At 42.1% G+C, this 144,179-nt stretch overlaps 1 protein-coding gene across 1 annotated transcript; it reads right to left on the reverse strand.

Annotated features, from left to right (window-relative positions):
- Positions 1 to 20,697: 20,697 nt before the first annotated feature.
- Positions 20,698 to 98,682, reverse strand: LOC148039847 (altered inheritance of mitochondria protein). The gene is made up of 5 exons (XM_087694556.1): positions 98,363 to 98,682; positions 53,217 to 53,416; positions 50,486 to 50,573; positions 21,607 to 21,688; positions 20,698 to 21,486 (listed from the first exon to the last, which is right to left on the reverse strand). The coding sequence occupies exons 1-5, from the start codon at positions 98,673 to 98,675 to the stop codon at positions 21,366 to 21,368; spliced, it is 804 nt and encodes a 267-aa protein (XP_087550682.1). The 5' UTR covers positions 98,676 to 98,682; the 3' UTR covers positions 20,698 to 21,365.
- Positions 98,683 to 144,179: the final 45,497 nt, after the last annotated feature.

Consider the following 144,179-nt stretch of genomic DNA (forward strand, 5'->3'; position numbering starts at 1 on the left):
GCACATTGTGCTCGCTTGTCATATCTTCTTTAGACATGCCCTTCATGGTGTTCATTGGTGAGAGCCATTAATATGCTTGCACCCTTCCACAGAATAGCTTGAAGTCGTGCCGCCTCAACTAGTTTGTGATCGATTCTATGATAGAGCTAGTGTTTTATATATATTACATAAGGATTTGTTAAATTCTTTTATGAATAAAATAAACTTACAATAAGGGATTTATAAATTATGGTAAAAAGTCGTAAAAGGATCAAGAAAATATCGCAAAATAGGTTACATAGGATATATAAAACATGCCATGAATGCATGTGATATATAGGATTTAAAGACAGACCCAAGGATTTACCTTCCTTTAGTTGTACTATTTTCTTTACAATAACACAACCATTGGTTGAATTATCTTTCATTCAATGTTTTTTCTACATTATTATAACTTTACCATCTTGAGTGCAAAGATAACACTTTAAACATTTTATTACTTTATTATTTTCATAAAAAATATTGGCCAACCGATTATAGGATATCTTTGGTTTAAAGAACAAATCACCACACTTTCGAAAGGCTAAAATATAAGTTTCGCCACATATTCTATAACATGAAAGTATACATTGGCTCTTAAAATCATCTATGGTGCTAGATGAGATCTATGTGACCAAATGGTAAAAGGGTGAGATTTGTGGGTCTAGCATTTGGGTTAGATAGAGTAGTTAAGCTTATAGCAACTCGACACATGTTGCATCGAGTTGCAGGGTGTGGAAGTTATCATGAATCCCTATTTTGGGGTATGAGGGCTGTGAAAGTGGCCTATGATTAGGGGGTCTCAAGGGGCATGAGGCCCGCTTGATGGGGGTTTGAGGATATGATTCATGTCACTCTTGACATAAGAAAGGACCAAAGTGCTAGTTTTCAGTGATTCAAACACACCAGTGAACTACCAAGGTAAACCCTTCTAAGTCTTGATAGATTGCGAAAGTACTCATTCTTTTATTTCTCCAAAGTGCACACAAAATTTAAGTATACAAGTACACAAGCATCTAAACTCATGGTGGAACTAGCTAATGGGAAAGAAGTTGTGTCATCATACCAAACTAGGAATGTAGAGTTTGATCTAGGCAATGAGCCTATAAACATAAGATTCTATATCATGAATCTTGGTGCCTACAAGTGCCTTATTGAAATGGACTAGCTAATTCCCAATGATATCCATATCCACTGCAAGAAAGGCCAAGTCACATTCCAAAATGTGAAAGGAATTCACATAAGTATGCAAGGCAAAGCTATAAGACCTAAGATCCAATTAGCAAAAGCCTCGGGCATTGTCCAAGTTTTAATAAAAGGTTTACTAACCTATTTGATCAAGCTTAACAAGATTGATCCTTAGGATAAAGAAATGAAGCAAGAACCTTCCTGGATGAAGGAATATGTGGATGGCTTCTCAACTGAATTGATAGAACTTCCTCCTAAAAGGGAAGCCAACCATGAGATTGAGCTTATCCCATGAGCTGGAACTCTAGCAAAGTGACCTTATTATCAAATGTCAATCCTCGAAGCCATCAAATTACAAGAATATCTCAAGCATTTGTCAGACCAGGGATAAATTAGACCAAGTACTTCATTATGGGGAGTCCAATTCTATTTCAAAAGAAGAAGGATGGTACCTTTTATCTTTGCATAGACTATTGTAGCCTAAACCAAGTGACCATAAAAAACAAATACATGATCCCCAAGATCGATGAGCTTCTTGACAAGATTCAAGAAGTGAAGGTCTTCTTGAAAATCAACCTAAGGTTAGGCTACTATCAAATTAGCATCAAGGAGGAAGACATCCCAAAGTCTACCTTCAACACAAGGTATGGACATTATGCATTCATTGTAATGTCTTTTAGGTTGACTAATGAGCCATTGTTAATAGGTAAATGCAAGATATTTTTGTACCCTACCTTGATGAATTTGTTTTATTCTTCTTTGATTATATCTTAACTTACTCCTAAAGAAATAGAAGATCATGAGGCATAGCTTATGCTTGTGTTAGAAACCTTAAGAATGCATAAGCTCTATGCCAAAAAGAGCAAGTGCACATTCTTTAAAAGGCAAATAGAATATCTTGGATTTATTGGGTTTGAGAAGGAGATTGCAATGGATCTGACTGCAAGCGTAGCTACCTCCGAAATTTGTTAAGGAAGTACAAAGCTTCCTAGGCTTAACTAGATGGTATGGGGTGTTTATCAAGAACTATGCCTTGATAGCCACACCTCTTACCGATCTACTCAAGAAGAAATATTCTATTGTGTGGACTCTAATTGAGTAGTCTAGTTTTGAGAAACAAGCAGATCCTAGTAATAACTTCTGTATTGAAGGTTCCAAACCTACATCAAGATTTTGAGATTGTGACTAATGTAAGCTCTCTCACACTAGGTTCTGTACTCATGCAAGAGGGGCATCCTATCACATATTCCTCAAGAAAGATAAAGAGTCATGAAAGGAACTATGCTACTAATGACTTAGAGTTTTTAGCCATCATCCACACTCTCAAGCTATAGAGCATTATCTGCTTGGCAATAAGTTGACCTTAGTAATAGATCAAAATAGTCTCAAATGGATCTTTGTCCAATAGAGATCTAAAAATGAGGCAACAAAGATGGATTCAAGTCTTATAGAAATACAACTTTGAAATAAAATATAGGCCATGCAAGGAGGATGTAGTTGCAGATGCTTAGGAAATCCTTAATATTCTCATTACAAAACCCTCAAGAGTAGAATCATTAGTTGTTATAATATCAATGCCGAGTAACCCATCATTCAAATGGAAAAGGAAGAATATCTGAAATGGATGCTAGTTATTAACAACTAAGGAAGAAAGTGTAACTAAAGGATCAAGATCCTAAATCACAACTTTAAGTATGGGATTTCTCTATTGAGGAGAGCTTATGTACTTTAAAAAAAGATTATGTGTTCCTTCTAATCATGTTCTGAAGAAGTAAATGCATTGGCAGGTGCATGATTGTCCATTTTTAGGATATCCTAGCTACACTAAGACCCTCAATGCAGTAAGAAAGAGCTATCGCTAGGAGAATTTAAGAGGTGATATACTAAATTATATTACTAAATTCTTGAGCTACCAAAGAATGAAAGAAAAGCATGCTAAAATGCCAGGCAAACTTCAACCTCTTGGTATCCCTTGGGCGAAGTGGGAATTCATTAGCATGGAATTTGTAGTAGGGGTTCTTTGAGTTCAAGGAGAATACAACTCTATCATGGTGATTGTAGACATGCTACCGAAGGTTGCTCATCTTATTTTAGTCAAGATAAACTATAAGGCTTTTGACATTGTGAGGTTGTTTGTTAAGGAAATCTTCAAATTTCATGGTCTACAAAAAAGAATCATTAGTGATCGAGATTCTCTTTTTACTTCTTTGTTCTGGAAGAGCTTATTTGAAGACATTGGCATGCAACTATGTTCAAGAGCAGCATATCACTTACAAACTAATAGCCAAATAAAGTGAGTCAATTTGGTCATAGAGGATATTCTAGGGGCATATTGCCGTAGAGAACCTAAGTGGTAGATGTAATATCTACCCTTAGTGAAATTTGCCTATAATACCCCTTATCACCAAAGCATTAAGATGAATCCATTCCAAGACTTGTATGGACAACACTTTCTTACTCCACTGGGCTTCTTTGATTTGACACTAATTAGGATAGAAGCCTCCAAGAAGATGCTAGAGAAAATGGATGAGCAGGTTAAAGCCATAAGATAGGATATCCAAGCTCCCATGGATTGTCAAAAATCCTACGCTGACCTTGGAAAACAAGAGGTAATCTTAAAATAGAGAGACATGGTGTTTCTTTGTGTCCTCATCCAAAGAAGAGTTCACTATCATTGGGTGAACTAAAGAAGCTAAGCCTAAGATACTATGAATCCTACAAGATCCTCAAGTGCCTAGGGACCAATGCATACAAGTTACAACTTGCTAAGCACCTAAATATCCATAATAGTTTCTACCAAAAGCTTATGTGCCCAATCTCGATCATGTATTAGATAATCATGAAATTGTAGTGCCAAGCCAAGGAGTCCTTGAGCTTCAACCTGAGAGATTCCTTAAAAGTAGAACCTTAAGAGAGTAAGACATCTCGTGGAAGGATTATCCTAAAGAGGATGCTGCTTGGATTGACCAAGAATCTTTGAGTAATTAATTTTCTCAATTTCTCTTGATAAGAGGACATCTTAATTCCCCTAAGACAGAGAGAGAGAATGTAATGAACTTAGGAAAGATAAATTAAAACTAATTCCTTGATTGGTCACCATGGTGCGTCCTTTGTTAGCTGCTTCGTAATCACAACTTTGATAAGCACTACATCGTGATCATCTTCATCAACGAAGCTCACAACATCTTCATCTTCATCTCGTCGATCTCAAAAGGAGAAAAGCTCACAACAAGATAACAAAAAGTTTGTACTTGGAGAGTAAAGCATACTAGATAATCATGCAAGCCAAAGGCTATATAAGCCTTAGTGGCTTAAGCTATTGGGCCTTATTATTTTCTTTGCCTATTGCACTACCACAGAGAGAGAGAGAGAGAGAGAGAGAGAGAGAGAGAGAGAGAGAGAGAGTGTGTGTGTGTGTGTGTGTGTGTGTGTGTGTGAGAGAGAGAGAGAGAGAGAGAGTGTGTGTGTGTGTGTGTGTGGGATATAGAGGGAGGGATATGAAAGAGAGAGAGTAAACATTAGGGGATTTTTGAGGTCTCGAAAATGCATTTTAGGAGATAGAAAGAGAGTGCTCTAGACCAATAGGAGCAAAGCCTCCGTAACAAAACTTCTATTTTAAAAAGGTAAAAATTTATTTTACAAATAGATACATATATAATAATATTACGATTTTGTATTATCAATATCTATTTTTAGCCTCTTATATTCATGATTATGACATTCTTTGCATTAATGATATATAGTCTTGGCCACTTTTATTTAATGATATGTCTGAATTAATGATAATGACATATTTACTCTGAATTCAAATTAGTAAAAAGCATGGCACATATTTTTTTCCCTCCTTTCTTTTGTCTCTCTCGTGTTTTTCCCTCCTTTGTGGTAGCCTAGTCCTCTCTCTCTCTCTCTCTCTCTCTCTCTCTCTCTCTCTCTCTCTCTCTCTCTCTCTCTCTCTCTCTCTCTCTCTCTCTCTCTACTATGGATATAGAAATTCAACCTTCAACAAGGCGTCCAAGCTCCCAAATCACATCCATATCAGTGTTTAACTCATTCCAAAAAGATGGAAGATGGATTCATACAATCATTATCAAAGGCAAATGGATTAGCATGCAATAGGCAAAACGTGGGAAAAGGTGAAGATATGAGAGCTCGTTCATCTCTGCTTGGAAGGGTAGAATTTGAGATTTCAAGCTTGGAGTAAATAAGAATAGCATAAAAAAGGTTCTGGTGCAACATGTGTTTATGCATAGAGAGCTATATTTGGAACTTGAAAGTTCAAATCTTCCAATACATAAACCAAATTGTAAGGATTCGATTATTAAAGTCTTTATTTTCTTGAACTTTGTTTAAGGTTTTCTAGTATAACATTTGTTCATTTGTCTTGCAGATGTCTATCCCTCTAATCTTGAGGAATGGCAACCGCTCGAGTCTATTGTTGATGTGATTGATGTGATGCATGGCTTGATCGGAGAAGATATATACAAAGGTAGAAAGAAGACTGAAATTGCACAGAATGGAATATTCTTCTATGACCATTCTTATATTGTCCCTATGCATCGTAGCCAATGGGAATCAATATCCCCCCTTCCTTTGCCAGATTTTTCAGGCTTGGAGTGGCCTTTGCCAAGTCTAGCTACTAGTGAGGGCTATAGATGTAAAATATTTTCTGAGATACAGAGAGCATTAAAACCTAGTATCTCAAGTAGGCTAAGAAAAGTTACTTTGTTCATGCTTATTAATATATTTGTTAACTTCTTTTCTAATGTTGAGATAAGAAAATCAAAGGCTATGCTTTCAGTGAAGAGAATAACATATGATCAATTTATACAATTTGTTAATGAGGAATGGGACACTAGGACATAATGAAAAATTACATGTAAGATAGATCAAGACTCTATAGCTTGTAAATATATGATTGCTACTCAAAATTTCATCCTTAGCTTTTATTATAGTAGATGGCATTATGTTGGCAGTAGCCTGGTCGCTTTAGACCAAAATCTTGATAATTTTGGCAAAGATCCTATAGTGGATCTTGATGTTTGGTACAATGAGGACATTATTGCAATCCTAAAGGTTAGATCATCATGTATGCTACATCAAGTGAGGATGGATTTACTGAATGAAGATATTGAACCATACTCACTTGTGTTCCAACTTAATAACAAAAGAGTAAGTTTTTATTTCATATTATATCCACTTAGGTGTATATCTGATTTCACTTCTTGATTAATAAACATTTGTAACATATTTTATTTTACAAATATCAACAAGGAGAGAAAAGAATATACAATGCAAGGATATTGAAGAAAATATCTCTTTAATCAATATAAAACACATGTACAAATTTTTGTTAGCCATCTCCATGACTTATACACAAGGGCTTACAATTTGAGACAAAGCTACTTCTTTTGAGAACTTTTCTTAGGAGAAGGGGCATCCTTTCTAGGAGTTCTTTTGCCTATCTTTGATGCTTTGGTTGCCTTGGGTGTTGAAGGTATAGTTTCACCTATTGTAGTTACATGCACCTCCTCTCCTTCAATATCCAAGCCCCCATTATTGTCCATTCTTGTCGGTTGTATACAATTGGCCATTATATACTTCATGAGCTTTGCTTTTATATACCAAACATGCTCACTTGTATATCAATCCCTTATAAACTATCATACATTTGTAAGAAAATAATTTTAGTTCATTGTTATTTTTTACAATGGACTATTTTGCAATAAAACTCTATCTTAAAGTTTATAATGTTTCACATTACCTTTATAAGTTTATCATCATTGAGATAAATAAATTGAACCAATCTTTTGGCATTTACAATTACTCTCCAGCCACAAGAGTAACTATCAACCTGATGAGGATATTGAAATCAACAATATAAAGTAAAACTAAGAAACTTGTTTATGGTAGTTTTTAGAATAAAATTTCTTTGTATGTTCCAACCATATTAATCAAGACCTTACCGCAACTTGTCTATATTGCATTGTTGCAAGTAAGTCAGAAGGCATGGGAGACATTTTCTCTAGCTTTCAATCAATCTTTTTACAACTCTGTACCAAAAAGGCCATAAAATTTAGAGTTATTACAAAAGAAAAATATCGCTTCCTTTTATAGAATTGATGAGGAAATATCGCCTCTCCACATAGTCTATTCCAATTAGGCTCCAATGAGAACTGAAAACAAAAATATTTCAATAATATAGCAAAACAAGATCTCATAAAATCTAACAAAATATAAAATTACTTACTTTTCATTGTATGGAATTAGAATAAGCTCCAAAGATTCAGAGTCAATTGAATTAAACCAATGCTCAAAAGCACTTGCATCAAGCTCACTCCTCATATAGTATAAGATAGATGGATCAAGAACCTCAATCTTTTGTTGTATATCAAAGGGGAGCTCATGCATTACACACCTAACAAAGAAATGGAGATAGTAAGCATCAACATGAAAGTCTATTGCTAGAAAAATACGGTGAGTAAAAATAATTTTTGGTAAACCATACCTCATCTCAGCAAGAAGAATCAAGTCATTTACTTCTCTCACTTTATTCTTGAAAATTTGAACATAATTAGAGTCCAAAAATACCATATCAGATCTTTTGTTAATATCACTCAGTAAAAAGCAAGAAACATTGAAGCCCTTAGAGTCAACCCTTTCAAGAAGGGTAGATAACTCCTCTTCAAAAGATGGGAATTGTTCTGCTTCCTTTTCTTCTTCCTTCTTTCTTTTATACTCCCTCCATTTACCTCCTTGCTCTACTATGGCCTTTTCCTCTTTCTCATGTTGTCTTGTGTCCTTTACATGCGTAACATCTTCAACCTTCAAACCATGATAATTTTTCTTCTTTTTATATGGAGGCACATTTAAAATATTGAAAGCCACTACAAGGATTTGAGCTAGTAGCGATGCCAATTAGCGACGGTGGATAGCGGTGTCCCTATTGGCATCGCTATTTGCGTCGCTAATAGCGTTGCTATTTGCGTCGCATTTGCGACGCAAATAGCGATGCAAATAGCAACAAAAGCCCTTCATAATTTAAAACAATCTTTGAAAACTTTGTATGTCTTCATTATTTTTGAAAAGAAACTATTATATAATCAATTGGATATTTTATAGAGAGTCGCTCCTTCCTATACAAATTGGATACAAACTATGGCACCATACGACTAGGATATGTACAATCTAATTTTTACATTTAAAGTAAGGTCTAGGTGCATGCAAAAGGACAGAAGACTAGTCATATGGCCACAAAGAGGATTGTACGCCCAAAGGAAAGAAGAAAAACACTAATTCTAACAATCCTATATAAAAATGATAAAAAAGAATAGAAGATGCTATTTATATGTGTGCTAACTTAGCTTTCTATCTCTCCTACCACTCTATTGTCCAAGTTTGTGAGAGTGAGGAAGAGGGAGTGAGGGAAAGTGTGTGGAGTGAGGGACTTTTGTATGGTGAAGCTTCATGTGTTCTCTTCCTTCCACTTCATCTCCATCTCTTTGTTGTGAGTTGAGTTATTAAGCAAGAGTGTGTGGTGTTGAGTGTGTGAGGGAGTGAGGGGCATGAAATGCGAAGCTCTTCTCCATCTCTTTATCTCCTCTCATTTATAGCATCAACCCCTCTCAAGCACGTGGATGACAATGAAAGAAAGGATGCAAGTGAGCAATTGTGTACATGGATTGTGGAGCATAGCTTGCCGGTGTGAGAACAACAATGGCATGGTCAATATTTGTAAGTTTGCTCACTACATTGTATTGAGGCTTTAGATTCATGTGAGTGTCTAAGTAGGCTAGGTAAGAGATAATTGTGGCTTCATGTGTCGAACCCTTGAACGAATAAGGGTGTGTCCAATGGTCTTGATGTTGAGCTCCTAGAGTGCAATTGTAACCCATTTTGCCACTCTGTCCATAGCCAATCCATAGCCAATAAAGATACATTTTCTTGACTTTGGCTCTCTAACTTACTACACTTCTCTTTTGGCACATGTACATAGATTGCACAACCAAAAACTCTTAAATGATCATATAAAGGATTCTTCATTGTCCAAGTGCCTTGAGAATGCCACCATTTAATGTAGTGTTTGCTTACCTTTTTATCATATATACAAATGTTGCCATAGCTACACATCAAAAACCTTGACTAAGACCAATATTTTTGAAAGCATACTTCACACGCTTTCATTAAGGGTTCTATCCATGCATTTTACACAACATTTTGTGCTTCATTACTAGGTGTAGTGAGCTCCCTCTTGATGCCACACAATTCACAAAAACTTTTGAATTCACGAGGGACGTAATCTCCACCATTATCACTCCTAAGACACTTTACTGATTTAGACTAATCTTCTACAAGTGTCAAAAAATCCTTGAACAACCAAGACAATGCATCGACTTTCCTAGCCATAGGAAAAGCCCATACTTTCCTAGTTCCATCATCAATAAACATAATAAAATAGAGTATTCCCTTAAAGACCTTATAGGCATAGCCCCATGTATATCATTATGTACTAAGTGAAGTGCCTCACTCTTTTTCTATTGAAGTTTCTTTTATGGGCTAAATGAGCATGTTTACCATATATACAATGCTCACGTATAGAAAATTTAGAAAAATAACATAGACAAAAGTAACTCAAACAAGAAAGAATTTCTAGTCCTTTCTTAGATATATGGTATAAACTGACAATGCATAAAGATACACTTAACTACTTTACATTGTAACTTGATTACTGTAATAACATTATCTTTTCCACTTGATACATCAAGAGGATACAAGGTTTCACATTCGACTCCCATAGCTACAACAAGCGAGCCCTTGTGGGCTTTTCATGATTGACTAATAGAGGTAGTGAAATACCCCAAGTCATCAAGTTGAGCAATGGAGATCAAGTGCTTTGTGAGCTTGGGCACATGCCATACATTCTTAAGGGTGAAGGTAGATCCTTTCTAAAATGAACACTACACATCTCTTGCATCGACTATGTCAGACATGTAGTTATTCCCAAGTGGACAATTCCACGCATGCTGCTATCATAAAAATAGAGCCACTCCCTGTGAGGAGTTACATGAAAAGAAGTACCAAAAATCAAGTATCTAATGTTGGTTCAACTGTTGATCTAATGCAATCAACACATTTATAGAAATACTAGAAGTAAATAATGCTTCACCATCATCTTCATGTGTAATTATTGTGTTCAGATGTGTAATTATTATGCTTGTGTTTGGCTGAATATTATATTGAACTCATTGATATGGGAGGCAAAGTTGGTAACGCTCCTTCATCTGAAACTAAAACATTCACTTCATTAGGTACACTTTCTTTGGCGAAATCTTCTTGTAGTGGACTTGGCCAATGCATCCAACTTCTTTTAGTCCTCTTCAAACATATTTATAGGGTTTTCATTTGTATCTCTTATGAACTTCAATTTTTTAAAAAATATTAGGACGTTTTGGATTTTCTCTTTCCACAAACTAAAGCTTGTACCATTGAATTTCCTTATGTTATAGAGTTCCTTGTCCACATCAGATCATGAATCTATGTTCACCAACAACAACTAGCTATCAAGTAGAAGCAAGCAACAAGTTGAAAAAGAACAAAAAATTGGTAGATTTTTGTAATGACTACTATTTGGTACAAGTAGAACTGAGAATAAGCCAACTAAACCATTGATGAGCAATGAGGCATATAATATTATCCAAAAGCTATGGAAATTACTGCATAGAATCAGCACAATATATTATTACATCAATGTCTTCATGGATATAACAACAGCATCAAGCATATCCAAAAGTACAAATTTCGCTAATAACATTGCAATAAACCCAAAATAGTGTGCACAAAAAATGCTTATTCACAAGTACATATCATAAACACTATCTCACAATTGATCGTATATGCAGGTCGTACGCTGCAATAGTACATATGAAATTATCTTTGCTCCAATAAACAATTACAATAACATCTCATAGCAAACTCTAGGACTAAAAAATTTGCAATTTGTAATATATGTAAAAACAATGTGTGATTTCATAGAGAATATTGTAGCATGACATGATTTACATGTTTTGTATAGTTTATGTAGAATCGTACAAAAATCATATGCAGCACTTACAGGTGAAAAGTAGAGCCCAAAATAGACTCAAATAAAAAATTGAGAAAATAAAATTCTTATGATCATACCTCAAGTATCTTTCAACCTCTTTGCACACACAAAATCTAGTCCAAAATGGAGACTACGAAGTTTTTTTGTTAGTGATTCTCGCTGAAGGCTCCCACTAGCACCAATACTAGTTGATGGAGTTGCATGGAGCATGGAGAATGCATATATATATATATATATATATATATATATATATATATATATATATATATATATATATATATATAGAGAGAGAGAGAGAGAGAGGGAGAGAGAGGATATTATGTATGTGGTGCCTCCATAGTTCTCTTGTGAGAAACATCTTAAATGTGTTGGAATAGATTGCACAACACAAGAGAGAAGAGAAAAAGGAAACATTGTGAAGAAAAGAGGAACACTACACAACGAATATAGAAGAAAAGAGATGCTTGAGAAATTGAATCCATATACTAAGACACGAGACAATACAAAAGTAACATAAGTCACTAACTATGTGGGCATTGGCACTGGCTCCCTCTCTCAAAAGGAGCAATTGTATGTGTATGCTGAATGAATAATTGGAAGAGGAGAAGCACTAGTCTATAAATATGCCAAAACTCTGATCAGGTTGGTCAACATTAATGAGGTCTCATTAATGCAATTGACTAGCATAAATGATGTCGTGTGACCATAAATTAGGCACCCCAAAAAAATAGGTAGAGCATATCACAATTAAACTAAAATACCTATCCCACTAGATATGCACAAATGCAAACATGAACTAACTAATCTGCTAACACCCTCTCTTAAATCATAGGTGATATGGTACAATGCAACAAACAATGATAACGACTTATCATAGGACATACAACAATAACCATCTAATAGGAACATGGATACCGAAGCAATGGGTGTATTAACCACTACCAAGGGGCCTCGGACCTACCTAATCTCAATGTCAATCATAGTAACTCCTCAAAATAGAGAAGAATCATAGCAGCTTTGTACGTTTGTCAAAAATGCCTCTAAAGTAGCACATGTGACCATCCTATCACCATGCTGCAATGCATAAATGACCATGGATTCCCATGATTTGGCCGAACTGCCAAACTGTCTCCCCATGTGAACTCAAACTAGGAGCCAATCCTTCTCTCTACCAAACAACTCATCATGAACCTAGATGTCAAACCCCTCTCTAGTATAGATGAGGCCTAACTACCACCCTCTCACACTCCCTCTTTAGCATTGAAGAGTTGTGAGGGATGACATGCATCACATGTACTAGTAAGCTAGAAGGGAGGCCCCTACAGCCATTAGCAAGGCTACATGATTGCAGTCTAAACATGGACCTGTAGAGATTGTGAGAACTCACTGATAGAGTTGTCACCCTTTGTCTTTGGATGCTCCTCCTGCAAAGCTTGTAATGTCTTGTAGTCCTTTCAGATATGTCCCTTCTTTCCATAATAATAGAACTTACAAGACTTATTCTTTGTATATCACCCCCCTCAAAAGCTAGAACATTTGAAGTAACTAGAGATAACATCCTCAATAAACATAGAAAGTTTCCAATAGAACACTCACAAATGAGTAAACAATGTTTGCATGATGAGCATCAAAACTAGAAGCTGTAGGAGCCACAAGGAGGTAGATTCATAAGATGAATTGAAGAAATGGATTTTGAGGAATAGATGTGTGCCAAGAATACAAACTCACAACAACTTCAAGAGTTTAAGCAGTAATGAAAGTAGAGAATGGATCAACATTACACAATATGGTTTTTGAAAACATGTCAAATAGAAACACAAGACCCCTCTATAAAGCAAAGATATGAATCATAAAAGCTAATTAGAAGACAAAAAGATTGTCATCAAAGGACAAAAGTTGACTAAGCATAGCTAGAAATGATGATTATGGCCAAGAAATAAGAAGGCATACTTGCAAACACAATCACCCAACTTGCAACCATATTAAATGCTAAAAACATAGGGCTAGCTGATGAAAATGCATGTTGGTTAAGTATAAATGCAAAAAAACTAGAGAAATCGGGTCATGATCTACTATGTAGCTGTTAGAAAGTCAAAACACAGGTAGCTGTGCAAAAAACATAAGGATAAGAGGCTAGAAACATGTCGAAAAAATGTAGCAAATGGTTAGCTAGGCTATAGAATAGTGTATCAAGTTAAGATCATTCCAATCAATAGAGCAAATAGTGCCAAATGTAGATCTATAGAAGAATTTAGCACCACAGAAGACCTAACACAAATTCTTAATACCCAAGTCAAACCTTGATCTTGAAATTTGATACCATGTTAGAAGTGTGTGCAATGATGGAAGCATGTAAATTTGCTATAATGGATTGCACAACAAAGGAAAGAGCAACCACACTATACAAAGAACTTAGAAGAAAGAGGTGATCAATAGATGGAATCCATATACCAAGACATGAGACAATACAAAAAAAATGCAAGTCACTATTTGTGTGGACATTAGCATTAGCTCCCTCTCTCAAACAGAGCAATTGTAGATGTATGTTGAATGAATGAAGGGAATAAGAGAGCCATTATCCTATAAATTGGCTAAAACTTGGATAGTTCCAATTCGCATTAATGAGGCCTCATTAATGCAGTTGGCCACATAAGTGATGCCAAGCGGCTATAGATCATGCGCTCACACCCAAAAAACTAGGTAGACAATATCACACATAAAATAAAAACATAACAAGCCCACTGGAACATGCATAGACTCATACATGAACTGACTAATCTACTAACACAGGTTGGTGAGCCCATGCAAAGCAAAACCAAAGAGAGGGACAATACATGTGCATTGCATGAAGGATCTTCCACATATATGGAGGCTTGGCATCCTAGAGAGAACATTGCAGAGCATAAATCAAAGATTGTGCTCAAAAGTGTGTGATTACATAGGCTTGTGTGCAGAGACTGGGTTTGGCAAAGATAGGCCCTTCATGATTTCAAATCAATCTTGCTAACCATTTAAACATTAGATGCGTTGGAGTCAACAAACTTGGAGGTAAAAGTATTTGGTCTTTCCACAAAAATAAATTGTCATTTGATGCCTAGTGGTTTAGGAATTTTTCCATTGATTTTGGGAAGACCTCTGATGAGAGCAATTAGGGCTATCCAAGATTGGGGATGAGCCCTTATTAATCTCTATGGCAAGAAGGGCTTGAAGAATAAGTTCACTATGGTGGCCCGTAAAGTAGTTGAAGATGAAAGTGAAGAAGAGGAGGAACCAGAAAGTAAATCACCTTTGTTAAAGGATATAATAGGAGAAGAAGAGACATCAAGGTGAGAGGTTGATTTTGAATATGAAGTACCAACTATTATTTTTGGATGAAGGAGGAACTATTCTCACTCATATAATGGAAGAAGTGGACAAAGATGGCACGGGAGAAGATATTGAGGAGTTATTGTAATGCTTAGTTCAAACTTGGCCAAGGAGGAGAGGCAAACCAAAGCTATTCTTGGTAAATGTATAGACTTTTTCATTACTTCTCTTGATGATATTCGAGGATATTAGGGTGAGGCATTACATCCAAAGCTAGAAATGAGCTAAACTTGTGTGCCAAAGATTGGGACCCTTATCGAATGATCAAGTAATGGTTTTGAAAAAAGAGGTGGAGAAACTCCTAAAGGTGAGGTCTATATATCCAAGATAAGAAGACTAGTGGCTAGAGGATTAATGTGGATAATGCTACCACTCAAAGGGATCATTATTCTATAGGTTTTGTTGATCCAATTTTGGATCAAATTGCTAGGATGAGCAATACAGCCTATGCGATAAACATTTGGGGTATTCTCAGCTAAATATTCATCTTGAGGATGAGAAGAAGATGAATTTTATCACTCCATGGGGTACTTACCTTTTGGTCTATCAAACGAACTAGCTTGGTTTCAAAAGAGGGTGAATGTGGTGCTAGAACCATATGTGAGGAAATGTATAAGAGTGTTTATTTACAAGTTTTGTATCTAAAGTTCTAGAGTTTATCATTGTGAGAAGCAATATCTAGCTTTTGAAAGATTGCGTAGTTCAAGGATTTAGTCAAACCCTAAGAAGTGCAAGCTAGCTCAAGTTAAAGTGAAGTTATTGGGACATCTAGTTTTTGAAAATGGAATAGAAGCAAACCCTTGACAAAGTGAAGGCTCTAATATTGCTCCCTTCCTTAGAAAACACAAAAAAAAACTAGTGACTTTTGTTTAAAAGGTATACTTATTTAAGTAAATTCCACTGGCATCTTAATTATTATTTCCTCTTGAACAAACAGAAATGTTGAATCCTTTAGTATGAATAGAGGAGTGCCAGGAGGTGTTTGTGAAGGTGAAAGAGGTGTTTGGAAGTTTTGATAGCTTGCAACCACTAGATTAGGAAAGAGATTTATATACGAAGCCTTTAGTGGAGATGAATGCAATTGGAGTTGTATTATTGCAGACAAGAAGGGCTTATGAATATACGAGGCTACTCTACTATAGAAAAGTGATGCTAACTAAGAAAGAAACTTTTCAAAATTTGAATGGGTTATGTTTTGCCCAAAGATTTTGTTGTCATGATAAATTACCCCAATAATTGAACAACACCATACTATCAAGAGACTAATTAAGTGGGTGGTAGAATTGGAGGAGTTCTATTTACATTTCCTATGGAGGAAAATTCAATGGTGACTTTGGTAGATTTTCTCATTTATTGGGAGGATCGTACGATGATTAAGAAAAGTATGAAATCCCCCATTTGAATCACCGAATTTGAGAATGCTTTTATTTTGTTCTTCAATGGTTATTATAGAAGAGCCCATAAGAAAGCTTCTAGGGGTCTTGCACTACATGATCCAAGAGAAAGGCTAAATAAGAAGTAGGGATTTTAAGTTAGATGTGCAAAGCAACAATGAATTTGATTACACAATATTGGAGAAAGCTCTAAAGGTCATTCACAACCTAGAGATAAAGAGGTTAATGATCAAAGGGGATGCCTTGATAGTGGTGAAACAAATCCTTAGGGTACAATAGGTGAAGGATACAAAACTAAAGTAGAGATGTAATAGGATCAAAAGAGGAAGCATGGATTCTTAGGCATATTGGCAAATAAGAAGAATAGGGTTGCTCAAGAAGCTACATAGGAGGCTATTGTGGTGAATTTTATTGTTGCTTTGCAAAAGTTCAAGGAGGTGGAAAAGAGAAAAAGGTAGTTGTCTATTATAAGAAGGTACAAAATGGTGAATGGCAACTGATTTGTGAAGGGATTAGACTTGATTTTGAGGTGGGTACCATGGGAAGAGGAGATTAGAACAAAATTATGAAGCATCTTGTGGAGGATATGTTGCTTTCCAAATCACTCTTTAGAAGATATTGCATGAAGGATATATGCAGCCTAGCCTACAAAGAGACATTAACCATTGTTGTAAAACATGCTTGCAATTAGAATATGAGAAAAGGAGTTTTGAAAAATGAGGTTAGGAGTTCTATCTTGGCTTATGATCTTTTTCAGAAATGGGGAATAGATGTTATCTGATCCTTGTCAATCACGTCCACAAAGAAGGTATATATACTTACAATAGTGAATTGTCTTTCAAGATGGGTTGAAGCTAGAGTGACTGTTGTGGTATCTTGAAGAATGATGTGGAGAACATCTATGAGAATCTTGCAAGTTTGGAGTACCTCTAGAGATCCTATCAAACAAATGACCTAGGTTTGAAGGAAACTTTTTGGATTTTCTATCTAAAGAGATGAAGATAAGTCATAGGTACAACACTCCTTACAATCCTCAATGCAATGGTGTGAATGAAAGATTCAATGGAGAGCTTATGCCTACCCTGATGAAGATGAACATAAGTCATAGGTACAACACTCCTTACTATCCTCAATGCAATGGTATGAAGGAAAGATTTAATTGAGAGCTTATGACTACCTTGACAAAGATGACTATGGAGAACGCCAAGTCTTGGGATCTAGAGTTACAAAGTGCTTTAAGGGCTTATAGGATAGTAGCAATGAAGTGCAATGTTCGATTCTCACCATTTCAATTGGTTTTTGGGAAAGAGGCTATTCTTCTAATCGAGATTCAAGTTCCTTTATTGAAGCTACTCATGAAGATGCACAATGTAACTGAGAATGCTTATCACGAGATATTGTGATAGTTACAAGAAATGCAACTTGACAGAAATTTGGCCTTCGAGCATTATTAACAAGTGCAAGAAGAACGCAATATGTGTATTATAGAATGTAGATATCACCATAAACAATCTACTATGAAAAATTTTTATGATGAGATAAAGGATAATATATATCATGATGTGAAATAGAGCATAGAGCTCCCCTTAAATCAAATGCAATATGAAAGTATCATTGGCAAAATAGGACTTAATGCAAGGGAGTAGTGTTGAACATACAATTTAAATCAAGTGTTGTTCTCCCATCCTCTAAAGGGCTTCTTTTAAATGGATCTTTGCACACACCGCATTATTCAATTGACATCCACTAAACTATCATTGGTCTTGTAGACACGTAGGCTCTCTCATTCAAACTTACATCCACTCACTTATAGATTGCAATTCCATCAATTCTTTGGTCTTACTTTTCAACATTGTCAAAGTAATTATTCTTGTAGGATCGTATATAGACAGCTTGAGTTTGGCACCATTTGCACATGTGAAATTTACTTAGCTTTGTGTTTAAAGGTTCAATAGTCTTGCTTTAGGAAAATTGTGCCATACTTTGATACATCTCCACACAAATCTATGCACCCACTGCCAAAAATACACAATAGATTTTTATTGTTGAAGGTATCGATAGGCTCTCTTGCACTTTCAGCCCTTTTTTCCTACTATTGTTGTGAGGCTCCCAAAGCCAGAATATCCATTCAATTTTCTAGAGACTAATGGCCAACCTCTATGCAAAAGATGGGGAGATCATCAAACTTCTTCAGTATTGTGGCATATGTATAAGCAAATAATGAGATAAAATATATATTAATGTACGTTTACATTTTAATGCTTTCCAATATTAGAACCTCACCATGATATCCAACTTGGCATAAAGAGTTTTGGACCTTGTCATAATATAAAACTTTGTCTATTTAAAGAATTTACATCTCATCATGAAGGCAAACCATCAAGTCTTTAAACATCCAATATTCATGTCGGAATTTGTTCAAAAACTTACACCTTGATATCACTTTTTAGATTAGTACATTTATCACTACACACAAAAGCTAAAAGTAGCACAAAAAAGATGTGAGAAAACTTTTAAAAAATATATGAAAGATGGGGAGCCTTCTTACAAATGTCGAAGCCTTATTTATGGCAAAAATTTTACTTACATCAGAATAGATATTACACATGATAATGTTGATCTCAATTACCAACATGGTTCTTTCTTTCTGCATTTAAAATTGTCTCAATCCATCTTAAGCACATATGGTGCATCAAGGAGTTGTGCAATTTTGTTGCCTTTCAACATTACAATACACTACAAGTTAAACTCCAATGTCTACACTATGAACATATAACATGATTCAATCACATTTAATGTTATTACATTATAGACTTTGTGATCTTGGTAAATCTTTGCTTCTTTGCATACGTCACATTGTTTACTTCTCGTCCCCCTTCTATATGAACTACAAAATTTACTAATAAGAAGAATGGCTCCTTTTGTGCATCTGTGCACTTCGTGATGTATTCCTTCTAGTTGTATACACACAAGTTCCATCCAACTTGATATCACCTCCAACCAATCATGACTCTCTCCAATATTATAGTTATGCATTGCCTTATTCCACCCTCTTTATGGTTTGTTCACTCCTATTAATATTTACTCTCATGAATTTCAACTTTCCCTACACATTAGCCATGCGGAGAGAGATCAAGGGCCAAATTTCCACTCTGACAACATATGTTCTTAATTGTCTACCGATTGGGTCTTCTAATGCTCCATGCATTAGGTGCAAATCATGCATATGGCATCTATGACACATGCATCATCTCAAATAATCTTTTCTTTACTTTTAACTTTTACATGAATTACGACTTTCCAATCTTGCATGCCCCACATGTAAAACCACGAAAAGGTCTTAACCAATGCTTTTTAGTCCACAAGTTCAACCAACCGTAAAATATTGTAGATACATGCAACTTCAACAAACCATTCAATCTTGCAATGCTCCTATTTGCAAGAGGGGTTGTTATGCACCGATATACTTATTTTCATCGATTTCATCTTTGGCCTTGCAAGCCCTAGATGACACTCAAATTCTCCATAAGCCATCTTTACATTTTAAGCTAAATATCTTTGAAATAAGCTCACATTATCGAAATCATTTTCTCATCATTGTTGGAGGGATCTACTTTGATCCATGCAAACCCATCAAGTTCCCTCCATTTCTCCCTTCTTTGAATTCAAGAGAGGACTTGCCATGTGGTACAAATACACTTCATCTTAACAATGCTACAAGCCATCAAGCATCAACCTTTTTCCTCTTTGACAACATTGCAAAAAGTAAACATGAGACTCTTGACAAGAACATGGATGGAACTTTCATTCATTCAGCAAGTATAGACACATTAAAACGTAAAAGTTTCCATCTTCTATTTGGAGAATCTCCCATTGGGAAGTGCAAGACTCTAAGTAGGTTCTTTCTAGACAGCAGAAAATGTTGAATTGAAGCACACAGTCCAATCACAAAGGCCATGGTAGTCCGCAACTGTTTCCAATCAAGTTGAATAGACAATCCACTTAATTTAGTTCAAATAAAACTGGGTACCATACCTCTTTAAATTAGTGTTTCCAATCATGTTGAATAGGCAATCCACTTTATTTAGTTCGAATAAAACTGGGTACCATACCTCTTTAAATTATATGCTCAAGTACATTTAAGTTCCAAAACCTTGCACAGCCTCAGTTTTCATAGACTAAAGTCGCCCAAGGAAGATAAGTAATGGCTCTTCCATTGCATACTACATACTTAACCCCCACCACACACAAGAATGCACCAATGTGCACCAAGCACGGGTGCATTGTCATCAGGTACATACAAAGCCTAACTGATGCTAGATGAGTATCCACCAGTACATACATTACAGCTCTTCCATCACATACAACACACTTTAGCCCCCACACAACACCTTAGGGTATACGTCAGGCACATACCACTACTTTGTCATTGTGACACTGTTTTCTCCCTGATGAGCAACAAAAACCTAACATACAAACATAAACTGTGGCCGACCACACAGCCTTGAAACCACATTGAACAACCAAGACAAACATAGAATATAAACTGTGGTCGATCATGCAGCCTTGGCACTTTTAAATCCACTTTTAAGTCCAAACTTCTCTTACTTCTCAATCACATACTTATAGAACTTTGATTACATTTGTGGAAAAGATTTATTTATCTGAGCATCCTCTAGGGAGTATGGGAATAAAAGGAAGTTGCTTTTGGTTTCGAGGTGGCATGTAGACCAATTTCATATTATACCTATGAAAGGGAACGAAACACTCCCCATCTCTCTCATCCATGCAAGCGCCCAGGCTCAGAAGAGAACTAGCATACAATTCAGCAATTTGAACCAATCTACCTGTTATCTGCTTCACAGCAAAAAGCTGTCTTGATAAGAGGTGAGGAGAAGGCACTGCTACTGATAATGCAGTAGCTATTAAGGCACTCCCAATTTGGAAGCCCTTAGAACTCAAGGCTACGAAAGTATAGCTAGACAGAACTTTGCCAAAGGCAACTACAAAAGACCGCATTTCAGAAATTTGCCTGCACTGGACCTTCAGCAAATAGAACAAAGTCTACCACAAAACATTATTACAGAGCTGAGAAGATATGCCTCATCACTGCATATAAACCGTCATGGATCCAAATTGCCGAATCACTTGTCCAAGATCCTCCCATGTATATAGGCTTGGCTGAATATAATTTGCTTCCAAGTTGCCAAATCACGAGACTTTAAAGCTGTACTCAATATAACAAGAAGCCTTTGGTTGAGAAAACCCCTGTTTGACCTGCAGGTTCTGCATCAACTATACTACTTTGGCCTGCCTCGATCAGGATGAAATATATCTATGGCCATTGACTTGATTGAGTTGCCTACACGGGACAAATTCTTTGCTATACCACCTGCAACAAGTCCTGAACTGCGAAGAAACCTGCACTAGAGAACAATTCCAGTTGATGAGCACATAAACTCCATTTCATACAAGGGTCATAAACCCAAATCAGCTAAGCACATGAAAAGAGGTCTCTTAAAGCAAGATCGAAAAACTGACCGATTACTGAATTCCTCCGGGTTAAAGCTTCCAATCGGACTTGGAGGCCGAATCGATGATGGTGGTCTTGGCATTATTGGCGCTGCAAATCATGTCCAAAGGAAAGATCCTCTGTTTAAATCCATCTTGAAGTTGTTCCATAACAGAAAACAAAAATTCAAAACAGTTGCTGAAAAGCTATCAAAACAGGCTGCCAAAAGATTGGTACTTCCATATTATTAATTTCATAACATTCAGTCAGACAGATCCATTTTAAGCAATGATACACTCCTTTAACGTCAATCGCCCCATATCTGAAGACAATATAAAGTAGCAATGTGAAAAGACTGAACCCTGGAGGCGCACACTAAAAAAGTGCTGAGCCTGTGAAAGCCTCCAAGTGAGAAGCCTAAGGCTGCAGCAGCAGCTTTCTATGCCAATGCTGGAGTACTATGAATCTAGAGGTGCAAACACAAAACAAAAAAGACACCCCCCCCCCCCCCCCCAAAAAAGAAAATTTACACACACATATATATAAACCCAAACAAAAACAAACAAAAAGAGAGAGAACAACTCCATGATTACTGGCATAGGACCAAAAAGTAACTTGAACCCATTTCAATAATGATGGTATCTATTGTTCCAACGAAAAAAGTATAGATTTAAACCATTCCAACAAGTGCTGGTTTCGATCTGCTACTTTTATCCAAACGTGTTTTCTAACCTTTGTGGAGTGGCAGCAATCAGCAATCACATCCAGATACTCTCCAACAATGAATGCTTCTTCTTGTAAGCATAAGCATAAGCAAAGCCTCTTAAGTGCCATGCATACAATGACTTTACTTGAAAATGTCAACAACAGATCTGCATGACAACCACTTGCCTTTGTTTTGTTCCTGTCCAAATGAACAAAGTTATTGACTAGCAATCAGCTCCCGTCTATTACAATGTTCCTCTATCCTCTCTATCTGCAAGAAGACTCATTGCTTAGGTGCTGTTCAGAAATATGAGAGAATGACTTTCTTGAAAATCCCGTAATCACATGATCGACCTGTCACGAGGATGTGAAATATTTGAATGCTTTGCTTTTGCTAGAGACATTTGATTAATTTAATAATCAAATGTGCAATGTTGTGATGCACATGTGATAAACATGGCAAATATTTCAAAGAAACAAGGCAAAGACCCCGAGGAAGCAGTGGGTGTCAAAGGCAAAAGCTACGAGCAATTACAACAGTTGGGTTTTGTATGACAATTAGTGTCAGTTTGGCCCTAGGACAATTAATTGGCTTAAAGTGTCAATGATCACACTAGGGACTAGACATTACTTTAATTAATTAATACTTGTGCATGGGTCGATTAAGGCTTGGGACCACCCGGAGTTGCAAATGGCCTAGCCAATTAAATTGTGGATAGGCACATCTAGTTTTGGGCAGGGTCAAACGGGCTGAAATTAATTTTCAGATTTAATGAATTTTGAGAATTAATTAAATGGCTGAAAATTGCTAGAAAATAGAAAGAGAAGACTACCACTTGGCGAAAATTCCCATGCAATGGAGGAGAAGGTGTTTGGGGATTGTAGAGACTCATTCAAAGCATTGAGGCTAAGGGAGACAGGAAGAACAGGCTGCTGATCAGATTTTGCTGTTGTGGAGACCATTTGCAGACTGCCGACAGTAGGAAATACCTTCCCAAGTGCAGATGACAGCATTTATGGTGTCTATAGGGGCTGGTGGCAGCATTTAATGCATGCGACAGCAGTTTGTGGCTCCTAAAGCAACGAGTGACAGCTTTTAGGCTGATCAGGCAGGGCAGCAGCCACTTCTCGGGTCTTTCCCGCGAGGAAATTTAGAAATTTCTCTCTCTACCGCATTCTCTTACCTTCTCCAGCCTGTTCTCTGATAATCTTAGCAAAATCTCAGCCATTTGAAGTACATCTCAGCCAGATTTGGTGGGCAGTAGAAGAATTTCTACTATAAACCCTAATTTGCAGCGGAAATTAGGCTTTATCAGCCACAATGGGATCCATGCCAACAATTAGAGGCATTGAAGACTGAAATCAGCAGCTGAAATTAAGGGATTTGCCAAGGATTTCATATGCCAACCCATCCCAACTGATTGGGGCAGCATTTGGCCAGCCAAGGGTCAATTTTGTACAAGTCATGGGTGAAGATCAAGAGGCGAATTGCTCAAAAGGCTTGCTGATCATTTATGTCATTGAGAGGCATTTGGATCAGTGGAGGATGTTGGGATGTATAGGTCCTTTATTCACCTCCGTGTATTGTACACGCGTATTATTATGTTGTACATGTGAATGCACCCTTACGGGCCCTAAGTATAAATACATTTTATTCTTTGTGTACCAACACATTATTGGTACACCCAAATTAGCTCGTACTCTCTCTATCACACTCACTCTCACTCACCTGCACACTTCCCCTGCTGTAAATCTTCTTGCTTCCGCTATCTGCACACTCAATAACTAATATCAGAGCTTGACGGTACAAGCTGGCAATCACTACAGACAATGCAGTCATCATTGAGACCGACGGATCAAACGGGCTGCTGAGGTGCAAGCAATAGCCACAAGCTACAGTCGTAGGAAGCAGTCGCAACAGAGCAGGCAACATGCAATACTGCACGACAAGTGTAGTCTATAGTCACAAGCCCAGGCAATAGGTCGACAAGAAAAACGGCACTCGTGACCAGGACCAACACGCGATAGTCAACAAACGACCAGGCAGGCATGACAGCAATCGACGAGGCCCAGCGGGACCGGCGAGGTCTCGCAGCACGCGACGGACTGACGAGACGTGCAGGTCCCCCCCCCCCCCCAAACCCCTTTTTGATAAATCAAAAATTTCTCAATCTTTCTTATTTCCTACTCTTCCAGGTGTTCGCAGGTTTAAGCACATAACACAAATCTGTGCAAATCTGCTCTTGGAAATTTAGGGCTTTTCCCAGATTTGATGTTGTTTATGCTTGACAATGACATTTGTGTCCGAAATTGCAGGCATTGTGCATGTTGACCTCAATTAAATTGGGGATTTTGCCAAATTTGTTGGAATTTCGCTCATCCGAGTAAAATTTCTTGACATTGGACCTGGAAAATTTGGGGCTTTTCATGTATTGATGAAATTTTGCTCAGCTGGGTCAGATTGGCTGACAATTACGCATTGTTGGACTTGGAAATTTGGGATTTTGTGCAGATTTTGATAAATTTCTGTAGTATTTGCCCATGTGGTGGTTGGTTTATGTAAAAACAGCAGAGGTTTATTGCTGGTTGGGCAAAAACAGCAATGTTTTTGCTGGTTTAGCTTGTGCTCCTCCAGTTCAATGCATTTACACTTGTGTTTGTGATAAAAATGGCTGCAACTTCTTCCAATTTTGACATTAAGAGTTTGATGGAAATCAAACGGTTTGATGGCCAAGGTTTTGACCTTTGGAAAGACTGTATGCAAGGCATATTGTTCTTAAAGGATTTGTTGGACTGTAAGGCCACAGCTTAGAGAGTTTGAGTTCGAACAGGAGCGTATGAGTGTGACGGCTGGAGAGAGTGTGAGCAGAGTGAAAGTACGAGAAGATAAGAGTGTACCAACAATGTGTTGGTATACAAAGAATAAAATGTATTTATACTTAGGGCACGTAAAGGGTGTGTTCACATGTACAATGTGGGTGTACTATATACACGGAGGTTACCGGGCCTTTATATCCCAACAACCTCCCACTTAAAGGTCCGATATGAACCTCTATCTAACCAACTCCCACTAGTCGAATGCAATGCTCGTGTTGAGCTCTGCTTAGACTTTTAGTGAGAACATCTACAGGGTTATCTTGTGTTTTAATCTTGGTCAATGTGATTCGACCATCTTCCAGAATCTGTCTAATGACGTGATATCGCACATCTATATGCTTTGTGCGTGAATGATACATGGCATTCTTAGCCAGATACACTACACTCTGGCTACACATCCCAAAACTACAGTACCCATAGACATGCCGAGATCATCTACAAGTCTGCTCAACCATATAGCTTCCTTAGAAGCTTTAGTAGCTGATATGTATTCAGCTTCAGTGGTACTCAGTGCAACAATGTTTTGCAACCTGGAACACCAAGAAACAGCCCCACCAGCAACTGTAAAGACATACCCGCTAGTGGACCTACGAGTGTCCAAGTCACCTGCCATGTCTGCATCATAATAACCCTGCAAACTAAGTGCACCCTGCCCATAGCAAATACTTTTTCTTTGTGTACCCTTAAGGTATCGAAGAATACACTTGACAGCCTCCCAATGTGCTTTGCCAAGATTTGACATAAACCTGCTAACAACTCCCACTGCATGAGCAATGTCTGAACGAGTAGCAACCATCGCATTTGCTTCCACGTCATCTTTCGGGCTGTTGGCTTTGCTAAGCTTGAGATAAGGAGGTAAGGGTACCCCAAAAGGCTTAGCTTCAGCCATGTTAAATCTGTCCAGTACCTTTCCAATGTACTTTTCTTGAGATAAAAACAGCAATTTATGCATTCTATCTCTACAAATCCTCATGCCCAAAATATGCTCTGCATTCCCCAAATCTTTCATGGAGAAAGCTGATTTCAGCTGATTTTTGAGAGCATCCAAGCTAGTCTTTCTTTTCCCAGCTAGTAACATATTATCCACATACAAAACAAGTATTATGGGGCTGCCATCTATATCCTTTTTCATGTACAAGCAATGATCTGCATGGCTGCGTGTAAACTCATGAGATAGCATAAAAGTATTAAACTTTTTGTACCATTGCCGTGGTGCTTGCTTCAGCCCATAAAGGCTGCGTTTTAGCTTACACACCATCTGTTTTTTTCCAGGAACTACAAAGCCCTCGGGTTGTTTCATGTAGATTTCCTCATCAATGTCACCATGCAAGAAAGTTGTTTTTACATCCATTTGATACAGCTCTAAATCCAAAACAGCAGTAAGAGTAAAAAGCACACATAAAGTGGTCATCTTCACAACAAGTGAGAAGACCTCTTGGAAATCAATTCTTTCCTTTTGTGCATAACCTTTGAAAACTAGCCTTGCCTTGTACTTGGGTTTCCTATCAACTGTCTTGACTTTGTACACCCATTTGTTTGGAAGTGGCTTCCTTCCCTTTGGTAATGACACAAGATCCCAAGTATCATTTGCATATAGAGATTTAATCTCTTCCTGCGTAGCTAGCTCCCACTTACTGCTGAACTCACATGACTTGGCCTCTTTGTATGCAAGAGGCTCACCCTCATCTGTAATCATCACATAATGCAAGGAGGGGTCAAACCTATGTGGTTGCCTTCTTACGCGTGTAGACCTGCGTACCCAATGATCAACATTGTCAGGAATTGGGTCTACATCAGGAGGTATATTATTTTCAGCATTCATTTGCTACTGTAAACCATTTTCAGCATGCTGTTCATGATGTACAGCACCTTCATTTTCATTTCCAGCACCTGCATTTTCATAATCAGCAAGCCTATCTTGCTGTTCATGACCTCCTTGTGCTTCTACTTGCTGTCCATCATCATCTGGCTCAAAAGTAACCGGCTGATCATCAGTTTCAGCCTGTGGTACAGCACCTTGAGGCTCATTTTCTGAAGTTATGGGTGGCTGTAAACTCTGAAATTTCACCTTTTTCAGATCTTCATTAGAGGCTAAAGAGCCTTTCAGCAATTTTGCCTCATTAAACACAACATTACGGCTGCGAATAATTTTCTTGGACTGAGGTAACCACACTCTGTAGCCAAATTCACCCTCATCACCATAGCCCATGAAAATGCCTTTGGTGGATTTTGGGTCATGTTTGTTCCTCAGCTCATCCCTAACATGTACAAAAGCATCACAGCCAAATATACGTAGATGGTCATATGAGGCCGATTTGCCAGACCAAACCTCCTCAGGGATGCCATTATTTAAGGACCTATTTGGAGAGTGGTTGCAAATGTGAACTGCGGTTTTGAGTGCCTCTTCCCAAAATGCATGAGGGAGATTGGCAGTGGACAGCATGCACCGCACTCTTTCACATAAAGTCCTGTTATATCTTTCAGTCACCCCATTTGAAGAAGGACTAGAAGGGGTTGTAAGATCCCTCTTAATACCATGTAAGTCACAAAATGACTTGAATTCAGTTGATGTGAACTCACCCCATTATCAGTTCTCAAGCATTTCAGCTTTCTATTTATCTGAGTGGTCACAAATGCATGAAAAGTTTTAAAAACAGCAAACACTTCACTTTTCTTTTTCAACAAGTACACCCAAATCTTCTTGGAACAATCATCAATAAAGGAGACAAAATATGCAGCACCACCCAATGATTTCACGGGCATACTATATACATCAGAATGCACTAAGTCCAAGACATTAGACTTATGAGAGACACCAGAGTAAAAGGAATTTTTTATTTGCTTTCCAAACTGACACTCATTACAAAATCAAGTTTAGAGCATTTTTCATCAACCCTCTTCAGAGAGGTAAGAACATCAAGTCCTTTTTGGCTCATATGGCCTAATCTCTTATGCCATAACTCCAAGTGGCTGCAAATTTCAGCAACTGCGAGAAACTTGCCATTCAAGGCTTTACAATGCAAACAATACAATGTGCCCTTCTTGGTTCCTTTTGCAATCAGCATGGAACCCTTTTTTACTTTCCACAAACCACCACCAAACAGTGTGGTGTAGCCATGCAAGTCAAGCTGACCAACAGATAGTAAACTCTTTTTAATGCCAGGCACATATCTGACATCTTTCAACACAAGTTCTTGACCATTGTCTAAAGACAAGTGTACGGTGCCAATCCCATCAATGCTGCAAGCATGGTTATTTCCAAGGTACACCTTTCCATAACTGCCTGCATTGAACATAGCAAAACACTCCAAGCGAGGAGTTACATGGAAAGAGACACCAGAGTCTATAATCCAAGTCTGAGTGACACCATCATCAATTGACAAGAGTGCATCAATCACATCAGCCTTGGTAATCTGCATATCCTGCATGTGACATACAAGGGCATCATAATCAACTGCACATAATACATCAGCCTCTGTATCTGAAAGCTCCTCTATGACCACACTGGAGGCCACATTGGCCTTTTCTTTGCCTTTGGATGTCTCCAATGTATCTGTCTTTTCTTCCTTCTTTTTATCTCCTGCATTCTTCTTTCTCTCTTGTTCCTTCTTGTAGTACCTGCAGTCAGGTTTCTTGTGGCCCTTCCGACCACAATGATAGCAAGTGATGTCACTCTTATCCTTTCCTTTGCTCTTGCTCCTGTTTCTCTGCCCTGCATATGCATTTTTCTTTTCAGCCCTGCCTCTTACATTATAAGCTGAGGAGTTGCCTTCTCCACTAGACATACGTCTAATTTCTTCATTCAAGATAGAACCCCTCAACCCATCATATGAGAGATTGGGATTATTGCTAAGTGAAACCACCAAGGTTTCCCAGGAGTCCGACAGTGTCATGATCAAAAAGATCACCCTAAACTTATCATCAAAGTCCAAGTTTGCATCTTTGAGCTGATTTAGAATCCCTGTAAATGCACTCAAGTGCTCAGCTGCAGGCTTTGACTCATCCAGTCGCATATTCACCAACTTGCACATTAAATGCACCTGATTAACAGATGCGGTGATCTCATAAGTAGTTTTCAGCTTCTCCCATATTTCATAACCTGTGTCTAAACCCTTAATGTCTATCAGAATGTCATCAGTGACACCCATCTTTATGTAAGCCACAGCCTTTTTATTCACTTTGGCCCAATCTGCATCAGACATTAGTGCGGGTTTATCTTCCTGCAAAGCATCCTCACAATCCTTCAGGAACAAAATGCCCTGCATACGGTCTTTCCAAAGGTCACATCCATGACCATCAAACCGTTTAATCTCCATCAAACTCTTGATGTCTAAACTGGAAGAAGTTGCAGTCATCACGAACACAAGAGTAAATGCACTAATCTGCGGAAGCACAAGCTGAACTAGCAAAATACCCTGCTGTTTTTCCTCAACCAGAAATAAATCTCTGCTGTTTATACATTAACCAGCCTGAACGGGCAAAAAATGCAGAAATTTACCGAATTCTGCGCAAATCCCCAAATTTTCAAGTCCAAAATTGCATGAATCTCAGTCAATCAGACCCAGCTGAGTAAAGCTTTGCCAATACATGAAAAGCCCCAAATTTCTGGGATCCAATGTCAGGAAATTTTGCCCAAGAAAGGAAAAATTTCGACAAAATTTGCAAAATCCCCAATTTAATTGAGGTCACCGCACACGATGTCTGCAATTTCTGACTCAAAAGTCACTGACAGGCATGAATGATGCCAAATCTGGGAAAAGCCCCAAATTTTGTGGCCCGATTTGCACAGAATTTGAAACGGTGCCTCTGGTGTGTGAACACCCGCCAAGGCAAGTGGTAATGAGGGGATTAGAGAAATTTGATTTGTTTTGAAAAAAAAACGAAGGAACTAATGGGGGGGTGTGTCCCTTGACCCCCGTCACGTCACGTCTGACTGACACCTGCGTGCCACGTCTGACTGACGCCTGCCGCCGGAACTGCCCGCCTGTCGCGTCACGTTTGACTGTTATGCGAACCGCCCGCAAAAGGTCGCCTGCACGTCGCGTCTTTCAGTCGTCGCCACAATCTTGAAAGCGTGCAGAGTCTTGGCTCTGATACCAGTTGTTGGACTGGAAGGCCACAACTTAGAGAGTTTGAGTTCGAACAGGAGCGTATGAGTGTGACGGCTGGAGAGAGTGTGAGCAGAGTGAAAGTATGAGAAGATAAGAGTGTACCAACAATGTGTTGGTACACAAAGAATAAAATGTATTTATACTTAGGACACGTAAAAGGTGCGTTTACATATACAATGTGCGTGTACTATATACACGGAGGTTACCGGGCCTTTATATCCCAACAACATTGTGAGGATGCTTTGCAAGAAGATAAACCCGCACAAATGTCTCATGCAGATTGGGCCAAAGTCAACAAAAAGGTTGTGGCTTATATAAAGATGGGTATCACTGGTGACATTTTGACAGACATTAAGGGCTTAGATACTAGTCATGCAATATGGGAGAAGTTGAAAACTACCTATGAGATCACCACACCTGTTAATCAAGTGCATTTAATGCGCAAGTTGGTGAATATGCGACTGGATGAGTCCAATCCTGTAGTTGAGCACTTGAATGCATTACTAGTATTTTAAATCAGCTCAAGGATGCTAATTTGGATTTTGATTATAAGTTGAGGGGGATCTTACTGATCATGGCATTGCCCGATTCCTGGGAGACCTTCGTAGTTTCTCTCAGTAATAACCCCAATCTCTCATATGATGGTGTGAGGGGTTCAATCTTGAATGAAAAAATTAGACGTAAGTCTAGTGGAGAAGGCAGCAACTCAACTTACAATGTTAGAGGCAAAGCTGAAAAGAAAAATGCAAATGTTGGACAGAGAAGCAGAAGCAAGAGCAAAGGAAAAGAAAAGAGTGATGTTACTTGCTATCAATGTGATCGGAAGGGCCACAAGAAGCCTGATTGCAGGTACTACAAGAAGGAACAAGAGAGCAAGAAGAATGTAAGAGTCAAAAAGAAGAAAGACGATAAGACAGATGCACCTGAGGTAGCCAAAGGTAAGAAAAAGACCAATGTGGCCTCCAATGTAGTCATAGAGGAGCTCTCGGATACAGAGGTTAATGTACTATGTGCAATAGATTATAATACTCTTGTATGTCACATGCAGGATATGTAAATTACCAAGGCTGATGTGATCGATGCACTTTTGTCAATTGATGATGGTGTCACTCAAACTTGGATTACAGATTCTGGTGCCTCTTTCCATGTAACTCCTTGCTTGGAGTGCCTTGCTATGTTCAATGTAGGCAGTTATGGAAATGTATATCTTGGAAATAACCATGCTTGCAGCATTGATGGGATAGACACTGTACACTTGTCTTTGGATAATGGACAAGAGCTTGTGTTGAAAGATATTAGATATGTGCTTGGCATCAAGAAGAGTTTACTATCTGTTGGTCAGCTTGACTTGGATGGTTACACTACACTGTTTGGTGGCGATTTGTGGAAATTAAAAAAGGGTTCCATGGTGATTGCAAAAGGAACCAAGAAGGGCACTTTGTATTGTCTGCACTCTAAAGCTTTGAATGGCAAGTTTCTTATAGTTGCTGAAATTGGCTGTCATTTGGAGTTGTAGCACAAGAGATTAGGCCATATGAGCTAGAAAGGACTTGATGTCCTTACCTCTTTAAAGAGGGTTGATGGAAAAGGCTCTAAACTTGATTTTTGTAATGACTGTCAGTTTGGAAAGCGAATGGAAAATTCCTTTTACTCTGGTGTCTCCCGCAAGTCCAATGTCTTGGACTTTGTCCATTCTGATGTATGTAGTATGTCCGTGAAATCATTGGGTGGTGCTACATATTTTGTCTCTTTTATTGATGATTGTTCCAAGAAGATTTGGGTTTATCTGTTGAAAAAGAAAAGTGAAGTGTTTGCTGTTTTTAAAACTTTTCATGCATTTGTGACCACTCAGACAGGTAGAAAGTTGAAATGCTTGAGAACTGATAATGAGGGTGAGTTCACATCTACTGAGTTTAAGTCCTTTTGTGACTTGCATGGAATCAAGAGGGAGCTTACAACTCCTTACAGCGCTTCTTCAAATGGTGTGGCTGAAAGATACAATAGGACTTTATGTGAGAGAGTGCGGTGCATGCTGTCCATTGCTAATCTCCCTCATGAATTTTGGGGAGAGGCACTTAAAACCATAGTTCACATTTGCAACTGCTCTCCAAATAGGGCCTTAAATAATGGCATCCCTTAGGAGGTTTGGTCTGGCAAATCGGCCTCATATGACCATCTACGAATATTCGGTTGTAATGCTTTTGTACATGTTAGAGATGAGCTGAGGAGTAAACTTGACCCGAAATCCACCAAAGGAATTTACATGGGCTATGGTGATGAGGGTGAATTTGGCTATAGAGTGTGGTTACCACAGTCCAAGAAAATTGTTTCTAGCCGTAATGTTGAGTTTAATGAGGCAATGTTGCTGAAAAGTACTTTAGCCTCTAATGTAGACATGAAAAATGTCAAATTTCAAAATTTGCAGCCATCTATTACTTCAAATGATGAGCCTCATGATGGTGTACCACAGGCTGAAACTGATGATCAGCCGGTTATTTTTGAGCCAAATGATTATGGACAACAAACAAAACCACAAGGAGGTCATGGACAGCAAGATAGACTTGCTGATTATGAAAATGCAGGTGCTGAAAATGAAAATGAAGGTGCTGTACAGCATGAACAGCATGCTGAAAATGGCTTACAGCATCCAATAAATGCTGAAAATAACGTGCCTCCACATGTAGACCCAATTCCTAAGAATGTAGATCATTGGGTACGTAGTTCTACACGCTTAAGAAGGCAGCCACATAGGTATGACCCCTCTTTGCACTATGTGATACTTACAGATGAGGGTGAACCTCTTACATATAAAGAGGCCAAGTTATGCAAATTCAGCAGTAAGTGGGAGCTAGCTATGCAAGAAGAGATTAAATCTCTGTATGCTAATGATACTTGGGATCTTGTGTCGTTGCCCAAAGGAAGAAAGCCTGTTCCAAACAAATGGGTTTACAAAGTAAAGACAGTTGATGGAAAACCCAAGTACAAGGCAAGACTAGTTGTCAAAGGGTATGCACAAAAGGAAGGGATTGACTTCCAAGAGGTCTTCTCACCTGTTGTGAAGATGACCACTCTACATGTGCTTTTTGCTCTCACTATTGTATTGGATTTAGAGCTGTACCAAATGGATGTGAAAACAGCTTTTCTACATGGTGACATTGATGAGGAGATCTACATTAAACAACCTGAGGGCTTCGTACCTAGAAAAGAGCAGTTGATGTGTAAACTAAAACGCAGCTTGTATGGGCTGACGCAAGCACCACAGTAGTGGTACAAAAAGTTTGACACTTTTATGCTCTCTCATGGGTTTACACGCAGCCATGCAGATCATTGTTTGTACATGAAAAAGAATACAGATGGCAACCCCATCTAGAACCGGCCTATGACTCACATAAAGCAGTAGTTCCTTCAATTAACACCTGGTCTTTACACATGCACACATAAGCAGAGACCTCACTCCCTCGCTCAACACCAGATTGGCCCCGAACACCGGTGCCCCTCTCGGTATTTCTTTATCATTAAAAGATGGAAAATTACAAAAATGATAATGTTCCAAAATACATAACCTGTGAACAGTTGGTTTTCATCTCTTCTAAGTAAACCCCAGCTCCATAAGAACAGTACAACATGTCCAGATCAACATCCCTTTTAGGAAAGCATTTTTTGTGACCAAAACTCAATGATTCCTGTGCAGAATTGCAATCTACAGATCTTTGAATTCACTGTTCTTACTGTCCAGCATATGCAGAATTTCAAAGAAAACACAGAATTGTACCTTCGATGGAATCAGTCCATCATTCGAAGCATTTCCTCTGAGAATAGAGAGAGAGTTGATCAAAGGGAGCAAGCTCTACCTCCGTACTTGAGTCAGAGATATAGAAGTACTCTCCATGGCTGATTTTCTTGCAGCAATCTGCCCTCAGCTCATCAATACTTCATTCTCCTATCTGCCCCTTATGCATGTTACGTTTGTTTTTAATGCTCTCTCTCTCTCTTTTGGGAATTTGTGCCACATGGCATACATATAACAATTTTCTCGTTTAAACCTTCTGGTCTAAAATTCTCCATGATCGGTGCAAAATTTGACCTCGGCACAGACCAGAGAATTAATCCTCATGCAAAAACGAAGATAATGACGCGAACAGATTCTGGGGTCCAAAAATAGTAACTCCCTAAATTTTAGGGATGGTGACCCCTGCATTCCTCAAGTTGTTCTGAGCAACTTTTATCATTGTGACCACATCAAAAAGTGTAATGTGGCTCGGTTACGGTGACTTTTATTCCGTGAGCATTCTCACATGTGCATCTTTTGTCTTGGCCAAGCTCATTGTCCTGCACCATCTCCAGTGGCTAAGCACACAGTCCCAAACCACTGGCATTCTATTCTTCAGTGCCCATTCAATATGGAACCGGTCCCTAAGGCTCAGGCAAACCATTAGTCCAATTTGTCCCAATGGCTGCCTCTTTTGGCCATGCAAAGATCCCGGCTTATTCCAAGAGAACTCTGAGGGTAAGAAGCAACAGTAACAAAAGAAAAGAAAAATAAAATATTTATATAAGTAAATAAGAAAAGCAACTGTAAAAAGTATCACCACCTAGTGACATACCCTCCTCTTGAAAGAAGCAAGCGACCTCGATCGCATGCCACACATGCTAACGGATGACACAGGGCGATAACAAGATTCTCCATGTTATTAGTGTCATCGCATGTTATTAGTTTCCCCACTACCATTTGTATCATTGCAAGTTCAAGTCTCACATAGGTGGAGAATTACATCCTGTATCCAACTATGATTACTAGGAGCCTTTCTAATATACATGTTTCCGGATGCAACACAAGGTGATAGCACGTATGCGCGAGCTATTAGTATCACAACATGCATATTCATTCAACTGAAGTGTAACAAATACAACTTCAAAGCACTGAGATTTCATTCAATGATACACGTGTTAATGCTAATGTAAACCATACATTGTGCATTATTCAACTATACAATAGAGAATGTACATTGCTTCAAAAAGCATTCTAAGTCACTGTAGATTCCAGTAAGAAAGCTTCTCAGTAAAGTTGCAATAACTAAGGCGAATCTGCCAATTCAGCCTCTTCCATCCATTTGGCATCCATTGGTGAATAGTTATTGAACTTCACCAAAAATCTTCTTATAACTCTATCTTTCACTTTCTTATCCTTATGTGCCAAGATCTGCTCAAGAACTAGAATCTCATCTAATTCCTCTACTTTAGGCTATTCCTCTTGAACCATATCTTCTAGCACTTCACCAATAAAAGGCCTCAATAGGCTCACATGGAATGCATTATGAATTTTCCAATTCTCTGGCAATTTCAGGCTATATGCTACGTCATTGATCTTCTCTGAGACTTGGGCCATAGTAACGCATAGTCGGCTTTGGAAACAAACGTTCCTTGCCCTTCTGTTTTCTCAAACGTGCCTTTTCAAAACACAATAAGACCCAATCATCTTTTTTGAACAAAAGCTACCGACGATGACTATCAGTAACTCTTTTCTGCTTAGCTTGTGACTTTTCTAGGGCATACTTGACCTTTTTATATGCTTCTTCCCAATCTTTTACATAATGATCTGCTTCAAAGATGTTATCTTTTGTTTGCAAAATGGGAGGCAATTTCTTTCCACCTTCCACAATCTCAAAAGGTGGTTTGCCAGTAGATGAGTGCACTGTGTTATTGTATGTATACTCAACCAATGGCAAGTAGTGTTCCCAAGAAGTCTTATGATCTGAAACATAACACTTTAGTAGATCTAAAACAGTCGAATTTGCTTCTTCAGACTATCCATCAGTTTGTGGATAAAAAGAAGAAGAAAATTTCAGCGTAGTGCCCATGATTTCAAACAATGCTTTCCAAAACAAGCTAATCATTCTTGGGTCTCTATCACTCACAATTAACCGTGGCATTCCATGGTACTTGAAGATATTTTGCATAAATATCTTTACCATGTGTTTTGACTTAATCTTTTTCATTACAAGAATGAAATGTGCCTGTTTGTTGAATCTGCAAATGATAGTTCAAATTCCATCATTCCCTGAAGAAGTTCTTGGAAGATCAAAAATGAAATTCATAGCAATACTTTTCCATGGCCTTTCTAGAATAGGCAGTGGTTGCAATAACTTTGGTGCCTTCTATCTATCAAATTTGACCTTTTGGTATAAAAGGCAAGATCTAACATATGCATCAACATTAGATCTCAAGGCTGGCCGATAGAAAAAAGTCTCTACCGCTTTGACTGTAGCATCAATACCACGATGTCCTGCATACGGTGGAGCATGACTTTTCAATAAAACTTTTGGCCTTAACTGTTTTGTAACGCAAAGTCTTCCATACATCATGAAAAAGCCTTCTTTGAATACATAATGATCATGATGTTGGCCATTGATCAACTGTTCATAGATTTCAAAGAAATCTTCGTCATCAATATACTGCTCTTTCATATCATCCAATTCATGGTGATAAGGAATTAAAACAGCTGACACCTATGGTTTGCGAGATAAAGCATCTGCAACTACATTCTTCTTGCCTTCCACATGCACTATCTGAAAATGAAACATAGATAGGAAATTTGCCCAATGCACGTGTTTCTCTGACAATTTAGCCTGTCTGAGAAAATATGTAAGTGTTTGATGATCCGTTTGTACTACAAAATCAGCACCAAGCAAATAGTGCTTCCAACTAGAGAGTGCATGGATCACAGCCAATAATTCTTTCTCATAAATTTGGTAAGTCCTTTCAATGACAGAAAGTACTCTACTCTCGTATGCCACAACTCGGCCATTCTGCATTAAATCAACACCAATGCTGTTTCCACATGCATCACACTGTACTACGAATGGCTTAGACGGATCTGGCAAAATAAGTATTGGATCTGTAGTCATTTTTCCCTTCAAACATCTAAATGCTTATTTCTCTTTGTCAGTCCATTGCCATTTGACATCCTTCTTTTCAAGCGCATGTAAAGGAGAAGCAATCTCTACAAAGTGTCTTGCAAATCTTCTGTAGTAAAAGCATAGGCCAAGAAAACTGCGGACATCATGAACGGTTTACAAGTCTGGCAAGAGACAATTGCTTCTATCTTTGCAAGATCCATCTTCACACCATCTTTAGAAACTATGTGCCCAAGGAAGTGAATCTCTTCCTCCAAAAAGAATTCACTCTTCTTACCATTAATGAGCAATCTGTTACGCTTAAGCTCATTAAAGACCGCAACTAGGTGTTTTCTATGCTCCTCTTCATTCTTTGAAAAGATAATCATATCATCAAAGAATATACCAACGAAACTTCGATAAGGGCGGAAAATTCTATCCGTCATCTTGTTAAACATAGCAGGAGTATTGGTCAATCCAAACAACATGACTAAAAATTCATAAAGACCAAATGTCCTTCTAAAAGCAGTCTTGTGGATATCCTCTAGCTTGATTCTGATTTGATGGTACCCACTTTTCAAATCTATCCTACTAAACATTCCTGCTCCCTATAATCAATCAAGAATGTCATCTATCCTCGGAATCGAAAACCTATTCTTGATCGTGTTCTTATTTAAGATACTGTAGTCAATACACATTCGCCAAGAGCCATCCTTTTTCTAAACTAACAACACAAGTGAACAAAACGGAGAACTACTGGGCTGAATTAGTCTCTTCTCTAAAAGCTCATTAACCTGTGTCATAATCTCTTTCTACTGAGCCGCATTGACCCTGTACGGTGGCCTATTGAACAGACTAGTCCCTAGAATAAGATCTATGGTATGATCTTCAAGCCTCTCAGGAGGTAACTCTCCTAGTAACGAATTTGAGAAACAATCACTGAATTTATCCAAGAAAGCCCTTCTACTTTCATCTAGTACAGACACATTGACTTGCTTTGCAAAAACCAAGTACGCAGAAATATGATTTTTCATTACAAAAGTAATTGCAGAAACAGAAACAACTTGGGAAAACTCTCCTTTAACCTTCACATCTAATACATGAGTCTTGCCCCTATATACAAGAGTAATCGTTCTATTGTAAGTATCCAAGATAGCATGCTTCATGTGGCGCCATGGGATACCCAACAGAACATCACAGCTCTCTAAATGCATAATATGAAACTTCTCTGTGTCCACATAGCTCTGAATATGCATACGAAGTTTGCCAAGAATGGGGATGACAGGTTCAATATGTCCTGGGCATGCCAAATCAGCTTGTCCAACTAGTCCCATTTCCTCGGGACATATATCCAGTTTAGCCGCCAATGCCGGTGAGATAAAGTTTGCACGAGCTCCAGGATCAAAGGAAATAAGCACTGTGGAATCTCTTATCTTTCCCCAAGCTCTGCACAATTCTGTAGCATCATCAGCTGATTGATCTCCCACCATATTGGGCACTAAGCCAATGTTGGGCTTCTTTTTACTTGGCGTATCTTTATCCTCCACATCTTTAGAAGATTGTTGTGGGCACTTGAAAGCAATATGGCCTTTCTGTTCACATATAAAGCATTTGCCATCCATCATTAAAGCCTTTCTTTCTTCAAATGATTTACCAAAAAAATGGCCTCTTCTGTCCTTTACCCTGTTTAAAAGAAGTCTGAGGTTGCTGCCGAAATCTTTTCTTCCAAAAAGACTTCTTTGTAAAGCTGGTCTTTTCTAGAAATTGCTTCTTCTTCTTGCCAGGATCCTGCTTAAACTGAGAATCCTTCTTTTCAGTGCTAAAGCTGTCAGCTTTTCCTTTCAATAATGCATTTGCCACACTAGCATTTTCAATTAACTGTACCATATTTGTAACCCTAGTCTTGGTACAATAATCCTTGATGGCTTCAGGCAAGCCGCAACAGTACTTTTCAATTTGTTCTGACAGGGGCACTGTCCTGTAAGAACTCACGGGCAAAAGTGCTTCCCAAAATTTCTTATTGTACTCTTCTAAATCCGTATAATTTGCCGCATCCAATTTATGCCATGCAGTCATGACATCTACTTCAAACGTGTTAGTTAACCATGAGGCTGCAAACAACTGTTTAAAATGGACCCAAGTGGTAGGTGCATATCCTTGCATCAACAATATGTTCCACCACTGCAAAGCATTACCTTTCAAAAAAGTTGCAGCCTTCCGCACCTTAGAAGTCTCAGTAAAATTCCCTCACGTATAAGCTACATCAAACTGCTCTATAAATGTCAAAGCTTTCAGCTTATCTTGCATACCACTGAAGGTTTCAAACTTTATTGCTTGACCACCCTCTTTATAGTCTTTAGGCTTTGCACTTTTTGGTGTCACGTTGTCATAGACAGGTGGCTGTAAAAAGGGCAGTCTCTTACGCACATTATCAGTATTCATTTCACCTATCTTAGCTGCCATATGTCCACTAGGCTGAAAAAAAACCAGCAGCTGCATTTTGTACTCCAAGCATCAAATAAGGACTCTGCAGAGTCTGATAACCAAGCTGTAGACCAATATTAGCATAAAGTGGGTTCACTGCCTCAGTAGGCATCATTCCTGGTGGCCCTCTAGGCAAGTATCCCTGGTAACCTGTGGGTAATCCAGTCATTGCTTGAAAAACTAACCCACCACCAAAGTAACCAAGATAGGTAGCAAACTCAGGAGGAATAGTCTGTTGTGCCACTGGTGCATTACTGCCTTGACCATTCACTCCCTGGTCCTGTGCTCGTGCTTCTTGTTGCACTAGACCTGTCTCCATGTTTGGTGTCTTTTCCACATGCTCACGCATATTAGAAGTTTGCCTTTTTAAGCGCTCCATGGTATGATGTGATGACTCAGCCTGAGAATCCTCATTATGTGACTTCAAAAATTTTTGCATCCGAGGATTCTTTACAAGCTGTTCCAAAGCGCCAACCATACTAAGGAGTTGTGCCATAAACAAGTCCTCCTGTTCTTGCTCCTCATCTTGTGGTTCAATATCGGTTCTAGAAGGTGCTGACACCTGTGCACCAATACTCTCTCTTCGATGTCTACGAGCTGTATGGCCTTTTCACCCAAAACTACCCAAGCTTAAATTCTTACAGAAAAGAATTCAAATCCCGGGGATGGAACCGTGGAACCAGTCCATGACTCACATAAAGCGGTAATTCCTTCAATTAACACCTGGTCTTTACACATACACACATAAGCAAAGACCTCACTCCCTCGCTCAACACCAGATTGAACCCGAAGACTCTCGCCCCTCTCAGTATTTCTTTATCAATTAAAAGATGGAAAATTACAAAAATGATCATGTTCCAAAATACATAACCTATGAACGGTTGGTTTTCATCTCTTCAGAGTAAATCCCAGCTACATAAGAACAGTACAGCATGTCCAGATGAACATCCCTTTAAGGAAAGCATTTTTTGTGACCAAAACTCAATGATTCCTGTGCAGAATTGCAGTCTGCAGATCTCTAAATTCACTGTTCTTACTGTCCAGCATGTCCAAAATTCATTGTTCTTACTGTCCAGCACGTGCAGAATTTCAGAGAAAACACAGAATTGTACCTTCGATAGAATCAACCCATTATGTGAAGCATTTCCTCTGAGAATAGAGAGAGAGTTGATCAAAGGAAACAAGCTCTACCTCCGTAATTGAGTTAGAGACATAGAAGTACTCTCCATGGCTGATTTTCTTGTAGCAATTCCTTAGCTTCTCAAAACCTCATTCTCCTATCTGCCCCTTATGCCTATTACGTTTTTTTTAAATGCTCTCTCTCTCTCTTTTGGGAATTTGTGCCACATGGCATACATGTAAGAATTTTCCCGTTTAAACCTTCTAGTCTAAAATTCTCCATGATCGGTGCAAAATTTGACCTCGGCACAGACCAAAAAATTAATCCTCATGCAAAAACGAAGATAATGACGCGAACAGATTCTGGGGTCCAAAAATAGTAACTCCCTAAATTTTAGGGATGGTGACCCCTGCATTCCTCAAGTTTTTCTAAGCAACTTTTATCATTGTGACCACATCAAAAAGTGTAATGTGGCTCAGTTACGGTGACTTTTATTCCGTGAGCATTCTCACATGTACATCTTCTGTCTTGGCCGAGCTCATTGTCCTGCACCATCTCCAATGCCTAAGCACACAATCCCAAACCACTGGCATTCTATTCTTCAGTGCCCATTCAATATGGAACCGGTTCTAAGGCTCAGACAAACCATTAGTCCAATTTGTCCCAATGGCTGCCTCTTCTGGCCATGCAAAGATCCTGGCTTATTCCAAGAGAACTCTGGGGGTAAGAAGCAACAGCAACGAAAGAAAAGAAAAATAAAATATTTATATAAGTAAATAAGAAAAGCAATTGTAAAAAATATCACCACCTGGTGACACCATCATACTTGTTTTGTATGTGGATGAGATGTTGCTAGCTAGGAAAAGAAAGACTAGCTTGGATGCTCTCAAAGATCAGCTGAAATCAGCTTTCTCCGTGAAAGATTTGGGGAATACAGAGCATATATTGGGCATAAGGATTCGCAAGGATAGAATGCAGAAATTGTTGTCCTTATCTCAAGAGAAGTACATTGAAAAGATACTGGGAAAATTTAACATGGCTGAAGCTAAGCCTCTTGGGGTGCCCTTACCTGCATATCTTAAGCTTAGTGAAGCCAACAGCCCACAAGATGACATGGAAGCCAATGCATTGAAAGGAGTCCCTTATGCATCAGCTTGTGGCTCTCTTATATATGCTATGGTCGCTACTCGTCCAGACATTGCTCATGCAATGGGAGTTGTCAGCAGGTTTATGTCAAATCCTGGTAAACCACATTGGAAGGTTGTCAAGTGTATTCTTAGATATCTAAAGGGTACACAAAGAAAGTGTATTTTCTATGGGCAGGATACACTTAGTCTGCAGGGTTATTGTAATGTAGACATGGCAGGTGACTTGGACACTCGCAGATCCGCTAGCGGGTATGTCTTTACAGTTGCTGACGGGGCTATCTCTTGGTGCTCCAGGTTGCAGAACATCGTAGCACTAAGTACTACTAAAGCTGAATACATATCAGCCTACTGAAGCTTCTAAGAAAGCTATATGGTTGAGCAGACTTGCAGAGGATCTCGCCATGTCTATGAGTACTCCAATGTTGGGATGTGATAGCCAGAGTGTTGTGTATCTGGCTAAGAATGCCATGTATCATTCACGCACAAACCATATAGATGTGCGATATCACTTTATCAGCCAGATTCTGGAAGATGGTCTAATCACATTAACCAAGATCAAAACACAAGACAACCCTGCAGATGTTCTCACTAAAAGTTTAAGCAAGGCTCAACATGAGCATTGCATGCGACTAGTGGGAGTTGGTTAAAGGTTCACTTTGGACCTTTAAGTGGAAGGTTGTTGGGATGTAAGGTCCGAATATAAAGGTCCTTTATTCACCTACGTGTATTATACATGAGTATTATTATGTTGTACATGTCAATGCACCCTTACAAGCCCTAAGTATAAATACATTTTATTCTTTGTGTGCCAACACATTGTTGGTACACCCAAATCAGCTCGTACTCTCTCTGTCACGCTCACTCTCACTCACCTGCACACTTCTGTTGCAAATCTTCTTGCTTCCGCTATCCGCGCACTCAACAGAGAAGATTGAAGAATCTCAATTGTACTCCTTCCAATTGCAATATAAGTTCAAAAAATACCACAAGGGGTGCTAGTTTTAGAGCCAATAGGGTGTGCAATGTCAAAAATTGTATGTTTGTTGCTGTAATTAAGTACTAAATCAGGTCATTACCACCCTATCTGAGAAGAAAAGCTGGTTTCATGGTTCAATCGCCAAGATACCATCAAATCCCTTGACTTGGTGGACCGACGCACCTAATTGCAAGCTAGAAGCTTTGTGCCCATGATAAATTTATGCTCAGCTGAGTAATTACAGCAAGATGTCATCATACGAATCAAGCGGTGATGATACCTCTCAGTATGAGCATTCACATGGGGAAGAAGGAAATGCAATGTCTGATCTTGGACAAGGCTCACAGCATGGACAACAAGCTGAAAATAATGTTGTTGGTCAAGATGCAAGGCCTTCAAGGTAAAATGATGTTGATGACCAACAAGGGGAAGAGGAATTTGATTATCAGTTTAAAAATCAAATGAGGACAGTAGCAAGTCTCTTTGTTGAATTGGCAAAGGATTCTCAATTCACTTGATTTTTAAATGCTCCAATGAAGGATAGCAAGGGCAAAAAAAAGAAATCATCTTCTACATCTTTGGAACAACAAGATGCACTAAAGAAAATGCCAAAGCCTTTCTCATGAAGCTTCCAACGATGCTAATGAAAAAAAACAGTTGGTACCAATGGGGCAAGGTATGCAAATCCAAGGCCATCATGGAAGTGCGAATCCAATGGATTTTGGACAACTAGGCATGCATGCAATGATGGGGCACCATGATACTTTGGTGGAAGTACTATTTTTCATACAATGGTTGGCTGGGGACTGCATAAGGGAATGTATGGCACAACTCCTTACGATATGTAGCAACCTATGCATGGTGTGCAAGGCCCAATGTATTCGGATATGACTGGTAACATGCATAACCCTATGTACGACAGTATTTGTTTGATGCCTGGGACACAAAGTAGCATGTTGGATAATGCATCTACATCCCCAAATGCTTATGGGGCTCAAGGAAGGAGTGATGAGGATTAGCAGCTAAGAAACACGTTTCTTTGAATTTGAAACTTATGAAATGTTCCTTAAAGTACAAAACGTTTCTTAGAGTAAAAAACGTAGACGTTTTTATTTTTTTATGTTTTTTTGGTGAGTTGGGACCCAAAACATGGTTTTTTTTACAAAAACTATCGGGCAATGTTAAACATCATGATGAGATGTGTAATAACTCGTGAGGGCTCAAGATTTTAGATAAGAGACTGATTTTTTTGTGAATTTGTTTAGTTATTGAACTTTGTCAATCTAGTATCTATTCTTATATTGAGATTTGAATATTATACGACCTTAGTCTCGTTTATAAGTTATTTATAATATATTACGATTCATTCTCGACTTTGACATTTTGTCAGTTTGTTTTGAAATGAGAATCATGATGTTGAAACTTGACTCAATCCATATTATAGATAGGCTATTTACATGTTAATTTCAATTTTCTGTGTATAATATGTATGAATCATAATGCTTGAGTTCTAAACCATAGTATAGCTTGTCCAAAAACTAACTTTGATATAAGTGACAAGTCAATAATGGATCATGGATATCATATATGTAACGTATAATGTATTATTCTCAATTGACTCTATTATCACTCAAGCTCAATTAGCCATTCTTTGTTTCAGAGAGAGTTCCATAGAGGTTTAGAACCTCTTTCCCCAATCAAAACTATTAAAAATCCCAATATAAAAAAACCCGCATTTCTTATTTTACCCCCTCTTGAAAGAAACTTACGAAACACGTTTCTGACGTTTCGTTTCTGAAGTTTTTGGCTGCTATGATAATCATGGAAATGCTTCTTTTGGTCTTGGTCATGATGAAAATACAGCAAATGCATCCTTTTTGTAGTAGCTAGTATATGACAACTTGACTCCCAAAAGGGCCAACAAAAGATTATGATAAGGGTGGAAAAGGGGTAAAGTTTGAGTCCTTCAATGCATAAAATAGGCTGAAAGCCTTCACTTTTATTTAGTAATTTGATGCAACCTATTTGGGGAGGAACTTCACTGAACCCTCTAATATTCGGAAGGCAACCACTTTCTTGAAGGGGAATGCATTGCAATGGTGGTCCACACTCTTAATGTAAGGTATAGCCCCCCAATATGGGTACGATACAAGCAAATGTTTGCATTGAATTGGTTGACTAGTATATTTAAGGTGGACATCATGACAGCTTGGAATAAGCTAGATGCAAAAGAATGCAAGAACTTGGAGTAATATAATAATACCCACGAGGCAAACACTGAATGAAGTACGAGCTACCAAGCAAGGAACAAGGATTGAAAACCTGCCCATAGTCTTCTAAAGCTCCAAGAAGACATGTGGATGTGCCTAAAGGTATCCATAGAATCTGATATGATGAGCATTAGCAATGTTAGAAATTATCCGTAAGGATTATCTTGGTTGCGATAGTCCTAAAGAATATTACTCGATACATTCCTAATGAATGTTGGAAATGGAGAGAGAGAGAGAGAGAGAGAGAGTGTGTGTGTGTGTGTATGTGTGTGTGTGTGTGTGAACACAAGACAATGAGCAAGAGTGGGCAACAGTCCCACACTCAAAAGATGCAAGTATTAAAATGATAGAATGAAAGTACAATAGGTCTTAAGTAAGTAAGACCTATCCGTAACTCAACTCAAGTTAATTTAACTCTAGAGTCTAGTATCACTACTTTTAAAGTTCTAGACACACTACTTTGAAACTTTAATAAGTATCCACACCACACAAATTACACTAGGCACAACCCAAATTGGCATCTAACATCCCCCCCCCCCCCCCCCCTACAGTGCCAATGTGATAAAAGTACAAGGATCATGAATCACCAAAGGGTAATAAGTTCAAGAACTTGCATAAAGCCTCAAACTTCTCACATAGTAAAGCCTTGGTGAAAATGTCTACAACATTTTCTTGTGTGGGAACATACGTCAAGCTAACCTATGGAGGACATGAGAGAGAAAGAGTATGTGTGTGTGTGTGTGTGTGTGTGTGTGTGTGTGTGTGTGTGTCACATTGACAACTTAAATACCCCAAGTGATCAATGGGTGACATTGGCAAAAGTTGCATGAGTTATGCTAGACAAGTACTTATGGGTGCCTAGTGTCAATTTAGGTCTACGCCATTTATTGGGCCATTAAAATGTCCACTGATGATACTCAAGAACTAGACATTACTTAATACATTAATGCTAGTCCAAGGCCAATTAATGTTAGGATAATTGAATGTCCCATGGGAGTTAGCACATTAATTGTGAATGAGCACTAGCTAGTTTTTGGGTAAGGTCAAAGAAATAATTAATAATTTTTTTACAAATAACTTTTGAAAATTAATTAATTAATTAACTTTAGATATTACAATTATAAGACTACCAAGTGACAAAAGAGACTACCACTTATCAAAATTACCCATGCAAGCTGAGAGAAGGTTTTTGGGGCCTCGTTGATCGACCCCACGAAAAGGATAAAGAGTATCAAGAAACAATCTATTTTCCAAATACTCTTGAAGTGACCTAAGTTTTAGCACATTTTTATACAATGAACTAGAGATTACTCATTGGGTGATTCCAACATTCAAAGGCTAAGGTAGGAAGGAGTTGCCACCGCATGAGCTCTAAGACAAGCAAGAGCTGATCACATAGCGTAAGATGAGGGCAGCAAGGTTCCTTCTCCACCTCAATGAGAGGTCGCAACACAAGAGGACGACTCGCAATCGCACTCTTGTTTTACCCCCCTTTTGAAGTTGTTGGCACCATCAGAATTACCATCAGAGCATTCGGTCAAAAGATACTCCTTTCACTTGATTTTCTCTCTCATCCTCTATCATTCCCTCAACAATTCTCAACCATTTCCAGCTTTGGATGAAGAGCAATTGAAGAAATTGCTGCTGAAACCCTAATTTATAGCATCAATTAAAGGTTTCCACAACCACCTCGAGATCCATACCCAATTACTAAAGACATCATACTTGGTGTAGTAGTTGAATGCAAGAAATTTGTAATTGATCCAAGAGGTAGCCCATTCTCGATTCATTGTGGCTACATGCAAGAGATTGAAGACCCAATTCTACCTAGATCATAGTACAATCAAGGGGAAAATTGATTATATGAAGTGATGGTCATTCTTGATGGCAACTGTATTGAATGTTGAAGAAGATAAGCCTATGTCTCAATGTACTTCAACTTTCTAGTAATACAAGATAAAGAAATACCGCAAGGGGCCAGTTGTTGTTGGGGCCAATCCATTGTCGACTCTCCAAGATTAAGTAATAAAGTTTGCATTTTCAGACTTGTGTATTTATTGCTTGCTGAAATTTGTGGTGAATCAAGTCATTCATCACCCTTGCCAAGAAGGAAGGCTCATTTCATGGTTCCATTGCTAGGATACATCAACTCCCTTGAGTATGTGTCCAAGAGAGAATTTGCATTCTTGTAGAAGTTGTGATCAGCTGAGTGCATTATAGCAAGCATGTCATCATACACTAGTTCAAGTCATTGTGATGTTCCACAATCTGAAGGTACACAAACCAATAGGGAAAATGCGATGTCTAATCTTGAAACAACCTCGCAACAACAAGGAGAGAATGTGGTTTTAGACCAAGAAGCAGGTCCATTAAGGTCACAAAATGTTGATAACCAGCAAGGAGATGAAGAATATGATGACTAGTTTTAAGGCTCAATTGAGGACAATAACTGTTATCTTTGCCCAATTAGCCAAGGATCCTCAATTCATGTGTTTCTTTAACTCCTCAAAGAAGGACAGCAAGGTCAAGAAGAAATTATCATCCTCTAGAGCTCCTAGGAAATGAAAATCTCACAAAGAAGAGCCGTCACAGCCTTAGAATGCACCAAATGTTGGTGATGAAAAAAAGTAACTCGTGCCAATGGAGCAAGATAGGCAACGTAAGGCCAGCTTCGTAGTGCCAATCTGTTGGTTTTTGAACAGCAAGCACGCATGTTAATATGGGTTATCTAGGATACTTTGGTGGTGGATCTATCTTTCATGTGATGGCTAGTCAAGGGCCGCATATTAGGATGTATGGTATAAATCCATAGGGTATACAACAACCAATGCATGGAATGCAAAACCCAACAACATATCGGCATATGGCAAGTAGAATACAAAAACCCATGCATAGCAATGTTGGCAAGAATGCCTTTGGCACAATCTGGCATATATGGTGATATATCTACGCCCCCTGGTGAAACCAACCTTCCTCCTCGAATACGGTGGCGATAACCTGATTTAACAGTAATTATAGCAAGTAATTAATTCACATAAATTGAAATGCACACTTTACCTCTTATTTCTTGGACAATGGACAACCTATTGGCCCAAAACTAGCACCCCTTTCAGTATTTCTATATCTTTTATTGTAAATGGATGGAGTATAACTGAGATTCACTGATCTTCTCCGCTAATCCAAGTGCTACTTGCTGTCATTAATGGCCTCTTGAATCTCCTTGAAATTCTTCTTTCAGTTGCTTGAATTCAAGTCCGAGGCCTTCAATCCTAAGTATGCATCCCGAGGTAGCTGTCAAAACCCTATTTAACGTTGCCTCCTTGATCAAGAGAGTCCCAACCTGCAATCACCTTCAATCTAGGAGCCCAAAATGGCCATCACCAGCCCCAAACTGCTGTCACGAGCCTATTTTGGCCCTTCTAGGACTGTCGCATACTGTTGTCCCATACTGCCATAGGTCTTCAAACAACTATTTCCGACATCTAAGCAAGTCTCCAATGCTGTAGAACATTTCAGCAACCTCTTCTCCCTCTTCAATAGTATCCTTCTCTCTCACAATGGCTAGAATAGAATTCTACCACCCCCCAAAAACGTTTTTCCCACTTGCATGGGTAAATTTTGCCAAATGGCACCCTTCTAATCCATCCCATTTTCCAGTATTATATGAGGCAAATCACAAGGGAAGATTTGGACATGATGAGGAGAATAGAGGATGATTTACAATTATTCCGCCATCGTTCTCTTCGTTTTGGTTGACCCAGGGCAACACAGGGCTAGGCTCCAAGAGACACAGCTTCAGCCCATCTCGTGGTGGGAGAAATACGGCAATTGTGCTCCTACTTTGGTATGTATAATGTGACTTTCGATAATCTATTAGATTGTGCAATCTATTGCCTAGTTAAATATTGACTTTGTCTAAGTTCAAATCACAAGTAATCAAACTTCAATCTCTTGAATTTGAACAAAAATGCATTGTCATTTGTGTCCTCCTGTAAGATTGTAGTTCAAGGTCTGCTGAGAGGAATTGGAGCACATAGACCCTCTTCCACACACAAAAAAGAAACAAGCTTACAACAGCCTAGTTGGAGCATTTAGTGTTTTGTCATTGCAACCTTCAACTACTTAAGGGACAGCTTTGTCCCCCGAAGCCTTCACAGGTGATAGTTTGTAACTTATTTAACCTTGAAGCTTGGATTGTGTGAACTTGTTACTTTGAAGTACATACAACAATAAAGGACTCATCATAGTACATACAACAATGGCAATCAAATAGGACCACAGATACCTAAGCATTGGGCGATCAATCCACCACCAAGGTGCCTCAAAAAGACATTGATGTTGATAGCAAGCATACCAATCCCTAACTACAAAAAGTGGAAATAGCAAGATCTCCATGCCGGTCACTAATGCCTTGCAAAGCATAAGTGATCATAGATTTCTTGCCTCCATCAAAAAACGGCCCATCATGATCTTGGAAGTCAAACCAGCTCCAAGATTTCAAACAACTAGACTTCATCAATGTATGTGGGAAGCTGCAAGCTAGGTCCAATGCACCTATATATAAATGAGGGTAGGATGCCCCACCACCACCAACCTCTCACACTCCCTCTCTGGCATTGGAGTGTTGTGAGGGACGTCAACACCATTAGGGCTAGAAAGCAACATAGGAGGCCCTAATGGCCTTTGCCTTCACCGCAAAAGAGGAGGCCTTTGCAGCCTTCACCTTCGTTGGAGAGTTTGAGTTGAAGTTTGAATCTGAAGATAATGATGTCTTATCAAAAGAGTCCTTATCACTCTTCTTCTTCGTCTTCTTCTCCTATGCTACTAGTTACTTACAATCCTTACAAAGATGCCCCTTTTTGCCACAATGGTAACACTGACCTTTCATCTTCCGCTTGTCACCCCTCTCTCAAGTTGCAAAAGCATCTTGCTTACCACCATACCAAGATGGCAACCTCCCTTGCAAATGCAAAAAAATTGCTCACAAATAAATTTAACTTTTACCACTAATTAACAATATACTGCCACAATACTATGCATTTTGTTAGAAAGAGTCATTATCTTTACCAAAAGGTCCAAAGAAGTTCCAAAGGCAAAATACAAGTTTATCATTTTCTCGAAATTATTGCCTAACTTAGCAGTCAGCAAGACCAATTGATATAGGAAACCACTTTTTTATCTAACAGCAAGTAAAAACTCATGTAGCATGTCCATCAGTATCTCCCATTCAAACAACTTTACTACCCAAAGATTCCACCTTAAAAGCATTGCACATCTATTTACTCACAACTGAGCAAAGCTAAATTTACCAAAAGTAAGCTAACCTTCATTCTCCTTGTGACCATGATTTGAGCTCATTTGTTCTTGCCTAGTTGCACTAGCTCCTTGCGAAGCTCGCCGTTCCGCTAACACCTTCCATAGAGAAATAAACCATAAATTAAAACAACAAATAAATCTCTAGCCTAACAAGAATCTGACCAACTTGCAGTATCTTTTAAACTTTCTCCTTTTGAGTAAATACTCTTTTCACATAACCCTTTTTTTTTTGCCATTGCATTGTAAGGTGCACTTCTTTAGATAATAAGCATACAGAACTCTTGAATGGCAACTCACAGCATATACACATTTGTTAGCAAAGTATATTTGGAATGAAGGCCCATGCATCTGGATGCTTCAAAAACATGGTAAGATATGATTTCAAGGAAGTGCCCCAAAAAAAAAAGCATAAAGGTAGAAACTTGCCTTTCTTAAATTTAGCAAATAGGAATATATTCCTGTGCTAAGGGTGATGATAGTTGATAGTAATACAATGGAAAAGATAAACAGATCCCACTACCTACATGGATGGGTAACGACTGTGAGACAACTCCATACAATTCCAACCAACTCTCATTCCCCATGACTACCCTAGGCATGTATCATCACTTTGAAAAGCTAAGAATTCTCATCATTTTCAAGGCCATGTCACCAAATGTATAAGCGTGGTCCCATGGCAAGGGGTGTGAGCACTGGCCAAGAGGTCTACTTTTGAAACCCCTAAATAAAACAATAGACAATATCATGTTGCGGCGATACAAAAGATACCTGAAAAACTTCTAAAGCTGTTATTAAACTGTGCAAGTCTCAGGAGGAAATGTTCCATCTGTTCCAAATTGTGGCACATAGCCTCCATGTAGTTTTGAGGTGTCAATACATGGAAGAGAGTGATCTGGCTAGGACACGAGGTTGGCCATGTAGACAATTACAGTTCATGAAGAAACAGATGCAGAGCAGATTGGGCGATAAATGGTATCTATCATTTATCCAACTGTGCACTGAGATACATGTAAGTGTCTGATCTGTCTAGGACACAATGTTGGTCATGTTGACAACTACAGCTCCAAAAGAAAAAGATGCAAACTAGATTGGCAATACATGGTACCTATCATTTATCCAAGTGCACCGAGACACCATCTAATCTCTTGAAACTGTAAGAAACTTCTGAAAGCCCTTGCACTCCTGTGTCCAAGGTCGCATTTGGGGAGACAACAACAACTGAAATTCAATCACACTGCCACTTGGTGGAAACTAAAATTTCGATGCTGACAGACTCCCACCTAGAGTGATAAAAATTTGCTGGAAGAATGGAGAAACCCCAAGTCAGACTTATACTAAGGTGGGATGTGAGAGAACATGGCCTGGTCCTCTGCACTCCCAACTGGAACCAGTTGACATGCTGATAAAAAGGACCATGGTTGCTTATCTCTAAAAACTGGTACAATTGGAGGGAGCTACCTCAACCAACAAGTTCTGCTGAGCCCAAAGCAGCACCTGCCCTTGCCGACAAAAGATGTAACCAATCTGAGACTCCTGAGTGAGAGATTGCTCCACCATGGCAGAACATGCATCAAGTTCTTGGTCCGTGAGAATGTTGAATTCCTTGCAAAACTACACATGTCCAGACTCCAGAAAAAAAACATGACCCAAACCTACTCTTCTGCCAAGCAAAAATCAAGCTCTCAGGCCGTAAACTAGTTTAAGAGATTCTGAAGGTGATGGAGACAAGAGTGGGGGAAGCCATCACATATCTACCCAGTAGAGAACCCACGAGTGTGAGCATGGCAGAAACACACATGATGACTAACAAGAGGGCTGGAACTGAAAAGAAAGGCTGAATCTGCTGCAAAAGAAGCAATCTGAAGGGCCAAGAATGAAACCAGAAACAGAGGGGCTGCCGGTCAGAGGAGAAAAACACAACAGTTCTACCCTGACCTGAAGGTACTGTGCAGGCAGAATCTGACACAAAAGACTCTGAAGCTGAGCAGCACAGGCTGTGAATGGCAAAATGACAGCTGTTCTGAGGCTGAAAAGCATGGACTGATGCTGGAAAGGTGGCTGCTTCATAAAATGTAATAGTTTCAGAAAGTGTGCCAGCTGGATTATTTAAGATCTTAGCCACACCCGCTGTTAGAAGAGCAGATTGACTGCTTGAAATGATTCAACAGACTGTCAAGACTCCAAACGAGGGTAAAAGTCAAGAAAACACATGGGACATATATTAGAAAATAGAGAAAAAAATCCAAGAGCCACCCCTGCCGTTGAAAGAGCAGGTGCTTATTAATACACAAGACAATCAGTATGAGACAATCAAGAAAAATCCAAGAAGAATGTCACACCAGAGAAGCTCTACACAGTCACTCTGCGTGGATTGAAAAATAAAGTTTGAAAATCGAGAATACAGGTTGAGACTTGCAAATCATGAGGGCATGTTGAGGAAGCTTGCAAATAACCCATCAAATGTAAAAGAGATGTCAGAAACTAACCCTTTATCATTCAACTTCCTTCAAACCTTTTTAAAAATGCTGCCATGAACTGTGTGGACAGGAAATTTTTATGTTTCTTTTGTTAAAAAAAGACTCATTTATTATATGTTAACTCCTAATGTGAATCGCCCTCAACACACATGCCAAATGTAAAACAGAACATCCCATACTTGCATAGCACGTTCATGACTTGCAAGACCAAAGCAATTTTGACCATAATAAATCCAGATTTATTTCATGTCAATGACCAAACCTCTATGCCCATACACAATGGTAATTCTGCTTGTTTCTCGGATTCCACGTCAGATAATGTAGCTTGTTGATCATGATGAGACATGGATGCTTGATGATCACGGTGGACCGAGTAGCCAACACATGCATACTTGAAATCAAGTAAAGCCTTTCCATCTCTGGTTGCATCTTGCTCAGACTTCCCGGCTATGTAACTTTGCACTGCAAGCATCGCACAAATGGCACAAGTGCTCTTCGTGTTACCACAAAATAACACCCAGCTATTGAATAAACATGCATATTTCAACAAAGCCAAATGGCAAAAACACAAATATCGGTAATAATCAAAACAAGCAAACAAAATCAAAACACACAAAGTACCTCACTAAAGAAGAATGCTGAAAACTTGCAAATTCAAAGTTGATATCCAGCATAAATCTTCAAGTATTTAAGGGACAATGAAGAAAGAACCTGTGTATTATTTTGCAAAGACAAAGACACAATTAAGGGTTTCACACTACTCTTGCATTAGTGACCCCTCCTACCTAAGATGTTGATCTATATTGTGGGGAACATGCATGGCAGCCCCTCCTTGCTGTAAACCTTGTGTTTTTGCCAACCTCCCTCGTCATGGGATGTCCTACTCAGTCCCTCAAGCCCTCTTTCTCCATCTCAGGCAATGTCCTACTCGGTCCCTCGAAGCCTTCATGGTGTCCTACTTCCTGGATCAGATTGGAGCTTGTTGGCCCTTCTTTTTGCGTTTTGTACTTGAGGCATCTAAAGGCTAACCAACCTGTGTTGCATGAGCATCTACTATTTTATACACTTATGGAAAATTTACATACCTAGAGTGGCATCCATCATCTTGTATAAGTATCACTCACTTATATCACATGACACAGCAAACACAATAAAACCCCATGAAGTACCTCACTAAAAGGAGAGTGATTAAAATGCATGCCCCACTATATTATCCACTTTGGTACATTCTCACACCAAGAGTGTCATCCTATCACCTATCAGACTGGCATAAGAAGAATGAATACCAGAAAAAGACAAGGACGTTCAAGAGCAAAGATGAAAGCAAATGAAGAAATCTAACTAATGATGCAGAAGGCTAATGCAAAAGGAAAGACCCTGCACAATCTACAGCATGTAGCTTGTGCACTGAGGGTGCTGGGAGTGAGAAGGGCTGAGACTAAACTGACCTTAATACTTAGTATAATTGGACAAAGATCCTAAAGTCCCTTACTGACTTGGTCTACAGCTCACAACCAAGAGATGACCAACTCTTTGAGAACACATCCCATCACAGCTCTCACATGAGAGCACTAATAGCACAAACACCTTTAAAGTAGTTCTTTGTAACACATGACCATTAACAGCCATCTTGGATCATGGATGTGCCAGAACTCTGAATGAGTGAAATTAGGAGGAAGAAGGCATGGAAAGAGCCTTTGTTAAGATGTCCACCAAATCATCCATTGTAGGACAATACTCCAATTCTAGCTTGTGATCCAAGTTCCATTTAGACATAATGGTACTCAACCTAGATGTGCTTCATGTGAGCATGAAACACACAATTATTGGCTATGGCCAAGGTTATCCGAACTGTCACAATGAAGACATGTCAACTATTCCTATGAGAAGCCGATTTGGGGTAAGACCTGCCTCATCTTGGCCTGCTAAACAAGCAGCTGTGTACTCAGCCTTTGTAGAGGAAGGAGGAAAAGTAGGCTGCCGCTTGCTACTCCCAAGCAAGAGCACCTAATCTCACGGTAAAATAAAAATCACAGCAGGTCTAGGTCACCTGCTCCATCCAACCTGTCAATGAAACCCCTCTCCATTCATGATCTCATGTGTTGGAATGCCTTGCAAGAACCACAAAAGCTGTAAAATGGCCTGCCAACAGGCTGAAGTGTTAGCATTCATTAGTAAGAGTATGACAGGGACATGTGGAGTTCTTACATAATCATGTCTACCTCCATTCTCACTTAGATGCATTCCCTGCCATCCTCTGATCATGGTAGCATTCATGATGCATTGCAATGCATTTTACACCAGAATTAGGGCTCCATTTGCTGGTAGGACCTAGCAGCAGCAAGTTGACCCATCCTTCAGGCAATCAGCTTTTTTTTTTTTTTTGGGAGTAGGGCAACCGGTTTGGAGGAGGATCTGCTATTTACAGCAGCCTTTTGCATGTTGTTGCAGTCATTCCAGCACACTCTGCCCTCGTCTTCGTCTTGCAACACTTGACAGGCCATTTCCAGCCAGTAAGAGACCCTCCAAGAGTTGGTGACATGCCTTGAAGAGACTACAGCAATAGGTGACAACAATTTGAGCATTGTTTCAGCCAAACAAACATCATATTCAGTGTGTTCGATCAATGAAAACAGCTTTCATGGCTGTCTAGACAAGAAAGTAACTAATTTCTTCCATTTTCTTGCAATGGAAGTCTAGATTTTCTCTCTATTCAGCACTCTCTCTCATTCTCCAGCCATTTTCTAGCCTTGCTCCAAAGATCTCATCACTCTAATCCCTAGCTAAGAAATTGTATTTTTCTCTACTATTGTAAACCCTAATTTATAGCAAAAAGTAGGGTTTGATAGCAACCTCGAGAAGCATGCCAGAAGATTGAAGCCTCAAGACTTGAATTTTCAGGGCTGAGAATTAATTTTCAGCAAGATTCAAGTGAGGGACTGGCCAACATTTGAATTTGGAGAAATTTTCATTTTCCAAGGAGTCGATGAAGGCTAATTGCTTGAGCAAATCAAGGGCCGTCATTATTGACAGCAAGGGGCTTTTGGATTGTGGAGAAGATTGAAGGAATCCCGTTGTACTCGAATTCAATTGCAACTAAAGATAAAGAAATACCGAAAGGGGCACTAGTTTATCCCTCAGCCATTCTCAACAATTTCTAGTTTAGGGTGAATAGCAATGGCAGAAATTGCTGCTGAAAACCCTCATTTCGAACAAAAATTAGGGTTTTCACTGCCACCTCAGATCCATGCCCAATTATTGAAGACCCAGCACTTGTGTTGCAACTCAAGGCAAAGAGATTTGCAATTGAACCAAGGGGTAGACCATTCATCAATTATTGTAGCTTGCATGCAAGAGATTGAAGACCCAATCTGAACATGGACTATTGTACAATCAAGGGAGAAAGTGTGCCCAAGCACTGTCGGTCATTTTATGACAATCAGTGTATTGAAGATTGAAGGAGATCAGCTTATATCTCATTGTATTTCAACCTCAGAGCAATACAAGATAAAAACAAGGGGTGCGAGTTGTTGGGGCCAATCAAGTATCAACTATCCAAGATTAAGTGATAAAGTGTATATTTTAAGATTTGGGTATTTAATGCTTTCAATAATTTATGTTAAATCAAATTATCACCATCCTTGCCAAGAAGAACGACTAAATTCATCAAGGCACCAACAATTTGCATGTCACGAGGACGTGAAATTCTGAGATGCTTTAATCTTGTCAATAACATTTGATTAAGTTATTAATCAAATGTGCAAGGGTGTTTAGCACATGTGATGCATATGGCAGTTATTTCATGGTAACAAGCCAAAGACTCCAAGGATGAAATGGGTGTCAAATACAAAAGTTGTAATAAGTTATGTTTGACAGATACTCGGTGGTACCTGATGTCAAATTTAGACTTATCCAATTTATTAGCCACTAATGTCACTAATGACATTAGAGACTAGGCATTAATTAATTAATTAATTAGTTCAAGGATCAATAACTACTCAAAGATACTTGGAAAACAAACTAACCTAGTCAATTTTATTATTGGCTGGTGAGATTAATTTTTTAAGCACTATAATAATTATTAAATTAATTTTCAAAATTAATATTCTAAAAATTAATTTAATAAGCTGAATAATGCTGAAAAAAAAGGCTACCACATGGCAAAACTTACCCATGCAAGTGGGAGAAACGTTTTTAGGGACAGGAGGAAGACTATTCCAGTCATTGTGAGAGACAAGGAGGCTATTAGAGAGCAAGGAGATACTGCTAATGTGATTTGCATCCACCATGACCAATCCTATAGCAAGTGACAATAATCGGAGCCCTCCATAAGAAGGTCACAACAGCCCAAGGTCCTTCTGGTACAAATGACAGCATATTAAATGGGACAGCAATTTTTTTGGTGGTCCTAAGCTGTAGATGACAACTTTCATAGCTGTTTGAGCAGAGCAGTAGTAGCTTTTTAGCGTTTCTCGTAATGAAGCTTTGAAATTTCTCTCTATACAGCATTCTTTCTCATCTCCCAATCATCTCTCAAGTTAGCTAAACATTTTCCAACAGTTTGAGCTATCAGAGAAAGAGATTTCAGTCAATCTCTACTGTAAACCCTATTTATAGCAGAAATTAGGGTGTGACAACCACCTCAGGATGCCTGCTCAAAATGGAGGGCCTAGGACTTGAACTCCAGCACAGCTGAAATTGAGAAATTTCAAGGAGATTCAAGAGGCCAACTAACCAATATCAAATTTAGGGCTGAATTTGTCTTTCAAGGAGCAAGGTGAAGTCCAATCCCCAAGCAAACTAAGAGGCAAATTGGTTTGGAGGCTTGCTAGTTAGTTTTAACAGCAAGAGGCACTTGGATTAGCAGAGGATATCAGAGAATCTCGGTTGTACTCCTTCCATTTACAATATAAGATAAAGAAATACCACAAGGGGCGCCAGTTTTGGAGCCAACAAGGTGTCCAAGTCCAAGATTTAAGTGATAAAGTGTGCATTTTTAGTTTACGTAAATTTTATGCTTGCTGTAATTAGTGCTTAATCGGGTTATTTACCACCCTATCCAAGAAGGAAGGCCAGTTTCACTACAAGACAAGGATAGGCTAAGTGGTGGACAGCCTATCTATTTACAAATGAGTGGATCCTTCGAAATTAGGGTTTGGCTTATGAGACACAGACATTCTCTAGAAATACTTTTTTTTTCATGAAAGTCTGGCAATAATTGAGTTTGGCTATAATAAAGAGCTAATCAATTTATAATGCATGTTAGCTCAACAACCCCTCCTAGGCCCAAAATTGGAACCAAACACGAGAATCCTCTACTAACAAAGTTCAAGGCAGTAGCAAAAACCCATGCACAAAAGATATCCAATATACACTCCATTTTGCAAGACCAAAGGTAGTAGTGACCATCAAGTCGATCCTCTGTCTCCATCAAACTTTGACTGAGCTCACAACCAAGAGAAGATAGACTAAAATAAGACACACTAACATTTACTCTAGTGTACTCATCAATATTCAAAAAGATCGTTGGTTGTAGACACTGCTAAAGCATTTGTTTGTGGAAATGATCACGTGTTTCAATATCATTCTAAATAATAGATAAAATTAGAATGCCCTAACTTTTCGCAATTGCAAGTTTTGCCAATTACAATTGCCACTTCAATGTGTAAGACAATTTTGGTGATACCTCTATTAGTATTAACTAGCAACCCTGTAGCATATATATCTTCCATCACAAACAACTACTTCAGAATCTTTTTAGTTTAGAACCCATCTTCCAATACCAACATTGAAGTGTACGCCATTTCATAAGTGTGTACATACTGTCGGGAGAGGAGTCTTACTAGCTCATAACCTCGTACATTTGGCATCATTGCATTAGCTTTTAAGGTGGTGAGAGAGATTGGCTCATGGAGATATATTCGACAGCCCATAGTCATGGGATTTTCGACATGGAGTATGAAAATGTGGTATGCTCTATATAACCAGCCTTCCTTCTGTGGATGGGTGGTAATTCCCTAATTACAACTTAGTTACAGCAATAACATTTATTACAAAACTGAGAAACGCAAAATAACTTACAATCTTGGACAACGGACACCCTGCTAGCCCCAAAACTGGTGCCCCTTTCGATGTTTATTTAACTTAATTGAAGAAGAAGCTAATGTACAATGGGATTCTCCCGGTCCCTTTCGGTATTCCAACTCCCCTTGCTGTCCAAAATGACAAGCAAGTCTTCAATCTGATTTGCCCCTTGGTTCGGGCAATCAATTAGCCTTCACGCACTTTGATGGAGATGAAAAATGCCCCAAATCCATTGATTTGTTGGTCCCTCCACTTGAATTTGACTAAAAACATGTTCAGCCCCATCGAATCCAAGTCTTGGAGCTTCCAATTGCTTCTCGAGACTGTTACTAAACCCTAATTTTTGCTGCAAATTAGGGTTCACAACGGAGAAATCTGAAATTTATCAACCTTTTGTAATCTCAATGCTATAATATTCAGAGCAAGGCTGTAGAAAGGCTGGGAGATGAGAGAGAATGCTGAGGAGAGAGAAAGTTCAGACTTTCTTCACAAAAAATTGAAGAAAATCTGTCATTTACTACTACTGCCCTATCTCAACAACTTGTAGATGCAAAGAACTGAAGAAACCCAATCATTTACTACTACTGCCCTATCTCAACAGCCTGTAGATGCTGTCACCTGCTGTCGATTGGTCTTCTCCTACCCCTAGCTGTTGAGAAACCCTTCACCCACAGTTTACGTTTTTGCGTTTCTGCATTTTGTGTTTAGGGTTTGCAGCCCCAAAAAGGGGGGCCACCCTAGACTGACTGTGTCTATTTATAGGCTACTCTCTCATTCATTCCTTGCGGCTGATTCATTCAGTCCGTCATCTCTTCTCTCTAACCTCCCCACTACCCTCACACCCCTTCAGGAGGACATTGTGGTTCGTGGTTCGTGGTTCGTGGCTGTCTTCATCATCTTCCTTGTGCTACAGTACCCTTGTTCCCTTGTATCACATTCACTCCATGATTCAAAACTTCATCATTCCATTCATCAGAGTTTCTTCTCTCTTCTCTTCTCTTCTCTATGTTTGTCAGAGCCTGCAGGAGAGAGAGAAAGACTGAAATCGCAGGCAAGACAGCCTGCAAGAGAGAGAAAGACTGCAGCGACTGCAGATAGGAGAGAAAAAACTGTCAAGGCAGCAACTGGAGACTACAAACGCAGCAGTTTGCTGGCGTGGAAGGCTCTACAACAGCAGTGCAGATGAACAACAGTCAGTCGCCAGGCAGAAACAGCTGCAATCAGCATGTGGAGGGCTGGAAACAGGTGCCAGACTATAGGGAACAGCAATGGACAGCAAGGGCTGAGATGTCCTCCGTGACCGGGGTGTGGGCAGCAAGCTAGTAACGCCTGAAACCTGCAAAAACGAGATTGTAAAAGAGTGAAGGGCTGGTTGCCAATTTATAGAAAATTAGGGTTCTAGATTCTCTCCTACTTAACTTTCTTGATCCACTCCCCGTTTTAGGGCTTTGACTAAAATACACCTAAAATAAGCATGTTTTGGGGCTGTTTAAGTGGCTAAGTGCATTTCTTAGCACAACACCCCTTCTCAGGCCCAAAATAGGGCGAGAAAAGTAGGCCAGCCTAAATTTTGAGTTACCCCAAAGCGTCCCGCCCCAAAGCAGCCAAGGCTTTGGACAAAAGGTGCACGTCGGCTGCCCAGTGGCTTGCCAAGACTACAGAGGCGATGGATATCTTACCAAGGGAGCCCAAGTGATCACCCCAACTTGCATACTCCATTCAATGCCATACCACGTCTCCCTTGGGCACATGCTATTCCACCAAGTTTTCGTCGAAAGAGCAGCCTATCAAATATCATCAAGATCAAGAGCATATGCAAGCCCGAACTTTGTCAAAGCTTGCCTATTCAACATCGGTAACTATAGGCACATGAGAGAGAGAGAGATAGCTCTGTCAAGCTAGCTAGCAATGAGAAAAGGATGACAATGTGGTGTAGTATGCATAGCTACCGGAGCCTATTGAATTGCACACCTATACAAACCAATGTGCTCAATCATGCAGGGAATTGACCTTCCGTTTGCATGTATGAAGGGGCATGCTACCACCTCAACAAAAGGGAGCTAGAAGCCTCACGGATCCTACTCACACACTCTCTCTCTCTCTCTCTCTCTCTCTCTCTCTCTCTCTCTCTCTCTCACGCCACATGTTTTAGGCCCTTATTAGTTTGCTAAGCTCTAGCACTGACAATTTCTACTCCCCTCTCATGCCTTCTCATCCCTTTGGTCATTGGAAGGCACCTCCTTTTGTCTAGCTTAAGTTGGCCTCAACCTCATTGATGTTGATCACAAGGAGGCTTCCATTAGCCTCCTCGTATTTGGATACAAGTGCAAAAGAAGAATACAAATAAGTAAGAAGAAGAAGAAGAAGAATACCATTGCCTCACTTGTCCCTTGCGTCAGTATAAAATTATAAAAGGTGAAGAAAATGTTGCATTGTTTTGCAATATAAACAATTCTACATTGTGGGTACAGTTTTCGTACCATCCATCCTAATTGGGTGACCTTGCTAGCTTGTAATGTCTTTTCTTTAACTAAAACAACCAATTTCACTTTAGAGAGAGAGAGAGAGAGAGAGAGAGAGAGAGCTCTATGACCACCATGCTAGGAACATAGGGTTCATGAAAGTAGGTAACTAGGGCATTTGAGCACTCCATGACTTTAAGGATCCATATGGGGGTAGGATATTTGCAATCCATAGGAGGGAGAGAAGTATTAGGACTTAAGAGATATAGGGTCTTACAAAGTTGAAGCTTACACTTTTTGGGTAGCAGGAGATTCTATTTTGGAGTTAAGGCTATATTTCACAAAAGAGGATTCTTATGACCACATCAAGTAGCACATGAAGAGGGGGAGTAACACTTGAGGATATAAGGGTTTAGATAGGTGACGGTGGTTTATTTAGTTTCTCTCTCTCTCTCTCTCTCTCTCTCTCTCTCTCTCTCTCTCTCTCTCTCTCTCTCTCTCTCTCTCTCGTCGGGGATAAAGGCGCCTCTACCTAGCCACCCATGTATTACTACACTGACAGTACCCGCCACTGCACACTGCAGGTGGCGACCGCCTGTCACTGTCACTTTATTCTTTATTCTTTTAGTGACAATTTGAATAAAGGAAGGCCCAGTCACACATTGTGACTGTTGGAGTTCCCATTTGTGTCTCTCTTTCTTTTTGCTCTTGCTCTCTGCCATAGCTCACTTCCAAGCAAGCTTTGATCCTTTTCACCTTTCAACTGGTATCAGAGCTTTAGATTAGAGCTTGATCATGAAGCTTGGCCCAGCATTACTTCAGCCCGGATTAAAGACCTAAAGCTTGGAGCTTCAATGCCAGCCATGGCTTTTTCCTCCCGAGGTAAGATTTCACCTCCCGCCTCTCCTCGGCCCTCATAGGGTAATGCAAAGGGAGATGCAAGATGTCATGCTCATGCAATATGCTATGCAATGGTGCCACTGGGACAGTGCCCTCACAAGGGAAGTGTTCACTTGTCCAAGTGCCTTTTTACAATCAGGTCATCCTGATAGTGCAGATGAAGTTACAAATATCCATAATACAATACAAAAGAATAAGTAAATGTAATGTCTAAAAAACTGTAAGCATAATCACTGTCACGATCAAGAGTAGGAGCCGCCCCCTCTCAAACCGGAACGGAAAGCAAGAGGAAAGCACCCTCTCCCCATCAAGCTGAAGAAGTAGAGGAGGGTGTACCCAAGCCGATCCTGGGTAGCAAGTACTGAAAAACCGGCCGGTTGACTGCTTTGGTCAAGATATCTGCAAAATTATCTGATGAAGGCACAAACTCTAGGCGAATAATGCCTAGCTCAACCTGCTCTCTGGAAAAATGAAAGTGGACTCCCACATGTCGTGTCTGTGGTGTGATGATTGGATTGCCCGCAAAGGCAATGGCACTCTGGTTGTCGCAGTCGACAATTGTGGGAGAGTCACATGGAAAATGTGTCAGAGTGCAGCGGTGCGGAAGCGTAGGACTGAGAGTGAGAGAACGCAGAGAGAGAAGGGAGAGAAAGAGACAGTGTACACTGAAGATCTGCTGTATAAAGAATGCTGAATACAAAGATATACACGGGCACAGTGCGCTGGACTGCGTGTCTCCACCTCGACGATGCGACCTGCTGTCCACCTCGAAGTCTGCTGCAGTCTGCACTGTCTGCTGTCTGAAATCTGCGAACAGAGACAGAGATCTGCACGGCACCGGTCTGTAATCTGCGACAGAGAATGAATGCCAGACTGCTGAAAACGTCAGCAATAAATAGGCGAAAATCTGCCTAGAATGGGGCGCCAAAATAGGGCGCAGCCTGATAAAAATCAGCTGCAGGCAGTCGGACTGCCACGTGGCAGTCCGACTGCACAGTCCGACTGTGCAGCTGGACTGTGCAGCTGCTGCCTGCCTGAAACCAGGCTATGATCTCTGACACCCCCTCTCAGAGCCTGGACAGGGCAGAAGCCTGAGGGATCTGGAATGTTGCCGAAGTAGAGCCTGAGGAAGCGCCTTCGTAAACAAATCCGCAAGATTATCCTCCGTCTTGCAATACTCCACAGCGATGGTCTCATCCAAAAGCTTTTCTTGGATGAAGTGGTACTGGATCTCAATGTGCTTCGTCCGGGCATGAAAAACAGGATTCCTCGCCAAGGCAATGCAACTCTCATTGTCACATCGCAACAATGTAGGACGAATCTGGGGGCACCCAAGCTCCTCCAACAGTCTCCGAAGCCACACAACCTCGCATGTGGTGGAAGACGCGGCCCGATACTCCGCCTCAGTAGACGAAAGGGCTACCGTGGGCTGCTTCTTGCTACTCCAAGAAATAACACCCGCACCCAAAGTAAAGCAGTAACCTGTTGTAGACCGCCTGTGGTCCACGTCACCGGCCCAATCCGAGTCGCTCCAACCTGCAAGTACAAGATCTGACCCATCTGTCCCTGCGGGGTAATGAATCCCCAAATCAGACGTCCCCCTCAGATACCGAAGTATCCTCTGAGCAGCCTGCCAATGCACCGGCTTAGGTTCACTCATGAACCCTGCCAAGAGCCCAACAGCAAAACATAGATCAACCCTCGTGTTGAGAAGCCAAATCAGAGACCCTATCAACTGTCGATAGCGGGAAGCATCCGCCAAAGGAGAAGCTGAGTGGGAAGTGGCCTTCCAGTTCGGATCCATAGGAGTAGAGAGGGCCCGACAATCTTCCATCTCAAAAGACACCAAGAGCTCCTGTACATATCTCTGTTGGGAGAGAAAGATCCCCCTCTGAGACTGAAAAATCTCATGTCCTAAAAAGAAATGGAGTATCCCCAAATCCGTCATCTCGAACGTCCGATGTAAAGCTGACTTTGTCTCCTGGACCTGCTATGCATCATCACCTGTGACAATCAAATCATCAACATATAATACAAACAGCACACAACCATCCTCGGAAGTGTGAACATACAGCTGCGGATCGGCCTTGGACCGCCGATATCCCAACTGAGTCTGGAGGAACGAATCAATCTTCTCGTTCCAAGCTCGCGGGGCCTGCTTGAGACCATACAGGGCCTTCTTCAACCTGTAGACTTTCCCATCTGAAGAACCAAAGCCAGGAGGCTGCTCAACGTAGATCTCCTCCTTCAAAACACCATTCAGGAAGGCCGACTTTACATCCAGCTGATAAACAGGCCATCTCCTATGGCCAGCCAAAGCAAGAACAGCTCTAATGGTTGCCATACGAGCTGTAGGGGCAAAGATGTCATGACAGTCAATCCCTGGGCGCTGGGCAAAACCCTTAGCAACAAGGCGAGCCTTGTGCTTATCCAAAGTACCGTCACTGAGATATTTGGTCTTGAAGACCCACTTGACTCCAATCACCTTCTTCTTCGGGGGGCGTGGCACAAGTGACCAAGTGCCATTCCTCTCAATAGCCTCCAACTCAGCTTCCATAGCTTTCTTCCATGGGGCGGACTGTAAAGCCTCCTTCACGGAGGTGGGCTCTCGATCCTGCATAACTCGGGACATCAAACAATAATTGGAGCACACAAGCTCCGAAGAATGCGCCTGGTGCCTCCGTGACCGCCGCGGACCATCCTGCGGTCCCCACTCCTCAGGAACCCCCTCGATCCCTGAATCACGGAGTGTGTCACGGGCCCAGCGAGGAGGAGGCCGAACCTCCCCTCGTCGTTCTCCATCAGCAGAAGACTCTGGAATGTCCACCGGTGGTAACTCCTCAGAAGGATCCGGTGGAACAGTAGACTCTGTGTCAGAAACAGAATCATAATCAAACGGCACAGGCTCCAATGGAACTGTAGAAGGAGCCAAACTCTCCCCTGGATCTCCAAGAACGGGATGCTCCTCACCCGTTGAAGAAGCCGAAACCTCCACAAACCGCACATCACGGCTAGTATATACATCCCGCTTGACGGGATCATAGAGTCGGTAGCCTTGGGACTGGGAGCTGTAGCCAACAAATACCTGTTTGCGGGAAGCCGCTTCGAATTTGTCACGGTGAGCTTTGGGAATGTGAACATAGGCATCACACCCAAAGACCCGAAAGTAAGAAACATCTGGCTTCGACCCAAAATACGCCTCAAATGGAGTCATCCCTTCCACGGCCGAAGTAGGAGATCGGTTAAGAATGTGGACTGCAGTAGCCACAGCCTCGGCCCACAGAACCTGGGGGGTCTGTCGGTGCTCCATCATGGTGCGCGCCATCTCGATCACACTACGGTTCTTCCGTTCGAGAATACCATTTTCTTGTGGAGTATTCGTATTGGCAAACTCCTGGTGAATTCCTCTATCTGCACAAAACCGAGCAAATTCATTAGAGACAAATTCACCTCCCTTGTCGGATCGCAAGGTCTTCAACTTCCGGCCTGATCGGTTCTCCTCAAAGAGAAGCCAATCCTTGAAGTGCGAGAAAGCTTCTGATTTTAGTGCCAAAAAGTAGGCCCATGTCATCCTGCTATAGTCATCCACGATCAGCATGAAGTACGAGCTCCCACGCAGGGACTCATTCCTCATAGGGCCACATAGATCCGTAGATACTAACTCCATCGGTGAAGTAGACCGCCGCGAAGCGGTGTGGGGAATGGCATCCCTATGCTGCTTCCCCCTTATGCAGGAGACACATGGCTGCTGGCTCACCACTATATCCGGCAACCCTCGAACAAGCTGTCCCCGTGACGCCTTCCGAAGATAGTCATAGTTCAGGTGACCATACCTAGCATGCCATAATTCAGACTGTGACTGTGAGGTAAGAAGAAGAGTAGAGAGGGCAGTGGAAGACTTCAGTTTGTAAAGGCCGTTCTCCTCATATCCAGATGATAGAACCTTCCTCGATTCACGATCAAGGACTCGCACTGTAGAACTGTCAAACTCCACCAGAAGACCAAGGGAACAAATCTTATGGACTGAAAGGAGATGGTACCCCAAGCCTGGTACATGCAAAACCTCTGAAGTATGGGTGCCACCTCGTCCATCCGGAATAAGCTGCATCTTACCCCGACCTGCAATAGAAACTGAAGAGCTGTCTCCAATGAGAACCTGCCCACGCGAAGGTCGCAGCTGGGCAACACCATCTGATGAAGGAGTCATGTGCCGTGAGGCACCACTATCAATAATCCACTCTCGAGATTGGGAAGCCGCCATCGCAGCATCAGAAGCATTCGGTGAAGCGTCCTCAATGACAACTAAGTGTAGAAATGCAGCTGATGAGGGTGCAGCCACCGCTCCAGAATCCTTGGTTTCCTTCTTCTTGGTGTCCTTCGAGTCTTTGTCAGGGCAATCCTTCTTCCAATGGCCAGTCTTTCCACAAATATGGCATGTGGAGTCTTTGTCCTTGTCCTTCTCCTTGTCCTTCTTGGACTTGTTATCCCCCTTCTTCTTCTTTTGGTCCTTCCCCTTCCTCTGAGAGGCTTGACCTGTCAACGCCTCCGTCTTGGAAGCATTCTGTCCCTTTAACTGTTCCTCTTGGTCCAAGACCATAGGAACCAACTCCTCCCACCGAAGAGTAGACTCTCGCCCCGAAGCAATAAGGGCAGAGTAAAATGTACCGAATCGTGGCGGCAACTGGGACAATAGTGTGATCACCATGTCTTCGGAGGAGATCGGCTTCCCCGCATTCTGAACCTGCATCTGTAGCTGCCTTAGCTTGTTAATGTGTTCCCTTAGCAAAGAAGACTTATTGACGGACAAGGTCCGCATCTATACCTCCAAAGAAAGCCTCTTCATCAGGGTCATCCGATTGTACATTTGATCAAGCTCCAGCCATATCTCACGAGCCACCGTCAAGTGCTCGATGTGAGCGATCACGGCTGTAGTGCATAATAGAAAGAGAAAGGATCGAATCCTGGCATTCAGTTTGTCCCAATGAGACTGGGCCCTGGCCAACTCCGCACGAGCATCGGAAGAGAGTTTGGACTCATCTCTTACCGAAGGCCGGTCAATATCTTCCTGTACCAACTCCGCCAAATCATAGGACTCCAGAATGGCCAACATCATAACGCGCCATATGCGGTAGTTGTCGCCGTCGAGCTTCTGATCTGTAGGAAGAGCCGGTAGGACAGGCACCTTCCGGTCCATAATCGCCTGGAACTCCAGGTCCATCTCTGTAGACATCTTCACCTGCAATGCCTTCTCAAACGCAAAAGCAGCCCCCTCTGACTGAGTAGACTCAGCCTGCTAAGGCTCTTCAGCGTCCCGAAGCTTCTTCACCCGCCGGAGGCGATGAAAAAGCAAAACCTGCACTTTTAGGTTGAAAACTCAAACTTTCTCCGCGTGAAACAGCAGTAAACAGCAGCAAATCCACCACCTGTACTCCTTTCCTGTGCGCCCACACTCGTTTCAGCCTTGTTCCAAGGCGCAGCCCTCCTGTCTGCCCTTAAACGCAAAAAACGCAAATTTGTGTCGCGATGGAAACTCCTCTTCAGGTTGATTCTGCGCTCAGTCAGCCCTCAAACACTGCTCTGATACCATGTCAGAGTGCAGCGGTGCGGAAGCGTAGGACTGAGAGTGAGAGAACGCAGAGAGAGAAGGGAGAGAAAGAGACAGTGTACACTGAAGATCTGCTGTATAAAGAATGCTGAATACAAAGATATACACGGGCGCAGTGCGCTGGACTGCGTGTCTCCACCTCGACGATGCGACCTGCTGTCCACCTCGAAGTCTGCTGCAGTCTGCACTGTCTGCTGTCTGAAATCTGCGAACAGAGACAGAGATCTGCACGGCACCGGTCTGTAATCTGCGACAGAGAATGAATGCCAGACTGCTGAAAACGTCAGCAATAAATAGGCAAAAATCTGCCTAGAATGGGGCGCCAAAATAGGGCGCAGCCTGATAAAAATCAGCTGCAGGCAGTCGGACTGCCACGTGGCAGTCCGACTGCACAGTCCGACTGTGCAGCTGGACTGTGCAGCTGCTGCCTGCCTGAAACCAGGCTATGATCTCTGACAAAATGAAGCGCCGCCAGTAAACTCCTCAGATAGATGGCCTCGACGGTGCCATCGAAGAGAGCCCGGTACTCAGCCTCGGCCGTGGAAGCTGCCACTGTCTCTTGCTTACGGCTGGACCAAGAAATGGGAGCCGTACCCAAGGTAAAGAGGTAGCCGCCATGGAAACGCCGGATGTCAGGATCTCCTGCTCAATCAAAATCAGTATACCCCTACAAACATAAACCAGAACCATATGTCAAGCCATAAGAAAAAGTACACCGCAAATAGCAACAGACGAAGACATGTGATTCAATGTAACATCCTAGGTGTTGTGAAATACTGACTGAGTATGCTAAGTGAGTAAGCTAAATCTGGCCTAGTGTAAATTAACCAAAGAAGTTTTCCTACAATAAAACGATAGGTGTGTGCATCGAAGGGCTGTCCTAGGCTATCCCTCTCATCAAAAACAACATCCTGCCTAACGATCACCTTGTTTGTCCGAGGATCGAACAAAGGCTAGGCTTTCACTTCAAAGGAATGTCCCACAAAAATAAGGAGATCAGCTCGGGAAGTACGTTTACCTATCTTGTCATCAGGCGTGTGTGTGTGTGTACGCACAACACCCAAAGACTCTGAAATGGGAAATAACAGGCCGAGAGCCAAAAAATGCCTCATACGAGATCTTCTAAGGAAGAGCTGCAGTCGGGCCCCAGTTGAGCATGTATACCGAAGTGTTAACAGCCTCGATCCAAAGGCGCTCAGGAAGCTCTGCTGCAAACAGCATAGAGCGTGTCATTTCCATGACTGCGGTTCCTGCGCTCTATGACTCCATTCTGAGAGGGAGTTGGTAGAGGTGAGCTGGCGAGAAATGCCATGCTTTTGTAGAAACTCGAAAAACTCGTGGAAGATAAACTCACCACCGCTATCACTCCTCATACACCCAACACGACGACCAATCTGGTTATGAACCAGCAACACCCAAGCAGAAAAATATGTAAAAGCATCAAGTACACCCACATGTATCAAGAATGATCATCCACTATCAAAAAGAAGTACAGCGCGCCGTTCAAAGCAGCAGTGGATGTCGGCCCACAAAGATCAACGTGAATCAATCTAAGAGACTTCTCAACTCTATGTGTAGACTGCTGAGGAAATGAGATACGCTACTGCTTCCCAAGCTGACAAGCTTTACAGACATCTCAAGCTAGCTTCAGGCGTGGAAGGCCCTCAACCAACTCATGGCGTGACAACTCATAAAGTGAGTCATAACCAAGAGGCCCTAAGCGAAAATGCCAAAGACGCTCATTGTGCATGTGGCTAAGACCTGGAAGCTATGAAACACAAAGCCTTCGGCGGTCAGCTCAGTCAAAAAGTGTATCATGTGGTATAGGCCATTAGGTTGTGCCTCACTGCGAGCAATCACTAAACCAGCCAGAGAGTCAAGGACCTCGACTGTGGTCGTTGTAAAGAAAACTACTCGCCCCAACCGGCAAAGCTGCTGAACCGATAACAAGTTCACCCCAAGCTGAGGGACATGATATACATTGTCCAATGAATCCAGATCGGGATCCTTGTCAGTGGCAAAACTAATGCAACCTTGATCCTGAATCTTGACCGAGGAGTTGTTTCCTACACGAACCCGCCCGGCTGCAGGGGCTCGGGTACGGAAAATGTCCTCTATAGGAGTCATGTGATGTGTAGCTCCACTGTCCACAATCCAAACTGAAGCTGAAGTGCTCGGCTGTGACGAGTGGGCCTCTGCAGTAACCTCGTCGAGAGGCAACTCACAGATGTGGACGAGACTCGCATATGATGTCTCTATAGAGACGATATAGGCCTCTGCAGACCAGTCAAACAAGCCCTCTGGAGTTGAGAACGTTGTCGACGGAGATGGCTGTGCAGTAGCAGTGTGAGTCTGACCTTTAGATTGCCCCTTGCCATCACCCTGCCTTCCCTGCTGGGGGTTGCCCGACAGAGGGTCTGAGACTTAGGTTTTGGTGCTATGTCTCGTGCCTTTGATTCACACTCGTCGTCAAAATGGCTAGTCTTTTGACAATGTTGACAATACCTATTCTTTTTAGGTACATTCTGCCACCCAGGTTTGAGTTGTGACTGGGAGTTTCATTGAGAATCCCCAGATTGGTTTAGCTTTTGAGTTTGATTTTGAATTTGAGTGGAGGTTTGATTTGGTTTGCCCTTCCCTTGTTGCCCTTTCTGAGAATGAGCAAAAAGAGCCCCCTCTGAAGAGGAATTCATATGAAACTAATCGAACAACCGTGCATAATGCAACAACTGACACTCAAATTCATAGAATGTAGGCATGGTAGGCTTTGAAACTATTTCTTCCACAAAATTGAAGTATTTCTTGGGGAGTTTATTTAGGAACAATGTGACCTGATCGTCAGAGGACTTGGGAGTCCCCATAGTGGAGAATTCGGCGAGGAGATGCCGATACTCAGCCAACTTGACTTTCAAGTCATCCTAGTCAGTGATTTTAAAAAGCTGAAGCTCATGGTCAAGATTAATACGACGGGTCCTATCTCGAGCCGCATAGCGGTCAGTCAAGTGTGCCCATCACTTTGACGCTAAGTCAAAATGCTGAAGCTAAGAATGAAACTGGCAATAAGCCCTGCATCAACTCGACAATAGCGAAGGCATTCCTAGCCTTCCATGAGCGGACGACCTTGTATGGAACAAATGCGGGATCGGGTTGGGGTTGCAACCCCTGCACTAGATCCCATAGGTTCTATGAATCAAGGACATGTCTCATCAAATTCAACCAAGTAGTAAAGTTTGACTCGTTAAAACGAGTCTTGTCATTAAATGCATTATTGGCAGAAGATGAGCTAGAACCATGAGGTGTCGGTTGGGTGAAGTAAGATGATGGTGGGAAAGATGGTGGAGGTGAGTGTCTGATAAGAGTAAGAAGGAGGGGAAAGAGGTGGGTAGGCAGAAGTAGGCTGTAAGTGTCCAATAAGTACCGATTGATGCGGAGGCACTGGAACATGAATGTTTCCATAAGGTGCCGGTGTAGGTGGAGGCACTGGGACACAGTAGCCTTGTCCAAAGTAAGGCTAGGACACAGCATTATGACCAGAAGGTCCACTAGGCAATGCCATGGAGGCAAACTGTGGAGGCAACTGATCCACACTCGGGAGAGACTGAGTGGGATACCTAGGCTGCAATGATCTCGAAAGTGTGTATGAGGTAGGTGGAACACCACCACGCTGAGGGAAGGATGAGGTCCTAAAGGATGTGCCTATGTTTCCATAACCCCCCGGAGTGATGTGCGATGAGACATGAGGTGTCTGAAATGGAAATATAAATAGTGTAAATGCAAGTGGTGAAACAGCGAAAGAATGTGGTGGGATGGGTGGGTTTTGAAAGTGAGATGTATGAGGTGCAGATTTTTTTTTGTCATTTTTATCATTTAAAGACTAAAAATGAAACTGTGAAGATGATGATAAACCATGTAATGAAGTGAAAGGAACACCAAATTCATTTTGATTATGTGAAGTAGACGCAAAAGAAGGAAGGATAGAAGAAGAGTTACCTGGCTTTTTCTTATAATCCCCGTAACGTGTGTTAACATACAAGAATTGGTCCTCTAGAAGACCTTTTCCGTAGTCAACAGACTGGACTCTTTCTTCCACATGATCTCTACTAGTATATTGCAAAACAGAAAAGGTAAAAGAAAAATGCACAAAAAACGAATCAAAAGTATCTTGCACCGGAGAGGATGGAACAGTCTGAAAAAATGGAACATACTCCGGATCTTGCTCTCCAAGAGGGGGGGCCCATCCCTGATGGAGGTCTCGACGGCCCTGCAACATCATCAGACTTACGCACAACATCTGAAGAGTGAAATCCATGCATACCTTCCTTTAGAAGCTTTTCTTGAAGGGAAATCCTTCGGTCGAGCTTCTCTATCTTCTTTTGTCGATAGGCTATGATCAGTTTATATTCCTCAGAGGTCAGCTTGCCTATCTTTTCTTCCATGTACTCAGATATTTCTCCCACCATGTCGGAACTTTGTGGAGCAAGCTGATCGGCCCACTCTCGCTCATTTCTTAGCATAGGCTGATCTGGAGACTGAATCGGTATTGATGTGTTCGAAGTCATTTGAACCTACTGTTATTCTTGCTTCTTGCGAAGAGCTTTCAGATCAAAGGCCTAGGTTTCTCAGAGAGTATCAGCCTCTGATATCATATTAAAAAAATACCCTAACACAGGAACATAAATAGAAACCGTACGACAAAGCACAAACTGATAAAAAGAACACGGTTAGGATTAGGGTTAGAGTAACTCAGAGACAATGAACACGGTGAATAAATGAAATGATATGACTACTAATAATACGATGCTAATGCAGCAAACACACTATACAATGAATGAATACTGAACCTCGAACTCATGTATCTCTAGGATCAGGGCAAGGATAATGAGCCGGAGAGTGTGTCGTACTCCGAACGGATCCTGAATCGCAGCAAGGCAGCCTCCGGATGTCGAACACCAGCAAACGCAGCAATGAGAAGCTAGATCTGATGCAAACAGTAACGAGGAGAGAGAAAGACTAAAAACGGAGCTTGCAGGAGAGAGAAAGACTGAAAACGCAAGCAAGACAGCCTATAGGAGAGAGAAAGACTGCAGTGACTACAGATAGAAGAGAGAAAATTGTCAGGGCGGCAGCTGGAGCTTGCAAACGCAACAGTTTGCTGGCGTGATAGGCTATACGACAGCAGTGCAGATGAACAACAGTCAGTCGCCAGGTAGAAACACCAGCAATCAGCGTGTGGAGGGCTGGAAACAAGCGCCAGACTGTAGGGAACAGTGATGGACAGCAAGGGCTGAGATGTCCTCCGTGACTGGGGTGTGGATAGCAAGTTGGTAACACCTGAAACCTGCAAAAACGAGATTGTAAAAGAGTAGAGGGCTAGCTGCCAATTTATAGAAAATTAGGGTTCTAGATTCTCTCCCACTTAACTTTCTCAATCTGCTCCCCTTTTAGGATTTTGGCTAAAATAAGCCTAAAATAAGCATGTTTTGGGATTGTTTAAGTGGCTAAGTGCATTTCTTAGCACAACAACTGTTGCCCACTCATTGCTTAGTCTAAAACCCACCCTTCACCCTCGCCTACTCAAGTTCGAGAGGCCACCTCTGGGAGTTCTTTACCACCCTAGATACCTTCTATGGCACGACCGCGGCACTTCCTTCATCCTCAAACATTTCGACATCCGTGATCCATGAGTTTTTGGATTCCCTATCTACCTCAGAGGGGGATTCAAAGGGGAATCTTTCTTTGCCCTCCGAGTGGGCATCTACATCTATTGCAACTTCAAAGGGGGCGCCTATTCCTCTAGTTTCACAAGGAGTCCCCACCCACCGCTCAGTCCTTCGCACACCTTGGCAGGGCCTTTTACCTTCTTCTTCTACCCTTGGATGGGGTGGCTTCCTTCCAGCGGTCATCTCACCTATTGATACCCAAGATCTCGAGGATCTACCGAGATCGAGGCCTTGGAGATTCAACCACAACTTGGTGACAAGGCCTTCGTATTCCTTCCCGCATGGATGCACGAAGCTAGTGGCTTCTCTCTTGAGGTTGAGTTTCGGATTCTCCAGTTCACTCTATCTACTCTTCTTTACTGCAGGTTACCTTTCGGGTGAAAATCTTGGATCTTAGGGATCCTCTATATCTTCTTCCTCCTCTTCTTGCCTTGGTCACTTGGTCTGCATAGAGCCAACTAGCGAGATCGAGTACGGGCATATCCTTATGGTTCTCAACACCACACAAAGTCCAACATTCCTCCTATGCATTGCATGTTTTCATCATCTTTATACTAGGGCGCTTGGGCAAGTCAACAATTTCCCCACGAGGAACACTGTCCAAGTGGCACCTACTGCATGAGCATTCTTCAACATGTAGCATTGCATCTCCACCTCACTCTTCTCTTATTTCCCTTTTTGGGCTTGAGAAGGGATGTTGAGAAACCCTTCACCAGCAGTTTACGTTTTTGCATTTTTGCATTTTGCATTTAGGTTTTGCAGCCCCAAAAAGGGGCACCACCCTAGACTGACTGTGCCTATTTATAGGCCACTCTCTCATTCATTCCTTATGGCTGATTCATTCAATCGTCACCTCTTCTCTCCGACCTCTCCACTACCCTCACCCCCCTTTAGGAGGACATTGTGGTTTGTGGTTTGTGGCTATCTTCATCATCTTCTTTGTGCTATGGCACCCTTATTCCCTTGTATCACATTCACTCCATGATTCAAAACATCATTCCATTCATCAGAGTTTCTTCTCTCTTCTCTTCTCTTCTCCATGTTTGCCGAGTTCACTCCGCATTCCTCCCCACAAACCCTACTGTCTCGCTGGTACGTCATCTTTGACATTGGTTGCCTCAGAAGCATAGTATCTCGAAACGCTATTTTGGCAGCTCAGAAACGGACCAGCCATTTCGGACCGGAACGGAATCGGCAAACCGCCGTTTCGCAATCTTGCGGCTCGTATAGATGCTGGTTATCCAACACCCCGGATCGCGATTTGAGTTCGGATCCAAGCTTCAGCAGACAACATCACGTTTACTCCAGCTCTCGACTCCCGCGGAAAACTCCAACTCCCACCTCCTCCTAAGTCCTCCTCCTCTTCCTCTTCTTCCTCTTTCTCCTCTTCCTCTTCCTCTTTCTCATTTCCCGCGGCACACTCTAGCTTCCACCTTCCTCTTCCTCTTCCTCTTCCTCTTTCTCTTCCTCTTCTTCTTCTTATTCTTTTTCTTCTTCTTCTTTCCATAATCCATTACCTCCTCCTCCTCCTCCTTTTTCTTTCCATAATCCATTACCTAAAGGCTAATCATTATATCATGACGCCAAATCCATATTGAAGGCACGTCACTCCAATCAAGGGATACGAGGGCTCCAGTGGATCAAAGAAGTGGCGGTGCAACTATTGTGGATTGGAGAAATCGGGGAGCGTAACGTACGTGAAAGACTCTTTGGTGTCGAAAGCCTATGGGTATTAAGCTAGAAGAGGATGAATCCTCTCATCCAACACCACATCAGGCTAATGAAGCACAAGTGGAGCAAAGAGAGGCTAGTAGGCCTAGTAACACTAGCCAAATTGGAGGTGCCAGAAGCCCATCAAAAAGAAATGAATCCATATCCGTATCGGGTCCAAGTGCAAAAAGGACCCCATTGCCATCTTCTAGTGGTGGTGGGCAAAAGGATTCCTTGCATGGTGCAAGTGTCCATGCAGGACTTCAGAGGCAAGCGGTTGTGGAGACAACTAGGGAACTCACACGCTTATTTATTCGGTGTACTATCCCTTTCAATGTGGCCACTACACATCAATGGAAGAAGACAATCAGGGCTTACCGCATAGGGTGTGAGTGGAAAGGCCCATCCGTAGATGCATTATGCACACGAGAGCTTTGAAAGGAGAAAGCATCCATAGAGGCTCAATTGAAGCCCTTAAAGGAGACATGGGTAAAATATGGATGCACAATATTATGCAATGGATGGTTAGATATGCGCCGAAGGAATGTTTACAATGTTTTAGTGTCTTTATGTAAAGCACCATGTTCATTAAGGCCATCGATGCCTCTGCCGCCTCAAGTCTTACCATCATAGGAGCTTTCATTTGGGAGCACATGCGACAGGTCATCATGGACATAGGAGTCCAAAATGTAGTGCAGCTGGTGATAGATAATGGATAATAATGGAAGCATCTTGGGTGGATGATATTTTCAAGACGACAACAAGCATGGTAAGATTTGTAAAGAAGAGGCAATCCCTCACAAGTATGTTTCGAGCCAATAGCACACTTGAGCTATTGAAGCCCTCTACCACTAGATTTGCTTATATATTTATTATATTGAAGAGGTTGATACGGGTCCGTCCAAATTTGATACGAACTATTGCATGCCAAGAATGGCTCACATGGAGTGAGAGAGAGTCTCCAAAGGCTCTTGCTTTTAGGCGCAATATTTTAAATGAGAGTTGGTGGATTAAGACAGAGGCATTGGTGAAAAGTTTCACTTCTATTTACATTGTATTGCGCATCACTGATATGAAAGGAAGTACTTTGAAGCTTCTATATGAGTATATGATAAAATTGGCAAGGTCTTGCTTCACAATAGCTTTTCACCCCAAGACAAGTAAGTTTTTGTTTAACTTTTACACATGTAATTATTTGGTATTAGCAACTCCTTGATGATTAATCATTATTCTAACTTCTAAGTTTTTAACTTATTTTATCTATGATCCATTATCCTTTGCACTGAATAGTTGATGGCATTCATGCAGTATGGAATGCACGATGAGATTGGTTCTATAAACCAATCTATGCTATCACGTATATCTTGCATGTCCTTTGGCACAGTGAGGAGTAATATACTAGTGAGGAGTTAGAGGAGGGCTTATTGGAATACATGAGGCGCCTCACAGGGGATGATATAGATATGATGAGGAGAGTAGAGAATGATTTATTCGCATTCCGCAATCATTCTCTTCATTTTGGCCGACCCACAGCTAGGCTTCGAGAGACTTAGCTTTAGCATGTCTCTTGATGGGAAAAATACAGCAATTGTGCTCCTACTTTGATATGTGATTGGTGACTTTTATATTTAGAATCTTGATTATCTAATGCATTATGCAACCTAGGTAATATGTTCTATAATCTATTACCTACTCAAATGTTGATTTTACAGCTTGCATATTAGCAATTGCCAATTACTTAACCTCAATCTCTTAAATTTGAATAGAAACGCATTGCCATTCGATTCCTCTCACAAGATTGTAGTTCAGTGCCTGCTGAGAGGAACTGGAGCACATGGGCCCTCTTCCACACCAAAAAAAAAAAGCTCACAACTACCCAACTCGAGCATTTAGTGTTTTGCCATTGCAATCTCCAGCTTCTTAAGAGGACCGCTCTATCCCCTGAGCCTTCACAGGTAAATTGGTAATGATTAGTATTATGTAAAATTAACTTTCCTTGAGTCCTTGACAATTAGCATTGCTAATTTGCTTGGAAGTTGGATTGTAAATTGTGATATGTATAAACATTGAGCATGTTGAATCTCCTCTCATATGATATAACATTGTCTCGTTCACCTTTACAGGTGAATGTTGACAAGATTGATATAGAGAAGGTGTATAACATTCCGTAGACACCACAGGAGGAGCGGGATATCTACTCCATGCTCTATGAGGAGCTGCGACACCGATGCATGAGACTCGTGCACAGAGAAGGGTTAGAGTGAGGGCCACACGTGATCGTGCATCACAAGCAGAGTCAAAGCCAGAGTTTGAGAATGAGACTGAGGCTGCTTCATCAACTTCTCGATCAGGGTCCTCAGAGTCGGACGAGGAGATGGTACACAGATCCTCAGAGTCCGGATGAGTCATGAGTCATGAGTCATGAGTCATGATATACAGAAGTCAACTTAGCACTACAAAGTCCAGACTACAGTTGCCAGTTGTTCATTGATGTTGATACTTATAGCCTCACTGGACTTTGGAGTTTTGATAGATTATTCGCATGACATAATTACATGTATCATTGTATCTTGATCCCACTTATTATGCATCTTGATTCTTGTTCCATTGTTCTTGATATTAGTCTTCACTGCTCTTTAGATCATAGATTTTTCATGAGTCATAAATTCTAATTCATTTTGTTGCCTTAAGTTTTGAAAATTGAGTCTTAATTGTATTAAGTTGTCTTAACTTTCAACCATTGAGTCCTCAGTCTTGACTCCTCAATCTTCACTCATGAGTCGTGACATGTGTAATGAATCATGATTTTAATCATATGACATGAAGACTCAAAGTTTTGTATGAAATTCGGATATATGTTGTTGTAGGCATTGATATAGTTACATATCCACATAATACTGTATTTATTTTAGTGTACAATCCGAAAAGTCGTTTCTCCGTTTCCAATATTTCATTGAAACTCCGAAACTCCAGTTTTTTCCATTTCTATTTCCCCCATTTTCGAAACTCCCCCGTACTATACTCAAAAAATCCTCCAATGGCTGCAAATTAGACCAATAGCATCTCCTCCCTCTCTCTTGCAAGCTGAATACACTAAAAATGCATCTCTTCAATCTCTAAAGACATTTTTCAGTGTTGCATGGGCATTTTTTACAAGTGGCAGTCTTCTCAAACGGTTTTTCCATCATTATTCATAATTAAGTATTTACATACTAAATTAATTAAGTATTAATTTTTAGTCTTTACATACTAAAAATTAATCTAATAATTATTTGTGCCCTAAAAAATAATCTGACTGGCCAATAATTAAATTGGCAGCCAACTTCCATACCCGAGTATCTCTGCGCCATCTTTGACCATCAGATTGGCATTAGGTACCATTAAACGCCACTTCTCTACTGTCACCAACTGACACTTATGACCAAATGAATGACCTAGGCCAACAACTGGCACCAGATACTACCAAGTACTTGTGCGGCATATCTTATAACAACTTTTTCCTTTGATATCCCATGATTTCCTCGGGTCCTCGGCTCGTAAATTTACTCTAATCCTAGCTACACCTCACACGTGCAACATTTACTTAATCATGTGATTAAAAATTAATCCACATGTTAAGTGAGATTTCAAAAATACATATTCTCATGATAGCCCTCCCCCTTAAAATCCTTGAAATCATCCTCGATTGCACTATCAGATGCATCAAAAGTAAAATAGTGTACTAGAATTTCCACAAGGCTTTATAGTTAACACAACATTGAGCACTGTTGCTCAACCATTCCATATGCCCAACACATGCTGAAAATTACCAACCGATCATAACATAACATAAGACTCACAAAGAATCTCAAAAACATTGCTAGATTATCATGTGACATGTCTATTTCTCATGAGCTCAACTCGTCTGGCAAAACCAAACCATAGCATAGTATAACCAAGCATAAGCCATGACTAAAACATCAATGGCATCATAACATATGCTATTGTCCATGAAACCAAATGTAAACCATTGAAAACTGAGCATAATCTTTATAAACTGATCACTTGCTGATTTGAGAACTGATCACAAACTACTGTAAATGTGACCCCAAACTGATCACAAACTCATGACAAAAATTGACCAACAATCAATGCAAAACTGATCCCAAAAGTTACCATAAACGGTTTCTCAAGCTGATCAAAAACTGAGCTGAAACTTAACAGAATTTTTGTCTCAAAATTGAGGCAAAATTCATGTCAAATTAATCATAAGTTGATGCAAAAGTATAGTTTCAATGTCCGGTTGAAACTCATATTTATCTGCATACATCTCACAGTGACTAGTACACTATGTAGTGACCTCATGGCAAACATATTGTCAGCGTAGTATCTTGGATACATGCTGAATACATCCAAGATCCACTACATACGAGAGCTATCCATAACTAGAGGAGTGGAAGTGCTACCTACCCCTTGAGCATCATGCAATACTCCGGACCCTTGGTCTGTTGAACCTAACGGAGCCCGAACTAAAGTCGGCTCTAGCTGAAAGGCGTCTAGGTAAAGCTACAACAACTGAGGATGGTTTGCCAAGTCATCCTTTTCCATCCATTTGGCATCCATTGGTGAATAATTCTAAAATTTCACCAAGTATCTCCTGGAAACTTTACTTTTGACCTTTCTTTCTTTATGTGCCAAAATCTGCTCGAGTACCAAAATCTCATCTAACTCCTCAACCTCAGGCTAAATTTTAGTAAATATATCCTCTGGCACATTACCACGAAAAGACCTCAACAGGTTGACATGAAAGGCATTGTGTATCAACCAATGTGGAGGTAATTTCAATCAATATGCCACATCACTGATCTTCTTCAACACTTGGAAGGGCCCATAGTATCTCATACTCAACTTCAGATACAATCTTTCTCTTCCTTTCATCTTTTTCAGCCTTGCCTTTTCAAAACGCAACAATACATAATCACCCTCTGCAAACTGCAAAGCACGTCTGTGGCGATCAAACGCCCTCTATTGCTTTTCTTGCGATCTCTGAAGTGCATATTTTATCTTTGCATAGGCTACATCCAAGTTTTCAACATAACGATCAGCCTCAAAGATCTTATCCTTAGTTTACAAAATAGGTGGTATCTTCTTGCCACCCTTAACCACCTCAAATGGAGCTTTGCCCATATGCCCTCCATAGCAATAGCAGCTACACCATCTTTTGGGCAATCAGCTTTACTAAGCTTTGTATATGGTGGTAAAGGCACACCAAGAGGCTTAGCATCAGCCATATTAAATTTGTCAAGTACTTTGCTAATGTACTTGTCTTGTGAGAGAAACAAGTGCTGCCCTCAATCTCTTTTAATATGCATGCCCAAAATGTGTTCAGTTACTCCCAAATCTTTCATTGAGAAGGCTGAACTCATCTGCATTTTAAGAGCATGTAGAGTACTCTTATGCTTTCCCGCATCAATCAAAATGTCATCCACATATAAAATCAGCACAATAAGGTTCCATTATCAATCTTTTTAGTGTATAAGCAGTGATCTACATGACTGCATTTGAATCCATGGCTGGGCATAAAGTATCAAACTTTTTATACCACTGTCTGGGGGCTTGCTTCAACCCATATAAGTTGTATTTCAGCTTACAAACTAAATGCTCTTTTCGTGGAATAGCAAAATCTTATTGGAAGAGCAATTGCACACATGAACTGCACATTTAAGAGCCTCTCCCCAGAACTGCTACCTGAGATTAGCTGTGGACAACATGCATCTGACTCTCACAAAGTGTGATATTATATCTTCAGCCACGCCATTTGATTCAGGATTGTAAGGGGTTGTCAACTCCCTCTTAATGCCATGCATCTCACAAAACCTTTTGAATTCATTTGAAACATGCTCACCCCCATTATCCATTCTTATAGCTTTTAACTTAAACCCTTTCTGTGTAGTAAAAAAAGCGTAAAATCTTTTAAAAGTATCCAACACTTCCTTTTTGCTCTTTAATGCATACATCCATGACTTTCTACTGAAATCATCAATAAAAGTAACAAAGTACCGTGCACCTCCATGTGAATTAATAGGCATAGTGCACACATCAGAGTGTACTAAGTCAAAAGCATTGGACTTATTAGCAACACCAAAGTAATAAGGAGACTTCACATGTTTTCCACATATGCAATCATTACAATAGTCCAAACCAAAGCCTTTTACATCAAATCTCCCTAAAGAGAGAAAACCTGAAGGCCTTTCTGGCTCATATGGCCAAGTCTTTTGTGCCAAAGTTCCATCTGTGAATGAACTTCAACCACAGCCTAAAACTTGCCAAGTAATGCTTTACAATGCAAATAACACAAAGTTCCCCTTTTGCTGCCTTTAACAATCAGCATGGAGCCCTTATGAACCTTCCAAGATCCACCACCAAAGGTAGTTAAATACCCTCTTGCATCAAGCTGCCCAACTGATAGTAGACTTTCCTTTATGCCAGGTACATATCTGACATCTTGCAAAATTAGCTCTTAGCCATTTTTAAGGGCCAAGTGAATGGTACCTACACCCTCTATTTCACATGCATAATTGTTGCCCAAGTAAACCTTGCCTAGGCAACCTGCAATGTATTCGGAAAATGACTCCAAAGAGGGAGTAACATGAAAAGAGGCACCGTTGTCCACTATCCATGATTGAGACAGCCCATCATGAGCTGAAAGCAAGGTATCAATTACCTCCTTTTTAGTGATGTGCATATCACCTCTGCTGCCATAACATCTGCATCATTACATGAGGCTACAACAAGTATCTCTCCAGTGTGTCACAGAGCTCTTCAATGACCACACTAGATGCAACATTTGCCTTTCCAACTTCTTATGAGGGAAAGTTGTCATCATCTTTCTTGTCATCCTTCTTTTTCTTTCCTTACTGTTTCATTCTTTCTTGCTCTTTCTTGTAGCAACGACAATCGGGCTTTTTATGCCCTTTACATCCACATTGATAGCATGCTTTTACTCTTGCTTTTGCCTTTATTCCTTAAATTACCCCTCTTTTCTAACCTGCCTCTAAGATGATAGGCTGAACCATTGCTTTCTCCACTGGACTTTCTTCTAATCTCCTCATTGAGAATAGAGCCCCTAACACCATCAAAGGTTAAAGCAGGGTTGTTGCTTAGTGAAACAACCAGAGACTCCCAGCTATCAGGCAAAGTCATCAACAAGAAAATAGCCTTCAATTTATCATTGAAGGGCTGCAAACCAAAGTCTTGCAACTGGCTCAAAATCCCTGTGAAAGCACTCAAATGCTCCGATGTTGGCTTAGACTCATCAAACTCCATGTTTGCAAGCTTGCGCAAGGGATGCACTTGATTTCCGTATCAAGTCGCTTAATATCCGTAAGTACAACATTAAATACAACCATTTTAATGTATGCAATGGCTTTTTTGTTGAGTCTAGCCCAATCCTCATCTGTCATAGCTGCTGACTTCCAAAAGAGCATAATCACAATCCTTAAGAAACAAAATGCTTTGCATTCTGTCCTTCCACAAGTCAAAGCTAGTGCCATCAAACCTCTTAATTTCAAGAAGGGATTTAGTATCACTGCTGCTAGAAGCATTTACAGTCATTTTTCAACAATGCACCCAAAAATCAACACTACAATTTATGACAACAAACAATGAGCTGAATATTCAGCTAATATCACCCCAAATTTTCAGATAATAAGAGCAAGATTCAGTCCAAGTACATGTACAGCAGTAGAACAGATGACTTTCAGTAGTATAACTGAAATGTCAACATATAATCCATGCATACATCACTGCCAGGCGACTCCAACTTCAACAATATCACCAATAATACATCTGCAACAATCCCAGATCTGCAAGTGATCACTAAGACTGCTGCAACATGACTATTCAGCAATACATCAACTCAATGGGAACTTCCCAATGTACATTTCATACATCAATTTTGCCAAAATTCTCAAATTTCAGCAAAAGCCCCAAATTTTCTCTGACCAATCTACCCCGGTTGCATTAATACATGATCCCAAGAGCATAAAACGAGCAAAATTTGCCAAAATCTTGCTTAAGCCCCCAATTTCTCACGTCCAAATGTGCACCAATGTCAATAAATTTGACTCAGCTAAGAAAAATTTCATTGATATAAGAAAAGCCCCAAAATTTTCAGAGCCAATATGCACAATTTCTGCAATGTCCGAGTTAGATTGTCCTCTTCTGGATCACGGTTCCTGAATCCGAGAAAATCCCCAAAATTTTCGGCCAAGATGACACATTGTGCTTGTGCACGCGAACACCTGATAAAGAAAGAAGAGAAAAATTGCAGATTATATAAGAATAGGCCAGTCAAATCATTGACCAACCCCGTTACTCGTCAGGCTTGTCTAGACCTAGTCGCCCCTAGGCCTACACACGCGGTCGCTTGCCTTGACGCCGCCTAACTGCAAGACGTCGCCTTGTCACATGCTATCGCCGTTGGCCTGGCCTGCACCATCTACTGTCCGTCTCACACTAGTACTGCCCCATCACCTGTCGACCACTGTCTACCTTGCAACTTGACGCCTATGCGTAGCTGCCTGTCCTGTGACCTGACACACTCTTGGGAAGCCTGAACGCTGTAACCAATGCTCTGATATAGCTTGTTGCAATGGAGTGCGAGACAGGAATGAGCAAGGACAGAGCTGAGAGTGAGAGTGAGGGAATCAAAGATGAGTGTACCACTATGTTACAATACTCAAAGAATAAAAATGTATTTATATGTTAGGGTACAAATAAGGGTGTGTTCACACCCGTAAGTTTATACACACGGAGATTAATGGGATTTTACACCCGAAGGGACTTTACACCCAACATCTTTGACAACTTTGTCTTCGTCAAAAAGTACCTCAAAGTTTGATGGTCTGTCTGCACTATAAAATCAACCCCCAATAAATAAGATTTCCTCGTAGACAGTGTATGAATTACAACTAAGAGCTCTTTCTCATAGACCTGCAAATTCTTTTCTGCACCGTGAGAATTCGACTCTCATAAACCACAACTCGGCCGTCCGGCATAAGAACAGCCCCAATATTGTTATCACATGCATCACATTGAACTACAAATGACTTTCTTAGATCAAGCAACACAAGCATAGGATCTGAAGTCAACTTTTCAAATGCTGAAATTTCCACTGCTATCTATCTAAATGGCACATCCTTCTTTTTGCAAAGCATGCAATGGAGATGCAATTTCAACAAATCCGCGTACATACTTCCTATAGTTTAGAACATAAACCCAAGAAGTTGTGGATCTCATGCATATTTCCTTTCAAGAAAGTGGCTGCCTTTCAAATCTTCGAGGACTCCATGAAGTTCCCCCTGAATAGGCCGCATCAATTTGCTGAATGAAAGTCAAATCTTTCAGCCTATATTATACTGTTAGAGATTCATCGCCTGACCAAGTGCAATCGGACAGTTTCTGTCCATGTGCAGTCGGACTGCACAGTCGGACTGCCACGTGGCAGTCCGACCTGTCCTGTCAGTCGGCCGACAGGTCTTTTCTGGCGCCCTGTTTTTCTGGCTATAAATAGCCGAGGTTTTCAGCAGTCTCCCGGACTTCTCTGCTCGCAGATTACAGACTGGTGGCACGCGCAGATTCCGTCTCTGTTCGCAGATTTCAAACAGGAGACAGTGCAGACTGCAGCGGACTTCGAGGTGAACAGCAGGTTGCATCGTCAAGGTGGAGACACGCAGTCCAGCGCACTGCGCCCGTGTACATATCTGCATATCTTTGTATACAGAACACTTTATACAGCAGATCTTCATCTTCCACTGTCTCTTTCTCTCTCTTCTCTCTCTGCATTCTCTCTCTCTCAGTCCTACACTTCCGCACCGCTACACTCTGACATGGTATCAGAGCAGTGTTAAAGGGCTGACTGAGCGCAGAACCAACCTGAAGAGGAGTTTCTATCGCGACACAAAGTTGCGTTTTCAGCGTTTGAGGGCAGGCAGGAGGGCTGCGCTTCAGAACAAGGCTGAAGCAAGCGTGGGCGCGCAGGAAAGGAGTCTAGGTGGTGGATTTGCTGCTGTTTACTGCTGTTTGACGAGGAGGAAGTTTGAGTTTTCAGCTTTCAAGTGCAGGTTTTGCTTTTTCATCGCCTCCGGCGGGTGAAGAAGTTTCAGGACGCGGAAGAGCCCTAGCAGGCTGAGTTTTCATCGTCAGAGGGGGCTACTTTTGCGTTTTTTAGGCATTACAGGTGAAGATGTCTACAGAGATTGACTTGGAGTTCCGGACCATTATGGACCGGAAGGTGCCTGTCTTACCGGCTCTTCCCGCAGATCAGAAGCTCGATGGCGACAATAACCGCATCTGGCGCGTCATGATGTTGGCCATCCTTGAGTCCTATGATTTGGCGGAGCTTGTACAGGAGATCGACCGGCCCTCGGTAAGAGATGAGTCCAAACTCTCTTCAGATGCTCGTGCGGAATTAGCCAAGGCTCAGTCTCACTGGGACAAACTGAATGCCAGGATTCGTTCCTTTCTTTTTCTATCTTGTACTACAGCCGTGATAGCTCACATCGAGCACTTGACGGTGGCTCGTGAGATATGGCTGGAGCTTGATCAGATGTACAACCGGATGACCCTAATGAAGCAGGTTTCTTTGGAGGTTCAGATGCGGACCTTGTCCGTAAACAAGTCTTCTTCGCTGCGGGAGCACATCAACAAGCTAAGACAGCTTCAGATGCAGGTTCAGAATGCGGGGAAGCTAATTTCCTCCGAAGACATGGCGATCACACTCTTGTTCCAGTTGCCGCCACGATTCGGTACATTCTACTCCGCCCTTATTGCTTCGGGGCGAGAGTCTACTCTTCGGTGGGAAGAGTTGGTTCCTATGGTCTTGGACCAAGAGGAACAACTAAAGGGACAGAATGCTTCCAAGTCGGAGGCATTGACAGGTCAAGCCTCTCAAAAGAAGGGGAAGGACCAAAAGAAGAAGAAGGGGGATAACAAGTCAAAGAAGGACAAGGACAAGGACAAAGAATCCACATGCCATATTTGTGGAAAGACTGGCCATTGGAAGAAGGATTGCCCTGACAAAGACAAGAAGGACACCAACAAGAAGGACACGAAGGATTCTGGAGCGGTGGCTGCACCCTCATCAACTGCATTTCTTCATCTAGCTGTCATTGAGGACTCTTCACCGAATGCTTCTGATGCTGCGATGACGGCTTCTCAGGCTCGAGAGTGGATCGTTGATAGTGGTGCCTCCCGGCACATGACTCCTTCATCAGATGGTGTTGCCCAGTTGCCACCCTCGCGTGGGCAGATTCTCATTGGAGATAGCTCTTCCGTGTCTATTGCAGGACGGGATAAGATGCAGCTTATTCCAGATGGACGTGGTGGTACCCATACCTCTGAGGTCTTGCATGTACCAGGTTTAGGGTATCATCTCCTGTCAGTTCATAAGATTTGCTCCCTTGGACTTTTGGTGGAGTTTGACAGTAACTCGGTGCGAGTCCTTGATCGTGGGTCAAGGAAGGTTCTATCATCCGGATATGAGGAGAACGGCATCTATAAATTGAAGTCTTCCACCACCCTCTCTACTCTTCTTCTTACCTCTCAGACACAGTCAGAGTTATGGCATGCTCGATTTGGTCACCTCAACTATGATTATCTTCGGAGGGCGTCTCGTGGACAGCTTGTTCGAGGGTTGCCGGATATAGTGGTGAGCCAGCAGCCATGTGTCTCATGCATTCGTGGGAAGCAGCATAGGGATGCCATTCCCCACACAGCTTCGCAGCGGTCTACTTCACCAATGGAGCTTGTATCTACGGATCTATGTGGCCCTACGAGGAACGAGTCCTTGCGTGGGAGCTCTACTTCATGCTGATCCTAGATGACTACAGCAGGATGACATGGGCTTATTTCTTAGCATTGAAGTCCGAAGCTTTCTCCCACTTCAAGGATTGGCTTCTCTTTGAGGAGAACCGATCAGGCTGGAAATTGAAGACCTTGCGATCCGACAAGGGTGGTAAATTTGTTTCTAATGAGTTTGCTCGTTTTTGTGCAGATAAAGGTATTCACCAGGAGTTTGCTAATACCAACACTCCTCAAGAAAATGGCATTCTTGAATGGAAGAACCGCAGTGTGATCGAGATGGCGCACACCATAATGGAGCACCGACAGACCCCTCAGGTTCTGTGGGCCGAGGCTGTGGCTACTGCAGTCCACATCCTTAATCGATCCCCCACTTCGGCCGTTGATGGGATGACACCTTTTGAGGCTTACTTTGGGACCAAGCCCGATGTTTCTTACTTTAGGGTCTTTGGGTGTGATGCCTATGTTCACATTCCCAAGGCTCACCGTGATAAATTTGAAGCAGCTTCCCGAAGACAGGTATTTGTTGGCTACAGCTCCCAGTCCCAAGGCTATCGATTGTATGATCCCGTCAAGCGGGATGTGTACACTAGTCGTGATGTACGGTTTATGGAGGTTTCGGCCATATCAACGGGTGAGGAGCATCCCGTTGGGCTCCTGCTACAGTTCCATTGGAGCCCGTGCCTTTTGATTATGATTCTGTTTCTGACACAGAGTCTACTGTTCCACCGTTCACCCCTGAGGAGTTACCACCGGTGGATATTCCAGAGTCTTCAGCTGATGGAGAGAGACGAGGGGAGGTTCGGCCTCCTCCTCATTGGGCCCATGACACACTCCGTGATTCAGGGATCGAGGGGGTTCCTGAGGAGTGGGGACCGCAAGATGATCCGCGGCGGTCACGGAGGCACCAAGCACATTCTACGGAGCTTGTTTGCTCTAACTATTGTTTGATGACCCGTGTTATGCAGGATCGAGAGCCCACCTCCATGAAGGAGGCTTTACAGTCCGCACCATGGAAGAAAGCTATGGAAGCCGAGTTGGAGGCTATTGAGAGGAATGGCACTTGGTCACTCATGCCCCGCCCCCCGAATAAGAAGGTGATTGGCGTCAAATGGGTCTTCAAGACCAAATACCTTAGCGATGGTTCTTTGGATAAGCACAAGGCTTGCCTTGTTGCTAAAGGTTTTGCACAGCGCCCAGGGATTGATTGTCATGATACTTTTGCCCCCACTGCTCGTATGGCGACCATTAGAGCTGTTCTTGCCTTGGTTGGCCATAGGAGATGGCCTGTTTATCAGTTGGATGTGAAGTCGGCCTTCCTCAATGGTGATTTGAAGGAGGAGATCTATGTTGAGCAGCCTCCTGGCTTTGGATCTTCAGATGGGAAAGTCTACAGGTTGAAGAAGGCCTTGTATGGCCTCAAGCAGGCTCCGCGTGCATGGAAAGAGAAGATTGATTCGTTCCTTCAGTCTCAGTTGGGATGTCGGCGTTCTAAGGCCGATCCGCAGCTTTATGTTCACACTTCCGAGGATGGTTGTGTGCTTTTTGTCTTATATGTTGATGATTTGATTGTCACAGGTGATCATGCACAGACGGTCCAAGAGACACAGGCAGCTTTACATCGGACGTTCAAGATGACGGACTTGGGTCTACTCCATTTCTTTTTGGGCCATGAGATTTATCAATCTCCGAGGGGGATCTTCATCTCTCAGCAGAGATATGTACAGGAGTTCTTGGTGTCTTTTGCGATGGAGGATTGTCGGGCCCTTTCTACTCCTATGGATCCGAACTGGAAGGCCACTTCCCATTCAGCTTCTCCTATGGCGGATGCTTCCCGCTATCGTCAGTTGATTGGATCCTTGATTTGGCTTCTCAACACTCGTGTTGATCTTTGTTTTGCTGTTGGGCTCTTGGCAGGGTTCATGAGTGAACCTCAGACGGTGCATTGGCAGGCTGCTCAGAGGATACTTCGGTATTTGAGGGGGACGTCTGATTTAGGGATTCATTATCCCGCAGGGACAGATGGTTCCTGTCTGAAATCTGCGAACAAAGACGGAATCTGCGCGTGCCACCAGTCTGTAATCTGCGAGCAGAGAAGTGCAGACTGCAGCAGACTTCAAGGTGAACAGCAGGTTGCATCGTCAAGGTGGAGACACACAGTCCAGTGCACTGCGCCCGTGTACATATCTGCATATCTTTGTATACAGCACACTTTATACAGCAGATCTTCATCTTCCACTGTCTCTTTCTCTCTCTTCTCTCTCTGTGTTCGTGGCAGTCCGACCTGTCCTGTCAGTCGGCCAGCCAACAGGTCTTTTCTGGCGCCCTGTTTTTCTGGCTATAAATAGCCGAGGTTTTCAGCAGTCTCCCGCACTTCTCTGCTCGCAGATTACAGACTAGTGGCACGCGCAGATTCCGTCTCTGTTCGCAGATTTCAAACAGGAGACAGTGCAGACTGCAGCGGACTTCGAGGTGAACAGCAAGTTGCATCGTCGAGGTGGAGACACGCAGTCCAGCGCACTGCGCCCGTGTACATATCTGCATATCTTTGTATACAGCACACTTTATACAGCAAATCTTCATCTTCTATTGTCTCTTTCTCTCTCTTCTCTCTCTGCGTTCTCTCTCTCTCAGTCCTACGCTTCCGCACCGCTGCACTCTGACATATACACCACTGAAGGACGCAAACTTCACTGCTTTTCCTTTTGCTGCCCCTTTGGTTGCCAAGTTGTCATACACTAGCTGCTGCAAAAAGGGTGCATTTGCTGAATTTACATCAAAACCAATGCCAAATGGAGCATTTGCATGACCAGCATTCATTCCTTGAGCCCCATAAGCATTCGGGGGTGCAGATGCAATACCAAACATGCTACTTTGTCCCAAGCATCAAGCCAATGCTGCCATACATAGGGTTTTGCATATTTCCAACCATACCCGAATACATTGGGCATTGCACACCATGCATTGGTTGCTGCATACCATAGGGATTTGTGCCATACATTCCCATATGCGGTCCTTATCCAACCATAGCATGAAAAATCGTGCTTTCAACAAAATATCCTAGCTGCCCCATCATAGCATGCATGCCTGACTATCCAAAATCCATTGGACTAGCACTTCCGTGATGGCCTTGCATGTGCAATCCTTGCCCCGTGGGTACCGACTATTTTATTTCATTAGCATCTTTGGGAGCTTCAAATGAAGGGTTTGGCATTATCTTCGGTGCATCTTGCTGTCTTGAAGGTGTAAAAGAGGTGGTCTTCTTCTTGCCTTTGCTGTCCTTCTTTGGAGCATTCAAAAATCAGGTAAATTGAGGATCCTTTGCCAATTCAACAAAGAGATTTGTTGCTGTCCTCATCCGATTCTTAAACTAGTCATCAAATTCCTCTTCACATTGCTAGTCATCAGTCTCCTTATGCCCTAAAGGCCATACATCTTGCCCAACAGCAACATTTTCAACTTGTTGTCCATGGTCTGAGCCTTGTCTAAGGTCAAGCATTGCATTTCCTTCATTCCCATGTGAATGTTCATACTGAGAGGCATCATCACTGCTTGAGTCCATCTCACTGTATGAAGACATATTGCTGTAATTTCTCAGCTGAGAGTAAAAATCAACACTAGCAAAAAGCTTTGGCTTGCAATCAAGTACCTCAAGTCTACCAAATCAAGGGATTGAGTGGTTTTCTGGCGACAGTGCCATGAAACCAGCCTTCCTTCTGTGGATGGGTGGTAATTCTCTAATTACAACTTAGTTACAACAGTTAACATTATTACAAAACTAAGAAATGCAAATTAACTTACAATCTTGGACAATGGATACCCTGCTAGCCCCAAAATCGAACGCCCCTTTCGGTGTTTATTTAACTTAATTAAAGAAGAAGTTGATGTACAATGGGATTCTCCCAGTCCCTTTTGGTATTCCAACTCCCCTTGCTGTCCAAAATGACAAGCAAGTCTTCAATCTGATTTGCCCCTTGATTCGGGCGGTCAATTGGCCTTCACCCAGTTTGATGGAGATGGAAATTGCCTCATTTTCATTGATTTGCTAGTCCCTCATCTTGAATTTGACTAAAAACGGGTTCAGTCCCATTGAAAGAGTTCATGCTTTGTCTACAAAATGATAAGTAACAAACTTCTTGGTCAATGGAATTCTCTACCTTGCTAATTGTCATGATAACACGAGTTAGTCAAGTGGAGTCACCTTCAACCCTACACGCTCCAACAACGTGTACACATATGCCTTCTTCATTTCAGCATTCATCTATTGCAAACTTTTGCGTTCTACTGTCTCTTTTCTCTCCCCCTCTTCTCTCATGTTCATTTTCTTTCAATCTAATAATATCCTTCCACATTCACTGCACTCTGCATTGTATCAAAGCAGCGTCGAAGAGTTGATTGATTGTGGGCAGACCTCAATAGGATATTTTAGTGTGACAAAAATTTGTGTTTTCAGAGATAGAAGGGCGAGGCGAACACGTGTAACGCGGAAAAAGAGCAAAGTTGCTATTTTTGCAAGTTTTTGTTGTTTGTGAAGGAGAAAAGGCTATGTTTTCAACCTTTTGGAGTAGATTTTGAGTTTCACTTCGACGGTTGAAACAAGTTAGGGACGAGGAAGAAAGCCCTAGCATGCACAGAGTTAGAGGGAGCTGCCCTTGTTTTTATGCGAGTTATTCAAGTGACAACGCCTTCTGAAATGGACGTGGAGTTTCAAGCTATTATGGACTGTAAGGTCTCCATGTTACTAACTTTTCCTTCCTATCAAAAGCTCAATGGGAAAAATGACCGCATTTGGCAAGTAATGATGCTTGGCATCCTAGAGTCCCATGATTTGGCAAAGCTTGTGACTGAGGCTATAGACCGTCCTATAGCTCATGCTACCTCCAAGCTTTTTGCTGATGAGAAAGCTAAGTGGATGAAGGTACAAGCACATTGGGATAAACTAAATGCCCACATCTGCTCCTCCCTCCCTCTCTTGCACTCCAGCCATTATAGCTCACATTGAGCATTTAATAGTTACTCGGGAAATATAGCTGAAATTAGATCAATTGTACAATCAGATGATCACTATAAAAAGAGTGTCTCTAGAGATACAAATGCAAACGTTGAGCCCATCCAAGTCCGCTTCCATGCAGGAGCATGGCAATAAGCTTCGGCAATTGCAAATGCAAGTCCAGAATACAAGGAAGGTGATTACCTTGGAGGACATGGCAATAACTCTACTTTTGTAGTTACCACTCGAGTGTTTGCACAACATTTTTAGGCATTATTTTATTCAGCGATTGCATATGTGCAACAGTTGCCAGTTTTTATAGGCTGACCTGATTATTTTCTTGCTATTTTTTATACCTATTTAGTATTTATAAGCAGCTTGTCCTAATCATCATTCACTTGTCTTTTCAAGTGGTAAGAGAGATCGACTCCTAGTGATACATTCGATAGCCTATGTACGCATATGTCTTCTTTATTTCACTATTCATCTACTGTAGATTTTAGTGTTCTACTATCTTTTTTCTCTCTCTCCCTCTTCTCTCATGTTCATTTTCTTAGTCTAATTATACGCTTCCACATTCGGTGCACTCTAACATTTCCATAATCATGCTCGAAAGCTTCTTTCCAAAGCTTTGAGCTTGCTCATGAACATTCAAAACCAGTAAACAATCACATCATCCAAAGCCCATGTCTCTACATCTACATTTAGGTGTTATAGCTTCTATTGGATAAGTAAGATTTCTTAGAGCCTTTCAAGGTGGAGCCACGGACTTCTATAAAGGTGGCCTATGTGACTTTTTGAGGTCATGTACCTTACCCTATGTGTATTCCACTTTTTCCATGGAGCATCTCCCTCCCCTATATTTATTGTACTTGCTTTTGAGATCTTTTGAACCAATTATCGTGTTCATTTCAGTAACATTGTAACCAATGTTAAGCTAAAAATACATTAATTCACTTAAACAGCCCCAAAACATGCTTAAGGAAGAAACCTTGTTTATTTAAAAGAAATGCGTTCCTAACGAGTGTCAGTATCCCATAAGCACAAACCCACTTGGGAGGGCCCAAACTTTTTATAAATAGGTATGTTGCCCTCCATTCGACCATAATCTCATTCATGGATTCAGGTGTTTTCCACTTGCTGCCCACACCCTGTTCGCAAAGAACATTGCAGTCCAAGCTCTCCATTGCAGTCTTCACTCATCTCACATCGGTTTCGAGGCCTCCATCATCATTTTGCTGCTATTTCCAGCCAGGCGACTGCTGCTGTCCACCCATCCAACTGTCGTACAGCCTGCCACGTCAGCATACTACTGCGTTTGCAAGCCCCAGTTGCTGCCCTGCCAGTTTTCTCTCTCCTCCAGCTGTTGCCATCATCATCTCAACCTGCATTTGCAGAATTTCTCTCCTCAACCTACATTTACAGCACATACTCTCTCTAGACTGCCACTTGCATCAAGTCCAACCACACACAAGCTACGTTTACTATTGTTCGACACTCGAAGGTTGCCTTGCTGCAATTTGGGATCCGTTCAGAGTACAGCTCACTCTCAAACTCATTATCCCTGCCCTGATCCTTGAGATGCAAGAGTTGAAGGTTCAATATTCATTCACTGTATAGAGTGTTTGCTGCATGAGTGTTGTATATTCAATAGTCATATCACTTCATTCATTCATGCTCTGATACCATGTGAAGAATTGCACATGGCAGTCTTCAAGGCAGTTCTCCCTAGCTTGCTTGCTTCACATCTTTGGTATATTTGTATCACCCACACCTTAGCCATTTTCCTTCTTCACCGACACCCAGTAATGTTTGGGATAGTATGCTTGTTTTGTGAAGGTCTTGGGTCTGACCCTCTCTTATCACTCTCCCGTTTGCAGCACAAATACTCAATAGGACGAAATGTACGACAGTTGGATGGGTGGACAGCAACAATCGCCTGGCTGGAAACAGCAAGAAAATGATGATGGAGGGCTAGAAACAGGCCCCAGATGAGTAAAGTCTCCAATGGACAGCTTGAACTACGATGTCCTCCACCTAAAACCTACAAAAAACGAGATTCAAGCCGAATGGAGGGCAACATACCTATTTATAAAAGTTTGGATCCTCACAAGTGGATTTGTACTTATGGGAAACAAAGACTCTCTAGGAACGCATTTCTTTTAAAGAAACAAGGTTTCTTCCCTAATTAAGCATGTTTTGGGGCTGTTTAAGTGAAGCTAATGCATTTTTAGCTCAACACCCCCTCACAAGCCCAACAACAATGCCACAAGAAGTAGGCCAGCCAAGCCCTTTTTTCTTTATCTTTTACCCCAAGGCATCCAACCCCAAAGCAACCAAAGCATCAAACAAAGGGTGCGCGTCGGCTGCACAATGGCCTACCATGACTACAGAGGCAATGGTTTGTCAAAAGTGGTGCAGCAATGGAAGCGTAAACATAAGCTGTAATAAACTATTGAAACACATTACAAAAGAGAAAGGGAAAGAAAGAACACAATACAGATGAGAACTCGGATGTATGCTCGGGAAATAGAATCCATATATCAAACACAAGACTATCGTATACAACAGTGAATCACTGGCTGCGTGGGCACCGGCACCGGCACCGGCTCCTCTCTCCACAGGAACTCCAGGTGGTGAACTAACCAACTGAGGAGGAGGAGCCCAGAATAAATAGGCAAAAGTAATGCCATAGAATATGTCAAGTCGGCCAACATTTAATGCTGGTCGACCAGCAATAAATGCCCAATCTGACCATAAAATGACACAATAAAAAATGTCTAAATAGCTTAAATAATGTGCCCAAGCCTTTGCAGCTCAGACTCACACATGAGCTGACATATCTGCTAACACTCTCTCAGATCATGGGTGATCTGATACAATACAATGGTACAATGAGAATGAATCATAAACCATACAACATAGAACCACCAAGTAGAACCATGGATACCCAAGCAATGGGTGATCAAGCCACCACCAAGGTGCCTCGAAGAGAACCCGATGTTGATGTCGATCGTATCAACTCCGGAAAATAGAGAAGATCATAGTAGCTCCCAATGTCTATCAACAATGCCGCTAATGTAGCACACGTGACCATCCTGTCACCAATGCCAAAGCACATAAATGACCATGGATCCCCTCCTTTGGCCAAACCGCCAAAGTGTCTCCTCGTGTGAGCTCCAGACGAAAGCCACCCGCTCTCTGTCAAAGAACGAGCCCATCAAGAACCTAGATGACAATCCTAGCTCCAAGATTTGTACCTGCCAAACTTCGATCGATGCGTCAAGGACATCCCTCTCTGGATCCTGTGCATCTCTATAGAAATATAGATGAGGCACAACCACCCCATCTCACCACCCTCTCACACTCCCTCTCTGGCACTGGAGAGTCGTGAGGGATGACCTCATCACCACCACTAGAAAGTAGCTGAGAAAGGAGCCGCCAAGTCCTTCCCACGATCCAAAGAAGAGGATCCCTTCCGCGCCTTGGACTTCGCCTGGGCCGAAGGATCGGAATCGAATCTGAGACAGAGGATAACTCGCCGGAGGAGTCCGCATTCCGCTTCATCTTCAGCTCCTTTTTCTTCCTAGAAGCCGCTAACTCTTTACAGTCCTTCCGTAAATGACCTTTCTTGCCACAATGGTAACACTGGGCCTTCCACTTCTTCGTCTTCGAACCCCTCTCTGAAGCTGTAAAAGCCTCACCTGAACCTCCATATAATGTATCATCAATGGATGAGCACGGAAAAGCCATTTGTAGAGGATTTAGAAGAGAACTAGAGAGAAGAAGGTATTTGGAGAGGGAACACAGCCAAAACACGAGCATAAACTACAAAAAAACAAGAGTTCACATACAATATAACCCAAAATCCAATCAAAATAAGACGAGAGTTACTGTGAAAAGTCAAGAAATTAGTCAAAAATTGCCAAAAACAGCAAAAACGGCTTGATAATGCAAGCGTCCAACCAAAAGGAGATGCAAAGGCACCAAAACGCAAGCTAAAACGGGCACGCAGGCTGTACAGATACTGAAGTCAGCAAAAAAACGCAGGCAAAACAGGTTGCTTGATTGGAGCAACAGCCGCCTGATCAACAAGAGTGATAACAATCCTGAAATCAGCAAGAAAACACAGCAAGAATACAAATCCTGAAATCTGATACCATATCAAAAGTGATGCAATAATGGAAACGTAAACATAAGCTGTAATAAACTATTGAAACACAAGACAAAAGAGAAAGGGAAAGAAAGAACGCAGCACAGATGAAAACTCAGATGTATGCTCGGGAAATAGAATCCATATATCAGATATGAGACTGTCGTATACAACAGTGAGTCACTGGCTACATGGGCACCGGCACCGGCTCCTCTCTCCACAAGAACTCTAGGTGATAAACTCACCAACTGAGAAAGAGAAGCCCATAATAAATAGGAAAAAAAAATGCCATAAAATATGTCAAGTCGGCCAGCAATAAATGTCGAATATGACCATAAAATGACACAATAAAAAATGCCTAAATAGCCTAAATAATGTGCCCAAGCGTCTACAGCTTAAACTCACACAATGAGCTGACATATCTGCTAACATGATTATCTTACTAAGGGAGCCCAAGTGATCACTCCAAATAGAGGCCAGGGCATTGAACAAAGGGTGCACGTAGATTGTCCAGTGGCCTACCAAGTCCTGCAAAGGCAAATGGAATCAGCTATGGACCTTTTTTTCTTAGGGATGTATAGTTTTGATAGATTTAACATTAACTGAGGATACGTTTGCATGCCCCAGCTGCCGCCCTGCTAGTTTTCTCTCTCCTCTAACTGTCGCCATCATCATCTCAACCTACGTTTGCAGATTTTCTCTTCCCTCCGATTGCATTTGCAGATTTCCTCTCTCATCAACTTGCGTTTGCAAATTTTCTCCTCAACCTATACTTACAGCACACTCTCCCTCTAGTCTTCCGTCTGCATCAGGTCCAACTACACACAGACTATGTTTACTGTTGTTCGACACTCGAATGCTGCCTTGCTACAATTCAAGATCCGTTTGGCGTATGACATACTCTCCAACTCATTACCCCTGTCTTAATCCTTGAGATATAGGAGTTCAAGGTTCAGTATTCATTCATTGCATAGTGTATTTGCTGCATGAGCATTGTATATTCAGTAGTCATATCACTTCATCCATTCTCTCTGGTCATTGTCTTTGAGTTACCCTAACCCTAACTGTATTCTTCTATCAGTCTTTGCTTAGTCATACAATGTTATTTGTGTTTCTGTGTTAGGGTATTTCTTCACAACCAATACTGGCAATACTAGATTGATTTATGATTTAGTGGTTGTTGGCTGACTAGTTCAATTTCCAAGGCATTTACTATTGGGCTTAGCCCTTGCTCTTCAGATTCAAGTTTTGTACTTCCGTTCCCAAACTTCAGTGTGCAGCAGATTTTAGGTGTCAACACTCCCTTCCCACTCTCAATCTCCTCTCTTGCATGCTTGTGCATCAGCCATGCACCTACACCAAATTTCCAATTGGAAACTCATTATAAAAGCAAGTTATGGTTGGAATCAGAGAGGTCCTTGGCATCATAACAGTCAGGCTCCTACAAGTCCAGCACCCCACGCTCACGTGAATGTCAGAGAGCAGGCCACAACAAAGATCAAATGGATAGCTGTATCAGCTGGCTACAGGCGTTTTCAGCATCAGAATGCTGTATTTCAGCACTGCCCGATTCATACTCCTTGCATTGAAGTCCATATTCATTCGGGATCACGAAACATTAAAAAGGGGAGATAGTGAGGTCCCTACAGATGCTGTACAAAAAAAGAACTACGTGAATGATGAGGTATTTCGAGTTGCTTTGGTGTTTCATGTTCTATATACCTTAAAACAGTGTGGCAAACATGCAGAGATCGAATGGATGGCTTCTACCGTAACTGTCTTTTATCTACGAAAATATATTTGTATACTTAGGCTGAGATTGATTAGAACATAGAATATGTGCGGTGCTTAACACCCTTACAAATTCATTCAATCAGAGCATTGGCTTCACTCTGTGTGTGTGTGTGTGTGTGTGAAGAGAAATATCTGACCAAAACACTAACCTTGACCTTCAGGGTGGCTGAAACCAAAACAGAAGGGATTGCGAGCATTGTTCTTTCTGGTGGAAGAATAATACAGCAATCCTTTGCAGCTTCTGCCCCCCGGCGCTGATGGACCCACATCGCCGTCGTGATTGGGAGGAGGAGGAGGAGGAGAAGAAAAAGGGGCATCGCCATCGCCTTCCATCTCTCTCTCTCTCTCTCTCTCTCTCTCTCTCTCTCTCTCTCTCTGTGTCTGTGCGCTTGTATGGAAGGTTAATCGAGCACTGTAGAGAATCCTTTGGCCCTGCAATAAACGAACGATCAATGTGCCCATTTGGGAGCCGCAGTGCATGCTTTAGAATTTTCTTATTTGCCCTTTTTAATAATGAGCAGTTGTTTGTATTAAATATTTCAGGGCAAGATGGACTGGGATAACATCGGCAAGCGACATCTATATTCTTATTCTATATTGTCTTTTGTTTTACACTTTACCAAACCTGACACAATCTTGTGTCACCAATTCTAAGAATTTTGAGAAAAAAATATTAATTTTATATCAAATGTTATGCAAGGTTTAGAAAAACCCCAACTTGCATGCTCCATTCAATGCCATACCACGTCTCCCTTGGGCACATGCTATTCCACCAGGTTTTCGTCGAAAGAGCAGCCTATCAAATATCATCAAGATCAAGAGCATATGCAAGCCTGAACTTTGTCAAAGCTTGCCTATTCAACATCGGTAACTATAGGCACATGAAAGAGAGAGAGAGAGAGAGAGAGCTCTGTCAAGCTAGCTAGCAATGAGAAAAGGATGACAATGTGGTGTAGTATGTATGGCTACCGGAGCCTATTGAATTGCACACCTATACAAACCAATGTGCTCAATCATGCAGGGATTTGACCTTCCGTTTGCATGTATGAAGGGGCATGCTACCACCTCAACAAAAGGGAGCTAGAAGCCTCACGGATCCTACTCACACACACACACACACACACACACACTCTCTCTCTCTCTCTCTCTCTCTCTCTCTCTCTCTCTCTCTCTCTCTCTCTCACGCCACATGTTTTAGGCCCTTATTAGTTTGCTAAGCTCTAGCACTGACAATTTCTACTCCCCTCTCATGCCTTCTCATCCCTTTGGTCATTGGAAGGCACCTCCTTTTGTCTAGCTTAAGTTGGCCTCAACCTCATTGATGTTGATCACAAGGAGGCTTCCATTAGCCTCCTCGTATTTGGATACAAGTGCAAAAGAAGAATACAAATAAGTAAGAAGAAGAAGAAGAAGAAGAAGGAGAATACCATTGCCTCACTTGTCCCTTGCGTCAGTATAAAATTATAAAAGGTGAAGAAAATGTTGCATTGTTTTGCAATATAAACAATTCTACATTGTGGGTACAGTTTTCGTACCATCCATCCTAATTGGGTGACCTTGCTAGCTTGTAATGTCTTTTCTTTAACTAAAACAACCAATTTCACTTTAGAGAGAGAGAGAGAGAGAGAGAGAGAGAGAGAGAGAGCTCGAGCTCTATGACCACCATGCTAGGAACATAGGGTTCATGAAAGTAGGTAACTAGGGCATTTGAGCACTCCATGACTTTAAGGATCCATATGGGGGTAGGATATTTGCAATCCATAGGAGGGAGAGAAGTATTAGGACTTAAGAGATATAGGGTCTTACAAAGTTGAAGCTTACACTTTTTGGGTAGCAGGAGATTCTATTTTGGAGTTAAGGCTATATTTCACAAAAGAGGATTCTTATGACCACATCAAGTAGCACATGAAGAGGGGGAGTAACACTTGAGGATATAAGGGTTTAGATAGGTGACGGTGGTTTATTTGCTCTCTCTCTCTCTCTCTCTCTCTCTCTCTCTCTCTCTCTCTCTCTCTCTCTCTCTCTCTCTCTCTCTCTCTCTCTCTCTCTCGTTGGGGATAAAGGCGCCTCTACCTAGCCACCCGTGTATTACTACACTGACAGTACCTGCCATTACACACTGCAGGTGGCGGCCGCCTGTCACTGTCACTTTATTCTTTATTCTTTTAGTGACAATTTGAATAAAGGAAGGCCCAGTCACACATTGTGACTGTTGGAGTTCCCATTTGTGTCTCTCTTTCTTTTTGCTCTTGCTCTCTGCCATAGCTCACTTCCAAGCAAGCTTTGATCCTTTTCACCTTTCAACTGGTATTAGAGCTTTAGATTAGAGCTTGATCATGGAGCTTGGCCCAGCATTACTTCAGCCCGGATTAAAGACCTAAAGCTTGGAGCTTCAATGCCAGCCATGGCTTTTCCCCCCCGAGGTAAGATTCCATCTCCCGCCTCTCCTCGGCCCTCATAGGCTCTTTGTAGGTGTTCCTTGGCTTCATTGGGTGCCTTGTATGCCCCCATTTGCTCAACTTATCCTCAGCATAACCAGCAAGCCCCACAGTCAGCTCACTTTTTTTTTTTTTGCGCATATTTCAAAATCTGGCTCAAAAATCCCATTTTTTCTCATATCTCGAGCATCCCGAACCTAATTTAGGCAAGGTAAGAGTCTAACTTGGGGTTTTGGCATGCTTCAGACGCGATGGCAATGTCAGATCTACCAAATTTTGATCACAGCATTTTTTGCCATAGAACTGAGTTGATTTACAGCAAGAAAATGTCATGCTCTTAGCTTATGTGATTGCTCTCAAGACTTGGTATTTGATGCTCATATACTTTGGGGATGTTTGCCCAATGTTTTGAGATGCTTTGGGACTTGGTTTGAGCTTCCATAGCTCAATTTATGCATGGATTTATTGTTGTACATTGTTTGGGACATCAAGGTTTTATCAGGGATGGTTTATGCATAATGCTCTTTGTTGACATTCGGGTGTCATGTTAGATGTATTGATGCTTGGTCATCATGATTTATGCTCGAATATGCTATTTGAGAGCTATTGAGCCTTGATTTGGATTCGGGCACTTTGTTGTTGGTTGGGATTTATGCTACCTTGGTCGATAAGTTATTTTACCTCTAGTTTGGTTATGTCTATTGGTTTCGAGCTATGTCTTTGGGATATGCAATGAAGTATTGACCTTTGAGGTACGACATCGAGCTTGTCTTTGGTTCCGGATCTTCATTTGAGCTTGAGCTCGGCTTTGGAATGCATTTGATGCTCTATCTTGGATATACATATGCATGTATGTTACCTATGTCTGACCGGTCTTGACATGCTTGGCCTATGCCACTACTACATGCTACTTACATTGTTTGGAGGCGATTGCTACTAGTGTCTTGTCTTGGTTTGCATCTAGCTTCCTGGAACTTACTTGGGATATTTCTTGGCTTGCCAGAGTTGAATTTGGGATACAATTCATGTCTGTGGATGCTCTAATTGGAGGCTATAGAGCCTATATGCTCATGATGTCTTATTGATGTCTAGTCTTGGATCTTTTGTCACTAGTGCTCTCATATGCCCTTCTTGATCTTCTTAGCTTGATCCATATGGTTTTTGTGCTAGTGGGAGCCTCCTTGGATGTTTGATAGACAATGAGCAGGTGGTTTATGCTATTGGGAGCATCGTTGGATGTTTGATAGACAATGAGCATCGTTGGATGTTTGATAGACAATGAGCAGGTGGTTTATGCTATTGAGCTTTGAGTCTTCTGAGACTGGGATCTTCTTCATGTTGGGGGTAAAGGCGCCTCCGCCGTGCCGCCCCGTGTATTACTACACTGACAGTACCCGCCACTGCACACTGCAAGTGGCGGGCGCCCATCACGTCACTTTATTCTTTATTCTTTTAGTGACAGTTTGAATAAAGGAAGGCTCGGTCACACATTGTGACTGTTGGAGTTCCCATTTCTTGTCTCTCTCTTTCTTGCTCTTGCTCTCCCGCCATAGCTCGCGTGCAAGCTTCGATCCTTCTCACCTTTCAACTGGTATCAGAGCTTGGCATTCTCTTGCTCGAGCTCGACTCGGTGCTTCCCGACCTTTGCATCGACTCGCTTCACGCATTGGGTCTCCATCCCGGCAGCCATAGCCGACCTCTTGAGCTCCCGACTCTCCCCGGCTTCCCGAGCTCCATCCCGGCCTTCTTGAGCTTCATCAGGGCCTTGCCCTTGAGGTATTGCTTTAGCATTTGCAAGCATTTGAGTGTATTCTCAATTTGAAACAGGGCAGGAACAAAGGGCAGCCACTCTTCTTGAGCTCCATAGCTCATATCTTCCCTCCCCTTTGCATTGGGCCTTCATGGCTTGGTATGTGCCTACCTTGGGCCATCATTGAGCCCCCCCACACTCAACATTCAGCCACATGATTAAAGCAGCACTCCAGGCCTCAACACGCTGAATATGGCGCCCATTTTCAGACTTTGACCTCCACGTTTTACAGCTGAATGCTTTGTTGCTCATGGAGCACTCATCATTGGCCTATTTGGAGGGCATTTGAGCCATTTTTGGATGTCATTTTGATGCTTTGGCTTGACATTGAGATTGGGAGCTGATCATTCTCAGTTTTAAAACTGTCATTTACTGCATAACAGTGCTGGAAACAGGGCAGCACCCCTGACACTGACATTTGTTGCTTATGCCTCATTCCATTGGAGCTATTTGATGCCCGTATGCGGTCTACTTCCTACTCGGATGTATTGGGGATGTATGCATTTGGTTTGACCATGATTTTGGCTTGAATTCGGGGCTGAAATCTACTGTTTAGAACAGTAAATACATGCTGGAATAACAGTGGGCTGAAGGTACTTTACATGCTTTGGCACTTACCTACCGATACCGGATGTATGCTTTGAGCTTTGGCATGATGTCTCTGACATTTGGGGACGACTTGGAGCATATGTATGAGATTATGGGATGCTTTTGAGCTTCGCATTAGCTCCGTCTTCACTGGCATTTGGACCGACTTGGCATGCTCGTGGACCGCCTATGCCTCATGTCTCTGCTTGACAGTTAGGCTTTTGCATTACATGCTTTGGTTCGTAACATATGCTATTTGGTTCGTGTATGCCATACCGACACTTAGAGCTTGGATTTGGATGTATTTGAGCATTCCCGGCTTAGTTGATCACTGATCTTGGTTGCTATTTGGATGTCATTGAGTTGACCGAGAGCTTATTTGGGCTTATGTATTGCTTCATGGTTAATACGACCGGTGCTTCATGTATGTCATGCTCTCTTGGATGCGCTTGATGCATTGATAGGGTCACTTATCACTGGTGCTTTCTCTTGGGTTGTTTGAGCTTCTGAGCTCGCTTTGTACGCCTTTTGTGCCAGTGGGAGCATTTTACATGCTTGCTTGACCTTTGACAATTGCATGCTATTGGAGCACTTACATGTATTTGGAGCAGTTTATGTCTTGAGCAGCTACATACGCATTGAGACTTTGGGATCATACTCCGATCTTTATGGATATGCATTGATGTACTCTTGGTTCACAGGATGCTTATGAGCTGTCTCATATTTGGATCTTTCTCTTTGAGCAGACACCTATTTGTGTCAGGTTTTGGCAGTTACAGGAACACTTTGCCTAGAGTATCTGGGGGTGTGCCTTTCACTGGCAGATGTTATTTTGACATGCTTCGGTGTTGAGCTCATGTTCTTTTCACTGTCATTGGCCTTGCTTATGTCCGTTTCATGCCGGATTTGGACCTAGCATTGTTTGCTTGACATTTGATCCTATTTTGGGACAGTTTGCTCTCTAGACTGCATACCTGCAATTTATTACAGCAAGTAGTTATTGGTGGACTGAGGTGTACTTTTCATGCTGAAATATCCTGATTTGGTGTACCGCACCTAGTACTAAGTGGGCAGCAACTTTTGGCACACTTTGCTCGCCCTTTGGACCCCGTTTTGGTCATTTTTGGGCAGTTTCTGCAGTAAAACAACAAGCAGTTTTGGACTGTTTGGGCATTTCCAGCCTGCATAATGGCGTCATCTTCGCATGATAGTGCCATCTTTAACATTACAAAGTTGGATGGTACCAACTACTCTTACTGGAAGAGTCAAATATGGCAGGTTTTGGTGCAGAAATCTCAGATTAAGCCACTTCGGTTGAGTGGGGAGCAACCTGAAACTATGGACAATGACGACTGGCTAGAACTTGATGAGCTATGCAAGTCCACGATTGTATTGTCTCTCACTGAACAGGTACATTATAATGTATTTGAGAAAGCACAGAGTGCATGGGATCTATGGAATAAGATCAAGAATCTTTATGATAAGAAAAGTCCGGCGAGTCAGATGTACTGGTTGAAGCAGCTTATGGATCTGCGCATGAAGGATAATGCGAGTATGTCTGCTCACTTGAGCCAGTTCCATGCTATACTGAAGAACCTGACTTCGCAGCATATCACCTTTGGAGAGGAAGTAACTCCTCTTTTCTTGCTTGGGACTCTGAATGAGTCATGGGATGTATTCCGCACTGCCCTATGTGCCTCTAGTGCTACTCTAAAATTGGCAGATGTTGAGAGTGCTCTTCTTCAGGAAGAGGTGAATTGCAAAAACTTGGATGCCTCTCGTGGTAGTCATGCTTTGACAGTTAGAGGCAGGAATGATAGGTATGACCGTGGTAATGGCCGAGGCCGTGACTCGCAGAAGGGTCGGTCTAAATCTCGTGGCAAGTCGCATGGGCGCAATGCAAATGTCACTTGTCATCATTGTGGAAAAAAGGGCCATATTAGACCACAGTGTCATGAGTTGCGCAATGAGAAGTGCAAGGATAAGGGGAAAGATAAAGTGCAGGAAAAGTCCTCTGATCGCAGCATAGTACCTGCGAAGTCCAGCGTCAAGATTGAAGAAATTAATGTCATGCAGAGCGAGGATTCCGATGGTAGTGATGAGTTCATACTTGCAGCTAGTTCTTCTGATGCTTCACACTTGACTGAGACACCTAGTATGTATGCACAGTGCTGGTTATTGGATTCAGGTGCGTCCTTCCATGTGACGCCTTATCGTGAGTGGTTTCACTCTTACCGTACTGTATCTGGATCAGTCAGACTTGGAGATGATAGGTCTCTTGATATTGTGGGCTGTGGAGATATTCAGTTACAGTTTTCCACTGGCAGTTCCTTTTTGCTCAGGGATGTACGTCATGTACCTGCGCTTACGCGCAGTCTTATGTCTGCAGGACAGTTGGATGATGCAGGGTTTCATGTCTGTTTTGGGGATTCTGCCTGGAAAATTACCAAAGGCAGACTTGTGCTTGCTAGAGGCACCAAGGCTGGCAGCCTCTATCCTCTTGTTGTATCTGGGTCTTCTATAGACCATGTTTTGGCAGTGGGCTCTATCCCACATGTATCACTTTGGCATGCCCGTTTGGGGCATATGTCTTTGAAGGGAATGAAAATGTTATCTGGTTTGCAGTATCTTCCGCCTTTGGACTATGCACGTTTTGACTCGTGTGATCATTGTCTTTATGGTAAGCAGAATAGGTCTACGCATAGGAAATCAGGTAGGCCACGCATGAGTGAGCCCTTGGCATTGGTGCATTCCGATGTTTGTGGGCCTATGCCTTGCATGTCTATGGGTGGCGCGAAGTACTTTGTTACCTTCATTGATGATTTTTCTAGGAAAGTGTGGGCTTATCCCATAAAGCAAAAGTCCAATGTCTTGGCAGTCTTTCAGCGTTGGCTTGCTCTTGTTGAGAACCAGACTGGGTATAGGCTGAAATGCCTTAGGACTGACAATGGGGGAGAATATGTCTCACGTGCTTTTGAGCAGTTTTGTGATGACAGGGGTATTAAGCGTCAGTTGACCGCCCCTTACACCCCACCCCAGAATGGTTTGGCTAAGCGCATGAACAGGACTATTCAGGAGCGTGTGCGCTCTATGCTTAGCCATGCAGGCCTACCCCAGAGTTTTTGGGCTGAGGCAGTTAGTACGACAGTGCATGTCATAAACCGATCGCCTTCCAGTGGATTGGATTTCCAGGTTGCAGAGGAAGTTTGGGCTGGTAAGCCACCCTCTTATGCGCATCTCCGTGTCTTTGGATGTGAGGCATTCTGCCATGTGCCCAAGGACAACATGAGTAAATTGGATCCAAAGAGCATTAAATGCATATTCCTTGGCTATGGCGAGTCAGGAGAGATGGGCTATCGCCTATGGGATCCGCAGGCGCGGAAAATAGTACGCAGCCATGATGTCGTCTTCCATGAAGACAAGATGCACAGGCAGCCCGAGAAGGTGGTTGAGATCTGCAGAGTGATCTTTCAGGAGGAGCCTAGAGCTCCAGCATAGCCAGTAGTACAACCTGCAGCAGTTCCTCCACAGGGCCAGGGTGTTGGACAGGCAGCAGAGCCTGCGGTGAGACGGTCTGCTAGAGACAGACGTCCACCTGACAGATTTCAGCCCTCTATGCATTATGTTTTGGTTACAGATGCAGGAGAGCCTTTCACTTATGATGAGGCTATGCGCAGGGGTGACAGTCACTCCTGGGAGAGGGCTATGCAGTCTGAGATAGACTCCCTGCATAAGAATGAGTGGCACGCTATATGGCTACACCTGGCAGAGACATTGGGATGCCGTGAAGGGTATCATGAGGTACCTGAAGGACACATCAGATATGTGTATTTGCTATGGCAGCCAGGATACAGGGGTCGTGGGGTACACTGACTCCGATTATGCAGGATATGCAGATAGTAGGAAGTCCACTTCTGGCTATGTATTCACCTATGCTGGAGGGGCTGTCTCTTGGATGTCCAGGGTTCAGAAGTGTACGGCTTTGTCTACCACTGAGGCTGAGTATGTTGCAGCCACTGAGGCTTGCAAGGAGGCCATATGGTTAGGCCGTCTAGTTGCTGACCTTGGGATTGATGCCATACCTACACTGCATTCGGATTCTATGAGTGCCATTCAGTTGGCTAAGAAAACGGTCTTCCATGCGAAGACGAAACACATTGAGGTGAGGTATCACTTCATACGTGGTGTCGTGGAGGACAGGTCTGTTGACCTTGTCAAGATCTCCACTGACGAGAATCCTGCAGATCTGCTCACGAAGAGCCTCACTACTGAGTGCTTTGCCTTCCTCAGGAGGTTGATGGGCGTTGGATGAGATGTCGCCTTTCCTCATCCCTTGTACCTATATACATTTGTACTGTCTTTTCTTTTTCTTTTCTCTCTCACTAGGGCAGATTCGCCTTTAAGTGGGAGGTTGTTGGGGGTAAAGGCGCCTCCGCCGTGCCGCCCCGTGTATTACTACACTGACAGTACCCGCCACTGCACACTGCAGGTGGCGGGCGCCCGTCACTCACTTTATTCTTTATTCTGTTAGTGACAGTTTGAATAAAGGAAGGCCCGGTCACACATTGTGACTGTTGGAGTTCCCATTTCTTGTCTCTCTCTTTCTTGCTCTTGCTCTCCCGCCATAGCTCACGTGCAAGCTTCGATCCTTCTCACCTTTCACTTCACTTGGATATTGCATGGTTGATATGCAGTGGTCTGCATACATGTACTTGGTCTAATTTGGGCTTCGTACTCCCTGAGCATATACCTCTTTGTGTCAGGTCTTGCCAATGTTGTGTACACTTTGCCCTATTACACAGGGGGTGTGCCGGCTTATTGAGGGATTCGTTTGACATGCTTGGGTATTTGCTCGATGTCTGTATGACAGTCATATGCTGATTTATGCCCGCTTGATACTGGTTATGCTTTGACAGTCAATGGTTGACTTGGTGCATTGATTTTGCCTACAGTTTGCTCTCATTGTACCTGGTTGTAATTTATTACAGCAAGCAGTTATGTATGGGCTGATGTGGACTTTTCATGCTAAATCATCCTGATTTTATGTACTTTTGATGGTACTTGGTGGGCAGCATCATTAGTTATCAGTTTGTGGTCGTTTTGCCTTGGTTTTGGTGGTATTTTTTGTTGTTTACAGCAGAAAAGAGCAAGCAATTTTGAGCTGTCTGCACTATTTTGGATTGCATTATGGGTTTTTCTTCCACTGATAGTGCTATCTTCATCACTAAGCTTGATGGTACGAATTATGCCTATTGGAAGAGCCAATTTTGGCAGATATTGGTGCAAAAATTACAGATAAAGCCACTAAGGATGCATAGCGAGCAGCCTGAAACTATGACTGATGAGACGAATGGGATGAGCTTGATGAGTTATGCAAGTCCACCCTCATCTTGTCTCTCACTAAACAAGTGCATTACAATGTAGTTGAGGAAGCACAGAGTGCTTGGCAGCTTTGGGATAAAATTAAAAATCTCTAAGACAAGAAAAGTCCAGCAAGTCAAATGTATTGGCTAAAGCACCTTATGGACCTAGGCATGAAGGAGAATATGACAATGTCTGCTCATTTGAGCCAGTTCTATGATATTCTCAAGAACTTGACTTCGCATGGTATTACCTTTAATGATGAGGTTACTCCATTGTTTTTGCTTGGGACTCTAAGTGAGTCATGGGATGGATTCCGTACTGCCTTATGTGCTCCTGCTACTATTTTGAACTTGCCTGATGTAGAGAGTGCTCTTTTGCAAGAAGAGATCAACCGTAAGAACTTGGATACCTCTTGTGTGTCGTATGCTTTGACTGTTAGAGGCAGAGATGGTAATGGCAAGAATGACCGTGGGAATGGCCGTGGTAGAGACTTGCAAAAGTCTAGGTCTAAGTCACACAGCAAGTCTCGTGGGAGAAATGCTAATGTGACATGTCATCATTGTGGCAAAAAGGGTCATGTACGCCCATAGTGTCATGAGTTGTGCAATGAGAAGCGCAAAGAGAAGGGGAAAGACAAAGTACAAGAAAAGTCCTCTGATCACAGCATTATGCCTGTGAAATCCAGTGTGAAAATGGAGGAGATAAATGTCATGCAAATTGATGACTTCGATGAGGAGTACATACTTATAGCTAGTTCTTGTGATGTTACGTCATTGACCAATGTTCACTCTATGTATGCGCAGTGATGGCTTTTGGATTCTGGTGCTTCATTTCATATTACACCATGCTGTGAGTGGTTCCACTCCTACCGCACTATCTCTGGTGGTTCAATTCACTTGGGTGATGGCAGGTCACTTGCTATTGTTGGCATAGGGGATGTATGGCTGCAGTTCTCTACTGGTAGTACTTTTCTGCTACAGGATGTACATCATGTACCTGCGCTTACACGCAGTCTTATGTCTGCAGGGCAACTTGATGATGTTGGGTTTCACATTTCATTTGGGGATTCTGCCTGGAAGATTACACATGGCAGACTTGTGCTTTCTAGAGGTGCCAAAGCTGGCAGCCTCTAACCTCTTATAGTTGATGGGTCCTCTATTGATTATGTTTTGTCAGTGGGTTCCATCCCACATGTATCTTTTTGGCATGCCCGTTTGGGCCATATTTCCTTGAAGAAAATGAAAATGATTTCTAGTTTGCAGTACTTACCGCCCCTTGACTACGCATGTTTTGATTCATGTGAGCATTGTTTTTATGGCAGACAGACTAGGAATACACATAAGAAGTCTGGTAGGACATGCATGAGTGAGCCCCTAGCATTGCTACATTCGGATGTCTGTGGGCCCATGCCCTATCAGTCTATGGGTGGTGCAAAGTATTTTATAACGTTCATTAACGATTTTTCGAGTAAAGTCTGGGCATTTGTTATTCTTCTGTGAAGGGAGTTTGCCACCTTTATCTTGCCACCCTATCATTGTGGGTACCTCTCATTTACCATAGTTCAACATTAGTATTCCTCAGATGACTTTTCGGTGAGCAGGAAATTGATTTTGCTTCCATGAAGAAAATTGCCAAGTTGAATTAAAGACATGAAATTTTCAAACATGGGCCTATTCATTCCCACTCTTTCTAACTTTGATTAAGTCTTTTTGTTTCCTTCTTGTCTATGTTTACTTAATCACCTAATCACCTTACCCCCCTTGGGAAATGATGAGAATCCTTCCTAGGATTGGACATGGGAAAGGAAAGGGCTTTTAAGCACCGTATGGTGCTATCTACTTTGGCATAAGCCAATTGTAGAAATTAGTTTTGTATTCCAAGTGGGCATGACGATCGAGATTACGAGGACTAATGGATACTTGGGTAATGTAAGTTAGGACATCGATTAGAAAATCACCCGGGTTAATGTGGCTAGCCACATGTAGTTCCTCTTCCATAAGGATGCGATCAATATAAGGGTGGCCTGAAAGAGATTGGTGCTATGCAAGTTGGGTCATATTCAGCTATTTTAATTGCACGTTGGTGCTCAGCATTAGTCATTACTTGGCAACCCTGCTTCTCCCGTTGGAGACGTAGGTTACACCATTTTTGAAGGAATGATGAGTTAGATTCAACGAGACGAGTGAGCTCCTCAAGCTTAGCGGGTGATGTAGGCCTTTGGGGCTTGCGGTATGATGTTATTAGCCGTCTAATGAGCACTTGCTGCTTTGAGATTTCACCATTATTGATCAAATCCTTTGCAAACTTGGAAAATTTTATGGTTATGAACTCATATTCTTCCCAAGTGCAGGATAAAGAACGAACATCAGAGGCAAGGGGTTAATCAAGCAAGTTGAGGTCAAATCTTTCTTTCTTTTAACTTCTACTATTACATTTGTATTTTGTTGTTTACCAAATAAGCATAGATAAAATAGCAGTTGCGGTGGAATTGGGCTATATAGTGATGGTTCTAGTGGCAACGGACTTGACAATGGTGTGTCTAAGGCTAGCTCCGGAGTCTCTGATCTGTGTGTCCAGTGCTGCTTTGGGATACTGAGGGTGGCTCCAGTGGCATAGATGGTGCATTGCCCTCTTCTTGCGTAGCCACTAGGGTGCGAAGCTCTTTAGACTTAGATGATCCCAGGGTATCAAGCTATTGTTTGGGTTGATAGATTGGTTGGGGTTTTTTGACCGCAACTGTCGTGGGTTCTGTAGGCTTTGCAGCCCAAGTTTTTTTATTGTTCCCTGCCGCCTTAGCAAGAGTGTGGCTTCCTAGAGATGGGATGGCAAGCGATGGTCGTGGTTGGGCTATGCCTCTAGGATTTCCTTTCTTGGGCACCCGTATCCATGTGTTGCCTTCATAGTATCCTTGGACTCGCAACAGATCTTTGGGGATCCATCGCGGCTTAATTGTGCACCTACATTGATAGCGTCATGTCGGTTTCTTAGGTCTTGAATGATAGTTGTTAGCCTTGCAGGGTTGGTTTTGCTGGCTATGAGTAGGTCATTTTTGGTGCTTTGGTGCCCATTTAAGCATGGGCTCTATGGCTTTGCGGATGGCCTTTGTTGGCAGTGGTTTTGTAGTTTGGGAGGGTTGTGATGAGTCACGGGGTAATCCAAGTTATGTTCACCAAGCTAGCACAAGATAGCTCCAATAGCAAATTTAGATGTGTCTATATGCACGTGGAAGGTGATGTTCCAATGTGGGACTCATAAGATTGGTGCAGTTGTAAGAGCCTTCTTCAACTCCTCATATGCTCGTTGGCACTCATTAGTTCACTTAAACACGATCAACAGCTTACACAATGGTCTTGCAATCAATGCATAGTTCAACATGAAGCACCGATAGTATCCGATGTGACCTAAGAAACACTGAACTCCCTTATAGTCCTTTGTGTTGGGGATAAAGGCGCCTCGGCCTAGCCGCCTGTGTATTACTACACCTGCCATTGTATACTGCAGGTGGCAGGTACCCATCACCGTCACTTTATTCTTTATTTTTTTAGTGACAGTTTGAATAAAGCAAGGCCCGATCACACATTGTGACTATTGGAGTCTCCATTTGGTCTCTCTCTCTCTCTCTCTTTCTTGCCCTTGCTTTCTCGTGATAGCTCTTTCCAAGCAAGCTTTGATCCTTCTCACCTTTCAACTAGTATTACAGCATGGATTCATGACTACTTGAGCTTGGCTTGTGGCGTCTTCAGCTTCCTATTGATTACCTACACTCATTGGGTCTCCTTCCTGATAGCCATAGTCGACTCTCTTGAGCTCCTGTCACTCTCCGACTTTCCGATGTTGAGAAATAACAAATGATGTATGCTCTAGGAAGAGATGTCCCGAATCCCATATGCACAATGAGGAGAGTGGAGAAGAAGAAAAGCTATAAAGACATGTACTTGGTTTAATTTTCAAGGCAATGCTATTTTGTACTTTGTACTTCATTTTGTGTCTTTGTCATGGTTAGCTCAACATTGTGTTTATGAGTTCAAGTCTACATCTTGGAACCTAAATCAGTTGAGCAATAGTTTGTCCTCTTGTCTATGTTACTATGAGTCTTGTTATCAACTTCCGTTCTCCATAGTCAGTGCTATGCTCTAGATTCATGTTTTGTAACATGGTATCAGAGCCCGGTTGGGCATGAAACATCTCATACTTTGACTCTCTAGTCTCCCTTCACCTTTGGTGATCTCTAACCAACTCACATTCAGCTCATGTCTCTAGTTTCAACTTCAAATCTCAGCTGGTGGACCTTGTGGCAGCCATAGCCAGACTGCATCTACCCACCTGATAGAAGGACAATGGGAAAAAGGGCCTAGGCTACGGCCGGCCATGTAAAAAAGGGGATGACCGCCCAAAAGGGATTTAGGGTTTTGTATATAAAATTGAAAAGTGAATGAGAAGCTCATTCTTGTGTGTGGCCAAAAGTAGCTCTCTTCTTCTTCTTCTTCTTCTTATTCTCGCTTGCTTGAGCTTCCAAGCCGAGCACTAATGGCTACCTCCCACATAACCGACACGCCAACCATATCTATGGGTGTAGTGAGCTTACCTCCATGCCGTTCGAGTTATCTCCTCTCCCCCGCACTCCGGTAGCTCCACGATCCAAGTGCAAGCTTCAAGCAAGCTCCATCCTCAAGCTCCACGCTCCAAGCTCCATTGCTGTGAGCAAGACAAGAGAAGAGAAGAGAAGAGAAGAAGAGAGGAGAAGATGGAGAGCTTCTCCTCCTCGGTCCCTCACCCTCACACACTCACTCCCTCACACTCTCACACTCCCTCTCTCAAGCACAAGCTCAAGCAAGCAAGAAGAAGAAGAAGAAGAAGAAGAAGAAGAAGAGAGCTACTTTTGGCCACACACAAGAATGAGCTTCTCATTCACTTTTCAATTTTATATACAAAACCCTAAATCCCTTTTGGGCGGTCATCCCCTTTTCCCCTTTTTTACATGACCGGCCGTAGCCTAGGCCCTTTTTCCCATTGTCCTTCTATCTTCCTAGCTTCCTTTCCACCCCCCATCTACATTTACAAATTGCAGGGGTGAGAGCCCAGCGCTCCTTGAATTAAACCATGATGTGCTTGCGCTCTTTTACAAAAGTTTTGACTTGCGCATTTCCTTGTGCGCCTTTCTCCCTTATTTAGGACTCTTCTCCTTGTGCGTCTTTGTCTTCTATTTCTCTTTGCCTTGGCCTTTGTCTTTGTCTTCTGCTTTAGCTTTTCCAGACTTTCCACCTTCATTCATTTGAGGGTTAACATTACCCCCTCCTAGATGAGTGCCAGTCCCATGGCACTCACCATCGTCGGTAGCAGGCTGTAGGATGCACCGAAGACATGGGTGACAAAGACGCCTGTGGTTTTCGTGGAGGAGTGTTGGTGGTGGTGTAAAAGAAGGTCCCAAGGGCCTGTTAGTGGCCAAGGTGGCTGGTGGAAGGGTTGTTGGAGTTGGTGGTAGGGCTGTTCTGCGTTGGGGATTGCATTGATGGCCAGCACAAGTGTAGGTTTGTTGGGGATTCTGCACATGATGATTCTTTGCGGGCTTGTTGGATGGTAAGGGATAAGCATTCAGAGTTGGGTGTCACTAAAGAGCGATTGAAATTTCGTTGGAGGCTTCAATACTTGCAATTTGAAAACCTGTTGTGTGGTCTCTTCCTAAGGGGTAGTGCTACTCTTCTTATTGTGCACAAGACATATTTGATTAGTTTGGGAGACATGTCAAACTCTAAGCAAGCTAAGAGTATTGTCCTGCACTTGAGGACCCAAACTGTGTATATACTTTGGTGCACATACTATGTAAGTGCTCGTGCATACTTAGATATTATGTAGTTAGAAGACCATGGGCTAGTTTCTCGTAATAATGTGTGGATGAAGCAAAGTTGTCCATGTTGAGAAGAAGTACACATGAAGGTATATGAGACATCCTTTGCATTGTGACTGCACGACATAGCATAATTGAATACAGGGACACCACACTTTCGGTTAGCTGGAAGCTATTGGACTTGCTTGATGAGGACGGTGTACTTTTCATGGAGAATCATGCGGTTCTTACCATCACTGATTGCAATGGTACTAAGGCAGAGTGCAAGAGAGAATTGTGCAAGTGGGTCAGGGTGACAGGTCTAACCATAGACGAGACAAGCTCCCTAGGTATGTCCTGCCCTTGATGTGCCCTGAACAATTGTGGGTGATGCTAAAGGGCTAGGGGACTAGGGACGGAGCCAGTCGACCAAGGTCACTGGACGTACCTAATTTGAGGACCCCTAGGTGCTGTGCTGTGATCATGGGTGCTTCTTATCTTTTCGTTCATTTCTTTTTTTTTTCCTTTCTTTCTTTCTTTCTTTCTTTTTTTTTTCTTTTTCTTGTGCTTTTTTCTTTCTTTCTTTCGTTCTGTTCTCTCTTTTTTTTTTTTTGGGACTTGCCTGAGTACAACCATTATAATATGTTGAGGCTATCAGCCTTTCAATGGGTTGGAAAATGTCAAGCTTCGAAGGCTCAGGAAATGGATATTACAGTGATGATTGTGCCCTAGCCTCGTTGTTAGAGAAGCAGTTGTTGAGATGGGGAGATACACTTGAGATATTGCAAACCCCCTTGCGACACAAGCGATGTTGGTACAATTGAGGTAACGACTGCCGTGAGCCAACTATAGAGCTTGACCTAGAAGGAGAGCGTAGCCCATGAATATGCTTTGGGCCATGCGATGTGGGCGGTCGGCAAGGGTGATTTTTGCTTTTGGCAGCGTGGCTTTGCCGCGGCTCTTTGTGGGATTGATGGTCTTGTGGTGATCGGGCATTGAACACTTTTGCACAAAGACCTGTATCATCCTGCATCCACTTATCACTTCATGAGAGTACATGCATGGTATATACCGTAACTATAATAAACCAATGCAATGCAAGGAGACATCACTTATCTAAATTCTATGGTGTTGACTTAGATATTTATCACCTGCGCTTGATTAGCTTTTTCTTTTTCTAAAGACGTGAAATACATTAAACGCAGATATGAAAAGTTCGTACAATTGGGGAACATGTCAACACTTAACCATTTGAAGACAAAGAGTCTTGGCCAAGTAGCTTTTAATAAGCCTTTATACAACATGGGACTACTCTATTTGTACGAGGCGGGGCGAGTCTGGGTGGTCGGGCGATTGGGGCTCTGCTGGTGTGGGGCTACCATGGAGTTGGGCAGGGAACATGTCGGCCGGGACATGAATGGTGTAGTCCCGGGCCACCACCGTTTCCAAAATGCCTTTAAATAGTTCATTGAATTCTTCCCTGTCCGGAGCTGCCCTTTCTGCCCTTGAGCATCTGGTGATCGAGTGTACGTTGGGGGTTTGTGCCACTGGTGTTGCCACATTGTGTGTGCCTCCTTGAGCGTCCACTCCCTTGGCCTGCGGATTCTTCGTCCTTCATCCGGGGCAGTGTCGCTTAGGGCTGCATTTCTTGGTGTACCTTTTAAGAGTGGGCATGTAGTGCACCGGCCGAGGGGCATGTGCTGCATGTTCCCGTCGGCTCTGCGGAGAGCGTCCTTGCAAGCTAGTTGCCCTTGGTTCTCCATGTTTTCCTCGCAGGGGGCCTGTAAGATGCGAATCAAGGATTAGGATTTGTCACATGATAAGACCATTCATATGTAAGGGATTATAGTGCAGGTTATCAAGCGCATAGGATGAGAAGGGGAGGGGTGGGACATGCAGTGTTGTTGTAGAGGGATGGCCCCCATGATGTATATTTAGCCTCATGCCATTAGCAGATCTTGGTTCACGTCGAGTTACGTCAGCTGGCGGTCATGGATTTAGCCAAGGCTCCTCCTCAGAAGGATAGACCGGAAAGGGAAGAAGGTGTATAGAAAAGGGGCTGCACCCTGTCTACACCATCAGAGTTGTTGGTCAAGACTTCCTATGGTGGTAATATGGATCGCATGCCTTTCACTTGGAGGTGGGGATGGTCACACAGCTTTTACATGCATGATGAGAGGAGGACTTGAGGAGCTTAGCCTGTCAAAACCAACTCTTCTCCCTACGCTTGACTATCATTACTTGTGTGTGTTGATATTGTTTATACACGGTGACACAAAAATCAGTGTTTATTTATATACATATTTATGAATCCATGTCACTTCACGAGGATAAGAACCAATTGTAGAACTCGGGGTTGTACTGGAGCGTGGCACACGCATCCAGCACTTGTGGCAGCTTACTTAGTACCGATAGATATTTTGCCACTTCAAAAGCAGCATGGACCCTTGTCCGAGTCTACTGGCAACATGTAACTCCTCTTCAGTGAGAACCTTATCAAATAGAGAGTTTTCTTGGCTAGGTTCAGCCAAGTCTGTACCCCGAATGGTAGTCAGCACTTGAAGAGAAGTTGGTGCCACATAGGTTGGGTCTCTTTGAGATCGCCATTTGGCCAATCGCTCCTCAGAGACTGTCATGATCTGAGCCCCCAGTTCGGCCATTGCAATGGGGCATTCGCACCAACGCTGCTCAAATTGACTCTGGCCTACTGACAGTCGCTTTAGTTGCTCTATGTCTACGAGATTCGGTCGGCAGAGCACTTCATTGAACGTGACGGTTAAGCGCAGTTCATCAGTCTCCTCGTCCGAGATGAGTTGCAAGTGTTCGTGTAGGAGCCTGCTATAGTGCCCATCAAGGTGTTCTTGCTCTTCCCAAGTTAAAGGGAATGGCAAGTAATCTCCAAGCTGCTCCTTGGGGATTGTGCCCACGTCTGCAAGGATGTAGACTCGTGAGAACACCTTAAGCTTAGCATCCAACTCAGCTAAGCATTCTGCGATACTTCTATGTTCAACGAGGGCTTGCTCGGTTGCCATCTCATGCAAGGTTCTAGGAGTTTGTCTAGGCTTTAGCATAGCTGGGGGCTCAGGCCTAGATGAGCAAGATTGGTCAACGCTAGGATTGCTTATGCTCTCAGGGATTGTGCATTTTTCCTGAGGTTTTGCTACTATTTTGTCATGGTTCTTCTCGGGTGTGACTGGTATAGATTGGTCACCCTATTGTGACAACGTTGTATCTGCTCTTGATTGGTCGATGTGAGTTCTATTGTTGGTGGATTGAGTGTTGAAAGCAACTATTGATGGCAACGGTTGCTTTGATTTTTCAGAGCACACGGATGTGATTCACCGCTATTAGGAGAGGCATCAGTGGGCTCATTAGTGGATGGACTCGATGCTTTATTCATCAGCTCCCCAGCACTCTTCGTCCCAATGTCCTTGGGGTCCGCAACCACCTGCAACTGCTATTGTTTTCGTTGTTTTCTCCTCTTTTTCCTGGTCAGTGTAGGTGTATCTCTCAATGACTCATGGCCCTCGACCAGGTCAACCGTTGATGTGCTTGGGGCCTCAGCATTTTCTTTCTCTAGCGTGTCCTTATGGGACATAGCCGTGGCCTGCTGAATAGCCTCGCTAGGGGGTGAGGGTACAACTGCCTTCCTTTTTGGAGAGTCTAGCTCTTCCCTTCTGTTTAACTCCTCCAGCCTAGACTTTAGGCGCATGGGGAGTGCTAGAGTTTTCAATGAAGTTGGTTGCGACATCTCCTCCACAGGTAAACCACTAAGGACACGTTGCGCAAGGGGCATTGTCATAGCCAAGGGCTGTGACTGCTGTGGTCCCTAACTGGAAGTAGTGGTGGCTAGTTCAGTGGACTGGCTACCATTGGTAGACTGCAGTGTCAAGTCCTTAGGCAGATCAGAAGTGGTTGTGCCTTTTGTTGCCCTTTGCACATTCACTTGTGTAGGTTGAGCAGCGGCATGAGGCTGCTGCTGCCGTGCTTCCCGTGTCCATTTAGGTGAAGAGGATGTAGGAGATTTGGGACTCCTATGTGGGCTTGGCACTGACTGGAAAATTTGCTCGTGATTGTTAGACGATTCTGTCATTAGCTTTGTTGAGCAATCACCCTCATCTTGAGCAATGTTGTGCCTGTGGTGCTCATTATCCTCTTGGGAAATCAAAGGCTCAATGGGCACTAGTGGACCTTGTGCACACTCGACAGTTATCTCTGCTATCTGCTTGCTAAGTACGCCAGGTTGTGGATCTAGTTTTTGATAGGCCATGTTTGGTTTCTTGATTTCAATAGCGAGGGGCTCAATCACTCCAATATTTTTGGTTCGAGACTTGGATTTTCGTTTAGGTTTCCTCCTACGCCTCTTTGCTTTGGACATAATTTGGGCTTCTAATAGAGGTGGCTTAGTAGGGAGTTTTGGTACCCAAATCCATCGGTTGCCTGCATAATACCCTTGAGCACGAAGCAACGTTTTGGATATCCATCGCGGCATTGTGTTGATTCTCCATCAATGCCTTTGTCTATAAGGCTTAGGCTTCTTTTGGGGTCTTCTACGATATTTGTAAGTCCAAAGGCCATCCTTGGCATTGTCTCTTGACCTTCTTGTTTCAGGCATGGCCTCACTCACTGTTTCTCGTTGTTCAACCTGTGCTTGTATTAACTCTTCCAACAAGTCCTTGCTCTCGTCAGCAAGCTTGATTGTTATGTCAGCACCTTGCTTGCCTTTCCCTCGAGGTTTGATGAGGTCACCCTTGCTAAAGGTTGTGACTATCCTCACACCCGGTAGTGTCAGGTGTATCCTCTGTGCTACATAGTCGGCCTCACACTTGGTCACCCTTTTGAAGGGTCTTCCTAGGAGGGTTTCTTTCCCGCAGCTAGCACTATTTGGAGGAACATGAAATAGGATAGGCAAGCTTTCCGTTTCAATTGTCGCAAGGATTTTTGCACTTCCCGATGAGTGCTTGTGGGTGTCCCCCATAAGGGCTAAGAGTTGCACTAGTTGGTGTGAGCTCTGGTTGGCCTAGCAGGGTCCATGATTCATAGGTCAAGATGTTAAAATTTGCTCCTTCATCAATCAGAGCATTGATAGTATGCTCTCTTTTCGCGGTGAGTTTGACCCTAAGATAGGCAGGTGGTATTATGTCTTCATCTTCCGGGTCTTGGCTTGTAAATTTAAGCCTTCTGACAGATGCCTTTGAGTCCCTAACTGCATAGTCAGACGTGGATTCTCTACTGAGGTCTTGGGTCATTTGTGCAATGCTGCTCAAGGTACATCTATCGTCAGGATTGTCATGTCTAGTCATCCTCGCATTGATAGCTTGATGATGTTGCATTCTGCTTCGACTAGACACAGTTTGAATACAATGTACATGTGTTCCTGTGGTGTGGCCTTTTTGCCCTGGATGGCTAGATTGGCCCGTTGAGGTTCTAGGGTCTCTGTTTCTCTCTGTTCGGGTATGGGCTTTTGGTTGCTCTTTTACAAGTGAGGATCCATGCTCGTGTAGAGCCATTACTACACTAGGTTCTAATTTGGAGGACCTGTCACGATGCGCATTTTCCCTCCAACCTACTTGGGGGAGGTGTGGAGGGGCTAGAGCCCCCTCTGCGGGGGTCCGGGGGGGCAGTCCCCCTGGCCCGCAGGGCCGTTACGGTAAAAGCCATGCACAATTTGGAGGACCGTTTATAGCCAAATTTTGAACCACATGCTCTAAATTTTAGCCCAGTGATGGATCTGTGATGTGCCTTTAGCTCTATTTAGCCTTTGGGGTCAATCTCGGGGTTTAGATATGTCAAAATTTGTGTTCTAGATACCTGTCCGATTTTGACAGTTTTCTGTCCGATTCTCAGATGTTCGATTTTTAAGAGTCCGATTATCAGAATCGAACGTCCGATTATAGGTGGTCCGATCGGCCCAGTGGTCCGATTCTAATGGTCTGATTCTAGGAATCAGATTTGACAGGGTGGTCCAATTCTAGATTGGTCTGATTCTGGACTGGTCCGATTCTGGTGGTTTGATTTTGGTGGTCCGATTCCGGTTGGTCCGGTTCTAGGAATCGGATCAGACAGGGTGGTCCGATTGCCTTGATCGGTCCGATCGGACAGGATGGTCCGAGTGGTCTGAGTCCGAGTGGTTTGATTTCCAAAATCGGATGGGTTGGTCCGATCGGACGGTTGTCCGAGTGTTCGAGTGGTTCGATTTCCAAAATCGGACGGGCTAGTCCGAGTGGTCCGATCGGACAGGATGGTCCGATCGGACGGTTGTCCGAGTGTCCGAGTGGTCCGATTTCCAAAATTGGACGGGCTGGTCCTAGTGGTCTGATCGGACAGGGTAGTCCGATGTCCGAGCGTCCGATTATGGACTGGTCCGATTCTGGGACTCGGATGAGCTAGTCCGACTACGTGGCCGACGGCTTGCGAGCTGCACGCGATGCCTCTAGGCTGACATCTACTACACCGAATCGTCCAGTGCCTTTCAGATAGGTGCAAGACACTACAAGGGAATGCCAGACATGCCTGGAATCACTATGGTGTTCGAATCAAACGGCACTCCAAGGATTTGTGCCCCTATTTCCCTGTTTTGGCCTGTTATACAGCAATAGAAAACCCTACTGTTTATTTCTTTTTCTTTGTTTTTTCCTATCCTAAATGCATACAAATCACAAAGCAATCACCTACACTACTCCATCTCACAACATAAATCTCAAAAAAGCAAAAAACCTACTTGCCAAGGAGATCGAATACCATCTTCAACCCCCTCCCTTCCTACCTATCTCAAGCACCGGTTCGAGGGAAAACCCTACTCCAATGCTCGATTCAAAGCGCGCAAGCGCTCAAGGCTTGAATCCGTTGGTCCCGACAACAAAACCAAAATCTGGGAGCTTTCACTCAACCGCCAAGACCCACGGACCGCTTATTGTTTCAAGCATTCCAAGCCGAGCACTAATGGCTACCTCTCACATAACCGACGCGCCAAGCATATCTATGCGTGTAGTGAGCTTACCTCCGTGCCGTTCGAGTTACCTCCTCTCCCGCGCACTCCGGTAGCTCCACAATCCAAGTGCAAGCTTCAAGCAAGCTCCATCCTCAAGCTCCACGCTCCAAGCTCCATTGCCGCGAGCAAGACAAGAGAAGAGAAGCGAAGAGAAGAAGAGAGGAGAAGATGGAGAGCTTCTCCTCCTCGGTCCCTCACCCTCATACACTCACTCCCTCACACTCTCACACTCCCTCTCTCAAGCACAAGCTCAAGCAAGTAAGAACAAGAAGAAGAAGAAGAAGAAGAGAGCTACTTTTGGCCACACACAAGAATGAGCTTCTCATTCACTTTTCAATTTTATATACAAAACCCTAAATCCCTTTTGGGCGGTCATTCCCTTTTCCCCTTTTTTACATGGCCGACCGTAGCCTAGGCCCTTTTTCCCATTGTCCTTCTATCTTCCTAGCTTCCTTTCCACTGCCTGTCTACATTTACAAATTGCATGGGTGAGAGCCCGGCGCTCCTTGAATTAAACCATGATGTGCTTGCGCTCTTTTACAAAAGTTTTGACTTGCGCTTTTCCTTGTGCGCCTTTCTCCCTTATTTAGGACTCTTCTCCTTGTGCGTCTTTGTCTTCCGTTTCTCTTTGCCTTGGCCTTTGTCTTTGTCTTCTGCTTTAGCTTTTCCAGATTTTCCACCTTCGTTCGCTTGAGGGTTAACAATAAACATCAAGGAGAAGACATTTGTGGAGTGTTTGGAAGAGTTGGAATATTTAATCAAATATCATCATCAAGCTCCTATTCCATCTCACTCTTCTCACTCCATTGGAAGATTTTGCCACTCTGATCAGAGCTTCCAGCTCAGTTTCCAGCAAGGACTCAAGTTGAAGGAAAAAACAAGCATCAAATAATCACCATCAAGAAGGAAGAAGAGCCAAGCTTAAAGACCAGACATAGTATCTCTTGATACTATAGAGTGTGCATTCACATTACCTTGTACTTGTGTCTCTTGACACATTGAAATACAACTCTTTTGCTAGATAATTGAAGCATGGCAGAACTTGAGCAAATAGTAAAGTTTAATGGAGAAGGTTTCCATGCCTCGAAGGAAAAGACCATGTACCACCTCATGAGGAAAGACCTCTAGGATCTCTTTGAAAATGATGAAGGTGATGTAGATGACAATGAAGAAGATTCAGAAAGTGGGATCCTTGCAATAACTTCATCAAAAACCAAAGAATGGAAGAAGATGAATAACAAGGCACTAGGTATCATTGCCTGGGAACTAAATGATGATGTGCTACATCATATTTCTGACATTAGAGATGCTAGAATCGCTTGGGAGGAACTTGACAGGATGTTTGGTACCCAAGTAAAGAAGTCAAAGGTAAAATTACTTATGTAATTTTATAAGTTGGATGTAAAAGACAGTTCATCTATAACTATACAAATCAATAAGTTCAAGATCCTTAAAACTAAGCTAGCAACTCTTAAAAAGAACATTGATGAGGATGAAGCAATAACAGTCCTACTTGCTAGTGTTGATCATGAATTGTATGAGAATCTTGTTTCAACACTAAGTAATGTTCCCAGTCTCTCACTCAAAGACATTGAGCACTCACTGCTTGATGGAGAAAGCAAATTTAAAAGCAAAGATATAAAAGAGACTAGCTTAAGGGAAAATCTCCTATACACCAAGCTACTAGACCCAAAGGAAGAGGTCGAGGATTTAACATCGACAATAAAAGTCAGATAACATGTCATTATTGTGGTAAAACTGGCCATATTGCCAGTGAATGTTTTCACAAGAAAAGAGCATAGTAAATGCATAATGACCACCACCAAAGTCAATTCATAAATGAAGAAGAAGACACTTTTGCTACCATTAACAACTCTAATAGATTGTTCTAAGGAATTTGTTTCCATAGTGGATTTGCTTTGTAAAAATCCTTGCCAAAGATGTAAAGTCTCAAACTTTAACTTGACTAGGCTGCCTATGAGCTAGTCTCCCGGGCCACATTATCACATAGGGGGGGCAAAAGCGAGCAAGTGTAGGGACTCATCATTTAAGGGGGGTGTTGGGAAATATCAAATGATGTATGCTCCAGGAAGAGCGGTCCTGAATCCCATATGCACAGTGAGGAGAGTGGAGAAGTTGAAAAGCTATAAAGACATGTACTTGGTTCACTTTTTAAGGCAATGTTGTTTTGTACTTTGTACTTCATTCTGTGTCTCTATTATGGTCAGCTCAAGATTGTGTTTATGAGTCCAAGTCTACATCTTGGAACCTAATTCACTTGAGCAATAGTTTGTCCTCTTGTCTATGTTACTATGAGTCTTGTTATTGACTTCTGTCTTCCATAATCAGTGCTATGCTCTAGATCCGTGTTTTCTAACACCTGAGCACCTACCCGGTCCCTTTGGACACCCTCAAGGCATTCCAACAAAGGTATTCATGCATTTGCTTTAGGGTTTCATGCTGGTTACATGTCTATAGGTCTGAGAAGAGAAAGGGGGCAGCACATTGAAGCTCCAATGCTCCATATCTTGACATAGGGTTTATTGGGGCACCTTAGGCTTGTTGTGTGCCTTCTTTGGCACCCAATTGAGCTTCCTACGACTTTGCCTAGCTCAAAAACATGAACAGCAACCCCAAGAAGATTTGCACCATTTTTCCAGGTGCATTTACAGCATGTGATTAGTTGTTTGATCTCCTCCAGCTCATTCTAGTCATTGTTGGCAGCCTCATTTGGACACTATATACTTGGTTTATGCTTGGCATTTGATTCTAAGCCTTGTTATTGAGCATTGATGTGATTTACTTTAGGTTTGAGACTGTTATACACAGTTTAGAGGCCGCCCACATTAGTGCTACATTAGCATTTTATGTCTAGACCACTTTGACATTGACATTGGCTGCCTGGTTGGTCCCAAATGCGCCCCGAATGCTAGGGAATGTAAACCTATGATATGAGAAGCTTTTGGGGCTGAATTTGCTCGGTCATTGACTGTTTTACACAGTCCACAAGTAGCCCAAAATAGGATAACCCTCTATCATTGCACTTTATGCTCATGCTACATAGTCATTTGATGCCCGATTATGCTCGGTTGGTACTTATACATATGGGAAAGTATGCCTATGGTTGTCTATGGTTTTGAGCCTGGATTGAGCCACTGTTTGCTCAGTTTTGGACGTTTTTTTGCTGCTAGAATATTGAGGGCTGAAGCTCTTTTTTTTATGTTTGGATATGCCTATTGCATTATTCGGGCTATGTCTTGGATGTATACATTGATGTAGTGACTCTCAGGGATCGACATAAAGCTTGGATTTGCTCTCAAATCATTGGTTGAGCTTGAGCTCGATTTGCATAGCATTTAGATCTTCATCTCTGATGTACTTATGGTATGTACTTTGATTATCTTGACATGCTTGGCCTATGCCATTACCACATGTCCATTACATTGTTTGGAGTTGGATGCTACTGAGCCTTGCTTTGGCTTGACAGAGTTAAGTTTGGATGTACTTGATGTCTATGGATGCTATGTACGGATGCTACATGACCTATATGCTCATGAGGTCTTATTGATGCTTGATCTTGGATCTTTTGGCACTGGTGCTATCATATACCCTTGTTGAGCTTCTTTGCTTGATATTTACGACTTCTGTGCTAGTGGGAGCATCTTGATACGCTTCACAGACATTGAGCAGGCGGTTTATGCTACTTGAGAATTTGGATACTTGAGACTGGTATCTTCACTTGGATGTTGTATGGTTGATATGTCATGGTCCTCACAGATGTACTTGGGCTGATTTGGGCTTTGCACTCCTTGAGCATACACCTCTTTGTGTCAGGTCTTGCCAGCATTGTGTACACTTTGTCCTATTATACAGGAGGTGTGCCAGCTTACTGATGGATTCATTTGACATGCTTGGGTGTTTGCTCGATGTTCGTATGATTGTCATATGTTGATTTATGGCCGCTTGATGTCGGTTATGATTTGATAATCAGTGGTTGACTTGGTGCATTGATTTTGCCTACAGTTTACTCTCATTGTACATGGCTGTAATTTATTACAGCAAGAAGTTATGCATGGACTAACATGGAATTTTCATGTTGAATCATTCTGATTTTGTGTACTTTTGATGGTACTTGGTGGGCAACATCATTAGCTATCAGTTTGTGGTCATTTTGCCTTGGTTTTGGTGGAATCTTGGGTGTTTATAGCAGAAAACAGCAAGCAGTTTTAAACTGTCTGCACCATTTTCGACCGCAATATGACATCTTCTTCCACTGATAATGCTATCTTCAACATCACTAATCTTGATGGTACAAATTATGCCTATTACAAGAGCCAAGTTTAGCAGGTATTGGTGTATAAATCTAAGATACAGCAACTAAGGATGTATGGCGAGCAGCCTGAAACTATGACTGATGAGCTTGATGAGTTATGTGAGTCCACCCTCATCTTCTCTCTCACTAAACAGGTGCATTACAATGTGGTTGAGGAAGCATAGAGTGCTTGGGGTTGAGGAAGCACAGAGTGCTTGGCAGTTTTGGAATAACATTAAAAACCTCTATGACAAGAAAAGTCCACTAAGTTAGATGTATTGACTGAAGTAGCTATGGACCTGCGCATGAAGGTGAATATGACAATATCTACTCATTTGATCCAGTTCCATGCTATTCTCAAGAACTTGACCTCGCACAGGGCATTACCTTTAATGATGAGGTTACTCCATTGTTTTTGCTTGGGACTCTAAGTGACTCATGGGATGTATTCCGCACTGTTTTATGTGCTCCTGCTACAATTTTGAACTTGCTTGATGTAGAGAGTACTCTTCTGCAGGAAGAGATCAAACATAAGAACTTGGATGCCTCTCATGTGTCACATGCTTTGACTATTAGAGGTAGAGATGGTAATGAAAAGAATGACCATGGGAAACCATGGCAGAGACTCGTAGAAGTCTAGGTCTAAGTCACATGGTAAGTCACGTAGCAAGTCTCATGGGAGAAATGCTAATGTGACATACCATCATTGCGGCAAGACGGGTCACATCTGCCCACAATGTCATGAGTTGCACAATGAGAAGCACAAAGAGAAAGGGAAAGACAAAGTACATGAAAAGTCCTCTGATCGCAGCATGGTACTTGTGAAATCTTGTGTGAAAATAGAGGAAATCAATATGATGCAAACTGATGACTCCGATGGGGAGTACATTCTTGCAACTAGTTCTTCTGATGCTATGCCGTTGACTAAGGTTCACTCTATGTATGCGCAGTATTGGATTTTGGATTCTGGTGCTTCATTTCATGTTACACCATGCCATGAGTAGTTTCACTCCTACCGCACTGTCTGTGGTTCAGTTCGCTTGAGTGATGACAGGTCACTTGCTATTGTTAGCATTGGGGATGTACAGCTGTAGTTCTCTACTGGCAGTGCTTTTCTGTTACAGGATGTAAGTCATGTACCTGCACTTACATGCAGTATTATGTCTACAATGTAGCTTGATGATGTAGGATTTCATGTTTCATTTGGGGATTCTACCTAGAAGATCACTCGTGGGGCAGACTTGTGCTTGCTAGAGGTGCCAAGGCTGGCAGCCTCTATCCTCTTGTAGTTGATGGGTCCTCTATTGACCATGTTTTGTTAGTGAGTTCCATCCCACGTATCTCTTTGGCCTGCCTATTTGGGCCATATATCCTTCAAGGGAATGAAAATGCTTTCTGGTTTGCAGTACTTACTGCCCCTTGACTATGCATGTTTTGATTCATGTGAGCATTGTCTTTATGGCAGATAGACTAGGAATACGCATATGAAGTCTGGTAGGACACGGATGAGTGAGTCCTTAGCATTGGTACATTCGAATGTTTGTGGGCCCATGCCTGGTCAATCTATGGGTGGTGAAAACATTTTGTGACATTTATTGAAATTTTTTTGCGTAAAGTTTGGGCTTATCCCATTAAGCTCAAATTCGATGTCTTGGATATGTTTCAGAGATGGCTTGCATTGGTTGAGAACCAGACTGGGGCATAGGTTGAAATGCCTTAGGACTGACAATAGGGGAGAATATGTGTCACGTGCCTTTGAGTAGATATGTGACGAGAGGAGTATTAGCGTCAGTTGACCGCTCCCTATACCCACCCTAGAATGGTTTGGTTGAGCGGATGAATAGAACCATCCAGGAGTGTGTATGCAGTATGCTTAGCCATGCATACCTACTACCATAGAGCTTTTGGGCTGAGGTAGTCAGTACAGCTATGCATGTCATCAATAGATCACCTTCCAGTGGTTTTGATTTCCATGTTGCAGAGGAGGTATGGACTGGGAAACCTTCGTCTTATGCGCATCTACATGTCTTTACATGTGAGGCATTCTACCATGTTCCCAAGGACAAGCGGACTAAGTTGGTGGATCCTAAGAGTGTCAAATGCATTTTCCTTGACTATGGAGATGTAGGCAAGATGGGTTATCGCCTCTAAGATTCACAGGTATGGAAAGTTATCCGCAACCATGATGTAGTCTTCCATGAAGACAAGATGCATAGGTAGCTTGAGAAGGTGGTAGAGATACGCAGGGTTATATTCCAAGAGGAGCCATGTGCTCTTGCACAGCCAGTTGGACATCTTGCAGTAGTAGTTAGTAGACATGGTGAGGGTGTTGGATAAGATGCTAGACATGCAGCAGATCCTGCAATGAGACAATCTACTAGAGCTAGACGTCCACATGATCGATTTGATCCCTTGATGCATTGTGTCTTGGTTACAGATGGCACCCTCTCACTTATGATGAGGCTATGCGCAAGGGTGACAGTCACTCTTGGAAGAGGGCTATGCAGTCTCAGATGGACTCCCTACATAAGAATATGACTTGGGATTTGAATGCATTGCCTAAGGGTAAGAAGGCTTTACCGTGCAAATGGGTATACAAGCTGAAAAGTATCCGTGGAAACCCCAAGCCAACTTATAAGGCAAGACTTGTTGCTAAGGGTTTTAAACAGAAGCATGGAGTTGACTTTGATGAAGTCTTTTCTCTTGTGGTCAAGATGACCACCCTACGCTTGGTTTTGGCCTTAGTCACGTAGCTTGACTTGGACATGTATCAGATAGATGTCAAGACTGCATTCTTGCATGGGGATTTGCATGATGAGATATACATGGAGCAGCCTAAGGGCTTTGCAGAACCTGGCAGGGAGCACCTAATGTGAAAGTTGAAGAAAAGTCTTTATGGCTTGAAGCAAGCACCTAGGGAGTGGTATTATAAGTTTGATGCCTTTATGTAGTCATAGGGCTATAGCAGGAGTGCTATGGATCCGTGTCTTGACACAAAGAAAGCTCGTAATGGCTCATTGCTTATTTTAGTACTTTATGTGGATGATATGCTGATAGAGCAAGGAAAGCGAATGATGAGTTGGATGCTCTTAAATCTCAACTAAAGAAGAGCTTTGAGATGAAGGATTTGGGATAGGCCTCTAACATTCTTGGTATGAGCATTAAGCACGATAGGCATCAGGGACTACTCTACCTCTCACAGAGAGAGTACATTCATAAAGTCCTTGAGCATTTTCGCATGCAAGGTGTAAAGCCTATTGGCTGTCCACACTACCTTCTTATGTGAAGGTCTCACAGGCCGAGTGTCTGCAGACCGATGAGCAGAGGATCGAGGTGGCCAAGATCCCTTATGCATGAGCCATGGGTAGTTTGATATATGCCATGATAGCCACTTGTCCAGATATTGCCTTTGAAGTTGGTATTGTGGCACACTATATGGCTACACCTAGCGAGAAACATTGGGATGCCATGAAGGGTATCATGAGATACTTGAAAGGCATAGTAGATATGTGTATTTGCTATGGCAGCTAGGATACAAGAGTTGTAGGGTACACCGACTCCGATTATGCAAGACATGCAAATAGTAGAAAGTTCACTTCTAGCTATGTATTCACCTATGCTAGAGGTGCTGTCTCTTGGATATCCAAGGTTCAGAAGTGTACGACTCTCTCCACTGAGGCCAAGTATGTTGCAGTCACACTGAGGCTTGCAAGGAGGCCATATGCTTGGGCCATTTGGTTCATGACCTTGGGATTGATTTTATACCTACGTTGTATTCAAATTATATGAGTGCTATTAAGCTAGCTAAGAATCTGGTCTTCCATGCGAAGATGAAACACATTGAGATGAGGTATCACTTCATACATGGGTTCATGGAGGATAAGTTTGTTGACCTTGTCAAGATCTCCACTGATGAAAATCCTGCAGATCTGCTCACGAAAAGCCTCACTATTGCGTTGGATGAGATGACATTTTTCCTCATTTTGTTGTACATGTGTACATTGTATTGTCTTTTCTTTTTCTTTTGACTCTTCATTGGGGCAGATTCACCTTTAAGTGGGAGGTTGTTGGGGATAAAGGCACCTCTACCTAGCTGCTCGTGTATTACTACATTGATAGTACGCGCCACTACACATTGTAGGTGGCGGGTGCCCGTCACCGTCACTTTATTCTTTATTCTTTTAGTGACAGTTTGAATAAAGGAAGGCCCGGTCACACATTGTGACTATTAGAGTTCCCGTTTGGTCTCTCTCTCGTTCTTGCTCTTGCTCTCTCGCCATAGCTCCAAGCAAGCTTTGATCCTTCTCACCTTTCACTTTGGTGGTGGTAAGTCGATAACAACCCTGACCTTTGAAGAATTAGTGGCTATGCCGTTCTTGGACACCACATGCCCTAGGATGCATCCATGGTTGACCTAGAACTAGCATTTCAAGGGGTTCAATGGCAGGTTGTAAAGCCTACATCGTTCAAAGACTACTCACAGCTTCTCCAAGTGTTCTGCCCAACTAGAGTGCATGCATAGGTCGTCTAGAAACACCTCTAGCTCTCATCTAAGCATATATTTGAAGATGATGGACATTAGCTGCTTAAATGTTGCATGTACGTTCATCAACCCAAAGGCCATCACGATGTAAGCAAAGACATCCCACTCAGTAGCAAACGTGGTCTTGTGCTTATCGTCAGGATGTACTTCACCTGGTTGTATCCTGAGAAGCCGTCCAAGAAGCTGTAGGCCTCTTTGCCTACTATCCTTTCGAGCATGAGCTCCGTGTGTAGTAATGGGTAATTATCCCTTTTTCTCGCAGCATTAACCTTCTTATAGTTCATGCACACTCGTATCTTCCCATTCTTCTTCATGACTATCACGATCGATGATACCCAATCTGTGTGCTCTATTTTGTAGATGAATCTTACCCTCATTAGCTTATCGATTTCCTCCCACAGCTTGGGCATGTTTTGGATTCATAGTGTATGGTTGTTGTTTTATAGGCATCACATCAGGGGCCATCGGTATGTTATGCATCACCACTCTAGGATCCACTCCTTTGAGCTCATCTAAGGACTAGGCGAATGCGTCCACGTACTCTTGCAAGAGTGCAATGAGACCGGCCTCTTTCCCCTTGGTTAGGTCATCAGCTATAAACACATGTCGATGCTTCTTGCCTTCCCTTGCCAAGTTGACTTCCTTGACCCTGGCGGGTCCCTCAATCGATCCACTTGACTGTCCTTGTCGTTTCGCCCCTAGTAGCATCACTACCCTATCACCTTTCTTAAACTTCGTGAAACATTTTGGTTGGTCCTGTGGTTTCTTCTGATGTTCCACCTCTGACTTCTTCATCTGTCCTTTCCTATCTTCCTTCAATTGTTTGCACATGAGGTGGATTGGCAGGTCTTCCTTGGTGAGTCTAGTCCTAGGAGATCAGAGTATCTCTAGGTCACTCTTCATACTGACCTCTGATTTGGAACTAAACTCGCATTCCTCACTAGAGGAAGGAGTTTCCCTTGGTGATTGTATCTCAGAGGGTGCGTCTGTCCTAAGTAAGGGTGATGCCGGTGGTTGGGCTACTCCTTCTTGTTCATACTCCATTGCTCCAGTGTTCTCCAACTAGGAGCGATCGAACTCCATCCACATGACTCCTCTCTCAACCTTGCAGGAATTCCCTCTTTGGGGCTTGGAGTTTGCTCTTATTTGCTCTATTACCCTTCCTTCGGTGTTGTATTCTATGGTGTCTTTTTCTTCCTTGCTTTCCTCACTAAATCGAGAGGTAATCCTCGTACTCATCATCAAAATTGTCACCTTCTGACTGCTTATCATCTCCTAAACTCTCATCTCTAGCTTCTTCCTCATCAGTGACTAAAGCCCAATTGTATAGTAAGTTCAAATCATGAACCTTGGTTCATCTCCACTTTGGTTCATCCAGGAGGTCTCTAAGAGGCTTGAGATTAGCGGCGAGGTTGCCAGTCAGTTTACCTGTCAGATACTCGAGGATCTTGTGAAGTTTTAGCCCATTGTGAGAAACATGGAAAGAGACTTGGTGAGCTGCTTGAGCTCTTGGCCATCATGCAGAGTGGCACTGGGGGCTCCTTCTTCGACACACTCGCAATTTTTGCAGCCTATTTGTACATCCCTCTTCGTTGGAGAATTGGAGATCGATGGTCGCTAGGATGTGCATTCAATCTCACTCATCCTTAGGACAAGGGATGTATTTGGTCAAAGGCTCGTAAGACTTCCTTACTGGCTCGTCACCTCTAAGCATGGCAGAGATGGCATCTAGGTCGATAGGGGTTGTCTTCCAAGTGTCCATATCGACCCTTTTACTGCTTCTATTTAGTTTCCTAGGAAGATTAAACCATTGCCCCGGTTTCAATGACTTGAGCGTTCCTCATCTAGGGTTGACCTAGAAAAATGTCATAGTCCACTCTCTTCATGATGATGACATTCACAGAGAACTGGACACATGCGATCTTCACTCGCCAATTCTTCAAGACTCCAAATGGCCTTACTTTCGTTCTGTTAGCTAGAGTGATGTTGAACCTAGTTGTTTTGATAGGCAAATTTCCCCAAGCCTAGAGCTTAGCATGGCTCAACACACTCACTCTTGCCCCAGTATCTATGATTCCCTTCTGTGTTATGTTTCTTAGGGCTAGGATAGGCAAGACTACGTGCGTCTTAGTGCCTTCCCAAAAGGTGTTGACATGTAGTGACTTTGGTACTGAGTGTAGCGTCAAGCTGGGTATCTCTGTTACTACATAGTGATCCTGCAAGTTAGCTACAACATGCTCCATCCGTTCTTCCACCTAGTGTTTCAACTCTTGCCATAGCGTGGGGTGCTTCCTGAGCATGTCTCCTACACTCAGAATCAATGGGGTGATTACCAACATCGCCAGGAGGTCAGTGGTTGCTTGCCTCTCTCCTAAGGTTTTGCCTCTTGCCCATTGGTCTTGATTGAATGGCTAGCCCATAGCATCTAAACTTGGCCTAGGAGGCGCCACCTGTGGCATGGGTGCGTTTCTTGACCTTAGTCATGTAGGTGAGACTGGCGTGTTCATGTTAGAGAGATCCTTGATCTTGTCCTCTAGGATAGGCTCAACTTCCTTGAGGTGCTCTTGGGCTTCCTTTACCCACTCTTTTACTTTGGTTATTGCTTCAAGTTGGCACATAGGATGAGGATACTCCCCTACCTTGGCACTTCCTTTCTTTGCCATATTTGGATCGGTAGTCTCTACCTCTACATTCATGACCTTCTTGCCGGTCACTAGCATTGTCGCACCCTTAGTCTTAAGTGTGACCTTTGCATTTTTCTTCCTTCTCCTTCAGCTCTTCTTTCCTGTTGAGGTTGCGTCTAAATTGCTGGGATCTAGCAATGATATGCATGCTTGCTTCATATGTGCTCTGGTCATGACATGCAGAGGGATGGGTGTATCCTCACTGTTGAATGTCTCGACTCAGAACAATCCCAAGGGTATTGATGGCATGATTACCGAGCTAGGGGATGGCTTCCATCTAGGGCAATCAGCAAAGAGATGAGTGATGCTGCACTCATACATCTGAGGTCAATTTTTTCCTTATTTGCTTGTTCTTTCTCTGGACAATGCGATGAGATATGGCCCGAGTGATCGCAAGTCCAACACGAGATTGGCCATGCAAATCCTCTTCCCCTACCTCTACCTAATGCCATCATCAGCATTGGTCGATAGTCCATCAGGACTAGATTGCCCTCTTAGTCATATGAGATGTAAGGGTTCACATAGGCTTCATCGTCGTTAGGCTCCTCCACATAATGGATTGGAGCATCACTCAGTGTATGGGTCACGTAGGGTCCTGGTGGTCTGGGTATGCCCATTAGGTTAATCTCCATCCTAGGGATAATTGATTTTGCATTGTTTGGTGCTGGGAGCACTAGCTGGGCTTCTCTTCCAAATAAATTTGGTGGCCGGTTCCCTAGGTATGGCAGATTGTACTACTAAACATAGGGGAATCTCCTAGGCAACCTACAGTGCATGGCATCATGGCCGAACCTATCACAATTCGCACAAGGCCTAGATCTAGAATCTTGGCACTTAGTCGGAAGGTGGTTGCTGCCACAATGCACACATTGGATGTGCCGTTGCATTGGTTTCCTCATCAATTCTTACAATCATGCTAGCTCCATTCTCACCTCAACTAGCTCCTGGTCTTGATCTACACTCTTCCTGCTATCCTGCATGTTAGGGGTTGGCACCTTGCTAGAGGTTGTGGTTCTCTCTAAGGTCCTTTGACTGGAGTTATCACAGTTCAAACTTCGAGAGCTTCTCTCTCTCATCTAGTCATCCACCCCAATTGCTTCGTCAAAGACCCTAGCTAACACATCTTGTTGCAAGCTAGAGTTACTTGCCAAAGCCTTGTACAATTCCTCGATGCAGATTCCGTTCATTAACATGGTGGAGATAGCTCTTTCATTGGGTCACTCATTCGTGGGGATTCTGGCTATGCACATGAGTAATGTAGTCTCTAATGTCCTCCTTGTCCTTTTGACTGATGTTCATCAGTCGAATTATGAGGTTATCAGAGTATCCTACTTTCGAGAATCTCTTATTGAAGAGATCCTTTAGTCGAAATGCTCTATGAAACTGTACAAGTCACTACTAGGATGGTACTTATCCAACTGCTTAGCTACTGTAGGGATTTTTGATTGGCTCTTTGCCCCCTAAGTAATTACTAGGCCTGAGAGTAGAGAGGTTGCTAGTATTGCTGCACTCTGTTCAGCAGCTATGTGGTCCATGAGCCTCTTGGTCAACAAGCTTGCTTAGCGTGAGGTCTACCTCTAGTGCTCTCTCTCTCTCTCTCTCTCTCTCTCTCTCTTTGTGCATTTGGTCTCGCGTTGATTATTCTGGTTAAGGCTAGCATGTGTCATGCTTCATGCACATCTATGTCATGCTGCAGCTTCCTAGCTCTCTATGTGCTCTCTGCTCGCTGTTGTAGGCCGTTATGCCTTGTAGCGCTTTCTTAACTGCTTTCCTCTCTTCCTCTAGGATTGCCACTACCTCCTCTATTGGCCTACCATGGATCACTATTCTGGTCAGCACGTCGTATTCATTGACCATGTCTTGGACCATGGCTGGGAACTCACCCAAGTCTAGCTGATCGTTTCCCTGGTCTGCATTTGCTCCTAACATCATTCCTGCTTCCTGCTCCACAGGTTGTCGATCAATCCGAGCAGCTCTAGTAACGCTTTGTCCTCAATCTTGATGTTCTTTCTATCTTGTCGCCATCTTCGAGGGTCCTATTAATGGGGCTTAGAGGCATTTGACTGTGTTTTGGGGTCTCCTCCTATTGGTGGGTTCCTTCAAGTTATTATCTATGAGTGTATTCCTTGTTTTTGAAAACAATCCTCAACTTATGTATACTCAGTGCTAGGTGCTCTATTATGCACGGTGCAAATTCAGGCTTTTCGTCCTTTTGGTGAACTTATGTAAAAGAAATCACTATGGGGTGCGCCAACAAAACGAAACAATCATATAGGTATGGCTACCCCCTTGGCTTGTCCATGGTCTAGTATAGCTCTAAGTCAGGTTGGTCTCTTGGCCAATGCTGCTAGAGGTCACTTCTAGACTGCACTATTGCGATTTTCTCTGGTCTTTGGTTTCTAGGGGTGTTTGGGAATGTGTCCCAATCAGTCCTAACATGGGGGGTGGTCCTATTCCTAGTTCTTTTGTCTTTTGCCCAGCTGGTCTGATTCTTAGAATTGGACGGTCCGATTCTAGTGGTTCGACTGGTGCATCCGATTGGATCGGGCTGGTCTGACTTAGAGTTTGGTTTACTTGGCAATTGGGTGTACGTCCTATTGGTGGTGCGGCTAGACTAGTCGGATGGTCTGATTAGACGAGTGGGTGTCCGATCAGACCAAGTCCTGGACCAAAGGACTTGGTCCGACTGTCAAAGTGTGTCCGAGTGGATGGGTGGTCCGATCGGACTTGGGGTGGTGGTCCCCGACTCCTGAAGTCGAATGGTCCAATTCTCCGAGTTGGACGGTTCGACTACTTGACTCTTGGAGTTAGACTAGGACACAGTGGTCTGACTGCAAACTCAATGGCGCGTTGCAATGCGTCTTGGACAATTTCTCCACACAGTGATTGCAGCTGCCTAGAAGGCTTTCTAGATCAAGCAAATACACAGCAAGGAAAGTTTGTATCTACCTGGAGTGGTCGAAAAACTCCGAATCAATAGGTGTGATCTCTTCTTTGACCTATAACCTCTCTCTCTCTCTCAAGCTCTCTCTTTCACTCCCAATGTGCAGAAATGAGCTCTTTTCCCCTATCCTTGGGGTTTTAGGGTCTTGCCTTAGTCAGTCCTTACCTCCCAACTCACCCTCCTTAGTCATTAGGTGTGGAAGCCTATCTTTTTCCCGCTCTTTCCTGGTTGTGCCCTATTTATAACAGCAAAACCCTACTGTTTTCTTACAATCTTTTAGTCCTATCCTACCTTAATGCAAACAAAAATCACAAGACAATGCTTGGGCTGAATCATCCTACTTGTCTACACATGAAAAACCCAAAATACTTACTTGTTTACCTTAATGCAAACAAAAATCACAAGACAATGCTTGGGCTGAATCATCCTACTTGTCTACACATGAAAAACCCAAAATACTTGTTTCACAGATTAAAATGCCTAAATCTCCTATCTACCTCAAGCACCGGTTCAGGGATGAAACCCTACTTCCATGCTCGATTCGAAGCATGAAACGATCAAGACTCGAATCCGTTGGTCCCGGCAACGGAACCAAAATGAAGGGAGCTCTCTTGCTCAATCCTCGAGACCTACGGACCGCTTATTGGTCAAGAGTTTCATGTCGAGCGGCCATGGCTACCTCTCACATAGGCACTGCGCTATCCCTCTCTACGAGTGAAGTGAGCTTACCTTAAAGCCCGATTGAGTTGCTTCCTCTCTCAAGCACTCTGATAGCTCCACGATTCGTGATGCACTCTCAAGCATCCTCAAGCTTCTTCCTTCAAGCTCCATCCTCCATAGCAACACGGGAGATAAGAGGAGAGAAGAGAAGAAGAAGAATAAAAAGAGAGGAGATGGTGGAGGGCTTCACCTCCAAGATCCCTCGCCCTCACACACTCACTCCCTCACTCACTCACACTCCCTCCCTCAAGCACTCACAAGCAAACAAGAGAAGAGAAGAAGAGAAGAAGAAGAGTCCACTTTGCCACACACCAAAGAATGAACTCTCATTCACTTTTTGAACTTTATATACAAAACCCTAAGTCCCTTTTGGCAGTCATCCTCTTATCCCCCTTTTCTTACATGGTCATGGCCTAGGTCCTTTTTTCCATTGTCCTCCTCTCTTCCTGGCTTAGTCCTACTACCCGTTTATGGTTACAAATTGCATAGGAGGGAGCCTGGCGCTCTTTTACAGAGGTTTTGGCTATGCCATTATATTTGAAGTTGCGCCTTCTTGCTTTTGGCTTCTTGTGGCTTCCATGGTTGCATCTTGTACTCCTGGTGGTTGTTCCCATACTTTTAGATTTCTTCTGGGACCACTCTCTTGTAGGGCACATTTTTCTTTTTTCCACCTTGCACTTTTCCTCTTGATGCCTTGTTTTCTGCTTCCTTCGCTTTGTAGTAAACAATCAGTTGGCTGCTCCATATATGTTTAAACCTCTTCTTGCAATTCACCATACAAGAAGGTATTCTTGACATCCATTTGTTGCAAACTCTAACCTTTGGTTGTTGCCAAAGCAATCACACATGTAACAATTGCCATCCTAGCAATTGGACTGAATGTCTCTTCATAATCTATGCCATATGGTTGAGCATAGCCTTTTGCAACCACTTTGGCCTTATCCCTACTAACAAAATCATTTGCATTATGCTTGATTTTGTAAAGCCACTTACAACCAATAGCTTTCTTGCCCTTAGGCAATGGTACCAAATCCCAAGTCGTCTTATTGGCTTCTAATGGAGCCATCTTCTCATCCATTGCTGCATCCCAATGAGCATGACCAACAATATCCTCAAAACAAGTAGGCTCAATATGCTCAACCACCTTTACCATATAATCATAATGGTGAGCTACATAACCTTCAAAACCAAATCTTTTAATAGGGTATTTGACACTGCTAGACTTGCTTATTACTAGATCGCTCAATGGAGCCTTTACATTACCATGTGCTCTCAGTATACTTGGTGTCTTGACTAAAGAAATGGCAAGCACATCATCCAAACTTTCTCAACCACTGGAATCTCCATCAAATCCCAAATGACTAGTAAATGCATCATTACCATGTGACACTTTCTTATTCTCTTTGTCTTACTTGCAATACTTGTAGATTCACCTAAAGATGTGGGGCTACTCCTTAGTCTCCCAGACCAAGGACTAATTGTAGATGTAGTACTAGTTGATATTTCTAATCCACTAAGGCTTCGTGATTCTTGCTTTTCTTTCTACACATGACTATCATGATCATCGTCATCATCCAATGCATCATCACTAGATGCATACCAATCACTTATCTCATTAAAAATAGCATCAGTGCTCACTTTGAACTCACTTGTGTGACAGGGTTATAACAACGACACCCTTTTTGTTTTAAAGAGTATCCAATACAAATACATTTTTTAGCCTTTGGAGCAAACTTCTTTCGTAGGTCATTTGGCACATGAGCATATGCAATACAACCAAACACTTTCAAGCGTGACACATTGGACTTCTTTCATCAAGGGAATACGCAATGAGAATATCTATAAGATGCTAACTAGACACTTGCTCCATGATTGGTTAAACCTTAATAGTGTTTCGGATGAGGCCATCAGGATAGAGGATTTCACAAGGAGAGAAGTAGGGATGAGAAGTGCAATAACCTGGAATCAGAATTCTAAGCTAGTAGAGGCAATATTGAGTTAGGAACCACCTAGAGACAGAATCTTATGATAGATGTTATGAAGAAGCAAGAAGAGCTCTTGAAGATGATTGAGTCCTCCCAATAGTCTCATCTTACAAATAGAATATAAAGTTCATACATTGTAGTGGTGATCATCTACCATATGAATGCTCTAGATAAAGTTGACTAGCGGATGTTTTGGGTAGGATGCATCCTTTTGTAGAGCTTCTAGACTACTTCCATATTTTGACCCATATGCTAATGTCAATACCCAACCAATTAATTGATGACTTCTTTATCCAAGGTATTAGTAACCAACATTGTATGTTCCAATTGACTAGAAGCTAGCAGCTCCTAGAGTTGACATCACTCCCTTAGGCATTGCTAGGCCTCTAGGACCAATTGTGAATCATTCCCCTAGTGATTCTCTAATGCATTATGTTGAAAAGCCACTCAAATATGAGGAGTACCAAAACCCATATGTCTCTTATGATAAGAGGACAATTTAAGAAAAGTGAAGTTGATGAGAGACAGCAAGAAAGTGGAATCATACACATGGATTTAGACTTCCTTAGATGGAAAATTAGTACTAGCAAGGCCATTATCTCTTTAGTTCCTCTAAGCCTCTTTGCAATAGAAATGTTGAGAGATGAAGTTGCTCTCCTAATCCCAACCAATAATATCACTAAATATCAAGTTAAGAAAGGAAAGTTAGTATTCATGTACCTTCATTAGCATTAGGATTTGTAATCGAAAAGAAGAACTCAAAGAAGAGAGTGAAGTGGGCTCCATTAAAGTTCAAGAGTGAAGGATTAACCATAGTCTTATTAGATGGTTCAAGTGCAGAGCATGCCACCTCTGCATACCTAGAAAAATGGCTACCATAGCCAAAGTGGGCAAACACCATGATCTAGAACATCCACTGAAGCTAATCAGTAAGGTAAAAAATTGGGTTGAGGAGGCATATGATGAAATTCTAGCTAATAAAGTAGTTGAAGGCTTGGGTGAGCAAGGGTTAGCTAGCATGGCTCCCTTATCTTCCCCCATTGACCCCCTAACCTTTGGAAGACCTTCCATAGAACTTGAAGGACTCAAATGACCACCACGCTTTAATGGATGGCCTAAGGAGTTTCAATATCAATACATTGATCCTGCCCTTGCAACTACCCTTGCCTCCACTAGTGTTTCAATCCCATTAGACACATTGTTCAAAGGAAGCCAAGTCATTTGGGAAACCTTCAAGACTTGGATTGATGGAGGAGATAACATTAATCCCACCAAAGATGATTCATGAAACCATAAGCTTAGCCTGTCCCCTGCTCCAACACTTGGAGCTCTAGGGATTGTTATGTTCTAGGAGTTAATATTGTTAATCAAGTAATGGTTAAGGCTCAGGGAAACCCCTTGATTGAACCAGCTCACTTCAATTTAAACATCACCGATGGTTGAAACGTTTGCCCTCTAGTGTACTGAAGTATTGGCCAGTCAAGGTTTCCAATGTTAAATACTCTATTACCTTTTTTGGGAGCTCTAATCATGAACTATTTCTTGGACACCCATGGATGCAAAATGCATGGCATCTATTCTTCTCATGAAATTGTACTAAGGCTATACGAGTCGAAATGAATAGCTAAAATACCACTTCCATAGATCTGAATTCCATCTCTAGCACACTAAAGGGGGAAAACCACTTGCTTTCTAACGCAAGAACCCCTTTTGCAACAAAAGGAGAATATTGAGAAGCCCCTAAGCACTTGAGCCAACATGGAATGAAGGGAGTACCTATGCACGTGGTTGACACCCTTGGATAAACATTCTCTATGCAAATCTTGACGATGAATCTTGGTCGTCTACACCTATATCCACCCATTGGCAATCTATAGCTTCACAAGGTCCTTTCACTATAAAGACCTTATTTCTTGGGTGCTAATTTTCTCAACTTTGATGAATAGATTTACAAGCTCAAAGTGACAGTGGATAGAATTCTGTGAACTATTGTTAGATCATCACATCAACCTCTTTGCCTCCCTCATGGATGTTGATATTTCAAATCTTTCAAATGATGGAGTGGACAAGAATCATGGTGTACTCAAGGAGCAGGGAACCAACACTCGTAAAAAATACTTATTATAGAGTTGACACTTAGCACTAGTTGATTGTGCTGTGAATAGAATTGGCTAAGCATTGAGCTTATGCTAATGATTATGACAATTGAAGGTCCATTACATCTCACACCAAGTTCAGCACAAACTAACACACTTGGAACAATAGGATGAGAAAACCGCATCATCAGAGTGGGAGAGTGTTGCATGTTCTCATGATGCCACCACCAAGCATGGGAGTGCCTTGGACTTTAAACTAGAGAGCATTGACTATTTGAGTGCCTTTAACATTGAGACTTGACTTCCACTTAGAAATATGGAGGTTCTAGTCCAACTTACAATGAGATCATACTAATACATCCAAATTATAGAGTGTATGTGACCAATTCAGAGAAGGATAGCACAAGATGTAGGTCTTTGGCCATCTCATGACTTGCTATTGTGAGAGTTGTCTACCTCATGGCCATGCAAACTCATATTTAGTGGGAATTGCTATCAACCATGACAAATGGGTAGATCTTTTCCAACACCATAAGAATCCACTCAAACCAATCCAAATAACCTCGATGCACCAAGAGTAATGAGCAACTTGAATAGTAGGAATCCTGTTGGTTGCCACAATTAGACCCTTTAGTAAATACTCCTTATTATATTGTTTGAGGTGTCACACTCATGCTTTTGGACTTTGAGAAGGAGCCCATCATTCCTCTTGCTTACCTGTGCGAGTTACTAATTACTACAAAGTAGGTTCATACCAATGCTTTCATTGATGAAGGCTTTGATTTCAATGCATTCCCATATGTAATTTGGATATAAGTGGTGGGCTAGCATCTTTGACCTAGACCAATGCTCAACTGGATTTGTATGGTGGCCATTCTTATTTCTTGTTGGGGAAACACAAGCTATTACTTACTATTGAGATTGAGAGTATTCCACTTCTCTTTTATGTTCTTCAAAATTGAAAGGATGTGGAGAAGGAACTACTTTTGGGCTGCCCTTTCAAGTATCAGGTTTCATGCAATATCAACTATGTTGATAAAGGTATCCATCTATAGTTTCTAGGCACCTATGTTGTTTTTGCATTTAGTAAAAGGAATGTCTTTGTAGGGGCACATGGACTACTATCTCCACCCCTTCCCTATCTATAATCCCCCACTAGGATGATAGAAATAAGGACCCAATAGTCAAGTGTTCTTCTAGCAACAATACATGTTTTTTCAGATTTTATCAAAGCATCAATAACGTATTTCTACCATCTACTAGAGCACTAGTTGTCTTCTACCATCAGCACAAACATAATCTTCTTCATTAGCAATAGTTTTCCATCAATAACAATATTCTATCTTAGCAACCTACATTACTCCTCAATACATTACTTCATTGATTGTCTCAACATCTTGCATCTTTAGTGGAAGATACAACATATCACATTTGATGTTAGTACCATGGGATTGGCACTCATAAACAATGAATGTGGAAGGCAAAGTCAAGTCAAAGTCAAAGTATGGGTTGTGCCCATGAAAATGTGATTAGAATGGTTTGGGCTAGATTGCATTAGGCTAAGATAAAAGCATGAAACAAGAAAGGATCGGCTAAGAGTCCACAAAGTGGGTAGGGTGCCCAAAAAGTGGTGGAAACCCTGAAATGCAAAGTGGGATGCAAACACTAATCCTAACTCATAAGGGGGACCTAATCCAAACCTAATCCCTAATTTTGGTCTTTATAAGGGTGGGTGGTCTTAGTTGTATTCATCCATTTGGTGCATCCATATTGCTAAAGCTCAATCAATGCAACTATTGAGCATTCATTCACTTACTCTATTCTATCATCTCTTGTCACCATTATTGAGATTGAGGGAGAGCGAGAGCAAGAGTTTGTGTTTGTGTGAGGAACTGGGGATAGTCAAGCTCTTCACTATCTTCTTCCTTTTTTGTTTCTTCTTCCCATTTGTGGTAAGAAGATTGAGTTTGAAGTTATGTGTGAGATTGTGAGAGAGTGAGGAATTTGGCAAGGTGAAGTTCCTATTCATCTTCTTCTCTTTGCTCTTCCCTTGACATGGGTGTATTTAGTGGTGGATGCAAAGAAGTGAAGTTGTTGAATCGTAGTGCTTGGATTGCGGAATTATCTTCGAGCCTTTGAACATTTAGATTAAAATATGGGAAGGTAAATTGGCGAGTTTACTACACCTCAAAGCTAGTCTTATGTTTTTACTTTCTAGGGGTGGAGAGAAGGATGCATGTTTAGTTACAACAAAGTGTTAAGACAATTATGTAAGAGGGTATTGACCAAGGTGATTTGTAGCCCTAAAACAATAGGTGTTCATCCAAAGTCCCAAATATTGTGCATTTGGCCCAGCGGTAATTTTTTTGGGAGAAATTACAAGTTGAAAAATATTTCAAGCTAGATTATGGTAGTTGACAATGTTAAAGGATGTGTGTGAGTACAAAAGTAGTGTGTTACATGTTTGAAGGAGGGACAACCACAATCGAGGGATATAATGCAATATCATTTAATAATACCCTTGAAACCATTTCAAAAACCGGAGATTGATTGTGTGGGCTCGATCAAGTAGTTGTAAGATACACAAAAAAATAGCTATAGGTTGGATGAGAAATGTCATTCACCAAACCATAATTGTTTGAATTGTCTAAATACCCATCACTTACTTCTAATCCTTGAGCATGAATTGATTGACCTTTTTTTGGACCTTCCTTCATAATATATTGGAAGACCTATCAAAATAACATCTCATGGATCTCACAAAATGGTATGTATCCATAGGTTACCTTTTTTCTAAGTCCTTACCCTGATGATGTATATCATGTTATCCTTTCAAATGTCAATATGAAACAAGATTTAAGCTGAAGGCCGTTGGATGTTGAACTACTAGCTTTTGCAATAGTCAAGTAGGTGAACTACCTTACAAGAGTATGCTACATGAGAGGCCTATGGATTTCTTAAAGAAGATAGTATAAGAAAATAGGGAGGATTCGGTTGTCAAGCTTGATTTTTTAGCAATTTGGCCATTCAGCATATGTACAAGGTTACTATAGGCTCGAATCCTTTCAAGCTAGTTTATGGGTTGGAATTAGTTGTTCCAACGGAGTGTGTGATAGTGAGATTGTGAATGGGAGTGGAATAATCCATCTTCAAAAGAACATTTACCATGTCAATTGGAACAATTGATGCAGTTGGAGAAAGATCGAATTATGGCTTCATATGTTTTAGGGTGTAAATATAACCAAATGAAGGATTGGGTTCATTATCACATCAAGCCAAAAGTTTTTGAGGAAAGTGACTTGGTGGTTATTTGTAATTTCAAGCTTAGAAAGCACCCAAGAAATATGAAATTTAGGTATGTAGATCCATATCAAAACATGAAGCACAGGGTAGTTTCTTGCTGGAAAATTTAGAAGAAGTGCAATTATAAAAAGTAGTAAACGGATATAGATTAAAGAAAGTATCATTGGTTGCAAATGTGGCTATTAATTCGATTGTTTATAGCCCTATTGATGATAGGTGTCTTGATGAGATTGCTATTAGCTCTTATTCATACTAGAATGGATTGGCACCTATAAAACATCCTCTCATGGTAGGTGTGATGAATTGTCAAAATTTCCATATCAATGTTTTTCTCCTTTGGCTAGATTGAACTATCTCAAAAGTC

Source organism: Lygodium microphyllum, chromosome 2 (genome assembly GCF_053477565.2).
Source record: "Lygodium microphyllum isolate KBCC chromosome 2, Lygodium_microphyllum_v1.1.10, whole genome shotgun sequence".
In the NCBI taxonomy this organism is placed as follows: domain Eukaryota; kingdom Viridiplantae; phylum Streptophyta; class Polypodiopsida; order Schizaeales; family Lygodiaceae; genus Lygodium; species Lygodium microphyllum.

Excerpts from the sequence above, each read along its gene's own strand:
- LOC148039847 (XM_087694556.1), bottom strand. The coding sequence starts at position 98,675 with ATGGGCACATTGATCGTTCGTTTATTGCAGGGCCAAAGGATTCTCTAC. Across the intron at positions 21,689-50,485 it reads TGGTCACAAGGAGAATGAAG|CGCCAATAATGCCAAGACCA; the intron begins GTTAGCTTACTT and ends CATGATTTGCAG. Across the intron at positions 21,487-21,606 it reads CCGGAGGAATTCAGTAATCG|GTTTCTTCGCAGTTCAGGAC; the intron begins GTCAGTTTTTCG and ends TCTCTAGTGCAG.